At 37.9% G+C, this 144,179-nt stretch overlaps 3 protein-coding genes, 1 long non-coding RNA gene and 2 pseudogenes across 6 annotated transcripts; 5 read left to right on the forward strand and 1 right to left on the reverse strand.

Moving 5' to 3' along the window:
• The first annotated feature begins 51,860 nt into the window (after positions 1-51,860).
• LOC114279230 (uncharacterized) lies at positions 51,861-67,481 on the forward strand (annotated as a pseudogene).
• A 10,163-nt stretch (positions 67,482-77,644) lies between these two features.
• LOC145797339 (uncharacterized) lies at positions 77,645-83,155 on the forward strand. Its single transcript, XR_014338753.1, has 4 exons — positions 77,645-78,295; positions 79,357-79,396; positions 81,339-81,459; positions 82,685-83,155. It is a non-coding gene; the product is annotated as an uncharacterized LOC145797339 (long non-coding RNA).
• A 1,009-nt stretch (positions 83,156-84,164) lies between these two features.
• Positions 84,165-87,839, forward strand: LOC114275682 (plasma membrane ATPase 2-like). The gene is made up of 9 exons (XM_082885832.1): positions 84,165-84,185; positions 84,299-84,340; positions 84,460-84,604; positions 84,987-85,151; positions 85,469-85,707; positions 86,020-86,052; positions 86,207-86,287; positions 86,429-86,589; positions 87,458-87,839. The coding sequence occupies exons 1-7, from the start codon at positions 84,165-84,167 to the stop codon at positions 86,264-86,266; spliced, it is 705 nt and encodes a 234-aa protein (XP_082741958.1). The 3' UTR covers positions 86,267-86,287; positions 86,429-86,589; positions 87,458-87,839.
• Positions 87,840-94,250: 6,411 nt separating this feature from the next.
• Positions 94,251-103,792, forward strand: LOC145797340 (protein SUPPRESSOR OF PPI1 LOCUS 2, chloroplastic-like). Of its 3 annotated transcripts, XR_014338754.1 has the most exons (8): positions 94,251-94,843; positions 97,814-97,872; positions 98,068-98,466; positions 98,549-98,627; positions 98,735-98,850; positions 100,293-100,350; positions 100,799-100,870; positions 101,010-103,449. XR_014338754.1 is itself a non-coding variant. In XM_082884193.1 (7 exons), exons 3-6 carry the CDS (start codon positions 98,315-98,317, stop codon positions 100,336-100,338), a joined length of 393 nt encoding a protein of 130 aa, XP_082740319.1. In that variant the 5' UTR covers positions 94,251-94,843; positions 97,814-97,872; positions 98,068-98,314; the 3' UTR covers positions 100,339-100,350; positions 100,799-103,449. The 3 variants fall into 3 exon arrangements, 2 of the variants coding, with proteins under 2 accessions (XP_082740319.1, XP_082740320.1); XM_082884193.1 differs by having other exon boundaries at positions 100,799-103,449; XM_082884194.1 differs by lacking the exons at positions 100,799-100,870; positions 101,010-103,449 and adding an exon at positions 103,458-103,792 and having other exon boundaries at positions 94,253-94,843.
• Positions 100,539-101,309, forward strand: LOC145798318 (pentatricopeptide repeat-containing protein At4g01990, mitochondrial pseudogene; annotated as a pseudogene).
• A 2,103-nt stretch (positions 103,793-105,895) lies between the features above and the next one.
• On the reverse strand, positions 105,896-113,385 carry LOC145797342 (sucrose nonfermenting 4-like protein). Its single transcript, XM_082884195.1, has 6 exons — positions 113,193-113,385; positions 112,572-112,660; positions 107,198-108,658; positions 106,728-106,865; positions 106,314-106,455; positions 105,896-106,211 (listed from the first exon to the last, which is right to left on the reverse strand). The coding sequence occupies exons 3-6, from the start codon at positions 107,234-107,236 to the stop codon at positions 106,021-106,023; spliced, it is 510 nt and encodes a 169-aa protein (XP_082740321.1). The 5' UTR covers positions 107,237-108,658; positions 112,572-112,660; positions 113,193-113,385; the 3' UTR covers positions 105,896-106,020.
• Positions 113,386-144,179: the final 30,794 nt, after the last annotated feature.

A 144,179-nucleotide genomic window follows, 5' to 3' on the forward strand; every position in this document is an offset into this window, starting at 1 on the left:
GTGAGTCAACATCTGAATTCCTCGATAGAGATCGATCTTGTAGTATATTTGAAACCCTAGTCTGTCAATTTCATAAACGAATTTGAAGCCCCGTAATCCCCTTCGAATCAAGCCAAACCTTGAAGATTGAAGATCTATTGCGAAGACGAAGTCGAAGTTGAAATTGTGAAGCCATCAATTTAATCCTTCGGTTAAGCTGACGTTTGGTTCTGATTTGCGAACAATTGGTACAACTGTTTGATCAGCTTCTAATTTGAAGCCTTCATTTTGCGATTTGAACTCCTCCGTGATTGACCTGGAATCTTTCGAGTACAGTTGTAAGTTTCCTTTAGGACTTTTTCTAGTATAATCGTGGCACCTGGGTCTCATTCTTGAGTTTTCTTGAGTCAACTTCGATCCAAGAATCTGGGGTTTCATTCAGATTCTAAATTTCAAACCTGGGCTTCTCAATCTGGCTTCACTGTTGCTATTCAACTCACATATCCTTGGGTCTGGTATGTTTGATTCAATTACTTCTTAATTGGAACTATAACGACTCCGGTTTTGATTGTCTTTTGTGGTGTTCCGGACTCGGGTTAGTATGGCTTTGAATGGTTATTCATGTCTTGTTTCCCTTGTCTTCCCCTTATGTTGGCTATTGGGTTGTAATGGTATGTTTGGAACAGGTTGGTTGCTTGTTTTTCCAAACCTTTCTTACCCAAAATTTGGGTCTTCCGCTTGAGCGGGCTTCATGAATTTGCTTTTTTGCTCGAGTGGCCTTTCTCACGCTTGAGCGAGAATTGACAAGTTTTAGTACTTTTTGCAATCCTGTAAATACTAGGAGAATGCATTGGGTGCTCGAGCATAACTTTCCATGTTCGAGCGGACCGTGTTATATCAGTCCGTAAAGATGATATTCTAGATCACTTTTTCAGCTCTCTCTCTCTCTCTCTCTCAAACTCCCCAGAATTTCAGATCTTGACTCTCTCTCTTTAAAATACACCTTCTCTCTACTATTTCACCTAGATCCATGGAGATCTTCAGCCTAGTGTCTTTGAGAAAAAGGTAGAGCACCTTAAGAGCTTCATTTTGATCCAAGTAGAAGTGGGTTTCAACATTTTTAGAGTTTTAACCTTGCTTTGCTCGTCTTCTCTTCTTGAGGTAGGAATTTTCTATACTCTCATATGTTTTTTTTAGCTTAGTTATTTGCTATTGTATATAAATGGTGAGATTTGGTTGTGGTTTGGACAAATCTAGGATTTGGGTGTGAAATGAAAAGAGGAGTTTATGATGAATATGAGATAAATGAGTGTGGGGTTTGAATATAAAGCCATGTTGTGCCAGAATGGTCGATTTTGGTATTTGGGTTGATATTTGGAAGGAGGAGGATTTTGCCCTAATTTGATTAAATTGTTATTTTGTATAAATAATTGAGATTCACATTGAAAATGTGAAATTATAAGATTATTGATGTAGGTGGTGAAATTGGATATGTATTATCTCACACTTTTGGAACTTTTGAATAAACTCTTTATCTTGAGACTGAATATTTATTTAGAAATAACTGTATTGGGCTATCGGTGGAGGATAGTTATGATTGTTGTAGAAATTGCATGAGGATTAGGTGATTTAATACTAATCCATTGTTGGTTGTCATTGAATATGACCACGTTTTATAGACATTGTATATGTATGCTTGTTAGGAGAAGAAAGGGGATGTACTCCATATGTATGATTACATTTATAAATACATTGTCTATGTACATTTGTTGGGAGGAGAAAGCGGATGAACTCCATTGAAAATAAGTTGGCTGGAGTGTTTTGGGTGAAAGTCCCGAAACCATAAATATATATATGGGTGCCGATTCCCGCGGACGAAATATCCGTAAAATGGCAGATTGGAGAAGTTATGTGTGTTTTGTATGATTGGGAAAAACCATTGAGTTGTAGTCTCAGTTTGGTTATTGAATGATAATGGACTTAACTAATGAATAGAGAAGTATAGACGAACTAGAAATGAATTGAAAGATAATGAACTTAACTCATGAATTGAGTAGTGTAAATGGGTTGGTAATGAATTTAAGGAAAATGGATTAAGATTTGAACAACTTAGCATGATATGAATATGCAAGTTTGCGGATGTTTTAGTACCGGCATTGTTTATGCACGTGGTACTTATACCTTTGCTAAATCTCATATATTGTGTTAGATTATTTCTACTGGGCTGTGGCTCACCTTATATGGGAATACCATTTTCAAGTGCAGGTGACATGCTTCTGCCCAGGCAATAGTGTGGACGGACTTTTAGGAAGCAAGAGCTTCTTTATTGTGTTTTGTTATATGCATAGCCAAGGGCTTTATTTGTAATGAGTTGTTTTCATTTTTGTATAACCAAGCAATGACTTGGGAGGATGTAAGCCTACAGGGCACTTAACTGTATGTTAAGATTTTATAAACAAACTCTGATGAATGAAAGTATTTTATTTCTGTTATATCTTCCGCATAACAGTTGGATTTATGGTACATTTTGGGGGCGTTACAGGAACTGTAATTGAAACAATTGGCCTACTTGTTTTGGAATCATGTTTCAATTATTCATATTGTGAGTTGTAGTACATTGAGTTGGGTTGTTTTGTGAAATTTTGAAATTGGGTTGAGTACTGTGTGCATTTTTGGGTTGGTTGGACTATATTGGGTTATTGTTATGGCTAATTAGAATCGAGGTGGTAGGGGTGGTTGTTGTAGGGCTTATGTCCTAGATTTAGGTGATGATGCCAATGATAATGGGTTTCTATATCAAAGAGATGAAATGGTTGAAATGAGACGGCAAATTGTCACTTTAACCAAGACGGTGCAATGTCTCCTATATCATACCAAAGGTAGTAATGGTTCCAAGAATCATCAACTTGATGATTTCTTTGATGCTCCGCATAGGCGTAGAACACATTCACATGGGTTTGTTTCCAAATGGAATGACACCATCAAGGATTTCGAGTTTCTTGAATTTCGTGGAAGCTACAATTCGAATGTGTTCGAGGAATGGTTGAAGACAATTGAGAGTCATTTTGAGTATTATGATGTGTCGAAAGTGTTGGAAAATGGCTTTGAAAATCCTTATTTTTTGCTAACTTTGAACATTAATTAAGGTGGGACCCAAGCGTTATTTTTAACGTTTCTAATTGGGTTTATGTTTAATGTCGCGTAGTGAATAAAATCGTGTATTTGGTTGCTTAAAACCATTTCCAGATGAATGAGAATTCAACGTGCATTTTTGGGTTCGTGGAAATGTATTTAGGTGGGTTTCCTACACATTTATGAAATGTGCTTGTCCCACATTGGAAAGGCTTAAGGGTTTGAATAGGTTTATATACCTTAACTTGGGATACTTAAGATGGGCCACAAGGGATACCCAAGTTTGTGGAAGGGTCAGGTTATAGGTATAGTGGGCTAGACTCATTGGACCCAAAATAAAAACCATGCGCACGCCACCATCGCTGCCTGTCCGGCTGGGCTTGGACGTGGGTGCGTGGTGTTGAGTTGGGCTTGTTCGGCCCAATACTTATCTTTTTGGGCCAAAAACATTTGTAATTTATTTATTTATTTTTTATTTTGTTTTCAAAATTCAAAATAAATTGGTCTAGAATTTTTCTTTCAACCAAACAGATCCCTAACGGGTTCAGACCTGCCCGAACAGGTTCTAAGGGTTCAAAACAGGTTCAACTCTAATTGAATTTGTCAAAACAGATTCAAATTTGTCTGGCACCTATTCAATCTACCCGAACAGGTTTATACCTGTTCGGAACAACCACCTTTCTTCCTATATAAAAGCATACTTCCAGCAATTCATTTGATTCAATTTTTCCATCAGAATTTTGTCATTCTTCTTCTGTTCTTCCTGTGCTCTTGCATTTATTTTTGCATTTAGTTTTTAGGAAGAAAAAAAGAGAGTTACAACAGAGTTTTGGTTCTCTAGACTTGATTTTATAGTGCTATAAAATCAAGTGTTAGTCGTTGCATCTTGAGAAGTAGACGTGGGTTAAAACTCGAAGCACCGGAGTAGGGGCGAAATCTACTTTAAGGAGATTGTGTCCAATACAAGCGTTGACATTAATTTTTGTAAGCATTTAATTCGGAAAAATAATGTATATAATTATTTTTTGAATAATTTTATTTTTTGTTTATTTAATTTACACACACACACACCACACACACACACACACCACTGTGGGTATAACAATCTTAAAGTAGATTTTTTATTTTTATTTATTTTTGTGTTAGACAAACGAATATTTTATTTCGGGAAATTAAATAGTAGTCATATAATGTTTAATTTCTTAAATAGTAGTAATATACTGTTTAATGATTTCGTTGATAACATAATAGTAATATACTGTTTATCATTGGAATTTTGTTACAAAATATTATTCTATTTATTTTGTGTGTAAATTCTTTTGTATATAAATTTGTGATTGGGGTATTTTTATTTCGTCAGAATTATGACAACTGAAATTAATAGTACTGAGACTGTTATTACTCAAACCCCCATACCTGATGTGCCAGTGATGACTCCGACAGTACCGGTAAATCATGGGGAGAAGCTAGAAAAATTCAATGGAAATGATTTTAAAAGATGGCAATAAAAAATAATATTTTATCTTACGACATTGAATTTGGCTCGTTTCACTCATGAAACGGCACTGGCACTGAACGAGGGAGAAACTGACTGGCAAGTGATTGCCGCAGTCGATGCATGGAAACATGGTGATTTTCTATGTCAGGATTATATCCTCAATGGGTTAGACAATACATTGTCTAATGTATATAGTGTTAAAAGCACTGCTAAAGAACTGTGGGAATCTCTAGATCATAAGTATAAAACAGAGGACGTCGGTACAAAGAAATTTGTTGTCGACCGTTTTTTGGATTTTAAAATGATGGATTCCAAGACGGTTATTAGCCAGGTTCAAGATCTCCAATTAATTCTCCATGACATACATGTGGAAATAATGGTTCTCAGTGAATCTTTCCAAGTAGCGACAATCATTGAAAAATTGCCACCATCCTAGAAAGAATTTAAGAATTATTTGAAGCATAAGCGCAAGGAGATGAAATTGGAGGAACTGATTGTGCAACTCAAGACTAAGGAGGACAACCGTGGTTCCGACAAGAAGTTAGGAAACCATGTCATGCAGGCTAAAGTAAATGTTGTGGAACATGAACATGGGTTAAAGTTCAATAACAAGAAGCGGAAGCATGATGGCAATGGTCCCAAACAAGGATCCACTAGTAAGATCAAACGGATCAACAACGGGTTCAACAAGAGGTTCAAAGGCAAGTGTTTTGTGTGCGACAAAGATGGACATCGCGCTAAGGATTGTCACGTTCGCAAGGACGAAGGGAGTTCAAGCAAAAAGCTAGCACAAGCGAACATAGCCGAGGATTTTTATCTTTCCGATAGAGTAGCATACATCAATCTTGCTGCAGTAGTCTCTGAAGAAAATTTGGTGGGCAATCCCAAGGAGTGGTGGGTGGATACTAGAGCAACCCGCCATATCTGTGTAGATAAGAAGATGTTCATAACCTACAAAGTGGCGAAAAGTGGGGAACATCTTTTTATGAAAAACGCCTCTACATCAACTGTAGAAGGACATGGAAAGATCATGTTGAAAATGACCTCATGGAAAGAATTCACTCTTAACAATGTGCTCCATGTGCTAGAGATTTGCAATAATTTGATTTCTGGGTCATTTGTTGATCAAGAATGGGTTTAAATTAGTCATTGAATTTGATAAAGTTGTACTCTCAAAGAGTGGAATGTATGTGGGGCAAGATTACATGAGTGATGAGCTTTTTAAGCTCAATGTAATAACTATTGTACCTAGTTTGGCTTTTAATAATAAGAACACATTTTCTGTTTATATTGTTGAGTCTTATTTTTTATGGCATGGTAGATTAGGACATGTGAATTTTAATTCTTTGCGTAGACTTGTTGCTTTAGAATATTTATCAAACTTAGAATTTGATCCTAATCATAAATGTGAGATTTGTGTTGGGGAAAAACTCACTAAGGCATCATTTAATAAAGTAGAAATAAGTACTGAATCTCTAAGTTTAATTTACACAGATATCTGTGATTTAAAATTTGTTCAAACTAGAAGAGATAAGTACTTTATTACTTTTATTGATAATTGCACTCAATATTGCTATGTTTACTTATTGAGAAGTAAACATGAAGCCGTAGAAGCTTTTAAGCAATATAAACTTGAGGTTGAAAATCAACTTGGCAAAACTATTAAAATAGTGAGGTGTGACAGAGGTGGTGAGTATGATGCACCATTTGAGGAATTTTGTTCTGAACATGGTATCATTCACTAAACCATTGCACCCTTTTCTCCTCAGTCAAATGGAGTTGCTGAGAGAAAGAATCGAACTCTTAAAGAGATGATAAATGCCATGTTGATTAGTTCAAGGTTACCTCAGAACTTGTTGGGGGGGGCAATTTTGTCTGCTAACTTTATCCTTAACAGGGTACACTATAAGAAACTTAATCTAACACCTTATGAATTATGGAAAGGTCGACGACTTATGTCACGACCCGCTCCCCGTACCCAAGGGTTAAGTATCGTGATGGCCAGTAACTGAAGTTACCTCCGGCCAATTCTTGAATAAATAAATAAATGCGAGCGGAAAAATATTTAAGTAAGGGTACCAAAATAATTATTGAAAATTGTCAGAGCTAAACTATGTCTACAAAATGGTCTGTGCCTACCCCACGCGCTGGCCCTGACATGTCACCTGAAATTGGTAAACAACTATAAGCACATTGCACAGTGAGAAATATTATACTAAGAGCATCAGGGCATAAAATCAATATGGATAATTATTGGACTAAACAGAGTTTGATATTAAAATACAGAGTATATAATATAGAGATCATTCGACATATATACAGAAATCATATAATATTAAAATACAGGGTATATAATACAGAGATCATTTAACATATAATACAGAAATCATATAAACAAAATAATCATAACCACGGTACAGAACGGAACAGAACAGATGTATGGACTCAAGAGATTACTCATACGAACTCTAGAGGTGGCTCCCACCATAGTGTAGCACTTAGCCCCGTATAGCACTTTGCTCTACACCAGAAATCATAATCACGGTACAGAAACGAACAGATGTACGGACTCAAGAGGTGGCTTGTACGAACTCTAGAGGTGACTCCCATAATAGTGTAGGACTTAGCTCCGTATAGCATTTTGCTCCAAACCAAAAATCATAGTGTCAGTGGATCCATGACAGACAGAGGGTCACAAACTGACTAATCAGAGGGCCAATGGTTATTTAAGTCCCCCAAGGTATGGGACCTTCGTGGTGATACTTATAGAATAATTACTCAAAACTCATTTTAATAAACAGTTATATCCATGGGTTTTCCTTATTATATAAAATAAGGTTCATAAATTAAAAATGCTAATATAATTTTGTAATAACCCTCACCACTGCTTACCGATAAACATTGATTACCGCTAAATTGAACTGATTATGACTGAGAACTGAACTGATTATGACCGATAATTGAACTGATTAAAGTACTGAACTGACTGACTAAAAACTGGAACTGAATTGACTAAGTGTGTATGTTTGAATCGCATTTATCTGTTGATTGTTTATTTGATCTGTTCGTGTTTTATGTTTAAACTGCTAATTGAAGGCCCTATCGGCGGCCGAATCCGGAAGTGATTAATGTTTCATGATCCTCATAATTAATGTGATTTTATGGTATATTTATCTGAAAACTGATTAGGTATGATTAAATTAGATTAAAATGAGCTAATTAAAGAGTTTTGGACTTAATTACCAAACTACCCCTATTGGACCACTATCTCACACATTGGAGCCTTATACTTAATATGAACATTTGCTCAGCCATTTCTTTTGAGCACATCACCGACTAGAGAGAGGGAAATAGAGAGGGAGAGAGAGTTGAGTTGAGCTTGAGTTCATTGGTGGAATTGCTTGGTAATTGAAGTGTAGATTGCTTAATTGAGCTCCTAGTCTTGCATTGGAGACCTAAGGTAGAGTAATTACCCTCTTGTTATCTTGTTCTTGCATGTTTCAGGTCAAAATTTAGAATTGAGCCATGGATTAGTTCCAGCATGTTGTAATAGAGCATAATTCATGCATGCATGTTAGTATTGTTGAGTTGTGAGTTGATTTCATGGTAAAATGGTGCATGCATGCCCATAATTTTGTAATGGTCCATGTTTTCAACTTGTTTTTGGATCAATTGGCTCCTTAGAGCATCAAATTGGAGCTTCAAAATGATTTGAATTCATGCATGTTTGCATGTTCATATTGTTCATGAAATTGGTTTGAAATTGAGTTTGAATTAAACACCCTTGGGCTTTGATTTCTCAAATTGAGCTTTGAACCGTGTTATTCTATATGTTTACAAGTGTTTTCTGGAAATTCAGCCCAAGAGGATCGGTTTTGATGCTTTTGAACCTGGGTTTTGGCTTGGAGGTGCAATCTGGAATTCCCAGATTTTGCACTTCGGCTCGAGCGGGGGAAGTTCCGCTCGAGCGTGGAATCCGAGCATCCAGTATCTCTACACTGTTTTACAGTCCGCACGAGCGGAGGATTGGGCGCTCGAGCGGAGTCATGTGTCTCAAGCTCGAGCGGGCGTCGAGCGTCCGTCGAGCGGAGATTTTATCCATCCAGTACTTTTACAGTACGCTCGAGCGGGAAAGTTGACGCTCGAGCGTGTACCTTTGTTGCATGTCCGCTCGAGCGGGTAAACCTGCGCTTGAGCGGGAATCTGTTTTTCTGAAAATTCCGAAACTGTTTTCTGATCACATCTTTGCATCCTCATCCCATTCTAGGCATTCTTAGGCCTAGTTTAAGGCATATTGTTGAGGATATAGGTGTAGAACACACCAAGGCATTAGGGATTAAATTATGATATTTCCCAACTTTGTAGCTTAGTGTGTGTTCAACCTGTGAACTGTGTAGGGTTGGCGACTGGGGAGACATGCTCTAGCACACTGTAGCCCGAACATTGTGAGTAACAATTGTGTAAAGATATGTTCAACTGAGAATGTTGTCTGACTGTTTAACGAAACTGTTTTCTGAAGTACTTATTGTTAATTATTGAATGTATGTCTTATATTCTGAAATGTATTGTGGCATCCTTAGCAACTGTTGTATACTGTTACTGCTACTGTTACAGAGATCTCTGTCGGTTCCCTTGCGGAACCATTACTGTTTACTGACTGATGGCCATCATTACTGTTTGGTCTTTAAGACCTACTGTTTACTGCTATGCTAATGGATGTACCACATATGATTGAATAACTGTTCTGACTGAAAGACTGAAGTATTGTTTAATGAACTGTTTTCATTACTGTAAGGACATTTCATTCTTAACCTCTTTACGCATTATGTTATTCACTGGGCTTTAGCTCACTGTTTATATATATATATAGGTGCTCAGCCACCAGATCGGAGCTAGAAGCGTGGGTTAGACTCCAGTTTTGTCAAGTCAGCCTTTGTGCCTCAATGCGAGGTTCCGAGTTGCCATGCTATGGCTTTGGGGTGTTTTGTTTTTCCCCCGTCTGTCCCCACACTGTTGGACTACTGTATAGACTGTCAGCTGCTAACTGTACTGTTACCAAGGGATTAGGTCCTTGTACTGTGTAACTGTAAATTTTGTATAGACTGTACTGCTTGTATATGTGAATGCATGAAAAATCTTTTTGGCATACAGACTGTCACAGCTCAATGGACATTATTTATTTACTGTATTGGCTTCCGCCAAGCCCTGTACTCTGTTTTACTGTGTTACTGTTTTGCAGGCCTTCGGTAATCTCGGATTACTGGCCGGTTACGGTGCTAAACCCATAGGGCCGGGTTTGGGTCATGACAGAGTGGTATCAGAGCGATACTTAACCACAAGTCATGCCGCACACACGTGTCCAAATGAGCTATAGGGTGTCCTAGAAAAGTGATTAGGGCATTTCATGACCTTGAAAAGTGTGTGGTTATGTTATAACTGAATATCTGCTAATGTGTTAAACTGTGAAACAAATGATTGCCTATGTTTAAAACTGTTATAACTGCTTATAGTGAAATGGACAATGCAAATGAACCTGAATCCTCCTCTACCGAGGCAAGAATGGAAAGAATGGAAAGAATGATGGAACTGATAACTGCTAGACTTGAACAACAACAGAACCAGCAGCCCCCACCTCCTCCTCCGGTACAGCCGGAACCTAATGCGACTATGAATGATGGGGATATTATTGCTCTGACCCAGAAGTTCAGTAAAATGAAACCGCCATCCTTTCTGGGAGGCCTTGAACCGTTAAAAGCTGAAGCTTGGGTTCTGGAAACAGAAAAACTATTTGAAGTGTTTCCGTGCTCCGAAGCGAATAAAGTATTGTTAGCTACCTTCACCCTACAGGAAGAAGCTAGAAGGTGGTGGATGTTGATCCGCGATACAAATACTGTTATGACTTGGGCTCAGTTCAAGGAGTCCTTCTTTGAAAAGTACTTCCCACAGTGTGTCAGGGATAGGAAAGTGACTGAATTCGAACAACTGAGACAGGGTACGATGTCCGTTGCGGAATATGAAACAAAATTTACTGAACTTGCCAGATATGCACCACACATGGTGGACACTGACTACAAGAAGGCCAGAAAATTTGAGGGTGGCCTTAATGTTGCAATACTTGACCGAATAAATGTTTTGAAACTACCGACTTTTGTGGGTGTTCTCGACCGGGTATTGATGGCCGAGTCAAACATTGAAGCACTGAAAACTGAAACACCAACGTCGGAATGACGTAGTAAGAGGCAGGGTTTTAAATTCAAGAAAGGCAAGTACAACTCGGCCAACAAGAAACAGAATACGGGGTCGACAACTAACCCCAGTCAAGGGAGTGGGTTCATTCCACCCTGCTCTGTATGTGGCAACAAGCACAAAGGGGTTTGTCACAAAATATCCGGAGCCTGTTACAGATGTGGCAAAGTGGGCCACATGGTTAGAGACTGTCCCTCTGCTCCGCAAGTTAGTAGCAAAGCAACGCCAAGCGCAGCAGCGTCAACTGTAGCACCAAAGCCTAACCCCAAAGCTACCGGGAAAGAGCCCATGAGGCAGGGCCGAGTATTCGCCCTAGTACCGGGAGATGTGCAAAATACTGAAACCGTTGTGTCAGGTATCCTCTCTATTTGTACACAAAATGCATATGTATTGATTGATTCGGGGTCTACACATTCTTATGTATCGCATGATTTCTCACGGAAATTGAATAGACCCTTAGAACCCATGAACTATCTGCTAGCCGTATCATCACCCGTAGGAGGATCCATGACATGTGCTTATATGTACCCCTCATGTGAAATCATTGTTGGGGATATACATCTGTTTATTGATTTACTACCATTGAACATTGATCATTTTGATGTAATATTGGGGATGGATTGGTTACAAAAATATCATGCCACTATTGATTGTGTGACCAAGCAAGTTGTTTTCCACCCACCTGGTTTGCCTGAATTCGTGTTTAATGGGAGTGGAGTAGTATCTCCTCCGTATTTGATTTCGTCAGTGAAAGCTGTTAAATTACTTAGAAAGGGGTGTAAAGGATATCTGTGTTCTGTGCTGACTGTGTCTACTGATGATAGTGTTAAAACTGATGTGAATTGTATTCCTATAGTCAGGGAATTCCCAGATGTATTTCCAGATGATCTGCCAGGGAATTTGATTGACAGAGAGATTGAATTTACCGTCGATGTGATTCCGGGTACACAGCCGATTTCGAAAGCTCTTTACAGAATGGCCCCAACTGAACTGAAGGAGCTGAAAGTGCAATTGCAAGAACTGCTAGACAAGAAGTTTATTAAGCCCAGTACTTCACCATGGGGTGCACCGGTTTTGTTTGTAAAGAAGAAAGATGGCTCGCTGAGACTGTGCATTGATTACCGTGAATTGAACAAGGTAACTGTGAAAAATAAATACCCATTACCGGCATTGATGATTTATTTGATCAGTTACAGGGTGCACAAGTGTTTTCTAAGATTGATCTCAGATCGGGGTATCATCAACTGAAGGTTAAACCGGAAGACATTGATAAAACTGCTTTTAGAACGAGGTATGGGCATTATGAATTTTTAGTTATGCCTTTCGGAGTCACGAATGCACCAACTGCATTTATGGACCTTATGAACAGAATTTTTAAACCATACCTTGATGACTTCATTGTAGTATTTATTGATGACATATTGATTTACTCCAAGAGTATAGAACAACATGAACATCATCTGAGACTTACCCTACAGACCCTAAGAGAACAGAAACTGTATGGTAAACTGTCTAAATGTGAATTTTGGCTTGACCATGTTATGTTTTTGGGGCATGTTGTTAGCAAAAATGGAATTTCTGTTGATCTGCAGAAAATTGAAGCTGTAGTGAACTGGCCTAGACCAACAAACGTGACTGAAGTCCGAAGCTTTTTGGGATTGGCAGGATATTACAGAAGATTTGTCAGAGATTTCTCCAAAATTGCTTTACCATTGACTCAATTGACTCAAAAGGGGATATCATTTGACTAGACTGACCAAAGAGAATCTGTTTTCCAAGAGTTGCAAACTCGATTAGTGACTGCACCGGTTCTTACCTTACCTTCAGGTACGGATGGTTATACTGTATTTAGTGACGCTTCTTATAAGGGTTTAGGGTGTGTGTTAATGCAGAATGGGAGAGTTATTGCTTATGCTTCCCGACAGTTGAGACCGCACGAAAAGAACTACCTGACCCATGATTTGGAACTTGCTGCCGTAGTATTTGCACTGAAAATTTGGCGTCACTATCTGTACGGGGTGACATGTGAAGTATACACCGACCACAAGAGCTTAAAATATTTCTTCACGCAGAAGGAACTAAATATGAGACAGCGCAGATGACTAGAACTGATCAAAGACTACGACCTACAGATTCTGTATCATCCAGGAAAAGCCAATACTGTTGCCGATGCATTGAGCCGAAAGTCAATTGCCAACTTAGCTTGTTTGCTCACCGGACATAAAGAGCTGCTTGGTGACCTTGAAAAATTTGAAATTGAAGTTGTTTGGAGAGAACAAGGTGGAACGCTAGCCGCTATTTCTGCTCAACCAGCCTTGATGGAAGAAATTAAAGAGAAACAACAACATGATGACTTCTTGAAAAAGATCATCGAAGAAAGAGAGTCTAAGCCGAGATCGGATTTCAAATTCGAGAACAATGTACTGAAATTTCAAGAAAGACTGTGTGTACCGAATGATACTGAACTGAAAAGAAGAGTTCTGCAAGAGGGCCACAATTCAAAATTGTCTATCCACCCGGGAAATACGAAAATGTACCAAGATCTGAAACAGAATTTCTGGTGGCCGGGAATGAAGAAAGAAATTTCCGACTTTGTGTCCAAATGTCGTCATTGCCAACAAGTCAAAGCTGAACATCAACGACCTGCTGGGTTATTGCAACCCCTACCCATACCAGAGTGGAAATGGGAGCATATCACGATGGACTTTATCGTTGGGTTACCTCGCTCCAGAAAAGGTATGGATTCAATTTGGGTTATTGTTGATAGACTAACCAAATCTGCTCACTTCTTACCTGTCAAGACAATCTATAATGCGGACAAACTGGCTGTTATCTATATTGATGAAATTGTGAGACTGCATGGAGTGCTTGTGTCTATTGTTTCTGATAGGGATTCGAAGTTTACATCGAGATTTTGGCAAAGTCTACAGACTGCATTGGGTACTAAATTGAGGCTGAGTAGTGCCTATCATCCTCAGACAGATGGACAGTCGGAAAGGACCATCCAAACTCTGGAAGATTTACTGAGAATGTGTGTCCTTGATTTTCAGGGAGATTGGGAAAGTCATCTGCCATTAGTTGAATTCGCCTACAACAACAACTACCATTCGAGTATTGGTATGGCGCCTTTCGAGGCATTGTATGGCAGAAAATGTAGATCTCCGATTTGCTGGGCAGAAGTTGGAGACGGGCCTTTGCTTGGGCCCGAGATTGTTTATGAAACGACTAAGAAAGTGAAAATGATACAACAGAGAATGAAAACTGCACAGAGCCGACAGAAAAGTTATACTGATGTTAGAAGACGAGACAGAGAGTATGAAGTGGGTGATCACGTATTTGTGAAAGTGACACCGATGAAATGCCAGACTCGTTTTGGAGTCAAAGGCAAGTTAGCACCAAGATACGTCGGACCATATGAGATTATCGAGAAAATCAATCCGGTGGCGTATCAAGTTGCGCTCCCTCTTGAAATGGAGCATATGCATAACGTCTTCCACATTTCTATGTTGAGAGACTACCTCCGGGATCCTTTTCATGTAATAGAGCCTACTCGTGTAGTGCTGAGTGATGACTACACTTACGAGGAACGACCTATACAGATTGTAAACAGACGGATCAAGAAACTGAGGAACAAAGAGATTCCGCTGGTAAAAGTTGATTGGCAAAACCATGGTGATGTGTATGCCACTTGGGAAAGGGAAGATGACATGGCTAAAAGATATCCTGAATTGTTTCCACTGAACCCTGTTTTCTTCCAGAATGAAGGTAACTCGAGTTTAGAGGACTAAACTCTTTATAAGGAGGGGAGACTGTAATAACCCTCACCACTGCTTACCGATAAACATTGATTACCGTTAAATTGAATTGATTATGACTGAGAACTGAACTGATTATGACCGATAATTGAACTGATTAAAGTACTGAACTGACTGACTAAAAACTGGAACTGAAATGACTAAGTGTGTATGTTTGAATCGCATTTATCTGTTGATTGTTTATTTGATCTGTTCGTGCTTTATGTTTAAACTGCTAATTGAAGGCCCTATCGGCGGCCGAATCCAGAAGTGATTAATGTTTCATGATCCTCATAATTAATGTGATTTTATGGTATATTTATCTGAAAACTGATTAGGTATGATTAAATTAGATTAAAATGAGCTAATTAAAGAGTTTTGGACTTAATTACCAAACTACCCCTATTGGACCACTATCTCACACATTGGAGCCTTATACTTAATATGAACATTTGCTTAGCCATTTCTTTTGAGCACATCACCGACTAGAGAGAGGGAAATAGAGAGGGAGAGAGAGTTGAGTTGAGCTTGAGTTCATTGGTGGAATTGCTTGGTAATTGAAGTGTAGATTGCTTAATTGAGCTCCTAGTCTTGCATTGGAGACCTAAGGTAGAGTAATTACCCTCTTGTTATCTTGTTCTTGCATGTTTCAGGTCAAAATTTAGAATTGAGCCATGGATTAGTTCCAGCATGTTGTAATAGAGCATAATTCATGCATGCATGTTAGTATTGTTGAGTTGTGAGTTGATTTCATGGTAAAATGGTGCATGCATGTCCATAATTTTGTAATGGTCCATGTTTTCAACTTGTTTTTGGATCAATTGGCTCTTTAGAGCATCAAATTGGAGCTTCAAAATGATTTGAATTCATGCATGTTTGCATGTTCATATTGTTCATGAAATTGGTTTGAAATTGAGTTTGAATTAAACACCCTTGAGCTTTGATTTCTCAAATTGAGCTTTGAACCGTGTTATTCTATATGTTTACAAGTGTTTTATGAAAATTCAGCCCAAGAGGATCGGTTTTGATGCTTTTGAACCTGGGTTTTGGCTTGGAGGTGCAATCTGGAATTCCCAGATTTTGCACTTCCGCTCGAGCGGGGGAAGTTTCGCTCGAGCGTGGAATCCGAGCATCCAGTATCTCTGCACTGTTTTACAGTCCGCTCGAGCGGAGGATTGGGCGCTCGAGCGGAGTCATGTGTCTCAAGCTCAAGCGGGCGTCGAGCGTCCGTCGAGCGGAGATTTCATCCATCCAGTACTTTTACAGTACGCTCGAGCGGGAAAGTTGACGCTCGAGCGTATACCTTTTTTGCATGTCCGCTCGAGCGGGTAAACCTGCGCTCGAGCGGGAATCTGTTTTTCTAAAAATTCTGAAACTGTTTTCTGATCACATCTTTGCATCCTCATCTCATTCTAGGCATTCTTAGGCCTAGTTTAAGGCATATTGTTGAGGATATAGATGTAGAACACACCGAGGCATTAGGGATTAAATTATGATATTTCCCAACTTTATAGCTTAGTGTGTGTTCAACCTGTGAACTGTGTAGGGTTGGCGACTGGGGAGACACGCTCTAGCACACTGTAGCCCGAACATTGTGAGTAACAATTGTGTAAAGATATGTTCAACTGAGAATGTTGTCTGACTGTTTAACGAAACTGTTTTCTGAAGTACTTATTGTTAATTGTTGAATGTATGTCCTATATTCCGAAATGTATTGTGGCATCCTTAGCAACTGTTGTATACTGTTACTGCTACTGTTACAGAGATCTCTGTCGGTTCCCTCGCGGAACCATTACTGTTTACTGACTGATGGCCATCATTACTGTTTGGTCTTTAAGACCTACTGTTTACTGCTATGCTAATGGATGTACCACATATGACTGAATAACTGTTCTGACTGAAAGACTGAAGTATTGTTTAATGAACTGTTTTCATTACTGTAAGGACATTTCATTCTTAACCTCTTTACGCATTATGTTATTCACTGGGCTTTAGCTCACTGTTTATATATATATATGTAGGTGCTCAGCCACCAGATCGGAGCTAGGAGTGTGGGTTAGACTCCAGTTTTGTCAAGCCAGCCTTTGTGCCTCAATGCGAGGTTCCGAGTTGCCATGCTATGGCTTTGGGGTGTTTTGTTTTTCCCCCGTCTGTCCCCACACTGTTGGACTACTGTATAGACTGTCAGCTGCTAACTGTACTGTTACCAAGGGATTAGGTCCCTGTACTGTGTAACTGTAAATTTTGTATAGACTGTACTGCTTGTATATGTGAATGCATGAAAAATCTTTTTGGCATACAGACTGTCACAGCTCAATGGACATTATTTATTTACTGTATTGGCTTCCGCCAGGCCCTGTACTCTGTTTTACTGTGTTACTGTTTTGCAGGCCTTCGGTAATCTCGGATTACTGGCCGGTTACGGTGCTAAACCCATAGGGCCGGGTTTGGGTCGTGACAAATTTATAAAACATAATTTACGTAAAATAAACTATAGTAACTCAAAACATACGTAAAACATATAATGGTAACTCAAGGTATAATATAACTTACCTTAATAGTGATTCCTCACTCTTACTTTCGACTGTCAAAGACTTTCTTGATTTCCAATATTTTCTTTCCCTTTCTTAGTTTGTTTCCCTTGTTCCATTCACAGCACCTGCTCCTCCTTTTATACCAAGTTTAATGCTTGCTAAACAAGTTTTAGATGACATATGTAGCCACGCCACGGAGCCCCTCTATTTAGCTGTATCATTATGCTCTACATTTGAAGCTTATTCCCTCAAATGGATAAGTTTAATTTAGTTGCTTAATTATACTTGGGCCCAAATTTTAAACTAATTATATATATATATATATATATATATTCGATAATATATAATCCCTAATTTAATTACACTTTATCTCATATACCCATAACATTCACTTGTCACAACCCACTCTCCGTATTCAAGGGTTAAGCATCGTGATGTCTAGTAACTGAAGTTACCTGCGGCCAATTCTTGAACAAATAAATAAACGCAAGTCGAAAAAATATTTAAGTGAGGGTACCAAAATAATCATTGGAGCTTTTACTTTCATAACAAAACTCATTGACCAAAAGGCCGATATTTACATATGAAGTGCTATGTGTGTCTATTTCGCAGCCCCGCGTCTAATACTCTTCAAAAGCTATTTTTGAATTGCATTGTTCTTGAAAATTGGTAAATAGTTATAAGCACATGGCAGAGTGAGAAATATTATACTAAGAGCATAAGGGCGTAAAATTACCATGTATAATTATTGGCTAAATCAAACTTGATATTAAAATACAAAGTATATAATACAGAGATCATTTCACATATAATACAAAAATCATATAAACGAAATAATCATAACCACGGTACAAAATGGAACACAACAGATGTATGACTCAAGAGGTGGCTCGTACGAACTCTAGAGGTAGCTCCGACCATAGTGCAGCACTTAGCTCCATACAGCACTTTGCTCCACACTAGAAATCATAACCACGGTACAGAACAGAACAGATGTATGGATTCAAGAGGTGGCTCGTACGAACTCTAGAGGTGGCTCCCGTAATATGTAGCACTTAATTCCGTACAACACTTTGCTCCACACAAGAAATTAGAGTGTCAGTGGATCAATGACAAACAGAGGGTCACAAAGTGACTAATCGGAGGGTCAATGGTTATTTAAGTCCCCCAAGACATGGGATTCCCGTGGTGGTACTTATCAAAAATAATTGCTTACAAGATCATTGTCAAATACTTATTAAAATTTAAACAATATATCCATGGGTTTCATTTTAAACAAATATAATTAACAAAATAATCCACGTAATTGAAATATTAATATAATTTATAAAATATGATTGCGTAAAATAAATTATGATAACTCAAAATATATATAAAATATATTATAGTGACTCAAGATATAATATAACTCATCTTAAAATTAATACCTCACTCTTTCTTTCCACTATCAAAGACCTTATTGACTTCTAGTATTTTCTTCCCCTTTCTTTCTTTATGTTTTCCTTTCTTTCCCTTTCTTTTCCCATCCTGAGCAACTCCCCCCTCCTTTATATAGAAAGAGGACCGTGGACACCAAGCCACACGACTACCCACGTGTCTCATTCCCATTGATATGCCATTAATTCATGCTTATCTCAATTACTTACCTTTGGTCCAAATCTTAAACTAATTATATATCCCTTTTTTTTTACCGATAATATATAATCCTTAATTTAATTACACTTTATCTCATACACCTATAACATTCAATATTTTATTTTACTCTTACGGAATATTTAAGATTTTTCTTATTTATAATTAAATAATATGAATATATAATTTAAGGGACAACTTAAATTTTCGAGTTATTACAATCTTCCCTCCTTTTAAAAATTTCGTCCTCAAAATTTATCATATGTGTAAGCTATTTGCTGCGTACTCTGATAAATATATATATATATATATATCAAGAATAAATTTGATAATTAATCTGATATAAAATATTGCTAAATAATTACCTCAAAATTTTTTTACCAAAAACAACTAACTGTTTATTTGTCAAAAACTGTTTTGGACCAAAATGAGAAACAATGGGTGGCTTTAAAAACTTTTCATTGGTTTTGTTTCTGAAAATATATATATATATAAAAAAAAGAGGGTAAAGTGAGAACACAATTAAACAAGCTACCGAAAATGAAATGACAGAACATGCAAGAGTTGAAGGAATTTGAGATGAACTTCCATTGATAGGAAATAGTTTCAAACTTAGTTTTTTTTATTTATTTTTTATTTTGAAAGATTATAGATTTGAACCTACTTCTAAAAAGTCAAAATGATTTTTTTTTGTAATTTTTCTTCTTCAAATCATTCTGCATATACATGAAACATATATATAATTATATATAGAGTAACAAATAACTCATCTTAATTACCATAATTATACATACCACGATTGTTGCTACACAAATATTTAGGGATTGTTTGGGATGATCTAAATAAGTGTACTTTTTGACTTTTTATAAAATATGTGTTAGGTATGATTTGGGTTCGAAGTGATGTGATAGGAAGGTGATATGACTTAAATAAGATAATGTGACTTAAATAGGATAATGACTTTTTGACTTTTTGGGTTTTTTAGTTTATGACAAACAATACCTTAATTTAAATACAACCTGTAATCTAACTCAATATTTCCCACATCTTATTTGTGCATGTGTCGTATGCTCTAATGCTTTTATAAAAATAATTTTAAAAACCTAGGCACTGATATCACTTGTCACGACCTACTCCCCGTACCCAAGAGTTAGGCATCATGATGGCCAGTAACTGAAGTTACCTGCGGCCAATTCTTGAACAAATAAATAAACTCGAGTAGAAAAAATATTTAAGTGAGGGTACCAAAATAATCATTGGAGCTTTTACTTTCATAACAAAACTCATTGACCAAAAGGCCGATATTTGCATATGAAGTACTATGTGTGTCTATTCCACAGCCCCGCATCTATGACTCTCCAAAAGTTATTTTTAAATTGCATTGTTTCCTGAAAATTGATAAACAACTATAAGTACATGGTAGAGTGAGAAATATTATACTAAGAGCATAAGGGCGTAAAATCACCATGAATAATTATTGGCTAAATTAAGCTTGATACTGAAATACAGAGTATATAATACAGAGATCATTTGACATATAATATAGATATCATATAAACGAAATAATCATAACCACAGTACAGAACAAAACAGAATAAATGTATAACTCAAGAGGTGGCTCATACGAACTCTAGAGGTGGCTTCCACCATAGTGTAACACTTAGCTCCGTACAACACTTTGCTCCACACCATAAATCATAACCACGGTACAGAACAGAACGGATGTATGGACTCAAGAGGTGACTGGTACGAACTCTAGAGGTGGCTCCCACAATAGTGTAGCACTTAGCTCCGTATAGCACTTTGCTCCACACCAGAAATCAAAGTGTCAGTGGATCCATGACAAACAGAGGGTCACAAAGTGACTAATCAGAGGGCCAATGGTTATTTAAGTCTCCCAAGACATGAGACTCCCGTGGTGGTACTTATAAAAAATAATTACTTACAAGATCATTGTCAAATACTTATTAAAATTTAAACAACATATCAATGGGTTTCATTTTAAACAAATAGAGTTTAGAAAATAATCCACGTAATTGAAACATTAATATAATTTATAAAATATGATCGCGTAAAATAAATTATGGTAACTCAAAACATATATAAAATATATTGTGGTGACTCAAGGTATAATATAACTCACCTTAAAATTAATACCTCACTCTTTCTTTCCACTATGAAAGACTTTCTTGACTTCTAGTATTTTCTTCCCCTTTCTTTGTTTATGTTTTCCTTTCTTTCTCTTTCTTTTTCTATCCTGAGCAACTCCCCTATCCTTTATATAGAAAGAGGACCGTGGGCACCAAGCCACAAGGCTGCCCACGTGTCTCATTCCCATTGATATACCATTAATTCATGCTTATCTCAATTACTTACCTTTGGTCCAAATCTTAAACTAATTACATATCATTTTTTTTCGATAATATATAATCCTTAATTTAATTACACTTTATCTCATACAGTCATAACATTCAACATTCTATTTTATTCTTACGGAATATTTAAGATTTTTCTTATTTATAATTAAATAATACGAATATAAAATTTAAGGGACAACTTAAATTTTCGAGTTGTTACAATGTTACGACCCGCTCCCCATACCCAAGGGTTAAACATCGTGATGACCAGTAACTGAAGTTACTTCCGGCCAATTCTTAAACAAATTACTAAACGCGAACAAAAAAAAAAAAAACTTAAGTGAGGGTACCAAAATAATCATTGAAAATTGTCAAAGCTGAATTATGCCTACAAAGTGCTTTATGCCTACCCCACGTGCTGGCCCCGACATGTCACCTGAAAGTGGTAAACAATTATAAGCACATGGCAGAGTTAGAAATATTATACTAAGAGTATAAGGATATAAAATCACCATGGATAATTATTGGGCTAAACAGAGTTTTATATTAAAATACAGAGTATATAATACAGAGATCATTTGACATATATACAAAAATCATATAATATTAAAAAATAGAGTATATAATAAAGAGATCATTTGACATATAATACAGTAATCATATAAACAGAATAATCATAACCACGGTACAGAATGGAACAGAACAGATGTATAGACTCAAGAGGTGGCTCGTACGAACTCTAGAGGTGGCTTCCACCATAGTGTAGCACTTAGCTCTGCATAGCAATTTGCTCCATACCAGAAATCATAACCACGGTACAGAACAGAACAGATGTATGGACTCAAAAGGTGGCTCGTACGAATTCTAGAGGTGGCTCCCACAATAATGTAGCACTTAGCTCCGTATAGCACTTTGATCCACATTAGAAATCATAGTGTTAGTAGATCCACGACAGACAGAGGGTCACAAAGTGACTAATCAGAGGGTCAATGGTTATTTAAGTCCCCCAAGATATGGGACTTTTGTGGTGGTACTTATAGAATAATTACTCAAAACACATTTTAATAAACAGTTATATCCATAGGTTTCCCTTATTATATAAAATAAGGTTCATAAATTAAAAATGCTAATATAATTTATAAAACATAATTTACGTAAAATAAACTATGGTAACTCAAAACATATGTAAAACATATAATGGTAACTCAAGATATAATATAACTCACCTTAATAGTGATTCCTCACACTTACTTTCCACTGTCAAAGAGTTTCTTGATTTCCAATATTTTCTTTCCCTTTCGTAGTTTGTTTCCCTTGTTCCATTCACAGCAAATGTTCCTCATTTTATACTAAGTTTAATGCTTGCTCAACAAGTTTTAGGTGACACGTGTAACCATGCCACGGAGCCCCCCTATTTAGCTGCATCATTATGCTCTACATTTGAAGCTTATCCCCTCAAATGGATAAGTTTAGCTTAGTTGCTTAATTATACTTGGGCCCAAATCTTAAACTAATTATGTATATGTATATATAATTTTTTTTCCGATAATATATAATTTCTAATTTAATTACACTTTAAATATCAATATATATATATATATATAATTAGTTTAAGATTTGGGCCCAAGTATAATTAAGCAACTAAGCTAAACTTATCCATTTGAGGAGAAAGCTTCAAATGTAGAGCATCATGATGCAGCTAGATAGAGGGGCTCCGTGGCGTGGCTGCACGTGTCACCTAAAACTTGTTGAGCAAGCATTAAACTTGGTATAAAAGAAGGAACATGTGTTGTGAATGCAACAAGGAAAACAAACTAAGAAAGGGATAGAAAATATTGGAAATCAAGAAGGTCTTTGACAATAGAAAGTAAGAGTGAGGAATCACTATTAAGGTAAGGTATATCATACCTTGAGTTACCATTATATGTTTTACGTATGTTTTGAGTTACCATAGTTTATTTTACGTAAATTATGTTTTATAAATTATATTAGCATTTTTAATGTATGAACCTTATTTTATATAATAAGGAAAACTCATGGATATAACTGTTTATTAAAATGTGTTTTGAGTAATTATTCTATAAACACCACCACGAGGTCCCATACCTTGGGGGCTTAAATAGCCATTGGCCCTCTGATTAGTCACTTTGTGACCCTCTGTCTGTCATGGATCCACCGATACTATGATTTCTAGTGTGGAGCAAAGTGCTGTACAGAGCTAAGTCCTACATTATTGTGGGAGTCACCTTTAGAGTTCGTACGAGCCACCTCTTGAGTCCATACATCTGTTTTGTTCTGTACTGTAGTTATGATTTTTGGTGTGGAGCAAAGTGCTATATAGAGCTAAGTGCTACACTATGGTGGAAGTCACCTCTTGAGTCCATGCATCTGTTCTGTTCCGTTCTATACCGTGGTTATGATTATTCTGTTTATATGATTTCTGTATTATATGTCAAATGATCTCTGTATTATATACTCTATATTTTAATATTATATGATTTCTGTATATATGTCAAATGATCTCTGTATTATATACTCTGTATTTTAATATCAAACTCTGTTTAGCCCAATAATTATCCATGGTGATTTTATGCCCTTATGCTCTTAGTATAATATTTCTCATTTTGCCATGTGCTTATAGTTGTTTACCACTTTCAGGTGACATGTCAAGGCCAGCGTGTGGGGTAAGCACAAAGCACTTTGTAGACATAGTTCAACTTCGACAATTTCCAATGATTATTTTGGTACCCTCACTTAAATATTTTTTGCCGCTTGCGTTTAGTAATTTGTTTAAGAATTGGCTGGAGGTAACTTCAGTTACTAGCTATCACGATGCTTAACCCTTTGGTACGGGGGCGGGTCGTGACAACCTACCTACAATTACCTCAAAGTGTGGAGGTATTTGGCCAAGGTGGCAGTCCCTAGTTCCAAAAAGACTAAGATAAGACTAAAGACCGTTGATTGTGTGTTCATTAGTTATGCTAATAATAGTAGTGCATATAGATTTTTAGTTCATAGATCTGAAAATCTGGATATGCTTGTAAACATTATTATTGAGTCAAGAAATGCTTCATTTTTTGAACACATTTTTCCTAGTAAGGAAACTGAAGAGAAAAGTTCAAATAAAAGAACTTTTCATACTGCTATGGGTAGCAATAAAGACCACAATGATAATGAATTAGATGAACCTAGACGTAGCAAGAGGGCTAGGATCTCTAAATCATTTGGTCCAGATTTTCTGACACATCTGTTAGAAAATGAGCCTCAAAACTTCAAGGAAGCAATGTCAAGTCTTGAAGCTCCATTGTGGAGAGAGGCTGTGAATAGTGAAATTGAATCAAGACTGCAAAATCATACTTGGGAACTGGTGGATCTTCCGCTAGGGTGTAAACCTCTCGGATATAACTGGATATTCAAGAGAAAAATGACAGCAGATGGTTCAATAGATAAATACAAGGCTAGGCTTGTTGTTAAGGGATACAGGCAGAAGGAAGGCCTTGATTATTTTGACACATATTCACTAGTGACAAGAATAACATCTATTCGCATGTTGATTGCGATTGCAACTTTGTATAATATAGAAATACATCAAATGGATGTTAAAATAACTTTTTTGAATGGTGAGTTAGATGAAGAAATCTATATAGAACAACCGAAAGAGTTTCAAGTTCCTAGCCAAGAGCGGTTTGTAAACTTGTCAAATCCCTTTATGGATTAAAATAAGTCCGAAACAATGGCATGAAAAATTTGATCATGCTATGCTTTCAGATGGTTTTAAGATAAACGAATGTAACAAATGCGTCTATGTTAAAAGCACAGACAATAAATATGTCATAGTTTGTCTTTATGTGGATGACATGCTCATTATTAGAAGTAATAATGACATGATTAAATCCACAAAGAAAATGTTGAACAAAAAGTTTGACATGAAAGATCTAGGAGTAGCAGATGTAATTCTATGAATAAAAATTACTAGAACATCTGAAGGATATGCTTTATCTCAGTCTCACTATGTTGAGAAAATTCTAGAGAAATTTGGAAAGCATGACGACCGTCCTGCTAAAACACCTGTTTACATTAGTCTTCATTTGTCAAGAAATAAAGGTGCAGGCATATCACAATTACAGTACTCTCAGATAATCAGAAGCTTGATGTACTTAATGAATTGCACTAGGCCAGCTATAGCCTATATTGTAAGCAAATTGAGTAAGTACACAAGTAATCTAGGATCCGATCATTGGAAAGCGATAATTAGGGTATTCAGGTATCTAAGACATACCTAGAATTATGACCTTCATTATACCAAATATCCAGCAGTACTCGAGGGGTATAGTGATGCAAATTGGATATCAGATACTAAAGACTCAAAATCCACTAGTAGATACATCTTTACCCTAGGAAGTGCTGTAGTCTCTTGGAAATCTTCCAAGCAAACATGCATAGCTAGGTCAACAATGGAATATGAGTTTATCGCATTAGATAAAACAGGAGAAGAAACAGAATGGCTTCGTAATTTCTTAGAAAACATTCCGATGTGGCCTAAACTTGTGCTAGCTAGATGCATTCACTGTGATAGTGAAGCAGCAATAGGACGGGTACATAATCATATGTATAACTTAAGTCTCGACACATTCGTTGAAGACATAATACCGTTAGGCATTTGTTCTCACATGGAATAATTTCCATAGAATATGTAAAGTCAAAGGAAAATATTGCGGATTCATTTGACTAAAGGGCTAGCCAGAGAGCAAGTGTACTATTTATCGAGGGGATCAGATTAAAGCCTATTACTTAAAAGTCACCATAATGGCAACCCAACTTAATTGACTGGAGATCCCAAGATCTAGGTTCAAAGGGACAACCGAATTATGAATGACTTCACGTATCACTAAGGAGGTTTTCTTCTACCTATTTCTATGATAAGAGGAGTGATACCTGCAGTATTAGTAGGATAAAGCTTTGCTTTTAATGATTCTTATAGCTTGGACATTCAAGTGGGGTATAGCAGGATACTCTTAATAAGAAATCACCTATATAAGCGTGAACTGAGCTGGTTCTGTAAGAATTGAGAAGGCTAAATTCTCTAGGGCACTCATGAATTACCAGGCGTTGTTCATGGCCAAAATGAACACAACCGTAAGAACCAAACTGTGTCTGCGGATGCACTATGTATAGTCTATTGTCTTGGCTTACACAAATAGCTGAATAGTTCAAGGCATCGCGTCCACTGGTTAGCCAGTAAGTTCGATAGGCTTTCATTAGAGGAGGTTCAAAGCCAAAAGCTACCTATCTTGATGTGGTGTATCTTCTTAGTGTACTCTTTCTTTGTCTGCATCTTATTACATGTCCATTATCGTGAATTCTATTCATGTGGGGGATTGTTAAAAAATGGCTTTGAAAATCCTTACTTTTTGCTAACTTTGAGCATTAATTAAGGTGGAACCCAAGCATTATTTTTAACGTTTCTAATTGGGTTTATGTTTAATGTCGCGTAGTGAATAAAATCGTGTATTTGGTTGCTCAAAATCATTTCTAGATGAATGAGAATTCAACGCGCATTTTCAGGTTCGTGGAAATGTATTTAGCTGGGTTTCCTACACATTTGTCAAATGTGCTTGTCCCATATTGGAAAGGCTTAAGGGTTTGAATGGGTTTATATATCTTAACTTGGGATACTTAGGATGGGCCATAAGGGGTACCCAAGTTTGTGGAAGGGTGAGGTTATTGGTGTAGTGGGCTAGACATATTGGACCCAAAACAAAAACCACACGCGCGCGCCGTCGCTGCAGTCCTTCTGGTTGGTTCGGCAGGCTGGGCTGGGCTGGGCTGGGCTGGGCGCGGGCGCTAGAGCGTGGTGTTGGGTTAGGTTGGGCTTGTCCGCCCCAATACTTATCTTTTTAGGCCAAAAACATTTGTAATTTATTTTTTTATTTTTTATTTTTTTTTCAAAATTCAAAATAAATTGGTCCAGAATTTTTCTTTCATCCAAGCAGATCCTTAATGGGTTCAGACCCACCTGAACAGGTTCAAAGGGTTCAAAACAGGTTCAACTCTAACTAAATCTGTCTAAACAAATTCAAATATGTTTGGCACCTGCTCAATCTGTCTGAACAAGTTTATACCTGTTCAGAACAGCCACCTTTCTACCTATATAAAACATGCTTCCAACAAATTATTTGATTCATTTTTTCCATCAGAATTTCATCATTTTTCTTCCGTTCTTCCTGTGCTCTTGCATCTGTTTCTGCATTTATTTTTTTGGAAGAAAAAGAGAGAGTTACAACAAAGTTTTGGTTCTCCAGACTTGATTTTATAGTGCTGTAAAATCAAGTGTTAGTCGTTGCATCTGGGAAGTAGACGCCGATTAAAACTCGAAGCACCGGAGCGAAGGCGAAATCTACTTTAAGGAGATTGTGTCCAATACAAGCCTCAACATTAATTTCTGTAAGCATTTAATTCGGAAAAATAATGTATATAATTATTTTCTGAATTATTTTATTTTTTGTTTATTTAATTTATACATTAATTTACATACACACACACCACTATGGGTATAATAGAAAGCAAAGAAGGTGAAGTGGTCTCTCATAGCCTCAAAGGTTGTGCCTCCAATTGGTGAAAAGAATTACAAATTGGTAGGCAATGAAACAACTAAGAAAATATTAGAGAATGAAAGAAGAAGTTCAAGGAGCACTTCTTGCCTGCTAATCATGTACCATCTTTGTTGGTTGAGAAACAACATAAGAAGGGCATTTCAAACCGGACAACCGTCCTATGACTATGTCCAAGACGGTTGTTCAACTAGTGTTGGAGTGCAAGAGACTTTTGATGAGGGATATCATCATAAGATGCTCTTTAGTGGCAACATGGTTGAACCAAGATATGATGAGGAAAAAGCTTATATCTTTGGTGAAGAAGACATGAAGGAAAATTGTGACCAAGAACAAGATTGTGGTCAAGTTCTTTTCGTTTGTAACAAAAAAATTTTGATCTTTGATCAAGACGAGGAACCAAACCATGATCAAGATGTTGCTGTCTTTGATGACAATAGTGAGGCATTGGCTTATGCGGAAGTCGACATTTGTGAATATGAAGAAGAAGTTGATACTTGTGAATATGAAGGAGTTCCAATTTTTGAAAACTATGATGATGAATACGACTTTCTTGTAGAGCGTAAAAGTGTACATGAGGATGAAGAACATGAAAATGAAATATAACTTCCCATGAAAGAAGTGGCTTCAATCCAATCTTCTATCCCTTTTTTATATTCTATGCAAATTATAGTGGAGGGTCGTGACATTGAAGTTACATGATTGTCAAATGGATGTTGCTTTCAAGAAATGCCCTTTGTACTATCTTCAAAGCCATTTGTTCCACTTTGTGTTGGTGTAGATGAGTTTATTCTTGGGCCATGCAAGAAACGTTATTTTGATGACATCTTACTTTCAAAACGACATGCTATATGGGTGGCCTATTCACACCTCAACATGGCTTCGATTGATATGCATAAACAAGAACTTGTTTTTATGGAAGGATATTTCCTAGGGTGATTTTGAATAAGGACTTGCAACTACTTAGTCACTTCCTTTGTTGCCGGGTTTTTCTTGCACTGACGCAATTTCCTTTTATTGTAGATTAGTTTCCTTCGCGGAAGATTAGTTTCCTTTCTAGAATTTGTTTGTATTGTACTTTCTAATTTTGTGTTTCATTTTTAGTGCATTGTGTAGACGTCCCCGAACGTCTTGGGAGAAATCCCATTTTGTTCATTGGGCTTATTACAGTTCGGACTCAATGTCACGGTTCTTAATCTGATCTCGCAAAGTGCAATACGAGATTGATGAATCATCAAAGAGTCCAAATCCGACAAATCATTTTTGAAAAACTGATTTTTAGAAAGAAATGTCAAACATGGACTGCTTTGCCAGATACAGAGTCGCCACCTAAATATTTATTTTGGGGGAATTTAGAAAACCCTGACTCGTTGCCTAAGGCCACGTGTCCGTCATCACCAAAGTTGCCTCGGCTCGGGAACTTGGGTACGATTGGGGAAGGTCATGCAATGAGCACCCCCGCTTGCCCGATCAAAGATCGGCCACTACTAAACATGATATCGAGTTTTTGAAAACACATGCATTCTTATTCCTGTTTATTAGCCTAGAATTACTACGTGATGCGCACAGAAAAACAAGTATAGACTAGATCGCCTAATTTGGAACAAAGCATTGCATATCCGTTTGTTTGGAAAATGATTTGAAGTTTGCTACTTGCAACTAGGCTAAAATGCAGATTTCAATGAATTGTCCCAATTCAAGTAATCCAACCTTCACCCACAGGCATTCAGGCAGTTATATCACATAAGCAGATAGCCTCATGGCAAGCATGTTGTCATGGCAGTCACTCACACGCATGCAAGGATGCTAAAACATAAACACTTACCGAGTACTCCGAGTCAAAGAATGAAGTTAATTAGAAAACATGCATGAATCCTAACTATGCTGAGATCCCTAATGCAACACATGAAAGAATGTGACTAAGATAGGCTCGGCTATTCTAAGATGGCATATGAGATGCTACAGGTAACATGTATTTAACTTAGAATTGAAATACGATGCAGTTAGTATGATGCGCCGAGCCCGGTGCGTGCAATACAAATGAATGTTATGCGAACATGCTGTCATAAGTATGCTAATTTGAAACATGCCCTAAAACTAACCATCATAAGCTAGAAAATAAAAGGGAGAAAGACGTGGGGTTGGAAGACATGCATCACACACACGCACACTTATTACAAAGTTTTCCCTCTCGCGGAGTGTCCGGATAAATAATACAAATCAAATAATTAACTAACTAACGAGCTAACTAATTATTACACAACACTTAACTAATTAAACAAATTAATTAAGCTACTGAAAGCAGTAAAGCAGCTTCGAGAAGAGGGACGAATGCATGCATGCTCGGCTTCGCTCGGAAATCCATCGCCATGTCATGTTGCCTCTGTTTACACTGCTCTGCACCTCCAAAAACTTTAAAAGTCTCAAGGATACTTCTGAACCACCTTGGGGACATTATGAGAGTCCACCGACCAAGAGACAAGGCCATCGGCCAAGGAGAACTGGTCATTGACCATATATGAGGCTCTCGGCCAACAATTTGTAGCCGATCGGCACTTCTGATGGCCGACCGGCCATCTATTCCTGCAGAATGCTGTTTTGTTGCAGCAGAGGACAAACAGAGCATGACAATGCATTTACAAGACAATGTTTGCACAACCACCCTCCCTATCATGTTATGAACTCAAGGGAGTATGGTTCTCGACCCTCGGGCCACCCATCACGCATTTCAATGCATGATGGCCAAAGGAGCCAAGTGTGCAATTTATATCAAATGAAATGCACACAACACATAAGGGGCCCCAACCTCTATCATGGTTAATCAAGAGGCAAGGGATGTAAACATGCAAGCAAAACTAATGCAACGTGAGCATGTTAATGGCAATGCCATGCAAGGCTAATAGTAACAAGCATGCCAAATGCAATGCAACTTAAACAAGCATGCAAACATGCAAGGCATGTGACAACATTCAAGCGTGTAACAAGATGTGAGGCGAACATGTAACAACATGTTAGGCAACTTAACAAGAGGTGCATGCCAAATGCAATACCACTTAAACATGCAACAACATGTTAATAAGCCAAGTATGTAACAACATGCAAGGCAAGCATGCAACAACATGCAAACGATGGACTTAAACCAATATGGGCAGCTCTCAAATAGGCCCAAATCAATGGCCATACAAGATGAAAATGAAGCAACAACACACATGCAAACATGCACAAATGCAAGGGACCAAACCTAAGGCACAAAGTACAACTCCACCAAAGCATGGTAAGCATGAAATATGGCATACAATCACATATTTTCCAGCTCTGAAATGACATGCAAGATGGTCCCAAATCATGCAAACACCTCACACAATGCATGCTAGATGGCCCAAATACCGAAACTAGTGACGTGGATTACACTATAGGCATGCAAAGCAATACTCAAATGGCCAAACCAGCCCCAAACAGTCTCTATGAAGGCTAAAATAGTAGTAAATATGGACTAAAATGATGGCTCGTAAAACATGAAATTGAAGCTCATGCAATAGTCCAAAAATGAGGTATTCATGCATAACTCTCAAACACATTTAAAGAGTGGAAAACATGAGAATATGACATACATATAAGCGGTGAAATATGATTCACAATGATGCCAAAACATGGAAACACCTCAAAATACACATGCAATAGGCTTCAAAACTCAAAGTTAGGCAAGGGTATTGAACTACAACCATGCATAGCAAACATCATTCGACCATGAGGCCCAAAAATAGAGCTAAGGTAGTCCAAAATATGCACAAAATCAGTTTAAGGCATGGCCAAAAAGTGCTAGAATCAAAGGCCAAAATAGCATGCAATGTAAGCTAGTAAAGAGGATTTGCACTACAGGCGTGTGAGGCAATCAAGAGGCCACTAAACTAGAAAAATTCAGAGGTATGACATGCCAAATAAAGCCCAAAAGCCCACTGAAACATGGTTAATGCATGCAAGAATGAGATGCTCCTTTGATATGCTATGAAGAGGGTTATTCTACACATGCAAGATGGACATCTAATATGGCAAAAAAAGCTCTGGACAGAGCCTATGAAAGTCCTAAAACTCATCAAAAATGGCCTGAAACATGGCTTGGAAGCATGAAAATAAGGGCTCCTTTGTAAGGCCAAAAATGCTAGAAAACAAAACAAGGAGAGAGAGGGTCACCCCCTCTCTGATTTTGGCACTCAAAATAGCATGCTAGCCACTGAAAATCCACTGGATTTCAGTGGCTAAAAGGCCAAAGAAAGGCCAACACAAATGCTCTAAGGCATGTCTCAAAACAAGGTAAAATGAAGCATGCAAGGGGGTAGATGACCCCCAACAGAAAAATGATCTCAAACAAACATGTTAAGGGCCTCAAAATAAGACTTTTTTCAGTTTACACCAAAGCTCAAATATGCTTGCAAGTATAGCTAAAAGATAAAGCAAAATAAAGCCTTAAAAGGGAGAAAGTGTGTTACCCTTGTAGCACAAAAGGACCAGCAACCTCTGGACCATAAAGACAGCCTCTCAACCTCTGAAAATGGCCTCCAAGATGCTTAGAGTGATGGTGGAGGGGTTAGGTTGGGAGATGGTATGCAAAGGTGCAAGAACCATGCACTTTTTGAGCTTGGATGTAGAGATATAGAGGGAGAAGTCTTGTATGCCTTAGACAAATTTTTCTTTTCAACCTCTCTAAAGGAGAGGAAGACCCTCTCTTATAGAGGAACAAGAGGGTTCAAGCTTCTTGGAGAAGCTAAAACATAGGTTCAAGAGGTTCGAGCTTCCTCAAGAAGCTAAAGCAAAGGTTCAAGAGGTTCAAGCTTCCTCAAGAAGCTAAAACAAAGGTTCAAAAGGTTCAAGCTTCCTCAAGAAGCTAAAACATAGGTTCAAGCTTCCTCAAGAAGCTAAAACAAGGGTGCAAATCCTCCATACACGTGTATGGAGGGGGTTAATTGTGGATGCCAGCTGCACCAGCTGGCATAAAATATCTGCATAAAGCAGATGAATAGGGTTCGGCCACAAAAAAAGTCCGATCGACCAATACAAGTGCCGGCTGATCAAATATAGTGCCGACCGGCCAATACTCTTGGCCGGTGGCAATAAAAAGGAGCCGATGGCCTCATGCCAAGGCCGGTGGGTTGAGGGGATGGCAAACAAGCCACCATCTTCCCCTAGAAGCAAAAACACAAGTGTTTGGTCCATGGCCAAGCACAAAACAGATAAGTTGAGAGATCTTGAGGCAAGGCGCGTAGTCGAGACCTTCGAGGACTCAAAAAAAACACGAGCATGGATTATCATCGAGTGTTCAAATGATGACGTCCAAGTCTTGAGGTTGGTAAAAAATAGGGTGTCTACAGTTGCCCCTCTTTGACAGAACCTAAAAGTCATAACAATGGCGGGAGTGAATGTCAAAACCCAGAGACGACCCATTTTTGACAAGGCTAAAGATTTAGACAAGCATGCAAGATAGCAAGATATGTGCCCGAAGGCAGGGGCAAGATGCAAGAACACTGCACAAAGCCGAGCATAACTTATGATCATGCAAAGAAAGCTGTAACGAAGCATAACACGCAACAGTTTTAAACAAGCCCAAAACCAAACTACATTACAATGCAGAAAGGATGTAAGAGAATTATGTAATTCTCGCTACGTTTGATGCGGAGAATACAATACCGTCCGGTTCGTCTGGTCACGCCAGCCTCAAATGAACCGTACATACAATATCGTGCCTGCAAAAGAAAGAAACTTAATAGGTACAACATTGTTAGCAATATGCACAGCAATGCAAGTGAAAAGTGCATAATGACGCAAGTCGAGGGATGCATGACAATGCAACCTAAGTGTGACGCATAATAATGCGAAGGGGATGCATAACAACGCAGATAAAGTGTGCATGACAATGCAAGTGGGAGGGGAGAAACATAGGGACATATCCCAGTGTTTCGGGAAGAAGGAGAAACATAGGGACGTGTCCCGGTGTTTCGGAAAAAGAAGGAGAAACATAGGGACATGTCCCGGTGTTTCAGAAAGAAGGAGAAAAATAGGGATGTGTCCCAGTGTTTCAGAAAGAGGAAGGAGAAACAAAAGGGACGTATCCCGGTGTTTCGAAAAAAAAAAGAGAAACATAGGGACATGTCCCGATGTTTCGGAAAAGGGGAAGAAACATAGGGACGTGTCCCGGTGTTTCAGAAAGAAGGAGAAACATAGGGACGTGTCCCGGTGTTTCGGAAAAAGAAGGAGAAACATAGGGGCGTATCCCCAGTGTTTCGGAAAAAGAAGGAGAAACATAGGGACGTGTCCCGGTGTTTCGGAAAAGGGAAAGAAACATAGGGACGTATCCTGGTATTTCAGAAAAAGAAGGAGAAACATAGGGACGTATCCTGGTATTTCAGAAAAAGAAGGAGAAACATAGGGACGTGTCCCGGTTTTCGAAAAAGGGAAAGAAACATAGGGACGTGTCCCGGTGTTTCAGAAAGAAGGAGAAACATAAGGACGTGTCCCGGTGTTTGAGAAAGAAAGAGAAACATAGGGGCGTGTCCCGGTGTTTCGGAAAAAGAAGGAGAAACATAGGGACGTGTCCCAATGTTTCGGAAAAGGGGAAGAAACATAGGGATGTATCCCGGTGTTTTGGAAAAAGAGGGAGAAACATAGGGACGTATCCCGGTGTTCGAAAAAGGGGAAGAAACATAGGGACGTATCTTGGTGTTTCGAAAAAAGAAGGAGAAACATAGGGACGTATCCCGGTGTTTCAGAAAGAAGGAGAAATATAGGGATGTGTCCTGGTGTTTCAAAAAGAGGAAGGAGAAACAAAAGGGACATATCCCAGTGTTTCGGAAAAGAAGCGTGCAAAACAATGCAAGTGGAATGTGCGTGACAACGCAAGATAGATGTGCAAAACAATGCAAGTAACGGTGCATGACAATGCAGGTGGGACGGTGCATAACAATGCAAGGGAAAAGTGCATAACAATGCAAGTGAAAAGGTGCATAACAATGCAACTGAAACGTGCATAACAATGCAGGTGAAGTGTGCATAACAATGCAACTGAAAGAGTGCATAGCAATGCAGGCAGAGTGTGCATAACAATACATTTTCAGTGCAACATCAACAGCATGTTTGAAGTAAACTACTAAATAAGGAAATACACGCCTTAACGAGACCAATTCAAACGCAACCTCCGATTTACCTCTCGGAGGACTTGGCAACACGCTCAGCTCAAAAGGGTATACCCTGTTCATATTGGCGAGAAGTAACATCTGCATGTGAAACCCTCAGGTGCTGCCTGAACTGCCATTCTGACTTAAAGCAAGCTTACACTTGGGGTTGAGATACACTCATACTCCAGAGAAACGGTGAGGCCTGAGAAGGTGCACCTGGAATGCAGTCTCAAAATTCGCTGGAGTTAAAACACACTAAGATGCTCCACATTTTCCCTCTTTTCTTTTGCTTTGCAATCTGGAACCCACATAACTTCAGATAGGCCCTTGTCTTATTGTTCACACTTATCGGGGGTGGACCCTGCAGTTTTATGAAAGAACAAATACTGTTTTGCACAAATGTAGAGAATGACATAGCACTCTGAGCACAAAACAATTCATTTTTTAAATTGAAATTGAGAAAAAGGTTCACAACTGGGTATTGAGTCTACGACTGAACACAGCACACCACGACTCAACAAAGGAAAACAAAGGTAAAACAACCTAAACACATTTATTGACACGCGAAACGACTCAAAACAAGAATTGAGACAAACAAAACAGCAGACACGACACACAGACGTGTTCTAATGGCAAGAGACCTCTTAGTTCACGAGGAGCCAGTTTCTTTGGGTATTGTTTCCCACCCTTTCTCATTTGTGATTCTTACATCACTCTGGCACTCAATCTCTATTTTTCTGAAAAAGCCCTTTTCTCACTTTTTCTCTCATCGCACATCTCTCTATTCTTCAATCTCTCATTTTTCATCCCTCCCCTGGGTGGTTGATGGATGAATAGGAAGTTACGGGCTTATGCCCCTAGCATTCCGCTAGATTCTTCTTCTTCTGCTCATAACAGTGAACTTTCCCACAGAGGGGTTGCGCTACAACTGAGTGTGTAGCAAATCTGCAGCTGACATTGGTTGATGATGCTCTATTGGGGAGTTTGGACGTGATCAGATGTGTCCAAATGAGGGAGTGGAATATCTTGATCCATTCCAGTTCGTGCTTCGCACTAGCCTCGATACCTCGCTGCTTAGAGGATGTGAGAGCTTTCTGTCATTTTGCGGTTAGCTTCAGTGGTACCCTTTTCCGGCAGGTATGAGTGCCCTTCTTGGCGAGTATGTTGGCAATGGGAAAAAGACAAAAAACCTGGCTCAACTGTGCCTCTAGTTCATCATTTTGACCATTTTTTGTTTTTGACTTTCTACTAAAACAATTTTGACCAAAATGAGAGTTAGATTAACATGCTTGTTCGATTTTCTGATTTGAAATCATGCAAGTCAGGTTATGAGTACTGAAAAATTTCCTTTTTTGGGGTCCAAGAAATGGTCCAGTTTTGGAGAAATGGAGTAATTTTCGAGAAAATTAGTCAACTTCAGTAAAAATTCTCAAAAACTATTTTTGCAAACGGTCACTGCTCAACGAGCACGGAACCTACTCTCAAGATGCACAACCTCAGATCCGAAGAAGAATTGCCCCTTGTCTGAATGGCAACGGGAAGTTGCCCCTTGTTTGAATGGTACTGCAGCGTGCTGTATGGCAACGGAAAGTTGCCCCTTGTTTGAATAGCACCACAGCACACTGTAACCAGTTTTCAAGGTGACGATCACAACCAAGCTCTCGGATACAGAGAAGACAACGATGATCAGAACCATTGCATGGACACAGTCGATTTGGAAGTGTTTGTGGCTGGACTTCAAAATGAAGTTGCCTACGTATCCCAAACATGGGAATCAAGCCTTATGTAGTTCGGGGGTAAGGTACACTCGGGTATTAACCTCTCCTTTTGCGCTCTAACTTTTGCCAAGGCCACCCTTTCTGGGTTTTCAACCTTGCGAGCTTTGTTCTTCTTTTCTTTTCAATTCTTTTCATATCTTTTCTTTTTCATCTTTTTCTTTCATTTTTCTTCATTTTCTTTTTTTTTATTCTTTGCATTTTTCTCTTTTTTTTTGTTCTTTTTGTTCTTTTTCTTGCTCTAACTTTTGCCTGGGTCACCCTTCCGAGTTTTCGGCCCAGCGAGCCTCTCAAGGGTAAAAGTTTAGCTTTGTCCATGTTGAATGGTTTGAGATCTCAGAGCCATCTGAGTCCAAGAGAATGGCTGTTGTTCACTGATGATGTAGAAGTCCATCCAATGGAGGGTGAATTTGCCCCTAGTGTTGTGGATAGGAACTTGGTTGTCCTTTAGCAATACTTTCTTCTCTCCCCCTTTTAGGATTTGGTATTCTTGCCAGTCTTCCCTGGTTTGCAGAAAAGACTCATCTTTGACTCTTTAAGCGCATTCGACCTTTTTTCCCCTAGTTCAAGGGCTGCTTTTGATCTAGCTTCGCAAGTTTCCTTTAATCACCTCTGATATTCTCGCCCCTAGTTCATGGGCTGCTTCTGATCCGACCACACGGGCCTTACATTGTGGTTGACCGTTGAACATTCTGAATTAAGGTTCAAGGTTTGGAAGCAAAGGGGTTGAGTCTCGAGGCTGAGAGCGATCCTAAGCTGCACAATCTCAAGAGCGATTCCACACAGGTCTTCGCAGGACCACGCAAAATATTTTTTAAAAACTTTTAAGGAAGCGACAAATCGCTCACGTCGAAGACAGTGTAGAACCAATCTGGATCAAGTCAGGATCCTTCTTAGTACTCATATTAACAAACATGATCTCATTCATTAAGGGCATAACACGCCTTTCTTTCTCTTAGTTGATCAAATTTTTTGCAAATCCCGAGGAATTCCTTCCTCTTTGTTTTCATCACAATGTTCAAAAAGTTTTGAAAAATACAGGTCAATGTAATGATTTCAAAGCACAGAAAAGACACAATTTTTAGTCAAATACTGCCATCTCATTCAGAACTTCTGGCACAACTAGTACAAGGCAGAAGCAAACACAAGAGTGTGAAAATCACTGCTGTTCATTCAAATCTGTTGGCATTATTGGCTCCAAGGCAGAAACAGACTCAAAATAAAGTGAAAAGACAAACACAAAACAAGCAAGTGATGTCCGAGGTAACACCCCCAAAATCACCCGACCCCAACAAAACAGAACTGACTCGGTACAACAAGACAGACCCAATTGACTCAGTAAGAAAAGATTGACTCTGTACAACACAACAAGACTGACCCAATACCCAAGTCAGAAAGCAAAGTAAATAGCATTCGCAAATGCTCAAAATAGTGCGTGCCATTCCCACAGCTGGAGTGAACTGAGTGTCATCCGCAGGTGGTTCATCCCCCGATCACATGGTCATATTATCCCCCAAGAGTTTACGGATCAAGTGCCGATAGACTTTGCAGGACCCGGTGCGACGATGACCTTATTGTCAATCAAATTTTGTATCTCGTGGCGAAGACGGACACAACTGTCAGTGTCATGGCCAGTTTGTTGATGGAAAGCACAGTACTTAGCCGAGTCATGCTTTGGAGGGAGAGGATCGGGCAGAGGCCGTTGCTCTAACGATTTCAAATGTCCTTTCTTGAGTAGGACCCCAAGAGCTTTAGACAAAGGCATATAAAGTAGAGTGAAAACCCTCTTGCCTTGGGGTAGATAGTCCAAAGATCGGGGGTTTGGATTAGATGTGCCAACAAAAGGGGTGGCTGTTTTTGGAGTGATGGTGGTCATTCTAACTTCAGAAGATTTTGCAGCTGCATCACCAATGGTGGTCGCATTCGAACTGCGTGTAAACGCCCTCCTAGGCTGCTCCTTCTTCTGGTCAATAAGACCCTACTTTATAGCATCCTCAATCTGCACCCCAATCTCGTGTAGGTCCGCAAAGGTGGGAAGGGGTATGACGATCATCTTTTGCATTAGCCTGGGTTGGAGGTTGCGCACAACCATCCTTATCTGGTCTTTGTCGGAAGGCCTTGTAGTCATCATCTAGGCCTTTGCTCACCATCTCGTCACAAACTCTGAAAAACCCTCCTTTGGCTCTTGGCGGGTGACTTCAAGATCACGATTTGTGACCTCGATCTGTGTGTTGTAGGAGTATTGAGCAACGAAGGCCTCAACCATCTCTTTCCAGTTCTGTTTCGTAGAGTTCTCCAATTTTGCATACCAGATTCCGGCTATCCCAGACAAGGTTCGGCCAAATAGTGACAGCTTCTGGGCCGTGGTCAAACCCATTGGCCTCAAGACATCAGAAAACAGGTGGAGGTGCACCATTGGGTCTCTAGAGCCATCGAAATGGTTGATGTGTGGCATCTTGAACCGATCCGACAGAGATACGACCGAATCGGTGTATCCATCTTCTATGTCCGGAATGGATTTCACGCCTTGAGTCTTCTTGAACAGCTTTTCTAGCTTGCTTACTTTTAGCGCTGTGGGGTCCACCTCGAACTCAAAGGGAGAATCCGGTAGATTGGTGGGCGTGGGTGCCTTGGACAGCTGAGGTAAGATTAAGGGCGGAGCCGACCCCGTTGGGATGTCCGTATCTTCCTGGACATTTGTTGTCTCCTCAAGTATTGGGACTCTTGGTGGAGGAGGAGCTTGGTGTGAAGCGGATGCTCCGGTTTGCTGTTGTAGCCTGGCAATTAACTCTGCCTGTTGAGCCATGACCTCGGCCTGTTGTTTGGCAAATTCTGCTTGGCGAGCAGCGTCCTGCTGCATGGTCCTCATACTCTCCTGGAGTTGACGCATCATCTTTTCCATTCTAACTGAAAACTACTGATCAAACTGAACAAGTGTGTATCCCTTTTCTGAGGTGGAAACAAATATCTCAGCCCAACTACATACAAGTGAGGTGGATAATGACCACTAAACTGGGGACTGTTGAACGGATGATCTGTGTCTGATTGGCCTTTTTCTTGCCTTACTACTGGCGAAGGAAACACTGGTTGCTCTGAACTGAATCTCTAACCTGACAAAGTCTATCAGTACGAATCCAATGTACCCGGGAGATATTGGAGCCCTCTGAATCTATAGTTCCACGACTACCTTGCAAAAGAGAAAACAGACAGCATCTCAGCTTGATTTCATCAGAACAGGTAAAAACATAGCTGAACGACTGTGCTCTCTACTGAATTCTGCCCAAAACTCTGCCTGTAAACTGATACATTCGGGTAAAACTGATCCCCCAAAAATAATGATGCCCTCAGGCCTGATACCCAGACTTGCAAACTGATACATGCATTCCTTGTAGAGGCACACTCTAAAAGCACATAACAAGCAAATGAGAGCCAAAACACCCCTATGGTGAGGTAGGGTTTCCCCGTCCTATTTTGTCAGGAGCTAGGGTTTCACTACGCACACAGCGGTTTCAAACAACCTATAATCGGGTAAGCAACCTGTCCTAGTTTGGAATGGTCACTATGGTTTCCGATATGCACTAGGTCGAATGGTCAAAAAGGGTACCCCGGTAAAAATCGGTGTTTGTGTTCCCATCGTGGTAGAGCCCGTAACCGGTCAGCCTTATGGCACGCTTCTCAAAACGAGCCTCCGGCAAACCGTTCAGGAATAGGAGATGGCAAACACGGTGTCTTAGGCGCACCAATGCAAATGCAATGCAAAGAAACACATAAGTATAGTCAAAACAAGATATCATAAGTTCGAGTCAAGTTCTCTAAATCCCCAGTGGAGTCGCCAGAAACTGTAGACGTCCCCGAACGTCCCGGGAGAAATCCCGTTTTGTTCATTGGGCTTACTATAGTTCGGACTCAATGTCACGGTTCTTAATCTGATCTCACAAAGTGCAATACGAGATTGATGAATCATCAAAGAGTCCAAATCCGGCAAATCATTTTTGAAAAATTGATTTTTAGAAAGAAGTGCCAAACATAGACTGCTTTGCCAGATACAGAGTCGCCACCTAAATATTTATTTTGGGAGAATTTAGGAAACCCTGACTCGTTGCCTAAGGCCACGTGTCCGTCATCACCAAAGTTGCCTCGGCTCAGGAACTTGGGTACGATTGGAGAAGGTCATGCAATGAGCACCCCCGCTCGCCCGATCAAAGATCGGCCACTAGTAAACATGATATCGAGTTTTTGAAAACACATGCGTTCTTATTCCGGTTTATTAGCCTAGAATTACTACGTGATGCGCACAGAAAAACAAGTATAGACTAGATCGCCTAATTTGGAACAAAGCATTGCATATCCGTTTGTTTGGAAAATGATTTGAAGTTTGCTACTCGCAAGTAGGCTAAAATACAGATTTCAATGAATTGTCCCAATTCAAGTAATCCAACATTCACCCACAGGCATTCAGGCAGTTATATCACGTAAGCAGATAGCCTCATGGCAAGCATGTTGTCATGGCAGTCACTCACACGCATGCAAGGATGCTAAAGCATAAACACTTACCGAGTACTCCGAGCCAAAGAATGAAGTTAATTAGAAAACATGCATGAATCCTAACTATGCTGAGATGCCTAATGCAACACATGTAAGAATGCGACTAAGATAGGCTCGGCTATTCTAAGATGGCATATGAGATGCTACAGGTAACATGTATTCAACTTGGAATTGAAATACGATGCAGTTAGTATGATGCGCCGAGCTCGGTGCGTGCAATACAAATGAATGTTATGCGAACATGCTGTCATAAGTATGCTAATTTGAAACATGCCCTAAAACTAACCATCATAAGCTGGTAAATAAAAGGGAGAAAGACATGGGGTTGGAAGACATGCATCACACACACGCACACTTATTACAAAGTTCGCCCTCTCGCGGAGGGTCCGAATAAATAATACAAATCAAATAATTAACTAACTAACTAGCTAACTAATTATTATACAACACTTAACTAATTAAACAAATTAATTAAACTACTGAAAGCAGTAAAGCAGCCTCGAGAAGAGGGACGAATGCATGCATGCTCGGCTTCGCTCGGAAATCCATCGCCATGTCATGTTGCCTTTGTTTACACTGCTCTGCACCTCCAAAAACTTTAAAAGTCTCAAGGATACTTCTGAACCACCTTGGGGACATTATGAGAGTCCACCGACCAAGAGACAAGGCCATCGGCCAAGGAGAACTGGTCATTGAGCATATATGAGGCTCTCGGCCAACAATTTGTAGCCGATCAGCACTTCAGATGGCCGACCGGCCATCTATTCCTTCAGAATGCTGTTTTGCTGCAGCAGAGGACAAACAGAGCATGACAATGCATTTACAAGACAATGTTTGCACAACCACCCTCCCTATCATGTTATGAACTCAAGGGAGTATGGTTCTCGACCCTCGGGCCACCCATCATGCATTTCAATGCATGATGGCCAAAGGAGCCAAGTGTGCAATTTATATCAAATGAAATGCACACAAAACATAAGGGGCCCCAACCTCTATCATGGTTAATCAAGAGGCAATGGATGTAAACATGCAAGAAAAACTAATGCAACGTGAGCATGTTAATGGCAATGCCATGCAAGGCTAATAGTAACAAGCATGCCAAATGCAATGCAACCTAAACAAGCATGCAAACATGCAAGGCATGTGACAACATTCAAGCGTGTAACAATATGTGAGGCAAACATGTAACAACATGTTAGGCAACTTAACAAGAGGTGCATGCCAAATGCAATACCTCTTAAACATGCAACAACATGTTAATAAGCCAAGTATGTAACAACATGCAAGGCAAGCATGCAACAACATGCAAACGATGGACTTAAACCAATATGGGCAGCTCTCAAATAGGCCCAAATCAGTGGCCATACATGATGAAAATGAAGCAACAACACACATGCAAACATGCACAAATGCAAGGGACTAAACCTAAGGCACAAAGTACAACTCCACCAAAGCATGGTAAGCATGAAATATGGCATACAATCACATATTTTCCAGCTCTGAAATGACATGTAAGATGGTCCCGAATCATGCAAACACCTCACACAATGCATGCTAGATGGCCCAAATACCGAAACTAGTGAAGTGGATTACATTATAGGCATGCAAAGCAATATTCAAATGGCCAAACCAGCCCCAAACAGTCTCTATGCAGGCCAAAATAGTAGTAAATATGGACTAAAATGATGGCTCGTAAAATATGAAAATGAAGCTCATGCAATAGTCCAAAAATGAGGTATTCATGCATAACTCTCAAACACATTTAAAGAGTGGAAAACATGAGCATATGACATACATATAAGCTCTGAAATATGATTCACAATGATGCCAAAACATGGAAACACCTCAAAATACACATGCAATAGGCTTCAAAACTCAAAGTTAGGCAAGGGTATTGAACTACAACCATGCATAGCAAACATCATTCGACCATGAGGCCCAAAAATAGAGCTAAGGAAGTCCAAAACATGCACAAAATCAGTTTAAGGCATGGCCAAAAAGTGCTAGAATCAAAGGCCAAAATAGCATGCAATGTAAGTTAGTAAAGAGGATTTGCACTACAGGCATGTGAGGCAATCAAGAGGCCACTAAACCAGAAAAATTTAGAGGTATGACATGCCAAATAAAGCCCAAAAATCCACTGAAACATGGTTAATGCATGCAAGAATGAGATGCTCCTTTGATATGCTATGAAGAGGGTTATTCTACACATGCAAGATGGACATCTAATATGGCAAAACAAGCTCTGGATAGAGCCTATGAAAGTCCTAAAACTCATCAAAAATGGCCTGAAACATGGCTTGGAAGCATGAAAATAAGGGCTCCTTTGTAAGGCTAAAAATGCTAGAAAACAAAACAAGGAGAGAGAGGGTCACCCCTCTCTGATTTTGGCACTCAAAATAGCATGCTAGCCACTGAAAATCCACTAGATTTCAGTGGCTAAAAGGCCAAAGAAAGGCCAACACAAATGCTCTAAGGCATGGCTCAAAACAAGGTAAAATGAAGCATGCAAGGGGGTAGATGACCCCCAACAGAAACATGATCTTAAACAAACATGTTAAGGGCCTCAAAATAAGACTTTTTTTAGTTTACACCAAAGCTCAAATATGCTTGCAAGTATAGCTAAAAGATGAAGCAAAATAAAGCCTTAAAAGGGAGAAAGTGTGTTACCCTTGTAGCACAAAAGGACCAGCAACCTCTGGGCCATAAAGATAGCCTCTCAACCTCTGAAAATGGCCTCCAAGATGCTTAGAGTGATGGTGGAGGGGTTAGGTTGGGAGATGGTATGCAAAGGTATAAGAACCATGCACTTTTTGAGCTTGGATATAGAGATATAGAGGGAGAAGTCTTGTATTCCTTAGACAAATTTTTTTTTCAACCTCTCTAAAGGAGAGGAAGACCCTCTCTTATAGAGAAACAAGAGGGTTCAAGCTTCTTGGACAAGCTAAAACAAAGGTTCAAGCTTCCCTAAGAAGCTAAAGCAAAGGTTCAAGCTTCCTTAAGAAGCTAAAGCAAAGGTTCAAGAGGTTCAAGTTTCCTCAAGAAGCTAAAGCAAAGGTTCAAGAGGTTGAAGCTTCCTCAAGAAGCTAAAACAAAGGTTCAAAAGGTTCAAGCTTCCTCAAGAAGCTAAAACAAGGGTGCAAATCCTCCATACACGTGTATGGAGGGGGTTAATTATGGATGCCAGTTACACCAACTGGCATAAAATATCTGCATAAAGCAGATGAACAGGGTTCGGCCACCAAAAAAGTCCGATCGACCAATACAAGTGCCGGCCGACCAAATATAGTGCCGACCGGCCAACACTCTTGGCCGGTGGCAATAAAAAGGGGCCGATGGTCTCATGCCATGGCCGGTGGGTTGAGGGGATGGCAAACAAGCCACCCTCTTCCCCTAGAAGCAAAAACACAAGTGTTTGGTCCATAACTAAGCACAAAACAGATAAGTTGAGAGATCTTGAGGCAAGGCGCGTCGCCGAGACCTCCGAGGACTCAAAACAAACACGAGCATGGATGATCATCAAGTGTTCAAACGATGACGTCCAAGTCTTGAGGACGGTCAAAAATGGGGTGTCTACACATTGGTTATAATTTGTTTGTCTTAACTTGAGGACAAGTTCTTTTTAGTGGAAGAGTATGATGTAGGATATCATGTGCTTGGCATGTGATAGTTAGCGGTGGGAAAATGTAGCCTATATCTAGAGGAGTCATAACTACTTTGTAACCAATTTTTAGATATTGAATATTGATTGATTGAGATATTTCTCTCTCTAAATTCTCTCTCTCTCTCTCTCTCTTTCTCTAAATTCTCTCTCATTCTTGATTGGGGCTCTTCATGTCACTTAACAAAATTTAAAAAAACCAAAAAAGCAACTTTTAACCGAGTTGCCAACACAATCCTTTGTTGAAAAATCTCAAGATAATTCCATGAAGATTGAAAAACATTTTTGTTGTTGAACCTCCATATGGCATCTTTGAGTGGCCATCTAACAATTCCCAAGAATTAGAGCTTTCCAGGATAATACTAGCTGATGTTTGATTAATTGATCGAGACATAACTTATTTTTTGATTTGATTAATTGAGCAAGACATGATTTTTTTTTATTTGATTAATTGAATCAAAAATTTATTGTGTTCTTGACAATTCTCAAAATTTTTTAAATTTATTTTTACAATGGCACATATTATTGTATTCTTGTTTTGTTCCATTAATAAGTAACAACACAATAACAAACAATGATGTTGATGATAATTGTGAGTTTTGGTGGGACAGATTGGAGTTTTGGAGTGAGGAGGAAGATAAACTGAAAATAATTGAAACTTAGAGAAGAAGATAAAGAACGTTAAATATGAAGAATACGTATAAGTGGTTTGAGTGTACCATAAGAAAAAAATAATATCTTATTTTAAGGTTTAATTGGTATTTTTCTTATTAATAAATTTATATTAGAATATAATATAAATTAAAATTTCAAAATTTTTATTAAACATACTAAGCCTTCGTTTGGCATCTCAATCTTGAGCTAAAATAGTCACAAAATGACAAAATGTATTAAAAAGTCAATAAGACAAAATGTCACATCCAAACTATAATCATTTTATCTTTTCTCTCATATAAGTCAAAAAATTTATCTAAAACAAGGCTTTTTAGCCCTTGCTAAAAAAATTAAAAAGTCAAAAAATTAACCCACTTCTTAAACAAACTCTAAATAATTATTTAGTTACAAATAGAATCAACTTCAGAAACATCATGCCAAGTTGGTTCGTCCAAAAAGCACATGAGTATGCTCGAGAGACTTGTGGTGGGCTAATCCATGGACTTCCCTCAACTTTCAGTACTCCTTAATTGTGAGGGGTGGGTATGGTCCGAATTAGTTTAGTTTGAGGTAAAATTAAAACTAATCTATTATTTATGGTTCTATAAAAATTAGAATCAAATCAATTTATTTAAATTATGGCATCAATCTGAACCAAACTATTTAAATTTAAATACGGTTCGACTCGGTTTGAAATTATGATTTTGCATAATTTGTTCACAAAGAAAAATCATATAATATTTTTATGGGTTTTTTTATTGATAAATCCTATTTAGATGTGTTCTATCCTAATAAGTCCATAAAGGAAAATTATAACCTAATTAGTCCCATGTGTTTATACTTTTATTCCATAAAGTCCTTTTTTCCTGATTTATATTTTTTGTTGGACTATTATACCCTTATGTCTAAATGTTGATATATATTATATTCAAAAATAACATACATGTTTCCCTCTATTTTTGTTGTGGTAGGGTTTCGTTCTTATAGGAGAGAAGACAACGACACAAAGTTCGTGGTAGTGTTTTGTTGCAATAGGGGTTTCAGTCATGTAAGAGAGAAGATGATGATTCAGAGTTTATGCTCTGTTTTTCTTTTTTCTTTTTTTTTTCTTTTTTGCCTTATGATTTCAGTCGAAATCAAAAGAAGAGAGGAGAATTTGAATCGAAGGAACAGAGGTAATGGCTTACAAACTTGTTTAGTAGATTGATTAAAACCCACCTTCGACTGGATTGAATCAAAGGGAAAGAGGAGATGGATTTGAATCACAACTATTTTTGTATCCGGTCTATATTGTTACATACTTGTTCTGCGAAGGTGGGTTTGATTTGATTTGGATTGGTGGAATGGTAAAATTACATGGGTTGTTAATGATAGTGATATGATGAAGATGAAGATGTGGGTGATAATTTTTTGTTTTTAGAGAGATTGAGATTTTTTTTGGATTTCTAGTTCTATTCCTGCCATTATTTTTGGTTTTTTTGTCAAACTGTGTGAATGTTCACATTTCATATTGTTTGGAAGTTTAAGAAATGAGTGTTGGAATTGTGAAGAGTGAGGTCTCTGATACAGTAATGGGGCTTTCTTTGTAAAGAGATGAGGTGTGTTTGGTTTTATTTGGATTGCTGTAATGGTGGAATTGTAGAAAGTGTTGATAATAGTGATAATGATGAAGATGAAGATGAAAATTATGAATATACAGAGGAGGATGTGTGTGAACATTTTATTTTATTTTATTTTTTGTTGAGAGATTGAGATTTTTGAATTTATGATTCTGTTATTGTCATTGATTTTAATTTTTTGTTATTGAATTTCAATGCAGCAATGCTTTTTTGAGATTAATAGTGTGTCTGATATACAAATGATGTAAATGTTCATATTATTAATCAGTGTTAATATTCATTTTAATTTGAATTGAAAATTTGTTATTGTGTTGTCAATTAGTGTTAATATTATTCACAAACCAATATAATATTGAATAGTGAATATGTTTTCACTGGGTTCATTACCACTGTGACAAGGTAATATTAAGGTTCACATCAGCATTGCATCAACTTACATAACCACAAACCTCAACTTTCATTTTGAATACAAACATGATGTGAATATTCACACTAAAACATATGAATGTAAAGGTTCACATGAATTCTGGAATATAGATAACGACATTATGATTTCAACGTGTTAATTACTAACATGGAATGGTGATATTAAAGTTCACATCAAAATTGCATTGCTCACAAATTACATTAAGCCAATAATTATGTGTACACAATTGTCAAGCAGCTGACAACAATGTAAAGGTTTTGTGTGGGTGCTTTTCCAACCACACTGCCCGCTTAGTAATCAACTGGAGAGCACCAGCAGAATAGATGGCTTCAGCTAACCTGTAACAGAAAGAAAAGCCTCCGGCGGTGGCTCTTCCACCCGGGGGCACTCCGACGATCAAGTCAGTATATCTCTCAAAGATAATCAAGTGCTAAACTTATTGCTCAAAACATAAATTGCGTACCTTAGACCCACGGGGGTGCCTTTCTTTTATAGTTTACCCAATCCAAGTCCCACTAGAACCCTGACTTCTATGGACTCCAATTCAATTCTGACTTTGGACTCTTCAAGAGATAAAGATAAACTCCCTAAGAGTTTTATCCTTATCTTGGCTAAGTCTTCTCTTTACTCTAGGACTCTTGTCCCTTATCTGCTTATCTCGGATTCTGATATCTTCGGAGATCACCTCGGCCTCGCCAAAGATAACATCGGCGTAACTACCACGATAGGTGGCACCTCGGCTGACACGTCGGCGTCACCATGCCACGTGTTGATACTCAGAAAATATATCCCCACAACTGCCCCCTAGGTTCTATTACCTCGGCATTCTGAGGTGATGGAACCTATATCGATATCTCTTTCTATACATTGGCTTACAAACTCTTCAGCCGAGATCATTTATTTCAAGCCGACATGTTCTCCTCGGAGAACAAGAATTCCAGTGAACCTTTTCATATGAGTGAGCTGTCATGCATTATTTACTCAACCGTTTCTTTCACGCGTCTTTACCTTATTGGGTCATGTTTGTGACGCGCCTATAAACCACGTTTTTTCTGCGCACGCCGCCTGACGTATGCGCTACTCCAGGCGCATTGATTACCTTTTGCCGCCGTTTTTGGTTTTTGACAAAACTCTTCCTTTCTTTCTCCGTTTCTTTACTTTTGCATTCGATTTACCTGCTCTCTCTCTCTCTACACTTTCTCCCAAATCCGCCATTGCTCTAGCTTCAAGCTCTGCAACTATTCCCTTTCTTCTTTTTGGTGAAGCTTTCGCTGCCCTGTCACTTTTGCAATCATTATCCGACTTCGGCAGCCCTCACATCGGCTTCATTTTTTCTGGTAAGCAACTGTTCCTTCTTGACTGTTTCTAGAACCTCCCGTTATTACTGCTTTGCTCAAATATCTATCTTGTGAATCATTTATCTGAATGTGTTTATTCTTTGATTTGGCCCTTGCCCATATCTTGAACACACGCACCGTTGCACCACTTTACTGCATTTTTGCCACTGTTCTTGGCTCCATAGTTCTTGTTTTCTTTATGCTTTTGAGAACCCCACTTCTGTTCTTCATTCTAAAACTGCGTTCTGGTTTCTTGTTTCCTGTGTTGTTTTCCAGATCTCTGCCTTGAATTTTTGCTTTCAATCTTTGCCTTCATAGATTTAGGTTTTGGATTTGTCTATAGAACCTATCAATTCTTAGGAAAAACTGAAACAATCCTTACCAGCATATACCAAGGGTTTCGTCGAGGTCCCGATAATCCCTTAAGAGCACCTTCTTTCTGAAACCTAGCCCTTTGACTTTAGGCCGACGTTATGGATATGTGGAGACATAGGGTAGATACCCTGACCAAACTTGAGTATTTTAGGCAGGAGTTCTCCGTCCCTGCCGATGTCCACCTGAGACTGGCTGGAGATGATGACTCCATCATGCCTACCGAAAATGTCATGCCCGTCCCTATTGTAGCCTTTACTGAGTGCGGACTCCGGCTTCCACTTAACATCCTTTTTCGTGAGATTCTGCATTATTATAAGTTGAATCCTATGCAACTTGCCATAAACTCTTATCGAGTGATTTTTGGTATCATCGCCTTGGCTAGACAAGAAAACGTTAGAATCACCCTAGCCGATATTCAGTATTGTTACACCATGTGCCCCCTTAACCTAAAGGAAAAAGGCTACGTCTATTACCTCAAGCCGAGGTCCACTGAATTCAAAATCGTAGCCGACCTTCCAGACTCTAACAAGGGGGTTGGAGATGATTATGTTATCACTTCGGGAAACTGGGAGTTTGGTGCAGACGAGGACGCCCATCTCTACCCTCTTCCCCGATCAATTAAAGAGGGCAAGGGTAAGAGCCCAGTGTCAATACTCAGTTCTTTCTGTTCAAGTCTTCAATATTTTATCTGTTTCTAATGTCTGTTTCTTCTTGCAGACGTTCGCAAGCTAGCGAAAGACTTTCGCCAATCTTACGTTCTTAGCAAGGACCTGAGAAAGCTCCTGGACTTGCCTGTCCACAAAAGAAAAGCACCTCTTCTTCTAAACTTTGTTCCCACATACAAATCCACTCTGCCCGACGTCCCGAAGAAGAAAAAGAAGAGTCTTTCTCCACCTTCTGCCACAACTCTTCCCACTGTTTCCACATCACGAGCAGACCAAGGATCCACTTCTGACCCGGCTGATCTGCCATCTACTTCAGCCCCATACTTAATCCCAATACCAGAAAGAAAACGTCGGCGACGACTTGTCAAAACTGCTGAAATGGGTCGCCCGAAGCCTGTTGCTGTAGATCTCTTAGCCGACCTACCTGCCAACGTTGATGCTGTTCTGACTCAATCCATGCCCCCACCAAAGCCAAAAAGAATAAAAAAGGCTCAGCCCAAGGCCAAAGCCACTGAGGTTGAGGCTGAGGATGCTCTGCTAGGGGTGGGCAACGGTTTATCCGAACCGCTCAAACCGCCCAACCCACCCAACCCGCATATAAATGGGCAGTTTCGCAAACATAATGCGGGCGGATGCGGTTTAAAATATGACAAATTTGCGGGTTGCGGGCGGGTCGCGGGTTAAAACCGCAACCAGCAAAAACCGTCCGCACTTTAATTAGTATTATTATTATTATTTTTTATATACCAACTTTGTAACTTTAACAGGAGCACCATTATGTTCTCTATGACACTAGGATCCTTATTTTTAAGTATTTCTCAACTTTCTTAATGTCATAGAATTATCAAGTCCTAAACTTGGTTTCTTATATGATTTTCATTGATGACTCATCCACTTTTTCCTAATAAAATTTTTCTTCTGCTGATCGATGAAGCTTCTAGTTTGATTATTGATTACTGAATTGACAATTCTAATTGAGTGCAACCTTTAATACATTGATATACATTTTTTTCATGACAAAAATGCTAGTGATATTAAATTTTTATTTGTAAACTCATCAGAAAATTGTTATCAAATGATCACAAATATATAAAATGAATCTAATGCTTAAATTCGATGGGAAAAAAAAAACTTAAAAATTAATTTTTAAAGAAAAAAGTGTAAACCGCAAACCGCTCGCAACCGCCCGCACATCTACAAACCCTATCCGCACAAACCGCAAACCGCACTGCGGGCGGTTGCGGGTTGACTTTTTCCTAAACCGCATAGATGCGGGCGGGTCAAAACCGAACCGCAAACCGCATAAAACCGATCCGCGAACACCCCTATGCTCTGCCCATCTCACAATTGGCTGAGAGTAAAAAAAGTGCTTCTGCTTCTGCCAAAAGGTCTGCTGAGGCCCAACCATCAGAGTCCACCCAATCAAAGAAGCTGAGGTCATCGTCTGCGACGACCTCGGGTTCCAGAATACCAAAAGTCCCCTAGACACCAGAGACCACTCTAGAGGATAAGCCTGTCCTTGCCAGTGACAGCGCCGATGATATAAACGTCGGCGTGGCACTCAGTACTGCTCTACTCCTCCCAGGCGATCTTGAGCGGAATGCCAAGATGAGTGAGTATGAGATCTACGCCTTTATGCTGCAACGCTCTGTCCAAGTAAGTGCCTTTGTGCTGAAATTTGTTTTCTCTCTTACTTTGTAAAATCTTGTAACAATTTGTGCCTTGTGTTCTTTCAGGCCATCCAACATGCCCACTTTCTCTCCATGCAAGCTTTTGAAAATCGGCAAATATTGGCTGACATGAAGAGGGAGGTTTCTGCCCTGAAAAAGGAGAACAAAACTCTCGAATCAAAGATGAAAAAACTGGAGGACCAAGCTGAGGCCGCCACCAAAGCCCAAAGTCTAGCCGAGGAAAAAGCCGAATCTGCCGAAGCCATTAAGAAGGTTGCTGAGGCCGAGAAGAGAGAGGCCGAGGTAAAAAAGGCCCAAGCCGAAAAAAAGCTTCAGGAGGCCTTAGTTACCAAAGATTCTGAGATTAAGGAGGCTGACGAGAAGGCTTATGCTCAAGAAATGGCCGACGTCACTGAGAAGTACAAACTGCAACTTAGGCAGGCATGCAACAGGGGCTTCTCCCTTGGTTGGATGGCCCTTGCCAAAAAGCTCAACATCCCAGATGACTCGCCATTGCGCAAGGCTGATGATATCCCTCTGCCATTCCCTCTCCCTCCTCCTCCAAGTCATCCTGAAGAAGAATCCGAATCTGAGTCTGGAGATGTGGAGGGGGGTGAGGAGAAGGGTTTAATAAGAAAATCCAAGGAGGTTGTTGGGGCTAAGTCTCCTTCTCTGAATGAGTAGGTCCTGGACCTGACTCAAGATAATGATGGTGATGAAGTTATCAAGGAGGCTACCCCGAAGCAGGGTTCATCCGACATTCCTCAAATCGGCAAGAGCGTTGATGAAACCCTTGCCGAGATCGACGCTGAGATTGCTGCAGATGAGAAAGCCGAGGTATCTCTTCAGGAGACTTCTGAGGTTCAGATCCAGCCAGTTGCTGATGCTGAAAAGTTTTAACTTTCATGTCTTTTCTTTTGCACCCTTGTACTTTGTTTTGTTTTCTGGACAATGTAAGCTTCCTTTCATGGCCGATGTGCCTTTCTTTGTTACTTCGAAACAATTTACTTCTGGTAGGCCGTAGTGCCTTCTTTTGTACACAACTGCAACTGTTTTTCTATGGATGCTTTAATCTTTTAATTTCTCTTGATTTGCTTCTGCATAGTTCTATACTTAGAATATTTTGTATGCCTTTCATATTTTGCCACCTTTGTGCAATCTTCTCGGGGTTACATATCTCGGGTATAATAACTACAAGCTTTACTTCGGCAAGATACTGACCTGCAAACTTTTCATAAATTTCAACAAGTGTAAGACATATACTATTCAATGTCAACTTTGCGAACGTTTCTCAATGTTTCAATCAAGTGTTTAGACAGTGATCTTAGTCTAACCTACTTGTAAATTGCTACCAATTTCAACAAGTGTTATCATATACTGTAAACTTTTCTCAAGTTATAACAAGTGTTTAAGTAATGATCTACTTGTAAATTGCTACAAATTTCAACAAGTGTTTAAACAATATACTTAGCTTTTACCTCAACCTGCAAATTGCTGCAAATTTCAACAGATGATCACATGTCGGCTTAACATTATCTTGTAAATTGCTACAAATTTCAACAAGTGTTAAGCATCTTCTTTGGTTGGACCAACCTGTAGATTGCTATGAGTGTGCAAACTATAACCTCGGCTTCACTTCGATTTGTAAATTGCTACAAATTTCAACAAGAGAAGATAAGGGATAATCTCGGCTTAACTTCAATTTGTAAATTGCTACAAATTTCAACAAGTGAAGATAAGGAATCAGCTTAACTCCAACTTGTAAATTGCTACAAATTTCAACAAGTGAAGATAAGGAATAATCTCGGCTTAACTTCGACTTGTAAATTGCTACAAATTTCAACAAGTGAAGATAAGGAATCAGCTTAACTCCAACTTGTAAATTGCTACAAATTTCAACAAGTGAAGATAAGGAATAATCTCGGCTTAACTTCGACTTGTAAATTGCTACAAATTTTAACAAGTGAAGATAAGGAATCAGCTTAACTCCAACTTGTAAATTGCTACAAATTTCAACAAGTGAATTAAGGAATAATCTCGGCTTAACTTCGACTTGTAAATTGCTACAAATTTCAACAAGTGAAGATAAGGAATCAGCTTAACTCCAACTTGTAAATTGCTACAAATTTCAACAAGTGAATTAAGGAATAATCTCGACTTAACTTCGACTTGTAAATTACTACAAATTTCAACAAGTGAATTAAGTGTCTCTGTCTTCTCTCTGCCCCCGATGTGAACCTGAGTTCTACTTGGGTTCTCATTATTCATGTCTTCGAAAACACCAATATGTAACTTTATCAATCATATGTGTTTTAAAGAAAAGGGAAAAAATTTTATTGATGACATCGGCCAAAAATAATGCATATCTAATGATAGAAGAATTTCAAATTACAAGTGTTCCAAGGTCTTGGCAGTGCTTTGCCCTCATTATCTTTAAGCCGATAAGCTCCATTGCCTAATACCGAAGTAATTCTGTAGGGTCCTTCCCAGTTTGGGCCAAGCTTGCCCTCTCTGGGATCTTTCTTGTTGCCGACGACTTTTCTCAAGACTAGGTCACCGACTTGAAAATCTCTTGGATTGACCTTCTTGTTGTAAGCTCTAGCAAGCTGTTGCTGGTATACTGCGAGCTGAATTGCAGCTTTCTCTCTTCGTTCTTCCAAAAGATCCAGATCTCGGGCTAAGAGTATGTCATTGGTGCCATTCTCTACTCCCTGGGTTCTGATCCCTGGGATGCCGATCTCTAATGGGATGACTGCTTCTATGCCATAAGCCATGGCGAAGGGGGATTCCCCTGTTGATCTTCTCGGCGTAGTCCGATATGACCAAAGTACGTTGGGCAACTCGTCTACCCACTTTCCTTTTGCTGCCTGCAGCCTCTTCTTTATTCCATCCACAATTACTTTGTTGGATGCTTCTGCTTGCCCATTACTTTGGGGAAAACTTGGTGTTGAAAAGTAATTCTTGATCTTGAATTTCGCACAAAAGTTCTTGATCAGTTTGCTGTCAAACTGTGTTCTGTTGTCGACAACTATTGCTCTTGGAATCCCAAATCTGGTGATGATGTTTCTCCATATAAAGTTCTTGACGTCTACATCTCGGATTTTGGCAAGAGGTTCTGCCTCTATCCACTTCGTAAAGTAATCTGTTGCTACCAGCAAGTATTTTCTCTGCCCAGTTGCCTGGGGAAGTTGCCCAACAAGATCCATGCCCCATTGGGCAAACGGCCAAGGGCTGGATACTGGGTTCAGGTCAACAGCTGGCTGATGTATCAAAGGTGCAAACCTTTGGCATTGTTCACACTTCTTCACGTAGGCTTCAGCATCCTTTTGCATGTAGGGCCACCAATACCCCTGGGTAATGGCCCTGTGGGCTAATGATCTGCCCCCAGCGTGGCTTCCACAAATCCTTTCATGAATCTCGTATAGAAAATCTTCAACCTACAAAGGGTGTACGCACCTTAAAAGGGGTCCAGTGAAGGACCTTCTGCAGAGATGGCCTCTGCTGTCAGACTGAATCTGGCCGACTTCAATCTGATTTTATGTGCTTTCTTATGGTCTCCTGGCAGCTTTCCCTCTTTTAGGTATGCAACGATTGCATCCATCCAGCTTGGTCCCAAGTCCACGCACATTGCTTCTTGCTCTGTGCTCTGCGGTTCTATGCTCGGGGCCGACATATAGTCGATCATAATTGTCCTTGTTTTTCCAGTCTGTATTGAACTTGCCAGGTTAGCCAACGCGTTGGCGTGAGTGTTGTCATCTCGGCTAACTTGGAGTAGTCGACAGTTCTGAAATAGGGCTGCCAATCTAATAACCTCTTTTGCATATGCCGACATCCTTTCGTCCCTGGCTACAAATTCTCCTGTTGACCGGTTAACAATAAGCTGTGAATCACAAAAAACTATTACCTCATCTGCTTCTGCTGCTGCTGCCAGTTTTAGTCCCACAATTAATGCTTCGTATTCCGCTTCATTGTTTGAGGCCTTGAACCCCAAACGGATGGACTGTTCTATTATTTCTCCATTTGGAGATATCAGCAGTACTCCTGCTCCCGCACCTTGTCGGTTCGAACTTCCATCGACGAACAGTCTGAATGAATTGCCGACGTAAATACTGCAGGGTCTGAGTTTTTCCTTCTTTTGCTCTTTTGCCCTAGGCTGGGATTCTCCTTGCTTGCTTGGACAATGCTCATCCTGGCTCAACGGAGCCCGATGTTCGATGGTTTCAGGCGTGAATTCTGCCACGAAGTCGGCCAAAACTTGGCCCTTTATTGCTGTTCTCGGCTTGAACGCCAGGTCATACTGGCCCAGGGCTACTGTCCATCTTGCTATCCTTCCTGTTAAGTCTCCTTGTTGCAACAAGGACTTCAGTGGGTGCTCTGTTAGGACCACAATCTTGTGCGCCTGAAAGTAATGGTTCAACTTCTTTGAAGCCATTACTAAGGCTAGCATTAATTTCTCCAGTGATAGATACCTTGTTTCTGCATCGGCCAAGGTTTTACTTATATAATAAACAGCCTTTTGCTCCCCTTTTTTCCACTCGGATTAGTACTGCACTGACTGGGTGTTCTGAAACTGCCAAGTACAAAAACAGTTTTTCCCCTGGTTCTGGATTGGAAAGAACCGGGGTTGTGGTCAAGTACTTCTTCAGGTCGATCAAAGCGGCTTCGCATTCTTCTGTCCACAGGAAGTCTGTGGCTTTTTTCACCAGGTTGAAGAAGGGTCTACACTTATTTGAGCTTCTGCTGATGAATCTGTTTAGGGCTGCGGCCCTTCCAGTAAGCGTCTGAACCTGTTTTACCGACGTCGGGCTCGTCAGCTCTAGGATGGCCTTGATTTGGTCTGGGCTGGCCTCAATGCCCTTTCTTGTTACCATATACCCTAAAAACTTACCTGATCCAACTCCAAACGCGCACTTTGATGCGTTGAGTCGGAGCCGGTATGTTTTGAGTATATCAAAGACCTCTTTTAGGTCGGCAAGATGACCTTTAGATTCCTTGGTCTTCACGACCATGTCATCGATGTAGACTTCTACCATTTTGCCAATCAAGTGCTTGAACATCTTTGTTACTAACCTTTGGTAAGTTGCTCCTGCGTTTTTCAACTCAAAAGGCATTACCTTGTAACAATACAGGCCTTTAGGGGTGATGAACGCGGTCTTCTCCTCGTCTGGATGGTACATGGCAATCTGGTGGTACCCCCTATATGCATCCAGAAAACTCATCCTTTCATGCCCTGAAGTAGCATCTACTAGCTGGTCAATCTTGGGCAGAGGAAAGCTGTCTTTGGGGCAGGCTTTGTTGAGGCTGGTAAAGTCTACACAGACCCTCCATTTGCCGTTCTTCTTCTTCACCACTACTGTGTTAGACAGCCATATCGGGTAGTGAACTTCTCGGATGGCCCTAGCTTCCAGAAGTCTGTCTACTTCTTCTTCTACTGCTTCGACGTGCATCAACGTGGGTCTTCTGGCTCGTTGAATCACAGGTTTTGCCGATCTGTCGACATTCAGTCTGTGGCAAGTGACCTCGGGGTCAATGCCAGGCATTTCGTAAGGTGTCCAGGTGAACACCTCAATGTTGGTTCTTAGAAAAGTTTCCAACTCTTTCTTCTCCTCTTCGGCTAAGCCTGAACCGAGAAGAAAGAAGCGTTCTTCATCCCCATCCTGGACGAGGATTTTCTTTAGCACCTCTTCGCTCTTTTCGGCTGGTTCTTTGCCGACGTCTTCTAGGACTTCCACGTCTTCATCTTCAATTTATGCCTTCTTTGGCTCTCGTACGCAGCAGGTAGACTTCATTACTGCCATGGAGTAATTTTTTGCCTGCAGTTGATCTCCTCTGATTTCTTCAATCCCATGCTCTGTTGGGAACCGCAGTAGTTGATGCAACGTTGAGGGAACTGCCCCCGTTGCATGCAACCATGGCCTTCCCAAGATGATGTTATATAGCGAGGGTGTGTCAATCACCATAAATTTTGTTTTGATCTTCTTAGTACCAGCTTGTACTTCCACGCTTGCTACGCCCAGTGGCCACGTCGGTGTTCCATTGAAGCCGACCATCGGGTTGCTAGATTGTTCCAGGTCGTCAGGATGAAGGTCCAGCTCCTTGTAACATCTGACATACATGATATCGCAAGAGCTGCCTTGATCAATCAGGATGCGCTTCACTTGGCACTCCCCAACCTGGAGGGATACTACCAGGGCATCGTTGTGCGGATGCTGGACCATCTCTAGGTCAGCTTCAGTGAAGGCTATCATTGGTCCTCGGTACTCTTCAGGCCGAGGTCTTTTGTGTCCGACCTGGTTCACGTGTTGCAGGTGTTTTACTATTTGGGTTTCTCCCCGAATGTCGCTTTCGTTCACCTTTGAGTGGATTACATTAACCACCCGTGGTCCTCCTGCCTGTGGTTGCTGTGCTGGGGGTGGTGGTGCTGCTGGTGCTTGAGGCAATCTTGCCTGTTCTTCCCTTGTCCTGGCTTCATCGACCAGGTCCCTCAGAAGGCCTTGTCTTACCAGGTCTTCTAAGTGTGCTTTTAAGGCTCTGCAACCCTGAGTTGGGTGTCCTTCTTCATTGTGGTAAGCACAGCGCCTACCAACATTTCTTCCCATAAATTCCCCTGGTGCTCTTGCTGGTGCCCTGAAATAGGGTTGGTTTCGTATTTGATCCAGGACTTTATGTATTGGGATTCGGAACACCGTCGTCACTGCCTGTTTACCTCTCAATTCAGTTTCTTGTTTGGTCGGCCCGTTGTTACCTCGGCCTCGCTTCGGCGAGCCGTTTCCCTTCTCCTGCTTTAACTCTTTGTTTCCCGACGTATCTCCATCGGCTCTGGCGTACTTCTCGATTCTCGCCATGAGTTCTTCCATGCTTTTTGGCAATGTTTTTGCCAAAGACTTCCGTAGTGGGCAGTCATCTTTCAGGCCATTCTTGAAAGACACAACCGCCACTTCTTGGTTGCATTCGGGTATTCGATTGAACACCTCGTAGTACCTCTTCGCGTAGGCCCTAAGGCCTTCTTCCTTGGTGATTCTTAAAGCCATCAGAGCGTCGACCCTCAAGGGCTGTAGTTTGTTCATCACAAACCTGGCCACAAACATCTCGGCCAGGCTTTCCCACGTCTTTACGCTTCCCTTCGGTAGTTTATGGAACCAATCGGATGCGATCTCCCCGAAGGATGAGGGGAATACTTTGCAAAGCAACGGCTCGTTCCCACTATATAATGCTATTGAATTCAGGGATAGTCCGACATGAAAGTTGAGATCTGACTTACCATCATAAATTTAGAACCTCGGCATACTGAATCTCTTTGGCGCTTCAAATTTGTCCAGTTCCACCGAGAATGGTGTTCTCGGCTTAACTGGGGAAGTCACCTCGGCTTCAACATTCTGCTGCCTCCTTTTGAGGTAATCCCTCAAGTCTTCTTTACTCCTACCTGGAGCTCGGCTATCTCTGGACTTCAATCTTTTTGGCACACTACTTTCGGCCTCGTGGTGGACCCATTTCGATCTTTCTCCATAGGTTGTGTCAAAGCAGAGTGCTTGCCCTTGAACATGCCGATGTTCTTTGGGCCCCGGATCCTTCATGTGATGTGTCCCTCGGGACTCTTCTTGCCTCGGCTCCTCTCGTCTGACTTCCCTGGAAGGTCGGTGAGAGTGTCTTCCGCTCCTGGTGTGCTGAGGGGCTTCAGGGATTGTTTTCCTTCCTCCCTTCTAGGTATTAATTGCTGGCATCGGCGTATCTTGCAGCGGGTATCGTGGCTGCATAACATTGTTCTGCATCATGAAGTTGACGACCGACTGAAGGTCTGCCAGCTTGTTTGCCAAGTCTTTCACTTCCTCGTCCCTTCGTAGGCACCTATCCCCCCATACCTGAAGGTTATCTTCGTTATAATACTTGCTTTGGTCTGTCCTCTTCGAAGTGTCGTTCTCATGGCCGACGTCTTTCTCTCCGTGGCCCTGGCCATGAGTTTCTGTATTGTGGTTGTCTCCTTCAACGTCAAGGTTAATTGGTCTGCCACTCCCAGCAGGAGTGTCGCCCCCAATGTTTTCCCTCTGTCCGTCACTGGCCATCTATTCTTCTAAGTTCCCACAGACGACGCCAAATTGTGTGGGTGCTTTTCCGACCACACTGCCCGCTTAGTAATCAACTGGAGAGCACCGGCAGAATAGATGGCTTCAGCTAACCTGTAACAGAAAGAAAAGGCTCCGGCGGTGGCTCTTCCACCCGGGGGCACTCCGACGATCAAGTCAGTATATCTCTCAAAGATAATCAAGTGCTAAACTTATTGCTCAAAACATAAATTGCGTACCTTAGACCCACGGGGGTGCCTCTCTTTTATAGTATACCCAATCCAAGTCCCACTAGAACCCTGACTTCTATGGACTCCAATTCAATTCTGACTTTGGACTCTTCAAGAGATAAAGATAAACTCCCTAAGAGTTTTATCCTTATCTTGGCTAAGTCTTCTCTTTACTCTAGGACTCTTGTCCCTTATCCGCTTATCTCGGATCCCGATATCTTCGGAGATCACCTCGGCCTCGCCAAAGATAACATCGGCGTAACTACCACGATACGTGGCACCTCAGCTGACACGTCGGCGTCACCATGCCACGTGTTGGTACTCAGAAAATATATCCCCACAGGTTTACATTGATTTTTTAATCTGTAAAAATACGACTACATCAACATTGCATTAACCACAAGTCATCATTTTTGGTGTGTACACAAACATGAAGTATACATTATGCACAATCAGATTATTGATGTAAATGTTAATATCACAAATAAAACATCAAATGAATTAATTTAGTCACATTAAGCCAATGGTTATGTGTACATAATTAGAAAATAACATAAACCAATATGAATATTAACATTGACTTTCTAGTAGCAAATATTATGACAGCATACCATTGTATTTTATTTAGCACAATCAAATTTAACTAATTATGATTCTTTTGTCTAATGTATTCTAATATTTACAAAATCACAAAGGATATGGAATTTATATTCATATTTTTCTCGCCGATGTAAAATGTGTCTTTGGATGCCTTGTACTAGCATGCATACGATGACATCATTGAACTTCATGCATTTGTCGAGGTCAACTTTACCAATTCTCAGCACATTAAACAACTGCCAAAATGGTGTTTCCTTCAAACAATCCAGTTGAGGATCCGAGAACTTGGTGCTCATCATTAGTTTCACAAACCCAATGATGTTAGATTGGAAGTTGACTTTTTTCATGTTGACTTTTCGAGGAGGCTGGCTATTTGTTCAAATTTGTTTTTGACGTAGAACTGTTCTCTTTTTATTTTGCCATGAAATCTATGAGCAACATCTGTTTATTCAATTAGAAACAAATTTACTGTTAATGGTCACAAATGGTAAATAATAACAAGTACAAACTATATGTGCTGTGAATAGTGGAATGATGTGACCATGGTTGCATTAAGCAAAACCATGATATGAATATTCACATGAACACAGTACAACATAGGATAAAACAATAAAAGTCAAATACATGGTGTGAACATTCACATTGATCATATATCATGTCATTAGTTCATGTGTTTGAAAAATGAACAAAATTTTGGGAGTTCGAATCATTTGATCATAATCAACAACACCAACAAGGACAACAATCAAAAAATACAACTATTAAACTAACACAATGTATACATGATGTTAATGTTTACATCATTACATTATATATTTGACTGTGAATGTTCACAGTCAAATATATAATGTGAATATTCACATAGACCGTATTTCATGCCACTTTTTATTTTTTATGAAAAATAAAAGAAAAATTAGAGATTCAAATTATTTGATTACCATCAACAATCAACAACATCAATAAGACCAACATTCCCAAAAGGGGAAAAAATAACTACAATATTACGAAATAATAGCACATTACAACCAATCAACAGGAATGATGGCCACATGATGCAAATGTTCACATCAGTTCATTGCAAACAATGTAAAGGGAAAACACAACAACAATAATATCAAATGGTTGTTTTGGAATTCACATTGAACCAAAAAGAGGGGGGGAAGAATAGTGTGAATATTCACATGGACCGTATTTCATGCCACCATTAACAATCAATAACACCAACAAGGCCAACATTCACAAAAGGGGAAAAAAATAACTATAATATTACGAAATAATAGCACATTACAACCAATCAACAAGAATGATGGCCACATGATGCAAATGTTCACATCAGTTCATTACAATCAAATATAAAGGGGAAACACAATAACGATAATATCAAATAGTTGTTTTGAAATTCACATTAAACCAAAAAGAGAAGGGAAGGATAATGTGAATATTTACATTGACCATATTTCAAGCCACTATTAATAATCAATAACACCAACAGGCCAACATTCACAAAAGGGGAAAAAATAACTACAATTTTACAAAATAATATCATATTACAACTAATTAACAAGAATGATGACCACATGATGTAAATGTTCACATCAGTTCATTGTAATCAAACGTAAAAGGAGGAACATAACAACGACATTTATCAAATAGTTGTTTTGGAATTCAGATTGAACCAAAAAGAAGGGGGAATGATGGGTGCTTACATTTGTTCCTCATTTTGGTCGATTATACACATCGACCGATGTAAACTTTCATAGAGTTGTGTCTTCAAATCGTTGGCAATGAATGAACGACGGTTAGATGATGGGATGTTGGTGAGATTGAATCGATGTAAACTTCCGCAGCAGTGAATCGTCTCTTTGGCCTACGTTTCCAATCGCCGACAATGACTCGATGATAGTGGAATGACGGTAGGATAGTAAACGGCACGATGTAAAACCTAGGATCTGGAATAGGTGACTAACCCTAGGGTTTGAGAGAGATGACAATGAGTGTTTTGGGAAGGAGAGATTTTCTGTGTGAAATATGGAATGATGAAAGTGAAGTGTTTTGATGGGTTTGATTTCAGGAATGGAAATACGTATGTGAGGGCTTGGGACTATTTGGTCTTATTACATTGATTAGAACCTAATGGAATATTCAAAAACATTTTGGGTTGGATGGAATAGAACTCTTAGAAAGATGATTTACTAAAAAAGCTCCCTATTTTTATTTTAACATTAATTTATCCATGATTTTTCAAAATATAAACTTGCATACTGTTCCACAATTAATATAAACAAACACAATATCTAATACATAAACATATTGTTCAATATATAGCAAGTATAAAACTCCCATCAAACAAACATTTTATTTTTTCTTCTCTTGTTTCTGAAGAGACTTAGGACAGTTTGCAATACATTTTCTCAATGTGCTAGTTCCATTTGCACTAACCCAAGCATAAGAAGCTTTACAATGGTTACATTTAACACTTGTAGCAGTCTTACTCTTTTCTTTATATGGTTTACTTTAAATTACATACGGTCCAGATCAGTTTTAATTTAGAAATCCAATCTGGAAATAATCCGTGAAAAATGGATTCATATTTTTTCAATTCAAAATCGAATCACGGATTCAAAAAATCTATCAAAATCTATAGGATTATACTGGACCAATTCATATTGTGAATTTTTTGAATTCCTTGCACAACCCTATTAATGGTATCCCTTGGCTTCTTTTTTTTTTTTCCCCTAAGTGATCTTAGACACATTAATAAAATATATAATTTAAAATTAAATTAAAATATAATCAAAATATTACGTGCTTTTGAAAGGACAACTTTTTTGTCCAATCTAAATTATGTGAGAGAAGCATATTTTATTCTATTTTTAAATGACACACACTGTAAAATAATGTCATTTTGCTTTAACTTTAAACTGCTGTATCATTATAATAAAATCATTGTGGAGAGATCATGATAGTAGATTTTGATCTTTTTAGGAGAGTTGTTACATATGATCATAACTATTCATCGTTTTTTATACTTATAATGCTTTTTAAATAAAAAAAAAAATCTCAGAATCTCAAAAAAATTGTTCAGAATTCATCTATAAATTTTGTTGTGTGATTTAAATTTAATTATGTATAATGAAGTACACACTTGAAATAAATCTTCACTATCCAATACTCTTTTTTGGATATTTTTTAAATAAATATTCTGAAATTTTACAACTTTGTTTTAAACATGACAAGATTTACATATTTTTATTGGATACACATGAAAGATTAATTTTTGTTTTTTTTGTTTTTTATTTTTATTTTTTTGTAAAATATACCAAGTTTGATGACAAAAGTCATTTACATGAGTTTCACACTATTTATTTTACATTCGTGTTTTGTTGTATAATTTATTATTATTATTATTATTATTATTATTATTATTATTTTATTCTTACCATTATTTTTCCTAGTTTGGTTGGGGGATTTGAGGAAGGATTTGGAAAGAGAATGAAAAATGAAGATAAAATATAAATAAAATATACTTATTTTACACACCTTTTCCCTTTCATTTTTTAAAATTATTTCCGAATCTCACAATCAAATACAGCATAAATGTACACACAATTTATAAATAATTAAGAAGGTATGAAAGTAGGAGGAAGAGAGTTGACAAAATCACCAGGAATCCTATGTGCTATATTCACAAACTTTCACAAGCTTGAGGAGATCCGGCATCAATGAGTGATAGCATTTATGAGCAAGCTATATCATTCACAAAGTGTTTTCCATATCTAATATCCCCCAATACAATACCATACCTTCTTACACACTTCAACCAACCAACCAACCAAACAAACAAACATCTTGTTAGAATGTGTCCCACATCGCTTAGAGTTGCCCCATATGTGCCAGTTATAAGGCTCTAGTTTCCCTCTCCTTAATACCATACCTTCTTCGCTTTACCGACAGGCGGTAGCCTTACCTTGGCCACCTGTCGGACCTCAACCTATTCTGCTGTCATGTTTTCCTTTCAATATCGCTTCGTGGCAATCTCTTCCTCTATCCGCTGGTTTATTCCTACCCCAAATATCTCTATCATATATATATATATATATATATTTTTTTTTTACTCTTAATACAATTTTTTTTCCTCCACTCTATCTTTATCTCTGCTTCAACCTCAAATTGGTTTCTATTTTCAAACCTATTTGAGTTTGAGGGGGGTATTATACCTATATCATGGTGAATATGGTTATACACCATGCAAACCATCTAGCCGCCTCCTTGGCGCACAATCTAAGCCACACTCTCTGGTGCACAACCCAAGCCGCTCTTCTTTGGCTCACAATCCAAGCCGCTTTCTCTGGCGCACCACCAAACTCGCCTCCTGGCGCGCACCATTGCCTTCTGGCGTACTCAGTTATCTGTTGCCATTATCGTTCAACACCACGCCATAAGTTATGTGTGTGCCACGCTTGTTGGTTCAACATCCAGTCTCTACAATGGTCCGACATGACCCCGTAAACTGTCCCGACATTGATTCTGGTTAGCTCTTACAACGGTGCGGCATGACCCCATAAATTGTCCTGACATTGATTCCGGTTAGCTCCCACATTAGTCCAGTATGACCCCTTTAAACTGTCCTGGCGTTAGTTCTAGCCAATTCCTACAATGGTCTGACACGACCATAAACTGTCTCTCGGCATTAGTTCCAGCCAATTTCTATATCATTTCAACACGACCTTAAATTGTCCTGACATTAGTTTCAGCCAGTTCTTACAATGGTCCGATACGACGATAAACTGTCTCCCGACATTAGTTCCGGCCTCTGATCTATTTCAAGCACCCTTGCGCTCCCGTTCGGATTTTGCAATCTATTTGCCTTTTATTTTATTTAGTTTTATTTTATGTTTTAGTTTCTCTCTCCAAACTCAAGATGTTTATCCTCCTTGAGTTTGAGAGGGGATGTTAATGTATATATGGTATATATTCCTACATATATTAGGTATTGATTTTTTAGATATATTAGGTATTGCCATAGTTAGGTCTCTTATAGGATATTCTTTCTCATAGTTAGATTTCTAGCAGAATACTCTTTCTCAGCCTATATATACAGGCCTACTAATACATTCAATACAATACATATTTTCTTTTCTCTCTCTCTACTATTCTAACATGATGTAGGTATAATACATCTAATAAAACAACTATCTTCACACTCAAAACAAGCAAAGCAAAGGTCTTAAAACACCACACCTACCACAAGCCCTCTTCTTCTTCACCTCATTTATTCTCCACAACATGTTTAACCATCCTCACCATAACTCTCCTCACCGCTTCCATTTACTTTTTCACCCTTCTCCTCCACCACTCCCCAGACCACCTCTCTCACCTCCCCCCCTTCTCTCAAGCCCAATGTACCGACAATCTCCGAGACGCTAAATTTCTATGGAACAAGCTCTGTTTTGGTCGAGCCATTACCAAGCTCAAGCTCAAGCTCGCAGTCTTCTCCAAAACATGCCTTGTCTGCCCAAACCTTGGCGGCATGGAACGACACACTTCGACTCTCTTCAACGCTCTCACCGTTAGAGGCCACGAAATCCATGTCTTCACAGCAACATCCGATAGAAGGCCACATAATGACATTTACAAATGCAATCTTCACTTTCATTTCATAGCTTACGATCACGGGTCGGTGAATTGTTCGCTGGCATTTGATGTATTTCACACAGAGAATTTGCTTGGTGAGTTTGATTATGTGCATACCGAGAGTGTTTGGTTGCCTCATTGGAGGGCGAAAACGGTGCCGAATGTGGCTGTGACTTGCATGGGATTTGGTATGAGATTATGCACTCCATGTTGCTTCAGGAGCTGTTGTGGAACCCAAATGGGCATTTGCCGAAGCTAATGACTAAGCTTCAAGAAGCTATGCCGAGGCTTATGGAAGAGATTGGGTTCTTTATTAGCTATACCTAACACATTTGTATAAGCAACAGTGCAGGTAATGTTGGAGATGTTTCGAAATATCAGTGATATTACCAATTCAAAAATTTTACTCAGAATTTTATTTAGAAATATCAATTTATGACTTAAATCCATTTTTCAATAAGATTTCTATTAAAATGTCTTTTAAGCTCGTGAATTGGAGTCGGGACTTAGATTGGGAAATGATTTGTGTTTGTATCTCTTAAGATGACTTTTATTAATCAAAAACTATCTTGTTATTTTTATTTTTCCCAACAGCTGAGGCTCTAGTTAACATCTACCACCTTCCCCAAAGAAATGTCCATGTCATCCTCAACGATGTCTCGACGATACAAAATTTGTGCATGACCTAGAATCTGGTGCAAAATTTGCAGGTGACATTGGGTTCCAACCAATGTGACTCTCGTGATGGGGGTTGAAGGGTGGTGGATGAGGGACAAGGGCCACCCACTGCTCTACGAAGCCTTTTCGCTCATAACAAAGCGCTACCAAGGTGTATTTTTGATAGTACTAGGGTTGAAATCACCCCGGGACCCTGGGGCAGAAGGTACACTGAATTAGGCCCTAGTGTGAAGATTTTGGGCTCGTTAGAGCCTACAGAGCTTTCTGAAATCTACAACGCCCTCGGTGTGTTTGTGAATCCAATATTGAGGCCTTATGGTCTTGATTTAACATTGATTGAGCCAATGCATTGTGGGAAGCCAATTTTGGTCCCAAATTTTCCAAGCATTATGGGGACTCTAGTTTTGAATGAAGGGTTTGGGTACACATTCTCACCCAATGTGAAGTCATTTGTTGAAGCACTTGAATCGGCGATTAAAGATGGGAAAGAGGTTTTGAAGAGGAAAGGGTTGGTGTGTAAGGAACGTGCAGTTTCAATGTTCACAGCGGCTAAAATGGCTTCAGCTTATGAACAAGGATCCTCTAGAGTGATTTTTTCCTAAAGTTTCCTAGAGTGTTACATTGTGTGGTTGAGATTTACTGGCAAGTCACATCAATTTTTCTGATGTGACTTGCCAGTAAATCTCAACCACACAATATAGTACTCTAGGAAACTTTAGAGAAATTTCACTCTAGAGGATCCTTGGTGTCAGCTTATGAGAGGTTTTTTTTCTGTGTATGAAGAACTGTAGGTACTGTTAGTACCCTCGTCCCACAGACTGTTGAAAGTTAAGTTGTGTTTGAAATATTTTTTGTATTGATAATGAAAACTGGAAAGGCTACTCAATTACAGTGTTATTTCAACTAATATCTCTCAACTGGAAATAATAGACACAATGTGTGTTTTTTTCTTTTTTTTTTTCTTTTTCCCTGCTCTGTATGGAACTCTGTTTGGTTGAAGGCAACGAAGATGAACAAGTCTTTCTGACACTAAAAATTTTTGTTAATAGAAATAGTCTGCAAGTGTATAGTTTTCATCTTTCTAATTGCAATATGATCTGTTTACATTAAGAAAGCGTCGTGCTACTTAGGCCCTAGGAAGCATAGATACGGGTACGAGATACAGATACGATACGATACGGATATGGCGATACGACAAAACCTAAAAAAATAGGATAAGATACGTTTGTGAAAAATATATTTTTTAAAATTATTAATAGTAAGTTACACATAAGCTAAAGAACGTTGAGAAACCACACTATAATTTTATAATGCAAAATACTAACCTTTAAGAAATTTGTATTAATTTAAGCAAGTAGCTTTTTTACTTTTTAAATTTTTAATAAGTCTTGCAAATATTTCATTTCAATATCAAGTTTAATATATTTATATTACAATAATAGAACAATTCACAACTTGTCCCTAGACTTTTTCCTTTGACACTAGTGAAAAATATTATATTCAAGTTTACTTGCTTATTTATTTATTGATATTTAATTTTATCATTGTTATATTCCCTTGTTAATTCTTACTTTCTATGTAGTTATAGGGGACATGCATGAAATAATTAGGATACATCAATTTGATAAATTCTATTATTTAACTACTATGCTCTTCTTATCGAAGAACTTAATAAAGTATTAGAAAAATATTCTTATATTTATACTTGCAATTATATTATATTATATTACTATACAAGAAATGTTACAATTCTAATTTCATAAAACATGTAAACATGACTTGGAGTATCCAATACTCCAAAATTAATGAAAAAATAATTAAGAAGTATCTGATACTTTTAATAAGTATCTGATACGTATCCGCAAGTATCTAAGGAGTATCAATATCCAACACGGATACGATACGGATACGTCACCCTATTTGAAGTATCTGTGCTTCATAGCTTAGGCCGACCTACATTTGACTAAATTCTCCTAAATTACGTGTATTTATAATCTATACAGTAATAACTTCTCAAAACATTGGTGGAATTGTTTCATTTATGAATTGACATATTTTGAATTAGTTATGAAAAATAAATTCATTTTATTTGTGACCCCATTTGAAAACTTTCTTAGAAAGAGGCAGGGGCTCCTATATGAGTTTATATGTTGGAGAAATCCCCATCTTAGCAATGGAAGAATCACCTAAAACAGATCACTACAAGAAAGAACAGCCCCCACACCACTGGTTTTACGTAACGAGAAGCTTCCCGGTAACAAATGTGACATCTAGGGAGAGATGGTACATAAATAGGACACATACGTTGGGAGTTAGAGTTGAAAATGTCATAAATTTAGTCGACAAAAGGGGTTCGGGGGCGAAAATGGAAAACAGCCCCCGAACCACTGTTTTTACGTAATGAGAAGCTTCCCGGTGACAAATGTGACATGTAGGGACATACGGTGCATAAATAGGACACCTACGTTGGGAGTTATAGTTGAAAATGTCATAAACTTAGTCGAAAAAAGGGGTTTAGGGGGCGAAAATGGAAAACAGCCCCTGAACCACTGTTTTTACGTAACGGGAAGCTTCCCAGTGACAAATGTGACATGTAGGGACAGACGGTACGTAAATAGGACACCTATGTTGGGAGTTAGAGTTGAAAATGTTATACTAATTTAGTCGAGAAAAGGGGTTCGGTGACAACCCTCACCTCTGATTAGTACTAATCGATGATTAAGCATGATAAGTAATTGAACAGACTGAAATTCTGAACTGAATGCATGAATATGTTGCTTGATTGCATTTTCTATCTGTTTGTCATAAATTGATCTGTTCATGTTTTTAGTTTCGAATTGCGAATTGAAGGCCTTATCGGCGACCGATTCAGAAATTGTTTGGTATTTTATGCTAATTAGACTTTATGTGATTTTATGGTAGATTTAATTTGAAATTGATTTGGTATGATTAAATTAGATTAAATAAAGTTAAAATACATCAACTTGAATTAATTGCATTTTTGCCACTTAGTGGACCACTTTAGAAGCATTGTAGGAGTGTAGTTCATACCAATTGATGCATCTTTACTTCAGCCACTTCCTAGGCCAAAAATGTGAGAGAGAGCTAGAGAGTTAGGAGAAAACTTGAGTTCATCAAATTTAGCTTGGGAACTGGAAGAAATTGAAGAGAGATTGCATAATTGAGCTTCTATACCTAAAATTGAAGACCTAAGGTAGGATATTTACATTCTTGTTTATGAATTCAAGTCATTTCTTGCATGATTCATGGAGGAATAGGAGCTTGAGGTCAAGAATTAAATTAAAGTGTTGAATTGTGAGCTAATTCATGCATGCATGTTCATATTCTTGCATTTTGAGGTTGTTTTGCATGAATTTCTTCCGTGTATGTGTATATTTTGAATGTAGTCCATGAATTCACCATGTTCTTAAGCTTAATCTTGCATTTGGCCAAGTTTTAGAGCACTTAATTCATAAGAGTTCTTGCATGTTATGTTTTTACATAGTTCATGAGAGTTTCTTTGAAATTATGTTCAATTGACTTACCTTTGGGCTTGATTTTACAAAATTGATCTTCAAAACATGTTGTAGTGTGAGTTTTCAAGTGTTTTCTAGAAAATGGGGCCAAAAGGTTGAGTTTTGATGTGTTGAATGCTTGGTTTGAGCTTGGGAGGCAAATTTGGAAATCCCAGATTTTGGCTTCCACGCTCGAGCGATCGTCTTTTGTTCAGAGCTCCGCTCGAGCGAAGGAATGCTCGCTCGAGCATAGATTGCAAGCTCTCAGGTTTTTGGTGCACACAGATGCACGCTTGAGCGATGAGACCTACGCTCGAGCGAAGGATGTGTCTCACGCTCGAGCGAGCATCGAGTAGAGATTTTCAAAATCCAGCACTTTTTGCATTTTTACAGACCGCTCGAGCGAGGAAGTCCACGCTCGAGCGACCCCTCTGTTTTGGAAAGCTCGCTCGAGCGTAGAAAGCCATGCTCAAGCGAGACCCCTGTTTTTTGAAAAATTCTAAAAAGTATTTTAAAGTACATCTTTGCATCCTCATTCTATCCTAGGCATTCCTAAGCCTAGTTTAAGGCATCTTAATGAGGATATTAATATAGAACCACACCGAGTCAAGATAGGGACTAAGTTGTTGATTCCCAAGTGTGTAACTTAGTATGTGTTCGTTCTGTAACTGTGTAGGGTTGGCATCCGAGGACGCTCATTAGCTGCTTATAGCCCAGTGCTCTATGAGTAACAAGGTTGTAAAGATATGTTCAATTATGAATATTTTCTGAATGATCAACTGTTCTGCTTACTGAAACATTATTGTTTAATGAATGAATGTTTGTCCTATTTGTAAACTGTATTCGTGGCATCCATAGTAATTTACTGTTACTGTACTGTTACTGCTACTGTCACAGAGATCTCTATCGGTGGAACCACTACTGTTTACTGTTATGATGGCCATCAACTGACTGTTCGGTCTGTTAAAACCTACTGTACTGCTTGTTATTAAATGTACCACATATGACTGCTATGGTTTCTAAGCGACTGATATGACTGTTTATTTACTGAAAGGACATTCATTCTTAACCTCTTTACATAACTGTTATTCACTGGGCTTTAGCTCACTGTTTATATTTATATGTAGGTGTCCAGGCACCGGATCGGAGTTAAGAGCGTTGGGTTAACTCCCTTTTTGTCAAGCCAACCATTGTGCCTCATTTCGAGGTTCCAAGTCTGACCGAGCTAAGGTTGTTTTAGGGTATCTCAGTTTCACCCTTCCGTCTCTGTTTTGTAATACTGTTTAAGCCTTGTACTGTACTGTGCTAATTAGGGATTTGGTCCCTAACCTGAATGTTTGTACATATGGTGTATATATGTTTTGCTTATGAATGTGAATATGTTCGGAAAAGTCTTTTTACATACAGAATGTCACAGCTCATTGGATATCTTTTATTACTGTTTTGGTTTCCGCCAGCCCCTGTACTCTGCGTTACTGTCTTTACAGTTAAGCAGGCCTTCGGTAATCACGGATTACTGGCCGGTTACGGTGCTAAACCCATAGGGGCGGGTTTGGGTCATGACAATTCGGTGGGTGAAAATGCAAAACAGCCCCCGAACACTGTTTTACCGTAATGTGAAGCTTCCCAATGCCAAATGTGACATGTAGGGACAGACACATAAATGTGACACCTACGTTGGGAGTTAGAGTTTAAAATGTCATTAATTTAGTAGAGAAAAGGGGTTCGGGGGCGAAAATGCAAAACAGCCCCCGAACCATTGTTTTTATATAACGAGAAGCTTCCCACTGACAAATGTGACATATAAGGACATACGGTACGTAAATAGCACACCTACGTTGGGAGTTAGAGTTGAAAATGTCATAAATGTAGTCGAAAAAAAGGGGTTCGGGGGACGAAAGTGGAAAACAGCCCCCGCACGACAGTTTTTACATAACGGGAAGCTTCCCGGTGACAAATGTGACATCTAGGGAGAGGCGGTATGTAAATAGGACACATACGTTGGGAGTTAGAGTTGAAAATGTCATAAACTTAGTCGACAAAAGGGGTTCGGGGGGCGAAAATGGAAAACAGCCCCCGAACCACTGTTTTTACGTAACGGGAAGCTTCCCGGTGACAAATGTGACGTGTAGGGATAGACGATACGTAAATAGGACACCTACGTTGGTAGTTAGAGTTGAAAATGTCATAAATTTAGTCGAAAAAAGGGGTTTGGGGGGCGAAAAAGGAAAACAGCCTTCGAACCACTGTTTTACGTAACGAGAAGCTTCCCAGCGACAAATGTGACATGTAGGGACAGACGGTACGTAAATAGGACACCTACGTTAGGAGTTAGAGTTGAAAATGTTATACTGGTTTAGTCGAGAAAAGGGGTTCGGGAGGTGAAAATGCAAAACAGTCCCCGAACCACTGTTTTAACATAACGTGAAGCTTCCCGGTGCCAAATGTGACATGTAGGGATAGACGGTACATAAATAGGACATCTACGTTAGGAGTTAGAGTTTAAAATGTCATTAATTTAGTCGACAAAAGGGGTTCGGGGGGTGAAAATGAAAAACAGCCCCCAAACCATTATTTTAACATAACGGGAAGCTTCATGGAGGTCACAAAAGCATAAGCATAGTGAAAACACCATCTTCATGCTAACCAACACAATCTTCTTGCCTTTAAAAATTGCGTAATTGAGGTTTCTTTATTGTAGGGCCAGTATTGAATTTTATGGGTACCAGGCAAACTCTAATGATGGGTCCTCTTATATTTTTATAACAAATAATTTGTGGATTAAATGGTAAGTACACCCATAATTTCTATAATTTGGTAATACCTACACAGTTAACTTTCACATATAACTATTAAAATTTACTTAGATAGATTTAGAGATTAAAAAGCTAAAACAAGAACTCACAAGGATAAATATTTCGGAGGGCGAAAATGGGACACCTACGTTGAGAGTTAGAGTTAAAAATGTCATAAATTTAGTCAGAAAAAGGCGTTCGGGGCGCGAAAATGGAAAACAGCCCCCGAACCACTGTTTGTATGTAACGGGAAGCTTCCCGGTGACAAATGTGACATGTAGGGACAGACGGTACGTAAATAGGACACCTACGTTGGGAGTTAGAGTTGAAAATGTCATAAATTTAGTCGACAAAAGGGGTTCAGGGGGAGAAAATGGAAAACAGCCCCCGAACCACTGTTTTTACGTAACGGGAAGCTTCCCGGGTCCATATGTGACATGTAGGGATAGACGGTACGTAAATAGGACACCCATGTGGGGAGTTAGAGTTGAAAATGTCATAACAATAGTCGAAAAAAGCATTTGGGGGACGACAATGTGTTTATGTGATAGAACATGAAATGCCCATGTCGTGGGTAACTATTTTGGTAATACTATAGTTTGTTTAACTCTTTCCTTATTAGTTAAACGTGGCACAATATTTTTAGTAAATTGTTTAGTGCTTTTGTTGACTGTGGCTCTTTTAATTGCCATAAATATAACTTTTGGCATTAATTCATAGAATCGATGCTCGTCTACCAGTCCATGTTTGGGTGTCTTTCATTAATTAATAGCTATTACTCTCCTTGGCTTTTAATGTTTGAAATTAATACAGTTGCTATATGTCGTCCAGAAGTGCCTCTATAGGCACCAAACTAATGATTTTTTTTTTTGTTTGCAGATGGTTTTGGACATACAAATGTGGATATTTAATTTTTTGACAAGAACAGGAGGGCATTGTTTTTATACCTCTATCCGTATATATAGTGGTTCGTACAAATTGCTTTTTTGGTGTGGTAAATATCAGCTAATTTGGCATGGTAGAAATTAGCATAGCATGTGGTACAAAATAATTTTGGGGCAGTACAGATTAAATTTTTGTTGTGGTACATATGTTCTTTTTGTTAATTAATTTGGTTATTCCTGTATTATGTATGGAATTAAATTATTGACGTTGAATTAGACTTGGTTCGTATGAAATTTGTATTATATGTAGAATTGGATGTTCAATATTAATTTTTTGGATGCTTGGAACTGAAATGTGTGCACGTTGTTGAATGCTTGAATGGTTGATAATATATTTAACGTTGATGGATTATATTGTTTATACAAGGTACAGGTTGTACTAATAATGAATACAGGTTGTTTACAAAAAAAAATTCAAAAAAAAACAAAACAAAACAAAAAAGTATTTGGCCACCAAATATTTTAGTAGCCAAATACGTAATCAAATGTTTTTGCTACTAATAATTTAGTTGCAAAAACATAACCCAAAAGGTTTTTGCGACCAAATAATTAGTAGCTAAAAAATTTGAGAATGAGAGAAAGAAACTATTGGCCACTAAATTTTTTAGTCACGGAAAAAAAACGGTATCATTTGGCGACTAAAACGTTTAGTGGCAAAAAGTAAAGAAGTGAATCTTAAGCCGTTTTTGGCTACGAACAATTTTAGTCGGCAAAAGTCACAACGACAAAATTGCATGGTCGCTAAAAATATGTATTCTATTGGTGACCAAAATATTTAGTCTCTACTGGTTGGTCAAAATTTTACGGTAGATCTTTTAGTGACTAGCAGCTTAGTGGCTGAAATGTCACGTTTGCTGACTAAATAAGGTTTCGTAGCCAAATGTTCACTTTTGGTGCCCAATTCTTTAGTAGCCAAAAAGGAACACCTTCCCCGACCACACGAACGTTACTAGCCAAAAGTCACATTCGGCGACTAAAGGTTTTAGTGGCAAAAACATGACATTTGCCAACTAAAACAAATTTAGTAGCCAAATTTTTCACTTTCGGCGACCAAACAAAGTTTAGTCACCAATACTATCGCCGACAGTGTATAGGTGACGAACTTGGTGACAAAATATTTTAGTCGCTAAATCGTTTCAGCGATCAAAAATTAGACTTTTGGCAATCAATATTTTAGTAACCAAAAGTAACATTTCTTGTAGTGGATTCAGGGCTAGAGAATTCTTTTGTCAGCAATAGAAGAAGGCTAATGGTAACGAGTGCTCTTTTAGTATTGTCTAATATTGAAATTTATATAAAAAGTGTTTTAAACAAAAGTTTTGATATCAATGAATAATATTTTAAAATTAATAAAAAGTGTCTTTATGTTTTTTTTTTTTCCCCTGCATTTTTCTTGTGCACCAGGCACGTTTTATTCAGTTATAATAAAGCTTGCCCTCTTAAAAAAGAAGATAGTAATACAAGAAAAGGGATACACAAGTCAGTCAATTCGTATCTGATTGATACTATTGACTTGAATAAAACCATAACACAAAAGAACTCCTAAGGGAGCACCAAGCTAGGACATTGCCGGTGCTATCAAATGATGCTGAGGATCTGGTCCTCCCGGGGACACTCGTGTGGTTACATCATTGAGCTCAATGGCTCTTCTCCGATAATGCTCAAGAGTCAGCTCATCGAATCCAATTTCAGTTAAACTGAACCGAGCACTACTGTCCCTCGTCTTCATGGCAGGCGAAAGACGAGCACTAGAACTTACTACAACCATTGATACAATTATCAAGCACGGTAACAAAATCTCTAGTTTAACTGAACTAACCATGTCTAAAGGATTAACAAGACTAGTTCAGAAACTTATTTGAACTTATGAAAAAAAAAGGATTTTATGTGCTCATATATATAGTTATAGAGAGGCAAACTTATTTGAACTTATGAAAAAAAAAGGATTTTATGTGCTCATATATATAGTTATAGAGAGGCAATTAGTGGGGAAGATGAGGATCATGACATAACATTTTATTGTGTTTTTTCAAACTTGTAAGATAGTGCAATTTTAAACGCAACGTATTGGAAGATCGTATAAGCAGATAAACTCTAAGACTTGAGATATGCTTGTCCTCAGAGGCAGAACTAGGGCGGCTCCCCACACAATATTTTGTAATTTAAAATTATTGCATAATAACTTGGTCATTAATATTGTCAAGCAATTTTGACTAATTTACACACACAAAAAAAAAAAAGGATATTCAATTAAATATCATTTCTAAAATGTTAAAACAACTAACTCAAAATCAATTGGTAATAAGCGACCGAGGTCTGATATCATGTTAAAATATCTAATTTAAAATTAATTGACAACAAGTGAAGAGACCCTTACATTATATTAACCAAACTTAAGTACTTTAAATTGATAATATGAGATTATATCTAACACAAAGAATGAAATAAAGAGAATTATATCTAATTTTATAATCAATGTACCTAAAACATTTTCAAAATTTTGGCAGCGAAGGTGATACTGACCCTCCACCCCTGCTTGTCCTCACTCTCTGTGTTAATGGGATAATCTGCTTTATCGAGTCATTTCCAATACCTTAAAATTTCACGAAATCGTAGACTCGTGCACGTGATTTTGTTTTCCGTTTTGGTGAAGATATATTGGAGAACTGTAGTTGGTGGGGGTGGCTCAGCATCCTTTGAGGCAACGACTGTTCGACCAAAGCCTCCTCATCTTATCATGTTTTGTTCTTGTGATTTTTTAAAAACATGTTGGTCGACGACAGATTCATCAATCGGCACAAACCTAATCTTATCGTTTTGGCATTGAGAAATGTTAGAGATCATGAAAATTTTGTCATGAAAAGGATCATGAAAAATTTGTGACCCTTAGATTACTTTGATTACTGTGTGGTGCTTTATTGTAAGTGTAATCCAAAGGTCACAAATCTTTCATGACCATTTTCATGAAAAACTTTTCATGACACCTAGCACTGCTGTTTTGCATTTCATATCATGCTATTTGTCTTGGCTTTTTAACCCTTCAAATAACTACAATAATATATTTTTTTAAAAATAAATAACAAAATTGAACACAATCCATTTTATTCCGTCTTTTATTGAATAATATAATTGTCAAACAAGGAAAATTATTTAATACTTCCGGAACATCACGTGGTCATATTCTAAGCCAATCACTAATTACTTAGTCCCATGTTGTTCTCGATCCCCAACATAAATTGTGGGCCCTTACGCCACTCCACCAATAAAAACTTTATGGAACACCACGTGTCCATATTTCGAAAATACTGAATAATCACTCGTCAAACGATTACTAGTTGGATTTTGTCATACATAGTTTGGATATTTGTTGTCTCTTTGTTATTCAATATCCCTAATTAATCATGACTACAAATGTGATATTCTGTGAAAAATATTAACTTTAGGGTCACGTTGTAGTGTGCAACCCTTAAAAGGTTGCACACTATATGCACCTTCATTATTGACCATTAGATTACATAAGTTGATCTTGACGGTTGAATTATTTAATTTTGAAAAATTTGACACCGGAGCAACCGGTTGACAGATCTATATTCTCTTTTCTTGCATAGTATTCTCTCTACTCTCACTTTCGTCTCTCTCTGTCGCCCCCTCTCTCTCTCTCTGTGTGTTGCCCCTTCCTTCCATCTCTTCCCCTCGCTCCTCTCGCTCTCTTCTCTCTCTATTGCGCTTATTCCTCTCTCTTTCTCTGGTTCGATTGATTGCAAGCCGAAGTGGTTGTTCTGTTTAAAACCCTAATCTAACCCAGCGAGCCTCTGTTTGGTTTCTAAGAAAATAAAGAATTTTTTTTGGAAGAGCATTCAACAAGGTATGCCTCCCTCTTATTATTTCTGAAACCCTCCCTCTTCTAAAACTCTGTTCTTTTCCAATTTTTACTCTGTTTTCTCTCTCTGAATTTGTATTCCAATCTCTCCTGTTTCACACTCATTCGAAATTTGTACGAATGAGTGTCTGTGTCTGTGTAACTTGATTTTGATTTTCATTCAGTTGGTAAATAGGAGAAATTATTCAATGCTCGTGGAGCAATGGTAAATAGGCAATTCAAGTTGTTCTGAATCAAGTTCCTTCAAGTTGTTCTCAATCGACAGCCGACGATCTTCTGGAGGTGCGAATTGCAAATCTCTCTCTCTCTCTCTCTCTCATAACGAACAGAGCTTTGTTCCCAATCTCTGTTATTGTACATTTTCGATGTCATCGAAGATGCTTTCAAGATCACACTGATTATCTGTGCGTGAGATGAGTTCTCGTTGATTCATTCAAATTTGTTCGATTTTTATCATTTTAATTGCTGTTAAGAGTTTAATTTTAATTTATATTTTGGTCGATTGATGCTTATTTTATATTAATCTATAAATCTGGAGTGTTCTTGTTCTGTTTCTTTAGGTTTTGTAAGTTGATTTTGTGTGTATGTTTTTTCAAGTGTTTGGTATAGAACACAAAAGTTTCTAGGGATTTGATTTTGGTTTTTTAATTTTGTATAATTTTGAGTTTTGAAAGCTGTTAATTGATGAAGCTAGGGTTTATGAGGTTAATTTGATGAAGCTAGGATTGGGTGGATGTTAATAGGGAAGGTGCATTGATACTTACACAACTATGGCTTTAGTTTTCGAGTTTGAATAAGACTTTTTGACTGGAAAAATAAAGCCCTAAGCAAGTGCATGTGGGTTTTCACACTTTGTTGGGTTGCTTTGACTTCATCCACTAGCATTTTATAATCTCCACCTCTACTTTTATTTTTGGGAAGCCATTCCAAAATGAAAGATAAAATTGAATTCATAAATTAAACTGTATCTAGGACAACTTGATAGTTTCTAACATTGATTGTGCCCTATGATGACGTTGAGGTTGTTCACTTCGTAAGATGACACTGCCTTAATGAAATTCAATTTTTTTTTTTAATTTTTTGATAAGTACATCTATTAGGATAGATAAACAAGTGCTATAATGACTATGTTTCCTTGGTGGAGGCCCGACCTGCATGCTCTTTGCTTTCCAAACTAAACCTTGGGGAATTGAGCTGGATAGCATCCTGAGTTTAGTGTTGCATGATATACTGTCCTCTGTCTCTATTCTCTTCTTGCTTCATTTTTTTCTTTTTTCTTTTTCTTTTTTTTTTTATAAAATGTTTTGATCATATTTTCTTTTCCTTTGTCATGTTTTTGTTAGGTAAGGAAGAGAGACTCAAACTTTTAGTCTGTTTATTAAGGTAATGCAACCTGCGTAGCTACGGTATCATTTTTCACTCATTATTAGATTGTTTTTAGTGTTTTTCTTTTTTGCGTTGGCACTGGGCAACTTAGTCCAAGTGTTTGTTAACTAGATTATTATTTAACAAATCCATTCATATGTGCATGTGGTGCAATTGATGAATGTATTGTACAACCTAGATGGTGTAGGATATTTTCAATTCCCACATTAAGTATGTATGTCAACTGATGAATGTACTATAACTTTTAAGATTTTTGTTTGTTTTTTCCCTAATCAAAGATACTAGAAGTTTATTCTTCTTGTCTTTCTTCACAAGGAATTCTGATTGAAGCCTGATGGATTAGTTACATGTGGTATAATCTATTTCTAACCATTTGCAATTTATCTCTATGCCTCAGTTACATGGATGTAGTTAGTTATTTTTAACCATGTGAGGAACTATGCTTTTAATCTTTGGAAGAACAAGGGATTGAGGGAGGTACTGTCTACTACCACCAGTTTTATATTTTTCTTATTTGATTGTGTGGAAAGTAGTACTAATGTTGTTAAGGATGGACCCTGGTTTTTTGGGGGGCACTTTCTTGTACTAAAAAAGTTGCACAATATGATGAAATTATCTAAGGAGAGGCTTGATAGAATTTTGATTTGGATTAAGTTGTTTAACATTCGTTTAGAATATTGGGATGATGATGGGCTTAGTAGGATTTCTAGTGCTAGAATTTCATTTGCTAAAATATGTGTGGAAATAGGATTGGATTCTCTTCCTACTGATTTTCTAATCAAATGTGAAGATTAGAGTGTTGAGATTGGGGTTGAATACCTGTGGACTCCATCCAAGTGCTCAAAATGTAAAGTCTTTGGGCATATGGAAGATAAATACATCAAAACTCGAGTGGAGAATTTGTCCAAAGAAAGTATTTCACTGAAGGTGTAAACTTTTGGTGACTAAAAAAAGTTAGTCATTTTATGTTCAATTTTTGCCGACGGCAAAAAAAATTAGTAGCGAAATTATGCTTTTGACTACAAAAGATTAGTCATTATTAATTAATATTTGTTGACAAATAATAATTTAGTCGCTAAAGGGTGAGAAATTTTATTACCGCGTGCCCCTCTTCTCTGTTTCACACAAACACTTTCTTCTCTGTTCTCTCTTACACACATAGAACAATCACCACCAAACCTCACCTCAAGCCGCTGTGCTCGATTATCCGCTTTTACAAAGTAGGAAGTCATATAGCGCAATGTCCTCAACTTGCTATCTCAAAAACTCTTTCTTCCATGTAGCCAGAATGCCTCTTGGCAACACCACTAGTGGTCTAGCATGGGGATACTTGGCCAGAAAACTCTGCATAAAACTAATTGTCATGAAAGCTTTACCAGAGCTTGGAGCGTGGGCCATGATGTAGCCACCTGGATTCTCTGTAACCAAGTTACTCAGTAGAAAATTGAAGCCCTCAACTTGATGGGGTTTCATCTGCTTTTTGTGCCTGGGATGAGTAGCGATTTCAGTGACATCAAAATCCTGTCCACATAATTTAACCCCATCATGAAATATTTCAGTTGCTTCCTTGTCCTTATAGTCCAGCCTCCATAAAAGTATGTACATGTAGACCTTGTGCCCTAAATCAAAAAGAAAATGAAGCAAATTAGTCAAAGAAAATCCAATAGGGAGAAAATCAGTAGCTTCATACCTACAAAAAAAAAGTTACGAAGAAAATTAAGAAACTAGTAAATTAGCAACATTGTAAAGCTACTAAACATATAAAGAAAATTGGTAGCTCCATACCTACTTTACTTATTCTGTCCTATGCACTACAAGTTTCTCTTTCAGTTGTATGATTTATTTTCTTGGAGCTGTTTGCTTAATCAAGAGTTCTTGTTTGCATGGTAGGATTTACAGCTACGCTAGGGCTTATGTTGTATTTGTTGTCACTGTATAGGTCCAAACTTACTTAAAATGGGTAATAGATGGAGAGTATGATTGGCCTCCTAAATGCTGCCTATGTCATCCTGCGATTGAAGAGGGGACCAATCCTCAAACTATTTGATTTGGTTGCTTGCGTATGTGATCCTGCACATTGTTAAACCTCATGCATGCAATTTTTATCTTGAATGAGAGCTGGATGAATTATACCAAATTACTTACATTTTTTTGGGTTCATATTAGATATTATACATACAAGTTGCTTGGATTCACATATTAAGGTTTTTCCTCCACACACTACTCCAGCTGGATATACTTGTCCTGCCTGTCCCAACCCGGCATGACTTTTTATTTTTATTTTTATGGAAGCTGACCAAAGTTTTATTTATTTCCATTCATTTCTTTTGTTTTTTAATGAACTTATCATGGTTGCATTCCTTTATTACTCTCTTGTCATGTACCTTCAAACAGTTAGGTTCATTACTACTTTTTGTTGAAATTTCCTAAGACAAGTATGCATGTATCGTATTTGTGTTTTGTTTTTATTGTATCAGAAGCTTCAGATAAGAAGGGATTCATGCTAGTAGTGAACCAGTGATACTTGTTGATTTACATGTAAGAAAGTATAATCACTGTGAATCTTGAAAAATTGACAATCATATCTGAAAGTAATCACGAGGGAGTATACAATTGTAGATTAACTATGCTCCAGAATCTAAAAAGCCTTGTCTGAGGCAACCCAAGGTATCAGCCCCAAGCCTCATTTTGAGGCTGAATTTAAACCACTCACTGCAATAAATAGTAGCAGATAATCAGATCAATTGTGATGGCTCCATTGCTGTCAATTATTTTTTCATTTACTACGAAGTTTTGAGTTTTTTTGATATATATGACTCAAAATACTTCTTTTTTATGTCTATTTTTTCCCTTTTATTGCTTTAGATTCATACAATTGATGAAAATCAATTTTCATCGTAGATTTCCTTCTTAAATTTATCATATAGCTTTAATTGAGTTGTGAATATTTTTTTAAGCTTTTTACAAAATTTCAGAAAAGTAAAAGATGAGGAATGCCAATTTTCTGTTGACCAAAGTTGATCTGTTGAATAGAAGATGATGCCTTTATTTATGTTTTGGGCAAAAACTTTAAAGCCAGCTCCACCACCCCCTAGTTTTATATAACAGTCTATATTAGAGAATGTGTACAACACTCAGCAAATGGTGGTTACACTTATTTGACATATTTCACTCTGATTAATATCTCAAATATGTAGTAGATATCTGAATGAGACAGTTTTGTGTGTCTTTGATGGTTATGCCTCTTACTTAATGGCTCATATGCTTATTTCTTGAGCTCAACAGGTGCAAGAGAAGAAAGTGAAGAAAATTTCTGACATGAACATTGACCCTTTTAAGGCTGTTGGAAATGGCGGTGTTACCAGTTCAAGTGGCTCTTCTACCCCTACACCATATCTTGCAAATGGAGAAAACGCAGATAAATCTTACCATTCTTTGAGCAATGACTTCTCATTCCCACCAAGGGGCATTTCGTCGCTATATTTACCTGCGGTAGTTGTACTCATCTTTTTTTGGTTATTTTCCTGCAGTAATAATAGTTTTCAAAATAAATAACGTAGTATCAGTGTCTTAGATTATGCCGTCATTTCAATATTTTTTTTTTTGGGGTGAATAAGACATAAATAAAATTAGAAAATATACAAATTTACAAGGGGTATGCCCCAGGCCCTACCATAACTATACAAAGCCACACATCAAGGAACTACTCCTCACTTAAAGCCCTCAAAAAAAAACAAACGTGCCTACAGCCATACATAGTTCATATATATCTAAGATGTTCAACAGCAACCATATCCTAATAGAATAGGGGTCCTGTACATCTTTAGACCAAAAATGGGAAGCATCATATGGGATATAAAGAAATCGCCCCCCCTGAAAACAAGAGCTATAGTGATTAGGCATGGAGAGCTCCACAGTAGTCACCGTAGCTTCATCTAGTAAGACCAAGATGGCAGCAGTTTAACCATAATGTAAATACATTCAGCACACACAAGCTGCTAGCTAATTCCCAAAATATAATAATTCTCCTACACAACCGGTAGGAGTAGGCCACAAACCTCAAAATATGATAGTCTATACCAGTCAACAAAGGTTTATATAAAACATAATTACAACTGTAGAATAAACTAAAACTAAAAGCATGACTAGGCGCAAGCTGCTGCCACCACCAAGCTTTAGTTCCTTTGGATAGGCACAGATTGCAGCCACCTCCAATCCACCAGACCAGGACTTCAGTTATCCAAAAGGTCTCCATATAACTAGCAAAACACAGCTGCAGGATTACATGGAAGAAGTACCCATCTCCTGGATGCATATGTAATATGGAATCAATCAACATAACCTGCCAGTAATGAAGAATGAAATAAGTATTAGCAAAAATGGGGTAGTATAGATTACATAATAGCATTAGGCTACAACACACAATATATGGTCTCACAACACTCAACCCACACTTCAGAATCTCAGTACTCTCTGTGATAGCTTCCTTAACCTGCAAATAAAGATGTACTTGATAAATAGAGATTAGTGAACCACTCATATATTGGCTGACTGCACTCAATCCACAGTATATACACTCAAATCTTTGGAGATATTTCATTTTAAGTATGTTTCTTACAACACTCAACCCTCAAAATCTGCTATAGAGCTCCTCAAGCTGCTGCACAAGTTAGCAAACAATTAGAATAACACACATTTTTGCTGACCTTCACTCAACTCTCATTTAGAAAACTCACATCACTCGACAGTCTCCATAACTGATCATATGGGCTTTAAACAGTCACAGGTTGGTTCTAATGAGCAAGAAACCAGCCATCACCTGTGGATCTAGGCAGATTGTTAATAGACAAAAGTCTCCCTCTTATCATATGAATAATAGATTTAATGACCAGGTAAAAGTTTGCAGAGCGAGGGTTACGATCTCTTGCAGTAGCTTACCAGGTACTATACTATTGTCATTATTTGCTGGCCATTCTCTCTACTACTCTACTCAACACAGATGTCTTTTTGAATTAGCTATTACTCAGTAGGTAATGGGCTATTTTTAACATTTTCAACAGGAAGTTCCTGATGGATGGAAGGAGAGTTCAGGAAGTGCATGGCAATTCATAGGCCTCATGCCTCTCTTTGGCCCACCTCGACATGACAGTGCAGAGACAATTACAAGGGCTTTGAATGTGGGGGTAAATGTTAAAATGATCACTGGTGTGTATATTCTTTTTCTTTTTCATTCTTTTTGATAAATATTTCTTTCTGTTTTGCTGTTGAATACTCCCGGTCAGTGCTTTTAATCGGATCTGTTTAATCATTACAAAAAAAAAAAATTATGAGATGAAAAGATAGATATTACTCCTACCAGATATTTGTGGCTGCAGAGTTCAAGTTATTGTTAGTGTGGGCGCTTATTATTTTAGTTCATGGCATTATGCCATTAAAAAAGTCTTGTTGCATCTTTTTCTTTTTTTTTTCCAGAATTCTGTTTCTTAAAAATTTCATCTCTTTCTCACTATCTCCAATTATGGGAAATTGGCCTTTTTCATTTATTTTGTTTTTCCCCATTGGCATTGCCCTTTTCAATCTCCACTAGGTGATCAACTGGCAATAGCAAAGGAAACAGGACGGCGATTGGGAATGGGAACCAATATGTATCCTTCATCTGCCTTGTTAGGACAGCACAAGGATGAGTCAATTGCAGCTTTGCCAGTTGACGAGCTGATTGAAAAAGCTGATGGTTTTGCTGGTGTTTTCCCTGGTAATGTTTATTTAATTTTTTTTATCTTTCATTCCTCCTGTAAGTCGAAGATATTTTTTCTACTTTTTGGTTAACTATATCTAAACCTAGACCCTAGGCATAGCTTCCAAGTGAGAAAGGTTTGATACCTTAACTCCTTTAAGGAGGAAGCTAGACCACTTGGCCTAAAGACCAATCTGTTGGTAGTTTTTTTTTTTATGTAATACGTTTCAATTGTTGCATACACAACAGAATACTGAATTACCAGCACTGAATGTTCACCGAGATCTTCTTCTGTGATTCTTGTTTGATTGGCCATGTTTTATTTGTTGGTACAGAGCACAAATATGAGATTGTAAAACGTCTGCAAGCTAGAAAACATATATGCGGAATGACCGGTGATGGAGTTAATGATGCTCCTGCCCTTAAAAAGGCTGACATTGGCATAGCTGTTGCTGATGCAACTGATGCTGCTCGCAGTGCTTCTGACATAGTCCTGACTGAACCTGGACTTAGTGTTATCATCAGCGCTGTACTAACTAGTCGAGCTATCTTCCAGAGGATGAAAAATTACACGGTAAGTAGAGCTGGCTCTAGGCCTAGACAAGGAGGCAGCCATTTGAGAGTCCTGTACATTTTCAAATGGTGAAATGGTAGAGCTTTTATTATCTAGGAGATGTGTGTCTTATTTGTTAACTTTATTTTCTTTTGAAAAAAAAGGAAAAGAAGGGAAATGTTATTCCTACTCCACTTCTTTATAAACGCACTCTAAAATTTGTCTTTTAGTGTGCATTGAGCCATAGGTATCAAACATATCTTTGTTAGCCAACTGTTGCTCGGACTATTCAAGTTACTAATTTTATTTATATCTTGGGTGTTATTGGTACAGATATATGCTGTTTCTATTACAATCCGTATTGTGGTAAGTATTTTAATTTGGGATGACCATTGAAAAACCTCTTTTAAATTTTAATTTTCACTTTTAATATTATTATTATGAAGTATTTGATGGATCCTCTTGTTCATGGCTTGTAGTTTTCCTTTTACTTACTTCCCTTTTATCTCTGCTTTGACAGCTTGGTTTTATGTTACTCACCCTCATATGGAAGTTCGATTTCCCACCCTTATGGTGCTGATCATTGCCATTCTTAATGATGGTTTGTATTTTGTTACACTAAATACACATTCCCTTTTCCAGTTACCACATGCATGCATATTTCTTCTCATTTTCTTCATTATCTTGAAATACTGCTTTTGTGTGTGGTTCTCAATACTTAACTCCCTTTATGGCATGCCAGGTACCATTATGACAATATCAAAAGATAGGGTGAAACCGTCTCCTCAGCCAGACAGCTGGAAGCTGTTAGAGATTTTTGCTACTGGAATCATTCTTGGCAGTTACTTGGCCATGATGACTGTCATTTTCTTTTGGGCGGCATACGATACAGACATTTTTCCTGTAAGATAAACTTATAACTAGATTAGATATCAAATGAATTTCACATTTTTTCTTCCTTCTAATTCATAATAAGTAAGCCCATTTCTAGTTCATTTGTTTTTTGTCATCATCATACAATTGGTTTTGTGATCTGCCATTGTGGGATCATCTGCATTGGTTTGCCCTGAGGTGTTTTCTCCACAATTCACTATTAAGTTTGTTGTTTCTTTATGTTAGAAGCCCATATCATGTTTACCTAGGCAGATTATGTTGATTGATATAATCCTTTCCTGGTTGGAGAAAAATCTCCGTAGGAATTTATCTAGTTTACTTGATTTAAGGTGATTTTACCTTTTTGGTTGATTGATAAAGAAGTTGGTTGAACTCTTTAATTTGCCTATGTGGTTAGAAGGTAGTACTTGGTCTTTTGCATGCTTCTATATCCCAACTCTGGAGGTCATGTCGTTAAATTCTTCCAAACCATTATGAAGGAAATTTGTACGACAATGTTTACTGCTATCATGCTTTGCGGACTTATTAATCTGGCCTGACAAAGTTACCTTATTTTATTGAACTAATGTGATTTTTTTGGGTAGCTGTAACCCTTGGTTTTCGTCCTTCTATTCTGTCCGAGTCTCTTAATTTTTTAATTTTTTTTTGTGAATCACTGACATGTTTGATTATCTCAGTTTGTATTTTATCATGATTAGCTGACATGTTGTGTTTTGTGAGGTTTAGATACGAGAGAAGAAATTCAGCTCGGCATATATGCACTTTAAAGAGTTTTTGATTTCCTTCCTTCTGTAGATACATGCTTTGTAAGTTATAATTGTATTTTTGTCTCATATGTTCTGGCAAACTTATTGTGAGTCCTTGGGTGATACTGCAGGTATATTGAATTTTATGATGCAATGTCCATGCCAATGCCTATAGCTCTCTCTGGCCACCTACTTTTCGGACAACCTGTAATGGTTAAACCATCAGAAGCTGAAAAGAACCTTGTTCAAACTAATGCTTCTGGTGGTGGTTCAGTCGTGGGATCCTATGGTGCAGTTGATAGAAAACTGTATGTGGGAAATTTACACTTCAGCATTACAGTATTTCAGCTTAAACAGGTAATATGACTTCCACTACTGAATGTTTTCCATTTTAGCTTGTTTAAATATTACCATTGCTGTTAAAGGAGGAAGAAGGTGTAAGATTTGCTGGAAAATGCCATGTGTGGTGGATGGGAAATTAAATAAATAAACCTCAAAAATGAAAGAAAAAAATGAGCTCTTAGAAGCATCACTAATGGTGAGTGCTTATTAACAGATGATGTAAAAATATAGTAATATGCTGTATTTCCGCGGTAAAACAGAGTATCTTCAAAGACCAGGGGAATACCATCTATGTTCTCGAAGACAACAATAGTCAAGCAAGCTGCTTTATAAAGATAACACAGGTTGAGTTGTGATGGTTGTACTAGATGATGTGTGATGTCTCACAGGGAGCTGTAGATGGGTCAGTGTTCCAGACATTCTGGTGGCCTGTAATGGACAGCAGATGCATCATTTGTCGAAACCTTGTCAGTAATGTTAGGAAAATATTTGGAAGTGGCCATTTATTGAGAAAGGGAGGTAGAGTTTGCTTAAGAATCCAGAGATGTAGGTGGAGGTGGTTGGCTTGTGGTGGGGGAAATGCTCAAGGAGTTCAGTGGGGAGGTTAGAAGCTGAAGGATGGGCTGCCAAAAATCTTTTTGGGAGGGTGAAGAAAGGGCAGCAAAGGACAGAATATGAGTGAAGGTGGATGAGGGATTTTGTAGGTGTACAATGTCTTTCATATGGAATGGTCAAGTGGGTAGGTTTGGCAGAATGGGTTTGCCGTTGCTGAAGAAGGTAGAGCTTTAAAAATGGGTAAACAATGTATGGAGGGTACCATAAGGAGCTAGGGCAACGATGCTCAGTGCTGCATGCCTTTTTTTTGAGTTACCATCACTGTTAGCTAAGAAGCATGAGCATGAACATGGACATGGGCCATATTATAATATTTAATGAGTTTTTTGGTTTGGGTTGACACTGCCCCTACCAGCCCCTTTGTCGGTCCATTTCTGCCCACCACCAAGGTGAGAGGTCTTTTGTCCTCTATGATGCTTGCTTGGTACTATTTGGCCTCCAATTTCCCTAGCCATAGAAGGCAAGTTTCCATGCCTCGGTTTCATGCAGACTTGACACATAGAATGATTGAACAAAACTATTCTCGAAGGTAAATTGAGCTTGTCATGCTGAGGGTGATAGGAGTACTTGCCAAGTGCTGGTAATAAATCAATGGCGTTGGTGGCTGGGGAGAGAACTGCCATCTGTCTATGATGTGCATGAGATACTGCAGGATTGGTAGGAAACCGTTGTCGGAGTTGTAGTATGCTTGTGGGGAACTGTCTGGGTAGTATGATACCAGTATGGTACTGCCCTTATAATACATGCTCTTTGCTTGGTACTTTATAAACCCTATTTACTTGGTACTTATTCTGGATCTTATTATATACTTGTTTGGCCATGTGAGATGCGGGTTCTTGGAGGTTCATACATTTCACAAATAGCTCCTCTAGGTTTCCAGATTTCAAGAAATCCATTGGAAATTCCATCTTTGAGTTAGGTACTACACCAACAAAAATTAATGGTGTACATTATCTTTAGGTGAGTCATTCCACTGGTTGTTTATTGCCATGTAAGCCTTTTTTTTTAATTATTATTTTTATAATAATATGTCACATGAATAATATTTTAAGTGAAGAAAATATCTTAATACTACCACTACTAGAAAAAGGAGCTTTAGACACAGAATTTTTTGTGACAGTTTAAAAATCGTCGTAAAAACCAAGTATAACTTTTTGCGACACCTTGATTTTCGTCGCAAAAGCTACACATTTGAGATGGATAAAATAATTCATCGCTAATAGTATTTGTTGGGACAGAAAATGACTGTTGCTGATAAATGAGCAAAAAGGCGTTATCATTAGCAACAGAAACAAATTATCCGTCGCAAAAGGATCCATCAGTTGTAACAAATACTAAACCGTGGCCAAAATTGCCTTAAACTTAACTGAAAAATTGCATTTCGGGAGGGGAAAACTTGGTAGAAACTTTTTTGGACATGCAACATATGATTACGGCTATAATTATATAATTTTGAAAAGATAATATACATTCGAGTTTTATATAATTTTCTTTTATAATTTGAAATGATGATGTTATCCAATCAATACTAATGGTTAATTTTATTTTTACAGATGGTTTTTGGCGTGAAAAAGTGGATATTCTTTATTTTTGTACAGAGGACATTTTTTTTTTATAATCCGTTATTATGTTGTCCTTTGTTTTTTTTTTTTGGATTACTATTGTTCATACAAATAACTATTGGCATGGTACAAATTGCTTTTGGCATAGAATATATTACTTTTGGCATGGTATAGATTATCATTTGACATGGTATTGTGGATTTTTTTTTTTTTTGTGTACGGTACACATGATTTTTGTATGATCCTCTGTTTTGTATAAAATTATTATTTTAGGTTGGATTATGCTTGATTCGTATGGAATTTCTATTATATTTCGAATTTGATGCTAAAAGTTAAATTTTCTTGGATTGTTATTATTTTCTTTATATACAAGGTACAGGTTGCACAAAATAAATACAGGTTGTGGCGAAATAAATATATATGTGTGTATAAAGATAAAAATAAAAATAAAAAAAGTAAAGAAAGTTTTTGATGAATAAACGTTTAGTAGCTAAAAAGAAGTGAAGTTGGTGACTAACCAATTCGTAGCCAAAAAGAAATAAAGGCTTTTTCACGATTAAATATTTGGTAGCCAAAAGAAAGAAAATATTTTTAGTGTCTAAATAATTTGTAGTAAAAAAAAGAAAAAGACGAAAAATAAATTTCTTTTTGTGACTAAATATTTAGTAGCCCAAAAAATTTGAAGTTTTTGCCTACTAAAAATTTAGTCGTAAAAAAATTGTCGATATTTTTTACGACTAAAAATTTAGTCACCAAAAAAGTTACAATTTTGTTGCCTACACAAAAGCTTGGTTGCTAGCTAAAGGAGTCAATTAGATGTTTGGCTACAAAATTAATTTGTCGCTGATAATGGAAAAAAGAATTGGCGACTATATATTTTAATCACTAAATAAAACATAGTAGTGATAAAATTTATCTACGACTAACAATTTAGTCGATTAAAGTTCAAATTAAATTTATAAAAAAAATTATGGCGACTAAATTATTAGTCGACGAATGGTATTCTTTGGCTACTAAAATAATTTTAGTCACCAATATTTTTCCCGACAATTAGTCAATGACCAATTGGGTGATAATTTAATTGGGAATTACATTCGTCAACTAAAAATGATTTTTAACAATTAAAAAATTAATTTTCAAATGTGCAATTTCTTATAGTGTGTAACTACTTTGAAGATAATTCATAGTGTCAAGAAAATTCTAAATGATAATTTTTATATTTTTTTGCAAGTATATATTATTTAAAATTTATTATCATAAATTTGCGGTGTTGGCGTAAGAGGCGGTACCCTTTGTCCAATCCATTTGAATCCAATTATAATTGAGTTTGTAAGATAAAAGTCATTTAAATTATGACAAATTTCTCACATAAAATTACATAATTATTTAATGCTAATTGAATTTGTAAATATTTATACACAAGCATCAACGTACGTCATTATAACCTCACAATTGCTACAATCATCACTAATGTTGCTGCAACCATCATCAGCATCACTGTCACTGTTAGCACCACCACAACCACCACCACCACGATTATGAAGCCACCATTGTTATTTTTATTTATTTATGTATTTTGATTCATAAGAAAAAGAGATAACAGACAAAACAGAGAAATAGGCAAAGCTGCCTTACATAGTAGAAGGAGAAGAAGAAGCCCCAATGACGTCTGCAACAAGCAGATTTGCAATCTCAGTGGGGGGGATCATTAAGAAACACAAAAGGGACTTGGTGATTTACACCCATATTTGCCAAACCATCCGTACTCTTGATTCCCACTCTACGTATATGAGCTATTGTGCAGTTGCATCTTTGTATTAGAAACTTAGCATCTTCAAGCAGAGCCCTATACTGAAAGTGCTGAGATGGTGAATCCTTGATGAGTTTAACAACTTGTTTTGAGTCTGTCTCAATGCATGTGTCCTTCATTCCCTTCTCAAGCATTATTGTGAGGCCTCGGTAAACTGCCCAGAGCTCAGCCTCCATGCTAGTTGCTTCCTCCAATTTTCCATGATATCCATGAAGCCAAGCTCCTCTTTCATCCCTGAAAAGGCCTCCATATCCAGCTGGCCCCGGATGGCCTTTTGAACAACCGTCAACGTTGAGTTTAATTTCCCCTGCAAAAGGCAAAACCCAATTAGTTCTGTGATTTAGAGGTTGGTCTGTAAAGTGATCAGTTTGGAATGCCTCATATGTCTCTGTGGCTCGGTGTTGAATGGATCTAATAATTTCGTAGACATTTTCATCCTCTTGTCTGAAGACCACATTGTTTCTATATTTCTAGATTGCCCAAATAGTGTATAAGAACACAATGCTCCAAGGCATGTGGTAGGTCTTCCTTTCCTGATTCTTCAAATTTAGTTGTAGCCATTAAGCCACCATTGTTATTACCACTACCTTTATAATCCTTGTCATCGTTATCGTAAAACATACCATCATTTCAAGTAATGAAATTTCATTATATTTAAATAGTGAAATTTAACCTTATTATTTAGGTGAAATTATTGAAAAAGTGAAATTTCTACTAAAGAAATAAAAATTACAAAATTAAAGGTAAAGATGAACTAGTGAGTAAATGGAAAACTTATGAGTTAAAGAGAGATGTCATCAATAGATTCGTTGGAAAACAAGTGATTGTCACTATCATTTAAATTAGCTAATGATAATTTAATTTTCTTAATTAATTTGTTGTCTAATTAATCCTATAATGTGTGTAATTACCAAAATTTTACTTTAATTTGAAATTCCCTTTCAAAATTTAAGACCCTTCAAGTTTTGCCCCTAAGCCCTCCTACGTTTCTCATGTCTCTTTCTCTTCCTCTCTCACACACAACTACTTCTTCTCATTCTTCCTCCCTCACGGACGATTTTGTTGCTCCCATTCCACCGTTGTACCGCCCGAAATCCAAAGTCGACACTGCCGATTCACGAATTCAGAGTATTTTATTCTGACCAGGTAAGTTGATTTATGTTTCTTTCTTTAGATCATATTATTTGCCCATAATTTCTCACAAATCAACTCCCTCTCTTACCAATCTCTACCTCACACACCTTCATCGCCCTGTAATCACTACGGCACCATGCCACCGTTGGCACCGTCTCTCTGAATACAGCGGAACCCCCTCAATCGCCACAATCCCCACATTCGCACGACCCATCATTACCACCAGACAATCCTACCAGTAAGCCCGTTTTCCATTGCTTTTGTTGTCCCTCTTCATCCTCTCTTGCTTCCTGCCATCGTGCTCTAATATATTTCTCTCTTTCTCTTAGCCACCATATTTCGTTCTGGGCATATGTTAATTTCCAGATTTGGTAATTCGAATAGTATTTTGTGTTGGTACTTCATATTTATGTTTGTTTGATCGATTGCAAATATATGTTCGTTTATTCGCCTTGCTCACTTTCTTCCTTCATTCTTTAAGGTTTTTACCAAGCTCCCTCTGGACTTATCTATCCAATACAAGAAAATGCACTTTTAGCGACCACTTTGTCTCTCTCGCTCATCACTCTGTCTCTGTCTCTTTCTCTGTTTATCTTCTCTATCTGTCTCTCATTTATCTCTCTCTCTCACCACACATCTTGTCTACCACTTTCACCACTACTGCAAATGTCATTCCACTACCACCACTACTACCACTGTTGCCACTCCACCTCTACGACTATCATTACTACCACAATCACCACCACTCCACCGCCACTACTGCCACTACTACTACCATTACCTCTCCTCCACTATCGCTACTCCATCTCCTCTACCACTACCACAACTTCTATTTACATATCACAAATTTGTCAACGGAGGAATCTTCATCGGAGGACTAGTGATCGGAGGAACAATAATGAGGACTAGTGCTCTACTTCATATAAATCTTGCTGTATAAAGCACTATCAGGAATCTTCATATAAATCGATGATCTTCATCGGCAAAGCTTTATAAATGTTGCTTATGCGAATTCCTCCATCGTAGTCAATGCTAATGAAGCTCTGAACAATGTTGTGAACGAAGAGTAAAGAGAGAGGAGTTGTTTGGTGCAAGAAAAGATAGGAGAGGGAATGAGAGAGTGTGTTATATATATGGGTGTGAGTGAGGGACCTTAGACTACAAAAAAAAAAAAATATTGTGGACCTCTCCCATTACTAAAAGTTTGAGAGGGATGTTAGATCAAATTTTCCTATAAAAAAATCTATGAATACAAAAAATTAAAAAATAAATGTTTTCTTTTTATATTTTTATATTTGGTGTAATTTTATTTTTTTAATGAGATTTATACTTTTAAATGTATCTAAATTTTATACTTTTAAATGTATCTAGATTTATACTTTTACCCCTACTTCTACCAAATAAAAAAAATAATAAATTTTTTTAAGTAAAATAAAAATGAAACAAATAAATTTTCAACCTTAGTAACCTAAAAAAAATTAAAATAAAAATCATTAACCACAAAAATAAAATTAAATAAAATAACAAAAAAAATTTGTTTTTGTTTTCCCGCGCATGAATTCTTCCCCCCCCCCCTCTTTGTTTGTCACCATCCCAAATCCCCAATCCCTAACCTAACACTCCCTCTCACTCTCCTCTCTCTTTTATCTCTTCCGCCTCCTACGTCGTCGCCTCTGGTACCGCCACCGGCGACCACCACCGCCGCCGCCACACCTCCTCCCTCACCGCCCTCTCTCTCTTCTCCTATTCTCTTCACCGGTCGTCTACTTCGTCTTCTCCACTCTCGTCGTCGGATCCAAAACCCTAACCCTACCTTCGATCTTCTCCAATCCCTCCACAAGCCATATGTTCAAATCCAGACCCTACACTCCCCTCAACTGTCTTAGAACCTTTGTCACAAAGGACTATCGTCGGACTCGTCAGAACGGCGATCTCAAACGGGCTGATTGAGATGAGAAAGACCAGGTGGCGAGGCACATTAACGCGTCAGAAACGAAATCAGAAGATGGACAGTTCATCTTTGCCCTAAATTTTCTCTCCATTTCTGCTCAAATGTAAGTATGATATAGTCGTCCTCAATGTGGGTTTCTTGGGTTACTGGTACTAGTCTTGACTGTGCACTTTATGTGTTTGTTTAATTGACTGAATAGTGTGTTTGTTGGAATTACAAAATAAATTTGTCATGTACTGGTTTAAATGTATTATAATATATATTTAGCAAGAAATGCCTGCTTAAAATTAATTATCCAATGCATTGCATAGTCCAACACTAGTTTTTAAGGCTCTGCAAAATGTTTTGTTGATAAAATCTTTTGGCGTGTTCCATAGATTTGTGATCAAATTAGGGGAAAAAGAACATCTTTACACGTTTGTTTTGCATTTCTTAGTGGACCACCATGTGCAGCAGCATAACAATATTTCACCATAGCCGAAGATACTATAACCTCTCTATATGCAGCAGCATAATAATTTTCAGCATAGTACAATGAATTTGAAAAGCATATACTACATGCCACATTATCTGCCGACCTACCTTCATAAAAAAAACATTGTTTATTTTAATTGTTGTTAAAATTATTATAATTTTATTTGGTAAGGTGATTGTTTTGTTGGAAACAACATGCCTATGAGTTCTGCTCACATGGAACCCAACTTGCCTTTTTCTCCAGTTTTTGAGGCCTACGGGATTTCATACTAATTATGTGATACAAAGAATGCTCCAAGCTTTTGCAATATGAATACGAAAAGAAAAAAGAAAGTCCTTTGCATGGAACTTAAAAACTATAGAAAAGTAATAAATAATAATAATCATAGAAAACACAAACAGAGAAAAAAAAAACTTGGGTTTTGGTTAAAGGCAAAAGAGGCTTTTGGAACATATTATCGAATTTAACTTGAATTGAATTGGATGCACATGGCTGATATTAGATAATGATATCCTTAACATTTCCACCCCAGTAATTACAAGGCCCCCTTTTCGCTCCTCCTCTCTATTCCTTTTATAATTTTCATTATCTATATAATTTTGAGTTCAAAATGAGTTTGTTAACATCATTTGGTCGTAATCGTTCCCATCTGCTAGCCATTCAGATATTAATTTTAATTTCTTCATTCGTGTATGAACAATTTCTTCAAGTACTTGTAGTTGTGAATATGCATGACACATAAACCTCAAACAATTGAAAGTTATATGATTTACATTCACCCACAAATTCATCGTTTTCTGACTACTATTACTTTTAATAAAATTCCCCACAATTACTTCTGCATCTATGGACCATTAGTAACAACTTTTCCCATAGGACTGGGCCACATTTGTTGTGTACAAGGTTGGGAATTGGCATCCTGTTGAATTTCCCACAGGACTGGGCCACATTTGTTGTGTACAAAGATGGTAATCCTTTTCTTATGGAATAGGATAGAAAAACATTCAAGAAATTTCTATCCCAACCAGTTTTTTCTTGGTTTTTTATTTTTTATTTTTAGGGAGGGGGGGGGGAGCATGGCATGGGGTTAATTTCAAAAGTGTTGTTCTCTCTGTAACTTTGCGGGATTACCATGAAGTGATTTGTTATAGACCTATAAAGGATGATCATTTCCATATATTATTCCCTACCTTGCCGTGGTTCCATTGGTGGTAATAGTTCCACATTAGACTCTTATATTGCTGCTATTGTGAGTTGAGAAAAGTTCACATCTATGTTTGAGATTTACAGGCGTGGTGTGAGCACTTTGAGGTTGATGAATGAGTTATAGCTATAAAAGGCAAATTTATTAGTTGACTATGGCTGCATTTTTTTATTTTGTTTTTACGAACCAGTAACTAAGTTTAGTGATAACATCTTTTATGGTACGAACTAGTAACTAAGTTTTGTCATAACATCTTTTATGGTATTGATTTTTTGATTTAAAAAAAAAAAGGAGTTTGACTATAACTTTTGTTTTTTCTCTATAAAGGAGTGCCTGTGCATGACTACATTGCCGGGGCAGCCTCCTTATGGTCAGCTGGTGCCATAGCACCATTATGTATTGTGAAGAAGTCACACTAATGTGATTGTTCCAATGTTAAAAGTCTGACGTATGAATTTGAGTATTTTGTTCGGACAAAAAAAAGCAGTCTTTTGCTAAAGTCTTTGAATTTTGAATACTTTGTTTGTTTGAAAACTCTAACTACTAACGTTTATGTTGCTGAAAGAAAGGTCACAATATTAGGCCAAGTTTGAGAAGACTAAGGGCTCGTTTGGTTTGATTTTCTGAAAAAATTTTGGGAAATTTTCTCTACAAATAAGTTTTCAAAAATAATCAAACCAAACAAATTTTCCCAAAAAAATTTCTCAAAACTTGTAAACCAAACAAGTTTTCCAAACAAATCTCTCTCTCACACATATCAAATCAATCACTTTTTCCAAAACTCTATCTCAAAATAATTTTCCAAAACATCTTTTAAAAAAAACTAAACCAAACATGTTTTCGTACTTTTTATCTCTGAAACACATCTCTCAAACACAAACCAAACATACCCTAAATAAGTGTACTTTTTGTCTTTTTGGACTAAAAAATTGAGGTTGAAAATATGGATGTTTGGGTTAACTTTTTGACTTTTTATTGAAAAATGTGTAATAAAAAATTGTAAAAATTGATTTGTAGGGAAAAATTTGAATTGGGAGTTGTGCAGCCGTAATTGTTGACTTTTGGTGAATAGTGTTAACTTTTTAACTTTTTGAGTAACTTTTTGGCTTTTTGACTTTTTTGGAACATCCCAAACTTGGCCTTACTATATATGTTGGTTGGCACATGCTATTGTGTTGGTTATATGATACTTTTTGTAGTTTCTTCTTCCTTTTTATTTTTTTTCTAGCTCAATCTTTGATAATATGTAATGGGCATTCTGGTTGAGACCACACAGCCCCCCCCCTCACCACACACATACACACACACACCAAAAGAAAGATACACATTTTGTTGCCTTCTTTTCTTCTATTAGTAAACCTTGATCTAATGTGTTCTGATTTTGTTATTTGCAGATGCTGGAAGGGCTTCTTAAATTGCCAGAGAACAGGGAGTGCGCTGACTGCAAATGCAAGTATGTTATCTGGAAATTGTCAATGTTGATGACATTGATTGAAATTGTGAAAAAATAATGACATGGATAGAGTCACAGAACCAGATTCGAAAGCAATGGATCTTTGTGCATTATACCATAAAGTAGCTACATGTTATTAGTTATTAATAATTTTTATTTATTTAAGTTGCTGGTAGTGACTCATTTTTCATGCAGAGGTCCTCGATGGGCTAGTGTGAATCTGGGCATCTTTATATGCATGCAATGTTCTGGAATCCACAGAAGTCTTGGAGTGCACATATCAAAGGTGATATTTTGTTCATTGGTTATTGTAAATCAACAATAGAAATTGAAATATACATGATGTATTTATTTATTTTATAAATGTTTCAAAACATATTTAAAGTGCATAAGTTGTATTTCGAATAATGCATAACATTGATACTACGAAGAGATTCTTCGCATGGTCTGTTTACATGTTTTCAGATCCAGACCTGACTTAGAAATTGGATTAGGAGAGAAATTAATTATTGTCTTCATGCAACATGTTCGTACAATTAATGATGATGGCCGCTCTATAAGCAGAGACCTTGACGGGTTTCCAGTGACCTGCAGGTAATTGAGGCTTTTAGTGATCCTATCTTCAAATTAACTGACAAACTGATTCAAACTTCTCTGTGAATTACCTGTTGTACAGTGGCAGTTATGAGGACAATATGGTAGTACTGAAGCAGGAGTCTCAATTTGCAAAGGCAAATGATTGTAGTTTCAGTCGAGTAATATATCTTTAATTACCAAACTAAATCTAAATATTGTTATTGCCAATGTGATTCAAAAACTTAAAAGTGCTATATTTTTTACTTTGAATTTGTTTTATATGCAGTTTAGTCTGCAAATAGAACAACGAATTCCCGTTCTATCCAGGTGGCTGATCTTCAACCGATTCAAATTTACTGCATCACAGGGAGTTAAACTTGGGCCAGCATTTCTCTTGACAAGGTGAGCATAATAAGAAGAATCATGCAGGAAGTAAGGAAGCATAAAAAACACTCTTTAGAATTCTTTTGATTAAACTTTATAACCGAGGTATAGTAGCTACTAGCTACTAGCTAGGGACTTGGAAGTTAAGAAGTAAAAGAAAAGAAAGGATTATGCCATGAGAAACACAACTAAAGTGGAAGATATTGTTATTCTCAAAATAGGATTCAATATCAAACTAAACAATTTTCTTTTGCAATAGATAAATTTGCTAAAAAGAGAAAGCACAAGTTAACTGCTGGGGTATGCTTTTGAAGGGTGATTCCTGACCCTTTTTCGAACTTCACAGAGCCCGTTATGAAACATAGTGCTTTACTTGCATTTCCAATATGTTTCCTGTAATTAGTAAATGATCTGAAAAGTGTTTTTTTTTTTTGGTGCAAAATTTACATCTTTTCCTTTGACAGCTTGACAGGTGGCTTAATGATGAAGCAAACAAAATCTCCACCTTTTCCTTCTATTTACTTTATTGTTTTGGGTGATCTAAGAAGCACAAATACATCTAAAAAAGTGCTGTGCCTGTGTTGAATACATGTTGGACACGTGTCCAAACATGTTATATTATTATTATTATTTAAATTTTTTTAGATACAGATAGTTGGACACGCTTTCGACACTTGGGGAACACGCTCATCCATCACTATGAAACACCTTACAAGTTTGATGAAAGTAACTTGGGATTTAATGATAAAGAAAAACAACAGAGATTTATACATATTAATCCTTACTCCTTTAGATTTTAAGAAGTGATGTTAAATCTCTGAATGAAATATTCATATATAACATATGATAAATATATAAAACTATATATTTTTTGGGCTTGCCCGTGTCATGTCGTGTCGTGTCGTGTCGTGTGTCTATGCTTCTTAGTGGCTAATAATGAGGCTTTTCTTCACGGAACAAGGAGAAAGGACAATTTCCTGTGCAGCATCCTTGGTGGGTGCATGCTTTACTTTGTTTCTAGTTGAAATTTATGCTGAAAATCTTCTTACATGGATTAGATTTCTGACAAGAATTTTGGATGACTTCGTTTGGGCATTACTGCACCTCCTTCAGTGAGAAAGCGACATTCTTTATTTGTTAAAGTCCTCTACGAACTAAAAAAAATCAATGTTAAATAGTTTCTTGTAGAATGTATGCTAAATTTTGTTTCTTCTTGTTTGTGATGTGTAATTTTAAATTTTGAATGAGGCAAGTTGAAGTGAATGTATGTGGATGCATGTGGTTGTTATTACCAAAAATATAATTACAAAATAGTTAGGAACACTCTTATAAAATTTCACGTCACTCAACTCTTAACTTTTGTTTAATTGGTTGTTGAGTTTTTGAATATGGGTTAAATTTATCTAGCGAATATTGCTCCAATAGTGTACTAACATGCCATCTCAACTTAATGTTTCTAGGATGATTTCTTACCAAGAATGTCAACCCCTTGGAACATATATTTAAATTTCTCTTCAGGTGAGTTGTGTTCCTTTTATACGATGACTTTGAGAAGCCTTTGAATCTTTGAACCTAATCCTGACATGTGCAAGGTATATGAGTTTAATTGACAAAAATAGAATGATTGTTGCTATATGATAATTCAGCACATCAACTGGTATTTATTTTCTATATATTTTTTTGTAGCTGTTGAAGCCAGCTCATCTATGGCTATATATTGTATATTGTATAAGATTCAAAGTGTTGTGATTGCTGTCAATATGTAGTTGAAAAATAGTTTAATGTAGTTTTATTTCTGTTGGGAGCTCTTCAAATGGCTTGTGTGTGTTGCTTACCATTGTCTGATTAGTTTGTATGCTGATACATCCAATTTAGACGAGGTCCATCGAGTTTGGAACTCCCTGAAGTCGGGTTTTCCAAAGACGATTAATGTGAGTTATCATGTTATGCTTCATGCTCTTGACAGATTGAACGATATCGATGGCCCAAAGAGATGCTTTGAGGAATGGGAGTCGAGTTACTCCAGCTATGATATCAGGTTAGCAAATGTTGCTATAAGTGCTTACCTAAAAAATGACATGATCGTAGAAGCTGAATCGGTCCTTGATGAGGCCATCAAGAGATCAGAAGGACCTTTTTTTAAGGCTTGGGATATGTTCATGATGTTTTTCTTGAAGCAACATCGAGTGGATTCCGCTTTGAAGTACATGGAGGCAGCTTTGGGGCATCCAAAATCTGAAAGTGTTGATAAAGTTCTGAAGTATTTTGAGGAAGAGAAAAATGTTGATGGTGCTGAAGAGTTATGCAAGATGTTGAAGAAGGTTAATCGTCTTGATTCCAAGGCCTATGATTCTTTGCTTCGAACATATATTGCTGCTGGAAAACCAGCACCTGATATGCGGATGAGGATAAAGGCAGATGGTATTGAAGTGAACAGCGAGTTTGAGAATTTGCTTGAAACGGTTTGCCCCAAATGAGTTGGGGAGTCCTCTAGTATCCCTGACAAAGCAAACAGTTTTTAGTAGTTTCATTCAATGCGGATGCTAAAAGTTTCTGTCATGTATAACAGTTACATTGTGATACATTATTTTTTCAAAAATGCTTCGGACCCTAGAGCAGCAGCTCTAGAGCAGCACTAATGACGTGGCTCAGAGCTGGCAACCACGTTCGCTAACTCGCTTTTCTCTCTTTCTCATTCTTGATTTCAAAATTTCAAACTTATTTTCCAAATTTCTCTCTCTATATTCAAAACCTACTCTTATCTCTATCTGTATTTGCGATCTTCCCGTCTCTACTCCAACCCTCGCTGGACGATCGACTCTGTCCCTCAATCCCAAAGGCGACCGACTGCGTCTCTGTCTCCCTCGATTCTCTCGTTTCTCGCTGTCTTCGACTTCTCACTCCTCGACGGAGCGTAGTTCCACTCTAACCCCGCCAATGATCTACTCGCACAGCGAGGAGTTTCTGTCTTCTGTGGACTCTCTGTCAGTCTGTCTTCTCTCGACTCTCTGTTTGATCAGCGACTCCAATCTACAGGTATATAACTTACAAATTGGTTTAGGGTTAGGGCATGTATATATAACAGTATAACTTAGAGGTTTGATTTAGGATTTGTAATATAGAAATTAATTAGGGTTTGTATATATAACAGTATAACTTATATGTAATTTAGAAATCGATTTAGGGTTTGTGTGTATATATGACTTAGAGATTGATTTAGGGATTCTATTTAATTTTCTTTTGAAGCAAAAATAATAATAATAATAATAATAATAATAATAATATGTTGTTGTTGTTGTTGATATATATTGAAAAGGGTATGAGCATTCTGAAAACCTTCTTCTTCTTGTTGAGGTTGAGGTCCAGTCTAAGCATTATTAATAGTACAAATGAAAATCAGTTTCGGATCAAACTGTAGTTAGGTTATATAAGCTACTTCATTAAAGATGGAAACAAAATGTTACTTTTTTGAACTCCTGAGCCCACCTGATCCATAACATAGAAGTGCTGAAAAAGAAATTGTAATCCAGCTGATCCATAACATATGCCATTGCAAGAGACCGAGAAATGTTTATGGCATTTAATCTCTGCTCAGCAGTGAACCTGTACATTTCCAATTGGTTATCCTTGAATGCTTGAACTTCCCATGATTTCATATCCATATATGGAGGCAAAGCATAAGATTCCTCAGGCAAAGGGCAGTGTTTTATATCATGCTCTTCTCTTTCAAATTCCATCTTTGGAAGTTCAGCAACCAAAAAACCACCACAAATGGATGTTTCACCATAGGAAAAACCACGGCTCTGCACTCGGGAATAAATTCTGCCTACAATTCAAATCAACATCGTCCCTAAATTTAAATTAATGAAGAGTGATCAGGAACGACAAAGAATGGAGGTTCAACTTATATAGGCACAGAGTCAGAAAAATATCATGCTTGTTGATTTGAAATGGCAGCTTCTGCCACTCTTAACCCTGTTGGAACACTAAAATTACTGATTAATATCACAATATCAGTTGCATTAACTCTTTCCGTAGACAATCTTTGGCCTCCCATGAGAATTGAACTTAGTCCATTTCATATATTTCCTTCTCTTAGTATTGTTCCAATTCCAAGCTGCTAGTTCTACTAATTTATTTATTGGAGCTCAGTAATTGCTTAGATATTTGTAAAATATTTGTAAACAAAAGTCTACGTGTCTGTATGTATATTAGATACAGAAAGAACTTCACCATGGTGAAACCTTAGACAATTGAGTGTCCCTATGCTTTAGGTGCCTTTTCCTGGATTAGAGTTGTACACTGTTTTTTTTTTTTTTTTTTTGATAGAATTATATGGCCGTGCTTTTTAGACTGGGTATGCTTGTTCAAACTTCATTAGTCAGGCTGCTAGTTATCATGATGGTATAATATCAGATGTTCAATATTCTGCTATTTGAACTGAGTTATTTTGCTTTTGTTGATGTTGGTATAATATCATAAACCATTTGTTGTTCATGTTGGGATGGTATAATACCAAAGTGTAGCTCTTGTTTGCTTCCATTTAATTCATACCTTTCCTACTTTTTAAACAGTTTTGAGACTAATACACTAACTGATTGAGATTTGACTTCATATTTTTGTAGATGTCAACTTCAAATGCTAGCGGCAGTACCTCAAATCATTTGAAGAACAAAGTGTAAATGGAAAACATACCAACCGTCACCGAACAACTTCGAAGTATGGGTGAACACTTGTAATTTCAAAGCGAACAACTTCAAATTCAAAGCACGCAGATGCAAAAATTTCAGACAGACTTAAGTCGAAGTTGGTGTTGCATTTATGAGATCTTTTTCTTCCTTGTAATTATTGTTGTATTAGTTACGAATATGTAATAATTTAAATAACAGTTACAAGTTGAAATAGATGATATGTATGAAAATTTATGATATATGACAGTTATTTTGGAGGAGTATAAACATGTAATCTGTTATCTGTTTGTTTGTTTGAAGAATGTTTGAACACAGGTTGTTAAAATTATGTTTGTTTGTTTGTTTGAGGAATGCTTGAACACAGGTTGTTATATGTTTGTTTGTTTGAGGAATGCTTCAACACAGGTTGTTACATGTTTAATGAATGCTTGTTTGTTTGAAAAATATTTTGACACAGGTTGTTATGTGTGTTTGTTTGAAAAATGATTGCATAGGTTTTTTGTTTGAAGAATGATTGCACAGGTTTTCTAACACAGTTTTCTGCACAGATATTTTAAACACAGAATTTGAACACTAGTTTTTCAACACAGATTTTGAAGAGATATTTTGAACATAGCTTGTTCAAGACAGATTTTTTCACACAGGTTTTTGAAGACAGATTTTTTCACACAGGTTTTTTAGCACAGTTTTGAAGACAGATTTTTTTACACAGGTTTTTAGAGACAGATTTGAAGACTGATTTTTTTAACACAATTTTGAAGACAGATTTTTTCACACAGGTTTTTGAAGACTGATTTTTTTTCACTGGTTTTTGAGCACAGTTTTGAAGACAGATTTTATGACACAGGTTTTTGCAAACGGATTTGAAGACAGATTTTTTCAACACAGTTTTGAAGATAGATTTTTTCAGAGAGGTTTTTTAACACAGTTTTTTGCAACAGGTGTTTTGACACAGGTTTTTGAAGACTGATTTTTTTGCACAGGTTTTTGAAGACTGGTTTTTTTGCACAGGTTTTGAACACAGTTTTTATCACAGGTTTTTGCAGACAGATTTTTTCACACAGGTTTTTTAACACAATTTTCTGCAGCAGATTTTTTCACAGGTTTTTGCAGACAGATTTAAAGACAGATTTTTTGAACACAGTTTTGAGGACAGTTTTTTTAACACAGATTTTTCAACACAGCTTTTTGAAGACAGATTTTTTCACACAGATATTGAAAAAGTTTTTGGAGCACAGATTTTGTAACACATTAAATCCATTTCTGTATAGAGCAAGATAGCATATAACAACAAAACAATATCAAATTTTTATAAATTTCATAAATTATGCTCCATCAAATATAACAACAAAGCAACATTAAATTACTCCAACCACAAAATAAACTCCAACTTAAAATTACAAGTTTCCAACTAATGAAAACGAGACTCATTTCCGTCCATTTGTACATTGAAGTCAACAAAAGAAGACGGTTGCACTCCATAAATTTGATTCAAACCAATCTCCATTTCTGCTCATTCAAAAAGAAGTCACCACTATTCGAACCAATCTCCATTTCTGCTCATTCAAAAATACCATATGAAATCAATGATTTAATATATTAATAGAATAACCTGTTTCATTACAATAGAATAACCTGTTTAATAGAATAATAGAATAAAAGAATAACCTATTTCATTACCAGTTACCCTTTCAATGATGCAAGCTCTTGTATGTTTCATTACAATAGATTATTCAAAAATTAACAATAGATTATAACATATGCCATTGAAAGAAGCTTTAAACTGATAAAACCTCCTTCAAACCTTCTCTTTCAGAGTCACGTTGATGATTCCTATTGGAGATTTAGGTCGATAATGTTCATTCGTATCCACCTCTTCAATTTCCTGGTAAGCACATTGCAGGACATGCGTTCAAACATCAATAAGGAATATGATTTAATGACTTGAAAACTAAAAGCATGACATATCTTTTCCCCCATTAACTTAACATGATCCAACTGGCTTGATATAGTGCCATTTGACTATATTAACGACGAATGCAAGCATCTTCTTTTTTTTTTTTTTTTTTGGCCCAATGTAATGGGCTAAGACGATTGGGGAGCCACCACCACACCACCAAAAAAAACTTTATTAGTTTATCGAGATAACCCATCTAGATATAATGTTTGACTAATTAGCAGTCAAACTAATAGATGGTAACACCAATTCAACTGAAGAATGATGATATTGGATCATTAAATGTTTTTAAAATATGACAATGCATAAAGTAGCGGCCTAAAAGGAACATTTTGCAGAACCAGCAATTTCATGTAAAAAAAATGAATTGAGTGAAAAAATGTGTTCGTTCAATAACAGAAATCGATTATACTGCAATGTCACACTAAGAGAGAGAGAGAGAGAGAGAGAGAGCATGCAGGCACTTTTTTTATTATAGGAATTGTTCGTGTGTGGGGTGCAAGTCAGGTATACATAAAGGTAAAACTTTAGGCTGAAATATTAGAAAAGTTGATGAGCACCTTCTATCAATATATTAAGAGCATAACTAAGAGTTTCACTAGGACGTAATGCTAACAAATGACCATGTGCTTCTCCAACTTCACTTTTCCATGTACCTAAAGGGAGGCTACCGACCGGTTGTCGTAGAATAGGTAGACAACCAGGATGGTTTTTAAAGTGCCTGCATATATCTAAGTTTTACGAGAAAAAGAGAGAAGAGAAGGTAAGCTATTAACAACATACACAATATTACTAGAGAATGGATCTTTAAATAACTTGACAAAGCCACCCACATTTTAGTATTCCACCGAGGCATGCTATGTGTAACAACAGTGGGCAAGATTCCTCTATTGTTGAGTATATAATGGGAACAGTTGATATCTTATTTTGCAAAATCATCAGAGCCATATCTTTTAGAGACTCATCGGGACCAGCCTGTGGGTTACAGTAAAAGGGCAAAGAACTACAATATTAAAATCTATGAAACGCTACCATATGAGAATATAACCATATATCTCATCAATTGAAAAAATGAAAAATTGAAACATTTATTAAGAAATCTACCACCAAGAAATTCAAGTTTCCTTTACGAAGTTTCATGTGTGTGTTTTGCAAAAAGATGGGGGAGGGGGGATTAGATGATGGGAACATGAATAAAAGCAAAAAGGCCCAAATCCCCTGAATATTCTGTGGGCAAGAGCACTCACCCATATTAAAGGCCTACCAAACATCAGCTGTGCAGCCCTAAACGCTTCTCCATATTGTTGGGATTTCCCTTCTTTGCAGGCAGATATTGTATGCACTTCCAGTTGTTCATCAGTCAGTGTTGCACGATTTCTATGAAGCTGCAGAAATTAACAAGCAAACATAAATTGATTATCCAAAAAACAAATATCTCAAGAAGAGAGCATGACATACATTGAATTACAAGGGATGCAAACAACAACATAATAATGAAGTCATATCTCCAAAAGATAAGCAATGAGTTGCTAGTAACTGATTGTAGAAGTCAAATTGTCAAAATTGAACTATTGACCAGCTAACCAAATGCATGCACCATCAAGAAAGATGGGAGCCCACAGAAAGAATGTGCAGTGTAAAAGCTGTCTGCAACTTACAGGTTTATGCTAGAATAAGCACCTAATTCTGGCTAGCAGATAAGAACATGCATTAATACCTCCATCAATATCAAAATGAAATCAGAAGCAGTCAGCATCCCCGAAATTTGTCTACGACTGCTATCCTAGATTGGCACAACAGCAAGTCCCTGGGAAAAAAAGAAAAAAAAAAAAAGAAAGAAGAAATAATCAACATGGTTAACATAAAAGAAAAATGAAAGCATTGATGCAAACAAGTTGAATTCCTTGAGGGAGAAGAAAAAAGAAAAGGAAAGAGAGCATATATATAACCTTATATACCCTATAGTTGGGTCAAATATTGTTGGGTCAAATATTGTACTAAATTCAGTAACTGCCAAACATATTTCAAATCGAGGATAATGAGCATTCTGACACCTCCGGGTGGATTTGCTTGCCAGTGGCCATCCATCGATTACTAGAACATAGATAATTATAGACACGTTGCATGTACAATATCTCATTAGCTGTTTGGTGACTCCTCTTGTATTAAATGCCTCTATTCTTGGATTAAGTTGGGTGTTGCAGAGATCAGCAGATAATTTCGAAAGGATAGTAGTTGAAGGTCTGTAATCGTCCCTTTTCACAAGCTTCAGAAGCAATACTTTTTTTCTTTTCTAATGTACCTGAGGAGAAGAATCTAAAAACTTTGAAGACAACAAGATCTGTACAGTCTTAAAATTGCATTTTCCAGATATCGTCTCTCTTAGATCTAAGTCAAAGCAGAACAAGATAATTTGTCTGTGATTTTGAATCAATTTGGTAATGGTATGGGTGGAACCATGAAGCGAGAGGCATGCCTAGCTTGATCTCTAGCCAATCCAGTGTTGTTTCTTTCTAATCAATACATTTTCCACCATAAATTATCAAATGATCAAGTTCTCTACATTTTGGACAACACAAACTTCATCTAAATAACAATGGTCTCCTGCTTAGATTCTTAAAGTAGCTAATTTTGATCCCTTCCTTTGTGGTTGGTGTGAAGACTAAATAAAAGGTATGCCGAAGAGAAAAACCATTTTCCACTGCACAGATCTAACATACAGGGGCATGCTGGGTACAGAGTGTCAGGACCTTCAAGTCGTATGTATTCAAGATATACAAAATTCAAAAGCAACAGACTTCTAGGACAAAGTAGGCATGCTCAAAGAAGATCAACAAGCTTCCACATAATATGGCCCCCAAAATGATATCTTAGAATCTACTAAATGGGATTGGGAAAAAAATAATGATTCATATTGGTAGCAAAAGAAATATGTAACCATATTATAGAGTAACTAGCAATAACTATTTTAAATACCCACCTAAGAAGGAGCGGATAACAAGACAGCTTCCAATGAGGCATTTCCCTTCTTTACACTGCTCAAATCATGCATAAAACCCCTAGCGATGCCTATGCAAATTCTGATATTTGAGAATGAATCCTCGGGTATTCTGAAAGAGATGTAATCAACAAGCCTTTGTTCACGTGTTTTATAAGTTGTGACAGCCTCAGAAGCTTCCTATAGAGGAAAAGAAAACTGTTAAGAGTAATTTACTTGTAGGGGCTAAACATAAATTACTAGGCAGGCATCACCAAGGCACAATTATGATAAAATCTAATCTCGTACCATATCGCAAATTGAACATATGGACATGCCTCTGTCATTCGAAAACTATTCATCATCACACAAAAAAAGGGTATTGGACCAAAAGTTTCTTCTCAGATAGCATAAACAGGCAGTAACACAATTTCAATGAATTTGCACTCTTATTAGTTATTAGTGTTTGTACAGAGAACATATGAAAGACTCATAAAACATATCGAGAAACCATCATAAAAAATGAACCAGAGATGTAAATTAGCAACCAATCCAAATATGGTTCCCCTTTCTCCAAGTTAATATCCTGTCCTTCAGAGAAAATGTTCCAGTTATGAGATTCTCCTGTATTAAGTGGTGGTCAACTAAAATGTGCTTGAAGCTGCTACAATTGCGATAATAAAGAAGCCGGATCATCACGCTCTATATTAATGATTTAAATTTACTAATCGTCATGCCAATCAACATCTCATAAACATAAATGGCAAAATGGGTGGATTGGGGCCCACACCAATTGAGGATGTGAGCCCCACTCCCATTGTTATGCATTAATCTCTACATTAATGTGACCAGGCCAGGAGTTCTCCAATGGACTTAACTCCATATTTGCTAAAAAAGACCAGTGCCTTTTAGTTGTCAATAGCCAGTACTACCTATGAAGAAGGGTTCGACCAACTAACCTCTTCTAAACAACAAGAAGTCGACCAATTATTCCTACTGCTTAGCCATTTTTTTGAAGATCTTGCCCTCACCAGGGTTGAAGAACTTTCTGGCAGCTTTCAAAGTTTTCTACCACTAGCAGCAAGAATTTTAGATCTTGACCAGCTTCAAATCCTCCAAGACTTCATGGGTCAACTTCTCCAATACCTTTCTTTCATGACATAATTTAAAGTTCAGATTGAGGTTGCTAATGCACAAATGGCCTTTGTAAGGCAAGTTTCTCACACATTGGCCAGTGCTGCTGCTTTGCAAAGAAAGTGCCTTCATCAATGAGAAGAAGGCTTCCAATATTGCACAAATACAACAGTTGCAAGCAGAACTTACTGTAGCTGATACCTAGCAAACTCTCTTAATGAAGGAGCAGAGTAATATTAATCAACAAATGGACCAATTGTTGGCAAAAGATGGCCCCACTGCCCTTAGAGATGTCCAAGTGAAGGCCAAAAGAAGGGCAATCCTCTCAGCTTGGGCTAGCTTTGTAATTGTTCTTCAAAGGGACTGAGATTTTTGTATTTATTTTTTCTCTTTTTTAGAATAGACATTAGAACTTTTTTTGTGTTTAAATTTTATAACGAAAAGAAAAAATTTTTATGCATGTCTTCTTACTTTATGCTTGTCTAACATTTTCCTACATGGTTGGTTAATATTTATTTAAATATTTACTATTTATAACTTTCCTATGTGGGACCCCTTCCAAGGATGCAAGGTGATAGGCTCCTCCTCTAAGGACCTTAAACACTTTAAATGGTCTTTCCCAATTTGGGGACCACTTTCCAAATTTTGGATCCTTACTGCCTATAGGTAAGATAGTCTTCCACACCAAATCCCCCTCTGAAAGTATCTTAACTTTTATCCTCATATTGTAGACTCTCTCCACTCTTCTTTTTTGGGCAACAAGATAGTTATAAGCCATAACTCTTTTTCCTCTAAATCTTGTAACTCAACCATAGTATATTCATCAATTGGAATATCATAGTGTAAGGCCACTCAACTAGATTGGACAATCACCTCTCAAGGCAACATTGCATCATGGCCATATACCAATTCATAAGGTGTAGTACCAGTACTGTTTCTCTTGGAATTTCAATAGGCCCACAATACATTAGACAATAAATTGTGCCAATATCTAGGGTTCTCCTCAATCACCCTTTCCAAATTATTCTTTATTATTCTATTACTCAGCTTGCCCATTAGGCTGAGCATAATAAGGTGATGAATTGAGGATTGAAATGTTATATTCCTTGGCAGATTCACTAATCTCTTCCCCATTAAACATAGTTTCCTGATCAACAGTAATCGATTGGAGTAGACCAAATGTATGGATTATATGCTTTTTCACCAAGTCAATTACATGCCCTTGGGTTGCTACCATCAACGGCACTGCTTCCACCTACTTGGTGAAGTAATTAGCTACCACCAAAAGGTAAGAACGCTGTTTTGAAGAAGGAGAAAAAATTTGCCCAATCAAGTCCATTGCCCATCCTTTGAAAGGCTATGGCTTTATCACTGAATGCAAACCAATTGCAAGGACTCTTTGAAGGCTATCATGCTTTTGGCATGCCTGACATCTCTTAGCATAGGCCATACAACCCTTCCTTACTGTAGGCCAAAATAAACCGTACCTGTTGATCATTCACCTCATTTTTTCTCTAGCTTGATAGGCACCACATATGCTTTCATACACTTCATCCATTACTTTCATCTGTTCATTTTGGCTAATGTATAATAAGGTCATACCATCATGGGCTCTATTGAATAAGTCATATCCCATGATGACATAATTCAAGGTTTGATACTTAATCTGTCTACTAACCTTCTCATTGGCATTTATAAAATATTTGATCAAAGGATGTCTCCAATCCTCTTTTGCCACTTCCAAATTCATTACTGTCACGAAATTTCTCTTTTGGATCCTAATTATTCTTTATTGGAATCCTTTAGGAATCTTTAAACAAGAAGCCACTTGAGCCATTTCATTAGCCTCATTATTCTCCAATCGAAACATGTGCTAAAATGTCACATGGCTGAAGAAACTCACCAACCATTTAACCTCAACTAAATACTCTTCTAAGGCCTTGTTAGTGCACTTGTATTCACCTTTAACTTGCTTGATAACCAAATGTGAATCACCAAAAACTTGCAAACTAGTGATTATGAATTCTATAGCCAATTCTAAACCTATAATCAAGGCCTCATACCTAGCTTGATTATTTGATAAGACATGTCGTTCATCTAACTAGTAAGAAAATTGATGTACTTGCTCATTAGGGTCAACAAACACAACACCAGCTCCAACCCCTTCCTTAGTTCTAGAGTCATCAAACATTAGTCTACAAGGGGTGTTTTCTATACAATTAATTTCAAATAAGTCCTCATTAATAGATGAACAAGGGTGTTTAGCTAAGAAATCAACCAAAGTTTGGCCTTTTACGACTTTTTGAGGGACATACTTGAAACAATACTCTATTAGAGCCAACAACCATTTGTCTTGTCTTCCCCTCATTATGGGTTTAGACAACATGTACTTGATCACATTAGTTTGTGCCACCACAAATACTTCTAAGGGGAACATGTAATGCCTTAACTTAATGGCAGCAAAGTATAATGGCAAGCATAATTTCTCCATTGACTTGCTAATTCAAATGATAGAGCAAGCAACAACGAGGTGGAAAAAAGGCATGTTTCCAATCATATGCAAAGAAAAATACTGCAAATGGCTACCAGTTATGCTCTTGTCTCTTAGAAACATCAACAAATTATAGAGAAGGAAACAAGGAAAGTAAAAAAGAAAAAATGTTAGTGGTAAATTGTACTTACAATTTTTTTTTTTTTTCTTTTCAAACTTGTTCCAGTTTTTCTTTTTAAATTTTTAGGATGTAGACCTAGAAAGCAAACTATTTTTACTCAAAATTGGAAAAAAATTAAAATAAAATAACGTATTCAGGGTTGGTTTGAGTAAAGTGTAGAAAATTCATATTTGAGAAAACAAAAAGAGAACAAGAGCATAGCTGCGAAGCAAAGAACAAGAGAGAAGGGCATTGAAATTGATTTCTGTCCGACTGTCTCTGTATCAATAGAATTTGGGTAAAGTAGATAGAGAGATAGAGAGAGATACCCAGCGAGAACATCGAAGTTGTTAGCAACGACCTTGAGGAAGCTTCCAGCTCCAGATCCCATCTCCACCACTCCACGATCTCACTCTTTCTGAATCAGAAGAAGACGATAGAAACTGTTAAGAGTGAGTGAGGGTTTCGATCGTCGGTTTGTGAAAGTGGTTCTTTTCTGATTAATTATGAGAAAAGAAAATGATCTTCCAGGAATTTTAGCATTTGGATTGGCGAAATGTTAGTGGTAAATTGCTATAAGATTTTAGGGGTTTGTAATGGCAGTAAGACAGCCTTGGATTAACCAATCCAAGTCCAAATCCAACCAGGTATCTCAAGGTAAAAGAGGACCTGTTTTTAATATAGAGGAAGGGAGAGAGAGAGACCGAGATCGACAGAGACAGAGAGACCGAGATAGACGGATCGACAGAGAGATCGGCAGAGAGAGAGAGACCGAAATCGACGGAGATCGACAGAGAGAGACCGAGGTCGACGGAGATCGACAGAGAGACACCGAGATCGACAGAGAAGAGACAGATCGACAGAGATAGACCGAGATCGACGGAGATCGACAGAGAAGTGACACAGATCGACAGAGAGAGACCAAGATCGAGAGAGAGAGAAAAAAAAACCTGCAACAGCGGCAGTGGTGATTTGCGGCGGTGGCGTGCGACGGTGGCCAGCGATGGTTGGGTGGTGAGCGGGAGTGAGGTTTGGTGGTAACTGTTCTGTGTGTGTGGGTGAGAGACGGAACAGAGAAACCGTTGGTGGTAACGGTTAAGTGGTTGTCCCAAAATGTTTACTCCTTCTGTGTTTATGAACCTTGAAATGAAGGCTTACTCCTTTTTATGGTTACGTTGTTCAGTGGTTATTTCAAAATATTTACTCCTTTTGTGTTTATGAACCTTAAAATGAAGACTTACTTTTTTATGGTTATGTTGGTGGTAACTGTTCAGTAGTTGTCCCAAAATATTTACTCCTTTTGTGTTTATGAACAAGTGGTTGTCCCAAAATGTTTACTCCTTTTGTGTTTATGAACCTTGAAATGAAGACTTACTCCTTTTATGGTTATGTTGGTGGTAACTGTTCAGTGGTTGTCCCAAAATGTTTACTCCTTTTGTGTTTATGAATCTTGAAATGAAGACTTACTCCTTTTATGGTTAGTGAAACTTATACGTTTTGTAAAAATAAAACTTACACATTTTGTGAAGTTATTTACATCTTTTTTTGAAATAACTTACATTATTTTTGAAAAGTTATTCATTTTGTGTAAGAATTTTTGACATAACATTTATACTTTTTCTTCGAACTTACACCTTTTATGGAAGCCCAACTTAAAACTTTTTCGGAAGTCACTTATACCTTTTGTGAAAAAATAAATTCATCAAATTTATACATTTTGCTTAAGCTTATACATTTTCGTGGAAGTGCTTATATTTTTTTTGAAAAGTTACTCCTTTTGTGTAAGAATTTTTGGCATAACATTTATACTTTTTCTTCGAACTTACACCTTTTGTGGAAGCCCAACTTAAAACTTTTTTAGAAGTCACTTATACCTTTTGTGAAAAAATAAATTCATCAAATTATACATTTTTCTTAAGCTTATACATTTTCGTGGAAGTGCTTATATTTTTTTTGAAAAGTTACTCCTTTTGTGTAAGAATTTTTGGCATAACATTTATACTTTTTCTTTGAACTTACACCTTTTGTGGAAGCCCAACTTAAAACTTTTTCGGAAGTCACTTATACCTTTTGTGAAAAAATAAATTTATCAAATTTACACATTTTGCTTAAGCTTATACCTTTTCGTGAAAGTACTTATATTTTTTTTGAAAAGTTACTCCTTTTGTGTAAGAATTTTTGGCATAACATTTATACTTTTTCTTCGAACTTACACCTTTTGTGGAAGCCCAACTTAAAGTTTTTTCGGAAGTCACTTATACCTTTTGTGAAAAAATAAATTCATCAAATTTACACCTTTTGCTTAAGCTTATACCTTTTCGTGGAAGTGCTTATATTTTTTTTGAAAAGTTACTCCTTTTGTGTAAGAATTTTTGGCATAACATTTATACTTTTTCTTCGAACTTACACCTTTTGTGGAAGCCCAACTTAAAACTTTTTCGGAAGTCACTTATACCTTTTGTGAAAAAATAAATTCATCAAATTTATATCTTTTGCTTAAGCTTATACCTTTTTGTGGAAGTGCTTATATTTTTTTTGAAAAGTTACTCCTTTTGTGTAAGAATTTTTGGCATAACATTTATACTTTTTCTTCGAACTTACACCTTTTGTGGAAGCCTAACTTCCGAAAAAACTTTAAGTTGAGCTTCCACAAAAGGTGTAAGTTCGAAGAAAAAGTATAAATGTTATGCCAAAAATTCTTACACAAAAGGAGTAATTTTTCAAAAAAAATATAAGCACTTCCACGAAAAGGTATAAGCTTAAGCAAAAGGTGTAAATTTGATGAATTTATTTTTTCACAAAAGGTATAAGTGACTTCCGAAAAAACTTTAAGTTGGGCTTCCACAAAAGGTGTAAGTTCGAAGAAAAAGTATAAATGTTATGCCAAAAATTCTTACACAAAAGGAGTAACTTTTCAAAAAAAATATAAGTACTTTCACGAAAAGGTATAAGCTTAAGCAAAAGGTGTAAATTTGATAAATTTATTTTTTCACAAAAGGTATAAGTGACTTCCGAAAAAGTTTTAAGTTGGGCTTCCACAAAAGGTGTAAGTTCAAAGAAAAAGTATAAATGTTATGCCAAAAATTCTTACACAAAAGGAGTAACTTTTCAAAAAAAATATAAGCACTTCCACGAAAATGTATAAGCTTAAGAAAAATGTGTAAGTTTTCGTTTGTTTACACATTTGGTAAGTCAACTCACAAAAGGAGTAAGTGTTCATAAAAGGTGTAAATAATTTCACAGAAGGCGTAAGTTTTCAGAAAAAGGTGTAAGTTTTCAGAAAAAGTATAAGTTTTTACAAAAGGCGTAAGTTTTCACAAAAAATGTAAGTTTTCAGAAATCAGTTACGCCTTTTTCTGAAATTACTTATGCCTTTCGTGAAAATATATGCATTTTGTGAAAATTTATACATTTTTTGTGACCATCTACATCTTTAGTTATATAATATATTATTTTATTAATTTACCTGGAAAGTGACCTGCTTAGCAGGTCACCAATGTGTAAATTTTCAAATATTTTGATATAACCCAATACATATAAATGTGTAAATATAAAATAAAAGAGTGTAAGTGCCTTGCATACCATATGCAAGGCACACATGAGAAAAGTCCTTAACTTTATTAATGGCCTGGTATATACTAAACTAATGTCAATGGGTGAAGAGTTTATTCTAGTGTTTTCTTTTTTTTTTTCTAAATAATTTTTGTAATTTTTTACAGCCTTGATTTACCCTCTACACTCTAATTTTTTTTTATTTTTTATTTTTTTTATAACATACCTTGACTAATTTTGGAAATGCAAATCACTCTCTCCGTGTGAATCTGACAAATTTTTGGCATGTCTCAAATCCCAAACTGCAACCACTAATTCAATTTTTGTAGTTCCTTCCACACTTTATTTTCTAAGTAAAATTATGGTTTTTTTTTTTTTTAAAGTAAGTAGAATTATGCTCCATCACTTAGCCTCCGTTTGGTTGTATTTTGTAAATGTGATTTGAGAGTATGAGTTATATTTTGAGTTTGTGTGTTGTAGAATTATAATTTGAGTGTAGAAAATTTGTTTGGTAAAGAATTTTGAAAATAGTTTTGGAAAAGAGGTTTGATTTGAGTGGGGAATTGTTGATGTGACATTTGATATGTGATACAAAAATTTACAACTCATAACTAAACATACAACTCAAAATTATTTTAAAGCATATAAAAAATTCAAAAAATTTCAGAAAATATTTTTCCCGATTATATAAATCAATTGCAAAAAAAAAAAAAATTCACTGTTTCGGACAGCCGGCCGGACGTCCTGTTCCCTCAAACGCCCCCTCTGCAACAAACAGAATGTTTTGACATATAGACAGAGCTTCCAGCAGAGTTTTGGAAAATTAATTCCAAAACTCTTACCAAACATCATGCTCAAACTCAAGTGTTGAAAACTATTTTCAGAGCACAAACAAACATCATACTCAAACTCAAGTGTTGAAAACTATTTTAAACTTTCTCGGCAAAAGCTTAAACTTTTGTGATTCCTTCTACCCTGTAGAATTATGCTCCGTTATTTTTTTTAACTGTATTTAAAAAAAAAATTAATTTATTTGACATATCAATTTTTCATCAAAAAATTCACTTTAACTATTCTAAAAAATTATTAGAAAAAATGTAAGAAATTGCCAAATAAACTGAGTTTTCTTTGTAGGTTAGATTTTAACTAATAAACAAGTTAACTAACTCCCAGGAAAAAAAAAAATTAGTTAATTATTTATTTTTTATTTGGATTAAATTTATGTCATTCGTCTTATCCAACCATCTTTTGTCTGTTTCGTACTTTTTTTAGAGGGAACCCTTTTCAAGCTTATGCTATAAGTAGAAATACGCATAGATTTGGATAAAATCTTTCTAGGGTCAAGATATCATTGATTCATTTTTTTAATTTTTTAATATTTAGAGTAGAAATAGTCAAATTTTACTCCATTATATTGTTAGCATATTGGATTGGCCACTAACGATTTAATTCATGTGATCATTTCTTATGATTCTTATCCATAAGAACTACAAAAGATAAGCAACAAAACTTCAATTATACTTAATAATTAAATTCATTTATAGCAATATGTATTCTTGCGCTGTTTGGATTAAAGATTTGAGAGTAGATTTGTATCGATTAGGGCAAAGAAAAGAGAAGAAAAAAAGTAGGATTTTTTTAATATTATTTCATTGACCATTTCCTTTTGTTTTCTTTTCACAATATTTCCTCAAACTTTGATTCAAATACAACTTACATATTTAGAAAAATTATTCTGAAAAAAAAATTTGTGCAAAATAGATTTATTTTAGGTGTCACCAATAACACACCTAGACTAAATTTACCCTATATACTTTATTTTCAAAGTATATATATTAAAAAAAATTATATTTATTTGAGATGAGTTTTGTGGTGTGTATTCAAACCATTGATAAAATTCATACCGTTGACAAGGAAGTTATTGGGTGCTTTTAGAGTACGGTCACATGGTGCTTTTAGAGTACGGTCACATGGTGCTTTAAGGGTGTTGAGATTGGTAGAGAATGTGAAGTCTATAATTTTGTATTGAGTGACTAAGAAATAAAAGGAGACGACGTGTATGATGATTAGGGTTTAGGATCTAGGGGTGTTGAGATTGGTGGAAACGGTGGAGCCCATGATTTTGTATTGGATGATTAAAAAATAAAAAAAGACATGATATATGATAATTAATAGATAAATATGAACACGACTTAGTAATTTTCACACTTGACGTATCATTTTTCACGTTTTTTGGGCTATGTTGTTAAGAAGGTAAGATTTGATACAAAGTTGGCCGACGATGTTTTGAAGCCCAACTGCTGGGTAGTTCTATAGAAGTTTAATTTTATACAATAACATCATACTTTTCACAAACGAAAAAATGTAGTTACATATAGTTATATTTGGAAATATAAATAAAATATAATTACATTTGAGAGGGAGATTTTGTGAGCCAGAGCCAAACTGGGTCCAGGAATAGTGATGGGCCGAGCAAGGTCCAAGTATAAAAATTAGTCGGGCTGTGGGCCGATGTGATTGGGTTCTGTGACTTGGACCCCACTTCTGTTATCCTGGTCAGAGGCAGTTGCAGATTAGCTCGGTCTCGGTGGTAACCGACCGAGATATAGGTGGATGGAGACCGAGCTAAGCGTTGCACATAGAAGCGCCGAGCTATGTATGTCGAAGTTCATGGGTTAGCTTGGTCGTACTGAGGTTTTACCGTGGTATAACCATCTCCCTTGAGTAAGCAGTGGGGAGGGTGTAGAAAGATGAGCATTACCTTTCTAATTCCTATGAGTACTCTGCTAAGGAAAGTAGAGTCCCAGTAGGATTATGCAAACCATCTCACTTGGTTAGTAGTAAGTAGGGTAAGTGATTCCTAGGAGGGTTCTTATGAGGAAGAGTTGGAATCCTACTAGGAGTGTGTCAAGCTGAATCTATAAAAACTCATAGCAGGACCCCTGTACAGGTATCACAACTTTGATTCTCGAATACACAGAGCTTTTGTCTATTTGTCTATTTTTCTGACTTAGGCATCGGAGAGGCATCCGGTACACACTCGCTGGCAAGCTCACGTTTGTGTTTTCAGGGAGTAAAGCAACGACGTTTGGAGGAGCGCAGACTTGATCAGCAGGATTATATGAGAACATTATTTCGTTCTCGTACAATTGGCGCCGTCTATGGGAAGTCCACAAAGAACAAAATCTCTTGATCAAACTTTCCTCTCTAGTTGAAAGCAATGGCGCACAATGAAGACTTGCCGCAATCGGCTATTGATGGGAAAACCCCGAAGGGAGATGGGAGGCGCGAAGGTTTGCCTTCTATCCCTCCTATGGAGGATTTAGAACACCAGCGACGGAACTCCCGGAGAGACGCAAGGGAGAGATGGGGCACTAGCCCCCGTCGCTTTCAAAGTCCTGATAGACAGAGGCGGAGGCTGGCTCCTCAAGTTTTGGAGGATCGCGTGAAGGGGCAGGACAAGTTAATTAGGAAGATGGCGGCAGACATGAAGACAATGAAGCGCCAGATAAAAGGAAAATGGGTGGCGACAGGAGAGGGGCGCAAAGGCAACACACCCCCTCATTACTCGAAGGATTGTGATAGGCATACCACACCATCACAAGCACAAAGCAGGAGCCTTAGAACAGGCGACACTCAATCAAGGACTTCTAGGACTCGTCACTCCAGGTCTGAGAGAACGAGGACTGAAAGGTCTTATACAGAGGGAAGCAACTATTACCCCTCGCACACGCACCAGACGACATCCAAGCACACGGAGTTGCCTAGGTCAGTGGACTTACGGTCGGTACTCGAGGAGAGGGCCCGACAGAATGAGGACTCCAGGGACCGCGACCCCCGTAGGATTTCAGCTCTACAACGATTGGCCCCTAGGACACATGGAAGTGTCGAAGTAGGGATGTCAATGCCACGCCTTGCTTACGAACCAGCGGATAAGGTATTAGCAAGGTTGTAGAGCTCACCGTTCGTTCCGACAATAGAGAACGCACCACTACCTTCGGGCTTCCACCAGCCCAAATTCACCACTTATGAGGGGAAGACAGACCCTTACATGCACTTTCGCCACTTTCGCCAAGTTATGACAGTGTACCGACGGAATGAGGCCCTGATGTGTATCCTGTTCCCATCTAGCCTTGGCGACCTAGGTCTAATCTGGTCTGAAAGGCTACCAGAAGGCAGCATCGCCTCCTGGGCACAATTGGCAGAGGCGTTCGTGACTAGGTTCAGAACGAACACCAAGACACCAGTGGAGATCGATCAGCTACTCTCCATTGACATGGGCGACAATGAGACGTTGAGATCCTACAACGGTCGATATTGGGAGACTTTCAACCATATAGGAGATTGCCCCACAAATCTCGTCATCGTGCAATACAAAAGGGGTCTACCAGTCAGAAACAAGTTGAGGGACTCAATTATTATGATGGCACCCCTCACGATGGAGGCCCTAATGGAGAGGGTGCACCAACATACTCGCATAGAGGAAGATAGCGCCCGGGCTAAAGCAAAATCTGGCTCAACAGTAATGCCAGACAAAAAGACTGCAGCAAAAGTCAACACGGTAAAATAACCAAACAGGAATTGGCGAGGCAGGCGAGCCAACAAGGAGGACCCAGAAAAAAAAAAGGTTAAGAGTTCGCACTACTATCATCACCGTGTTCAATAAACCCATCTACCGAATTCTCAGCGAGATAAAGAATGAACCCTTCGTTCGGCGACCAGCCAAGTTGGGAGTAGCACAAAGGGGCTACGACGAGAGGTCTCATTGTACCTTCCATGATGAGAAGGGGCACCTAACTGAAAATTACACACCCCTGAGGCAACATCTAGAAGAATTTGTAGCTGCCGGTCACCTAGACCAGTATATTGAATGGGGAACACAGCCAGCCCTCCAGGACCTCAACGGGCCAAACAGGATACCGGTGGAGAGACCACCCCAAGGCGTAATCAATGTTATTCATGGGATCATTGAACCTGAGCGGGTATGTGAACTCAGGGGGATGATAAAGAAAGCAGAGCACCTAAAAAAGGTACTATGTGCACAACCCGCCATCGAAAAGGGCAAAACAGAGGCTACGAACGTCATATCCTTCTCAGATAAGGACCTAGCAAGGCTACATTGCCCGCACAATGACGCACTAGTGGTAACTTTGCGCGTCAAGAACTTCAACATCAAGCGAATCCTGATTGACCAAGGAAGTTTATACGAGATAATGTATTATGAAACCTTCAAACAACTAAAACTAGAGGACAAAGACTCGGCCCCTGCAACATCCCCTCTAGTTGCCTTTAACCCAATGCCAGAATGGCCAGTAGACAAGATAATCCTCCCAGTCAAAGCTGGGGCCATGACTAAACAAGTGGAATTCTGGGCATTGAAGGTCCCTTCTACTTACAACATAATCCTGAGAAGAACATGGTTGCACGCCATACGATCGGTAGCGTCAACCGACCATCAAGCACTGCGGTTCCCCAACGAAGTCGGAGTAATTGAGGAGGTCTTGGGAGACCAAATCATGTCAAAACAGTGCTTTGTCACAGTAAATGGCAGTCAGGCTGTAAAAGGATATATACAGATGGTAGAAGAGCCAAAAAGCAATGAACTATTTACGGATGTTGGCAAGGCAGCAGAACAGAAGGCAGTGGAAGACTTGGTAGAGGTAAGGATAGATGAAAAGAACCCAGAAAAGTTCTTTTTGCTCGGCTCGTCTTTGTCAAACACTGAGAGAATAGAGATCATAGAATTCTTAGCCTCTAACATCGAAGTGTTTGCATAGACACCATACGACATGCTTGGCATTGACCCAAACTTCATCTGTCACCAACTGAATGTCCACCAAATTGCTAGACCAATTATACAGTGTACTCGCAGATCAGCACTCCACCACGTGGAGATAGTGGCGGAGGAAGTGGGAAACTTGCTGGAGGCAGGAGCCATAAGAGAAGTACACTATCCTAGGTGGATATCCAATGCTGTAGTAGTACTAAAGAATAATGGAAAATGGCGTGTTTGCGTGGACTACAAAACAGTCAACAAGGCATGCCCAAAGGATAGCCTTCCCTTACCCAGGACAGACCAACTAGTAGACTTGACGGCAGGGCACAATCGACTTAGTTTTCTTGATGTGTATAGAGGTTACCATCAGATCGCTATGTATGAGCCAGACTAGGAGGTCACATCTTTTACAACGCCTAGAGGATTATATTGTTACAAGGTCATGCCCTTTGGCCTAAAAAATGCAGGGGCCACATTCCAACGGTTGGTCACCAAAATGTTTGAACCATTGTTAGGCAAAACAATGGAGGCTTACGTAGATGACATGGTGGTCAAAAGCAAGGATGAGGAAGACCATCTTAGGGACCTAGACGAAATGTTCCATATCCTAAAGAAGAACAAGTTGCGTCTAAATGCATCTAAGTGTGCGTTCGGCGTAAGATCAGGCAATTCCTAGGCTTCCTGGTGACCAACCGAGGTATAGAAGCAGACCCCTCTCAGATCAATGCAATCTAGGATCTAGAGAGGCCCAGCACAGTAAAAGAGGTGCAACATCTCACTAGCCTAGCTGCCGCACTCAATTGGTTTATAAGTCGGTCATCAGACAGATGTCGACCGTTCTTCCAAGCGTTGAAGGCCAAATTTGAGTGTGATGAAGAATGCGATCGTGCCCTAGAGAGCCTGAAAGACTACATGACTTCTCCTCCATTGCTAGTAACCCCAGTACCTAGAGAAGAACTCTTTTTGTACTTAGCAGTTTCACAGCATGCAGTCAACGCAGTGTTGGTCAAAGCGGAAGGAATCCAACACCTGTCTATCTTTTATGTTAGCAAGACCTTGCTGGGGGTAGAAACTAGGTACCTACCATTGGAAAAGTTGGCCTTAGCTTTGATGATGGCCTCAAGGAAGTTATCACATTACTTCCACGCCCACACCATAATCGTCCTAACAGCTTTTCCCTTAAAAGCTTTGTTTTAGAGGGCAGACTTTTCTGGACGAACCTTGAAATGGGTGGTGGAATTGGGACAGTTCGACATCAAATTTCAACCCAGAACCGCAATAAAAGCCAAAGCTCTGGCAGACTTTGTGGCTGAGTTCACACCAAGAAGCTGTCACATCTGCCCAGTTGACTTAACTGATACAACTGAAAAGGGGATGAAAAGTGCCGCAGGAATTGCGCAACCCCTAAAACAAGATGCCCAGCCACATCCAAAGCATGCCAAATTGAAGAAAGGGAGGAAGAGGCAAACCGTGCTATACTCGGCAAAGACTCATCAACAAGTAAAAACTTGGTATAGTCAGATGATGAAGAGTGAACCCCAACAGTAGGTATGGACTTTGAAGAAAACATCAGCAACACTCATAACCCCAAGACATCATCCGACCCCTCCACATACTGGAAGCTATTCGTTGGAGAGATGCGGAAGCTCTTCGTAGATGGAGCATCCAATAGGCACGGTACAGGACTTGGCATAGTCCTCATCTCACCAGATGGCCTGATAGTGGAACAAGCAGTCAACCTTGGCTTCCTAGCATCAAACAATGAAGCAGAGTACGAAGCACTTCTAGCAGGCCTAAAATCAGCACTTTTCATGAAGGCCACCGAGCTAATGGTTTACAGTAACTCCCAACTGGTAGTAAACCAGATTTCAGGCGACTACGAGGTAAAGATGAGAGGATGGCTAAGTACCAAGAGTTAGTCAGAAAGGAGATCATGATGTTCAAAGTAATGCAAATAGAGCAGATCGGCCGAGACGAAAACAACAGAGCAGACGAACTGGTAGGTTTTGCCTCCATGGAAGGCACATCTATCCCACATCCATTACTAATTGACTTCTTGCCCAAACCAAGTATTGAAGAACCCGAAGTAACAGAGGTATGTTGTGCTGAACTAGGCCCTTTATGGATGGATCTCATTATTGTTTTCTTAAAAGACGGTATCTTACCTGAAGAGAAGAAAGGGGTCAACAAGATTAGAGCAAAGTCGCAGCGATTTTGGCCCTCTCCATCATTAGCGTTATACAAAAAATCCTTCACGGGACCTTACTTGAAATGTGTCCATCCTAGCAAGGTCGAGGCATTCTTGTTCGAGATACACGAAGGCGTATGTGGAAGCCACCAAGGGGGAAGATCATTAGCCTACAGAGCAATTTCACAAGGATATTGGTAGCCTTACATGCAAGCAGATTCAGAGAAGTATGTCAAGAAGTGCGAGAAATGTCAGAAGTTCGCACACCAAATACATCAACCAGCCAGAGAGCTTCTACTATTAACTAGCCTATGGCCCTTTGCGGTGTGGGGCTTGAACATAGTTAGGACCACTTCTAACAGCACCCGACAACAGAAAATTCTTTCTCATAGCAACGGATTACTTCACAAAGTGGATAGAGGCTGAAGCACTCGCATCAATAAATGAGAAAGATGTTAAGAAATTCATCTGGCAGAATATTATAACCCGATTCGACATACCAAAGGCTCTAATATCCGATAATGGCACTCAGTTCAACGGGAAGATCTTCAGGGGCTTCTGCGAGGAATACAAGATAGAATTCTACAACTCTACACCAGCATACCCTCAAGTGAATGGCCAGGCAGAAGCATCAAACAAAGTTGTCTTGGATGGCTTGAAGAAACGGTTTGAAAGAGCAAAAGGCAAGTGCTTCTTCATGTTCTATGGGCTTACCGCACCATACCTCGGCGGTCAACTGGTGAAATGCCTTTTTCTTTGGCCTATGGCATGGAGGCAGTAATCCCACTGGAAGTAGGCCTCCTCACCATTAGAAGTGAAATTTTGACCCAAACTTGAATGGAGAAGCCATAACCTTGGAACTTGACCTAGCAGAAGAGAGAAAAAAAAGAGCACTGGTTCACATTATCTCATACCAGCAAGAGTTATCCAGAAAATATAACAAGATGGTACATCCAAGGCAATTCAAGATTAGAGATTGGGTGCTGCGCAAAGTAATGAGAAACACTCTGGTACCCGGAGATGGCAAGTTAGGGCCTAATTGGGAAGGACCATACAAAGTGGTTGGTTTAGCAGGAAAATGAGCATATCACTTGGAAGATGAAGACAACAAGGCTGTACCCAGGCCATGGAACACTGACAATCTCAAACTATTTTATTTTTAGCTTTCCTTTAAATACTTGTAATTTCTCTTTCTCTAATAAAACCAGTAGTTTCTCTTTCAGCATAAATCTTCCCACTGTAAAACAAGCAGTTTCCCTTTCCATTATAAAGTTGTTCTTAGACAGTACTAGCTAGGGGCAACAGAAGAAGGTTAGCAAGAATAACCAACTTTGAGTACTCTTCAGCCAGGATAAGGATCTAGGCTGAAGAGAGGTTGACAAAAATAACCAACTTTGAGTACTCTTCAGCCAGGATAAGGATCTAGGCTGAAGAGAGGTTGGCCGGAATAACCAACTTTGAGTATTCTTCAGCCGAGATAAAGATCTAGGCTGAAGAGAGGTTGGCAGGAATAACCAACTTTGAGTACTCTTCAGCAGAGATAAGGATCTAGGTTGAAGAGATGTTGGCAGGAATAACCAACTTTAAGTACTCTTCAGCCGAGATAAGGATCTAGGCTAAAGAGAGGTTGGCCGAAATAACCAACATTGAGTACTCTTCAGCCGAGATTAGGATCTAGGCTAAAGAGTGGTTGACAAGAATAACCAACTTTGACTACTCTTTAACAGAGATAAGGATCTAGGCTGAAGAGAGGTTGGCTGGAAAAACCAACTTTAAGTTCTCCTCAGCCGAGATAAGGATTTAGGCTGAAGAGACTTGGCAGGTGACCAAACAGATTACAAGGCTCCAAGACTGAGATAAGTATCTCGGCCAAAAAATGTTAAAAAATTCATACAAATCAGAGTTGAAAAATAAATACAGGTATGAAATAAACCGAGCAAAAAGTCGAAGGCAAATCAAGATTAGAAAATAGCATACTTTCATTCCATATGAAAAAATGTGCACTACATAAGGGGGGGCCTTAGCCTGGCTACAAATCTTACAAGAGGAACAAAAGAAAAAAAACGATCAAACAAAGAGGTCATCCAAATCTGCATCCAGAACAACCCGAGTCTTGCCACTCTGTAGCCCGATTTCAACAGGTATGTCGGTCAGAGGCGCGTCGTCAACCATGCTTAGTACCAGTGGCTCCACTTGGGATGTCTGTCCGATTTGACCGCGATCTTTGTTGACAGACGAAGCATTGTCTGGCTCAGGCGATCCTTCTTCCTCCTCGCTCTCTTGGAGAAACTTTTGTTGGATGGCGTTGGCATAGGCCTCCATATAAGCCGGGATAAAGTGAGGAGGAGGGTTTTGAAAGACCTCGGTTTCTGGACCCAGGCCGAGCTGCGCAATAGCGGCCTTCTAGCTGCATTTGAAGAAGATGTCTTTTGCAGCCTCGCACTGCTTGACATATGTGGCTTCGCCTTTTTTATAACTGCGGTCCTCAGCATCATCCGCGCTCATTTTCAGCTCGGCAATTTCGACGTCTTTCTTTTTCTCGAGCTTGACCAGCTCGCGCAAATATTTGTCTTTCCGTTCGGCCAAAGCCTTCTGCTTATCTGCTTCATCTGAGTTGACCAGCTCGGTGAGTCGGGCTATTTCAGATTGCAGCTCGGTCATCTTTTGCTTGGCCTCGTTTAGCTCGGTCGTTTTGGTATTGGCATCTGCAACAGCCAGTCGTGTTGTCTTACGCAGCTCTAGCACGCGCTTATGAGCAACGTGATTCTTTTGAATGGCCTGAAAAAAGAGAGGTAGCAATTGTGATTAAAACTGTGTAAACAGATGTATGAATTGGAAAGACAAGCAAAGGGAGAACTTACCAGCACCATCGATTTTGTTGCCGAGCGGATGGCCTTCAGCTCGGTCAGATAGTCATGATGCTCCATGTCGGCTGGCAGGCACACACTTTTGGTAAGGTTAAAAGCCAGCAATGGTCTTTCTCTGCAACCACTAAGTCAGTGTTTGTTATAGCTCGGTCCTTGAAACTCATTCTTGGTGTCCATTCTGAAGGGTTAGCCCGGTCAGAATGCACGAGTTCTGGGCTCAGTTGTGCAGATTGAGGGAGCACGGTGTCATCCCCATCCACAAGTTGTGGCTCAGTCGTAGAAGTGCGAGCACGCTTCCTAGATCGGGATGACAAAGCTCGGGCTGATGGAAGGGCCACCACAGCTTCACGTGTTTGATCGGCTTGAGATGTCTCGATTGTATCACCTCTGGCTGGACTAGTTGTTTCGATGATCAAGGCTCGGACAGCTCGGCGTTCTGCCATTTCTTGCTCTTTGGTTAAGGGAACAAGATTGATTTGGGGAAGAGTTGGATCTGGTTTTGGTGAAGGTTCCAAAAGGAAATTTGTCACCCTGATCTTCCTCCTACTGTTGTATCTGTATGTCGATTCAAAATTGAGTAGCTCGGCCCAACCTCGATCGTGGTACCAAAGCGCGGCGCGGAGTGCGTCTAGATTTGGGTATTGGTACTGCGACTTTAGTTGGTTTAAGTCTGCATAAAGAAAAAAAGAAACGGTTAGCACGGTGCAAAACTTATAAACAGTAAGAGTAAAGAACACACAAGCTAAGCCGAGGTATTCATACCGGCTACTCCTTTATTCCAGTTAATTTCGTATCCCGGTATTAAGGCTTCCTGGTCTTCAAAATTACCAGAAACCCAAAAAAAGTCGTCGTCATTCACGTCTTTGCCTGGTGTGTTTTTAATTATTTTCTCTCGGCGTCTTCTTATGCTTAAATAATATACCCAGCCGTCTTCATTTTGTCCTAGCAAGTATTGATGAAATAGCTCAGCTAAATCGAGGTTGAGGCCAAGCCGGCGGTTTAGCTCAGCGATGCCATTTATTATTTTATATGAGTTTGTGGAGAGCTGAGTAGGGTAGAATTTTTTTTGCCTAAGGAATTCACAAATGAGTGGTTAGACTGGGAATCGGACACCGGCTTCAACAATGGATAGTACGGTAAATGGAATGAAACCTTGTTTTCCCCAGGGCGTGGTATCTAATTCGGCTAGGGAAAGATGGACGTCGTCTGGAATTTGGTAATCCTTTCGGAACTCGGCTATGGGCCCTGGAGAGTTTACTAAAAATCGATACTTGCCCATGTGGACTTAAATTATGTATAAATTAGCTCAGAGTACTAGCTCGGTGTTGAGATAACGTTGAGTATCTCGGTTGAGCGTGCAAAGGTGTGCTTGGCCAACCTGGCCAGAGTCTGCAAAGTGGAGATGAAAAGTGTTAAGCCCAGATCATTGGACCGTGCTAAGAATAAAGGCAAAATAAATGTAACCCAAGTTCGGCTACGTGGGATGCGACCCGTTCTTAGTCTGGTTAAAGCAAAAGTTTTTAGCTCGGCTAAATATGAAAGAAGGTTCTTAGACCGGTTGTAACATAAGACGATGCATGAAAATTTTAGTTCGGTTATTGGGTGGAGTTCCCTAGTTCGGTTGTGTTTAAGCCTAGAGTTGCCTAAACAGGTTTTTAGCTCGGTTACAGCACGATTCTAGATTCAAATTCATGTTTTCTAAATCCAAACGGTGTGTTCTTGAGCACGAGCCTATGGTTTGGGGTTTATAGCATTTGCTCAGTACTATGGTGAATATCTAGCGTATATAAACACATGTATGTGGGGATTGAATATCAAAAATGAAGAAATAGTTGAAAAAGAACAGCATAAAGAAGTGTTAGCAAACTTACAAGTGTGAAGTCGCAAAGGAACAGTAGCCAATGAAGATGAAGGCGTAAGTATGGAGCTTCGAATGCACGAGTTCTCAGAGGGCAAAGGAAAGAAGATGAACAGTGTTTTTCAAAAATGAGGGTTCTTTTGTATAAAGCATATGAAATGGGCGGGACTGTTCAAATTTTCAGAGTACGAGGGCGGCGGCGACAGTTGTACTTGACCAGTGGGAGCCAGCCACGTGTCCACACGAATAGGAAACGATTCAGATGTACAGAGTGAAAGAACGTTTATGAACCGGACTAATCAATCGCTCGGTAGGGGGTGACCTCGGTTGGCTTGTGAGTCGGAGCCAAACTGGGTCCAGGAATAGTGATGGACCGAGCTATGGGCCGAGCAAGGTCCAAGTATAAAAATTAGTCGGGCTGTGGGCCGATGTGATTGGGTTCTGTGACTTGGACCCCACCTCTGTTATCCCGGTCAGAGGCAGTTGCAGATTTGCTCGGTCTCGGTGGTAACCGACCAAGGTATAGGTGAATGGAGACCAAGCTAAGCGTTGCACATAGAAGCGCTGAGCTATGTATGTCGAAGTTCATGGGTTAGCTCGGTCGTACTGAGGTTTTACCGCGGTATAACCATCTCCCTTGAGTAAGCAGTGGGGAAGGTGTAGAAAGATGAGCATTACCTTTCTAATTCCTAGGAGGACTTCGCTAAGGAGAGTAGAGTCCCAGTAGGATTGTGCAAACTATCTCACTTGGTTAGTAGTAAGTAAGGTGAGTGATTCCTAGGAGGATTCTTATAAGGAAGAGTTGGAATCCTACTAAGAGTGTGTTAAGCGGAATCTATAAAAACTCATAGCAGGACCTCTGTACAGGTATCACAATTTTGATTCTCGAATACGCAAAGTTTTTGTCTATTTGTCTATTTTTCTGACTTAGGCATTGAAGAGGTATCCGGCACACACTCGTCGACTAGCTCACGTTTGTGTTTTCAAGAAGTAAAGCTACGATGTTTGAAGGAGCGCAGACTTGATCAACAGGATTATACGAGAACATTATTTCGTCCTTGAACAACATTTAACACATTTTTTACATATTTTTTTTCAAAATTTCTTTTCAAGTATCTATTTAAATCTATAATTCAAACACAACATTCATTTATCTGCAAAAATACAAATGCTCTTAATCTTATTATGAAATATGTTGCAAAATATTTGGAGTAACTTATTAACAAATCTGTTAAAAACTTACAGTGGAATTGGTTAATGTGCCACGTATATTAATTGTATTTGACTAGGTTATCCACAAAATCACTCAGCTTTTTATCTCTTTTTCCTATCAGCAATGATTTAGATCACTAAAAAATACATTATTAATAGCACTAATGTATTAAGAATGATAAAAAAAAAAAAAAAAAAAGGCATAGAAAGTGGACGGATAGAAAGTAGACGGGACCCACTGCCACATCATTAGTGCTCCTTCTAGTGCTCCCTTTTTAGTCCTCCTAACATTTTTCTTTTCCTACTGACAGCCACTTTTTTCTAGAATTTGTTTATTTTAAATTTTTTTATTTGCTTATTTTTGTTTTTAACAAAAAAAAAATTAAAATTTAAAAATTTTACTCAATGAGGCAAATCAAGAAACTAAAATTTAAACAAAAAAATCAGAAAAGATTAAAAAAAACAAAAAAAATTATAATTTTTTTTTGACTTTTTAGATTTCAAACCGGTAAAATAAATTTTTTTTAACATAATTTAAAAAAACAGTCATTAAATAAACACAAAAAAAAAATCTAAAAAAAGATATGACTTATTTCTAAGATACCAAAATCACCATCTTGTCTTCGCTTTCCACCTCCTATGCCTAAATACAGTGAACAAAGAAAAATCACTATAAACTATGCTTATATTTCAGTGGCCTAAACCCCATATCAAGGTTAAAATCAACCATCAAGGAGAGAGAGAGAGAGAGAGATAAGGATAATGGGCCGGGCCAAGTTGGGCTTATAAAATGGGCCAACAGGTAGCCTCTCACAAAAGCTTACTTGTGGGCTGAGCCCAACACACTAAAGTTAGACATTTTTGGGGAGGAATTTTTATTTTTTTTCTCTTCATTTTTTCCCTACTTTTCCATATTTTCTCTACTATGGCTCAAATTTTTGTAATTAATTTCTCTACTTTCCATTGATTTTCACCTTTTTGTTTATATTTTTTTTTAATATTTATATTTACAAAAAATATAAACAAAAAACTTGTTTAATGTCTGTTTTTATTTTCTAAAAATTTAAAGAAATTACTAAGTTCTTGAAAAAAAATTCACTTTGTTTTGAAAAGAACTTTTTATTCTTTGCTCCTCTCACCACATCCAGCTACACCCATCTCTCATAATCACCACTTGTAATTGTTGCCAGTGACTTTCGATCAACGCACAATTAGTGGTAACATTTTTCACCTCTCATGATCGACAACCATTTTTTACTGTCAACAATCATCTTTGGTCACTACTTTAGGTGAGCAATCAACTCTTCTTATTTGTTTTTAAAATAAGATTTTTAAATATACATACATAAACTCATCTTTGTCAAACGTAAACATATTTATGTTTAATATTTTTGTAAATAATAAATTATAAATATTACTAATTCATATTTAGAGATAAAAGATGACCCACTTTATATGAATTGCAATTTATTATTTACTGGAAATACTATGTAAATAACGCTATATAATATTTCGGAGTTATCTAATCATTTTTCCATTTGTGATATGGGCAATGTGGCCATTGTTACTTGAAGCATTTACCTAAAATTTGAGTCCACTAAAGAATCTCTTCACAATCTCAAAATGGTTTTGTAGAAGCTATATCTTATTCTCCATGGAGCATATAAGGAGGGAAAAACAAACAAGAAACTATATCTTATTCTCCACGGAGCAACACTGAATGGGAATTGCCAAAAGAAGTGCTAGGATTAACTATATATATATACATAAATATTAGTATATCCTATCTTGTGTCCTCCACATACTTTTCTATAAGAAGAAACAAAAAAAAAATATATATATATATATATATGTTCTCATGGAACAATAATGAATGGGTTTACTAAAAGAAGTGTTAGGATTACCTATTTATATGTATATATGAATATTATATAGTATTGGCTTTGTTTAGAAAGTTGATTATTAATTTTAATTGATTATTTGATTTTTTAATTATTATTTTAACCTAGCTAAAATGGTCGTGATTAGGAAGTTGGTTGGTTTTTTTTTTTTTTTTTAATTGATTTGATGATTGTGATAGAAAAAGTAAAATGATTATAAATTAGATGTGATATTTTGTCTTATTAAATCTATTTTTTTGTGGATTATTTTAATTCAATCATCTTCCCAAACACCCTCACTAATTTGTGTTCTCCCCCACTAACTTGTGTTCTCCACATTACTAAATTTCTATTATCACTCCATGAACAAATAACAAAGAGAAGTTCTTTATCAATTTTATTTTTCACCTATGACGATAATTAAGGTCTCGTTTAGGAATATATTATTTTAGTAATTTTTATAAAAAAAATATACAAAAAAATTAAAAAAAATAATATGACAATTTTTAATAAATTTTTAACTAAAATATATAATCCTAAATGAAGCTTAAGTCACATATCTCTCCCTCGCTAGCCAACCCACCATCAACAATTTTGTTACATGCATTCATTCATAAAAATGTCCCATCTCGCTACAACAACCCACCACTAACAATTTTGTTACATGCATTCATTCATAAAAATGTCCCATCTCGCTACAATAAAGATTGAGAGAGGCAGTAAAAATACAGTCTTCAAATGGCTTAACTACATCCATACATGAAAAACAAACACGATAGCTCCTAACAATTTTTTTTATCTCGCGTAACAACAAAGTATAAGTTTGAGAGAGGTAGTAGTAATGCAGTCTTAAAATTGCTTAAACTACATGCATACGTGAAAAAAAAAACAAAAAAATGACAGCACCTTCCAGCAATTCTTTTTGAATTTTCTTTTCTTCTTTTGCTCTCAGAATGATCATCTTCCTAATCGCTACAACTAGTGATGTTTAGGGTCAGGACCTCCAGGGCTAAGTCGGTTGAACTCATAGTAACTTTCCATGAGATCTTGTGATCTTCTTCTTGCCTCGAACATTTCTTGGGCACTTTCAATCAATGTATGTTTCGTCATCTTTCTTGAAGAAGACGAGACAGATCCTCCATGCTTCGTGAGTTGGTTGAGCTCTACATCTTGTCGTTGCGTATGTGCCTTAAATGTTTGATGGGCAGTTTCAATCAAAGATTGTTTAGACATCTCTTTTCTTGAAAATTGATGAGTTTCGGAGCCTGAAAATGAAAGCAAGATCAGGACAAGGCAGAACCAAGAACTCAAGCTAGCCATTTTCTTATGGAGTTTCTAAAACCGTGCATGTAATTTGAGTTGGTCAGCTTATAAGGGCGGTTGTTGCATTTATATAGACTTTGAAATGTCAAAATGGTCAGTATTATTTAATTCAAGAGGGGTCAAATGGCACTAGTTTGCTACATGTGTAAAATAAAATTTGAATTTAAAAAAAATTGGGACAATTTTCTCTAGAGAAGCGGATCGTGACTCATTGTCATTCTTAATTTTTTTCGAATGTATGCCCCCTGTACGGGAAGCAAATATCCTTCGTTGTCCGTACTCCTTGTATCCAAGCTGCGCTTCACTCCGATCGACCTGAGAATACAATGACAGTGAGCTACCCGGCGGTACACTGCTGGAAAACCCTCCGACGATTAAGTTAGCACCCTTTTAGAGAGAGAAGAGGAATGTAGAGAGAGAGAGAGAGAGAGAGAGAGAGAGAGAGTTGGTAGAATTTGCTTCCCCTTTGAGTATAAGGTCGCGTGCCTTGTCTAAGCTGCTGCCACGCCTCCCAAGGTTTTGAGCGCACTACTTCTGTCGTCCTCATCTGGACGAGCGGCAATACTGCCCTCTCTATTCCTTACACGTGTACGCGTCAATACCGCCAAACAACAATGGCCAAACTGCTAAACGGTATTGACGCACACCATTGGCGGGTTTCTCCTCACGCACTCCAATTGGACCTGGCAATTTCCACCGAGCTAGGCATAGCTCGGTCAGTTCTAGCCTCAATTCCGGCCGACCATCAGGGTTAAGCTCAAAAACTAGCTCGGTTCGCCCAACTCCATTCGTTCCTACTGACCTTGCTCAGCCTTGGACCATGGCTTCACCTAGCTCGACTTAGCCCGGTCCAACTTTTGGACCTTGGGTTAACTCAACCGCATGATCTAGAACCTTGGCCAAACTGCCCTCGGCTATGCCAACTCGGTCACGTAATCCAACGGCAAAGCCCAAGTCACAATTACCTCGGCCCGTTTGCTCGGCGCAAACTCCCCTCTCACCCCCAAACCAATTTTAATCATTTCCAAACAAGCCCTAAAATTGTGCATATTCAATTGGCAAAGGTAGATATCACAGAGATTTTTATCTTTTCTTGATGTGTCATGCGGAATTGTTTTTTTGTTATCAAAAACAAAATAAATAAAAGCTTCCAATGCAATTCAAGGTATGTGTTAGCATAATCACATTTAACATAATAATCCAAAAGAAAGCAAGGCTTGTCAACTCAAGTTTAAGAATGCCTCATCAAGCCTTCAAAAAGCAAAGAGCTAAAAAGCACTATACAGTAATGACAAAAACATTATTAGGACATTGCATTAATCTATTTCCACTCTTCTCATTTTCATAATAATTGGATTGTGGAATTATATAGCAGTTGATGCTATGAAACTCTGATATTGGGTGGAGCTTTCTCTCTCTCAACTTTTTCTACAATGCAATGAAGGGTCAGATTGCAGATCTCTCTCTATTTGTCACTGACTTGTCAACTATCATGTTCAATTTTTCAATAAGTCACTCACAAAACATAATTAGAAAATTATTCCGAATTTATAATTAAAGATGAAGATTCATTCATGATATGAGTCCACAATAAATCCTTCAACTATATACTTCAATCTAACATTGTCGGCAATCTTCTAGTATATTTTCTAGGTTCACACTTTTCTTAGTTTTTCCATCTTTGTGAGGTTAAACACATCTGAACCTTTTCCCTTCTTATTCTAGTGTTCTTGTGGGAAATGGGAATCCACTATTGTAACCTTTGTAATTGGTTAAGCCAGCTCACGTTATCGGGTCAAACCTAGCAACAAATTCTTTTCTAAGATGTCAAAAAAAATTTAAAAAATAAAAATAAACTCGCACGACAATCTGATAATTAAGAAGATCAATTTTGGAGTGAGCGTTTTGAGTTTAATTCTTGCTAGTGTTTTTTGACTTAATTTATATTTATGATTTAAAAGTGATTGTAGGTATCTAAAATTTACTTAAAAATTAAAAATTGAAAATTATAAAAAAAAAATTTATTTTTATAGTTGAAAAATGAATTATTAGTTGAAAAGCTTTATTAGTATTGGATGCCAACTAATGAGCTTCCATATCATACTTGATCACATCATAATTGTGAACTAATGCAAAAGATCATATTGCGTTCTTTGAGTGTATTCCAAAAACAAAAGACTATAGTTTGGTAATATAATTTGTTTGCATTCTAAAAAGAAAGATTACTTTGGTAGTAGGTTTGTTTAATGTTTGCCGGTGCTGAAAAGTTAAAGAGTAGGCGATTAGTTTAAGGATATGGAAATAATTATAAAATTAATTAGATAAAATAATTTTAATCATATATTTAGAGGGTTTAGAGTGGTTGCTGTGTAAGGGGCACAACCACGAATGACAACAGGCCGGGGCGGAGCCGGCGATTACACTTCATGTCCCCGATCTCCGAAGATATAAAATTTCCCGTCCTCGCCCCCGATCCCTAGCGGGGAATCCATTGCCCCCCGCTCCAGCCACTTAACAGGGATCAGGTTACCCCGACCCCGAAAAATCCCCAACAACAGATAAAAAAAAACGAAACAACATAAGATCATTATCTACAATATAGATCATTAACATAGATTATCATCAACAACAAGTAAAAAAAAAACAACAAATCATCATCATCATAGATCTCACAGATCTACGTTGAAATAGTATATATATATATATATATGTATATAACACATAGAGAAAGAGAGGAGAATAGAGAGAGATGGAAAGAGTCAGGAAAGAGTCGGTAGAGAAGCGGAGGAGGGCGGCGGGTGAGATTGAAGAAGGAGCCAGTAGAGAAGCGGCGCTGTGAAGAGGACGAGGGCCGTGAGGTCCATGGTGGCTCTCTTCTCTCTCTTTCTCTCTCTCTCACTCCTAATTTTTCTCACGCTAATTTTTCTCAGAACACTGTGAGAGACTGAAATCGATGAGATATTAAAGAGAGAGTAGAGAGAGAGTAGAGAGAAGAGCGACAACAGTGGTGAGGGAGGAGACACTGGTGAGAGAAGAACGATAGCAATGGTAAGGGAAGAGCGAGTGAGCGAGCGGCGATGAGAGAGTAGCAGAGAGAAAGGCGATGTGTTTTGTATGTGTGAACCTATAACCCTAAAATGAGTCCAACAAATTGAGACACACACATATATAAAGAGAGGGTTATAAAAGTAATTTTACTTCGGAGAGAAACGAGGTCGTGGCTGTGAAAGCTATCCTTGTCCCCGGTCCAAAACTAATTGGGGATTTAATTTCGAATACCATCCCTGGCCCGTTGAGGGTATTTTTTAGGGAAAACCTGCTTTTATCGAGGACGAGAGGCGGGTCCCTATCGGGTCAAGTTCAAATTGTCATCCCTAGGCACAGTAGCCATTGTTGTGCAATCAAATGGGCTCATTTCAGGGCCCATTTTGATAATCCAAATCATTCATATTTTAAAATATATCGAGTAGAACATACCTGTAAAAAATTAAATTAATCGAATATCGTTAACCTTTTCATCCATTCATATTTGTATATACAAAAATAAATGACAATTGTGATTTAAAGTATTAAAATGAATACAAATGTGATGGGATAAAGGGGTTAACGATAATCGATTAATTTGATTTTTTGTAGGTATATTCTACTTGATGTACTCTAAAATATGAACGGTTCGGATTATCAAAATGGACCCAAAACCGAGCCCATTTGGTTATACAGCAGTGGCTTCTGTGTATGGGGCACAACAACCACCCCAAGTCCATATCTATATGGTGAATCTATTATAGCTTTGTTTGGAATGTGGATCGGCTTTTTAGCTTTTTGATTTTTTGGTTATTTTAGGCTTTGTTTGTCAATTATACATTTTAGTCAAAAAGTCACTATAGGTTGTCACATCACTCTTTTTACTTTTCTGTACGTTTTTTCATAAAAAGCTAAAAAGTTACTAAAATAGCATGTTCCCAAACGAGACCATAGCCTGGAGCTAAAAAGCCTCCTTTGGGATAGGCTTTTTGATTTTTTCAACTTTTGTGAGAGAAAAAAATGAAATGATTATGATTTGGATGTGATATTTTGTCATATTAGACTAAAAAATCTAATTTATCTTTTCATGACTATTATAACCCCAACCCATCCCAATCCAACTTTCCAAACGAATACTATAAAAAAAATAGTTTCACTCAAATTGTACTACCTATATTTTATATGACTGATTCTATGTCAAATTCTTTTTTAATTTTTATTTATTTTTATAGTGTACTCTGTTATTCAAGTTGTGTAATTAACCAAGATAAATAGATTCATGATTTATTAAATTAAATAATAGAACATCAAATAAATCCATATTTGATAAATTACATTTTAGAACATGAAACATGATTAACATAAATACATATTTAATCAAAATATTAAAACACGGAATCAATCCAAATTCTGTGTGATATCACAGTGTCCTTAAAACAGATTAGCCGCCTCACCGTGAGTGTTGGAGGAACGTCGACTTCTGTCTCCCAAGATAAGATGGCTTGGACTAGCTAACGCAGAAGCACCTTCTGTTAGCTTTGGCGAACCAACAATGGCAGCACTTTCTTAACACAGAAAGAAAATTATATGAGGAATCAAACTGACTGTATATCTGGAAGGCAAAAATTATGTCCCAAAACTAAGGGAGATGGGTCTGCTTTAATACACCATGGGGGAGAGAGGAGAAGCCTCCAACCATGAAGGCTAGCAACTAATGCCCATAAAGGCAGGCAACTAATGGCCATTACTCCTGCAAAACTGTTAGAGTAATGAACCAAAACTGATGGGAGAAAATATCTGAGATATATTTTCTGTATACACAAGTGTGTATATCTGCAGCAGACTTGGCCCAAAAAGATTAGGTTGGTGGACCACCAATCTGGCCCAGCCCAAACCTAACCCATTCCAGCAAGCCTCAAGTCCAAGCCCAAGCCCAAGCCTACGTCTCAAGATCCACAATCCACGAACCTCAGACCCAGACCCGACCCGGTCCTGGTCCCCGCGGGCGGGCTGCGTGTGTCATGTGGCAATTTTGTCACAACTAACTTGGACCATAGTTTTGGCCCAAGCCCATCCTTGAAGCATCCATAACTCCATTCCTTCGGAAAATTTGGATGTCCCAAATGGCTCATGCCCTTCTCATAATCTTGAGGTTTAAATACCCATCAAATTTTTCCTCTACAACCAATGTGAGATTGGTAGCTATACACAATTCTCAATACCTCATTTATGAGGCCAACTCTATAAAACAATTTCTCATTCAATTCTTAATGATTTTTGGTTATTCTTTTTGTGGTTTGAAGACCTTGTTACAAAGAAACTAAATCCATTTAATCTCACTTTAACCAATGGTTGGGACCTACTTTAATTTCACATTAAAGTCATAAAAAAATTATTTTTTTCAACAATCACCCACATGAATAAAAATTGACCGAATAAAGAAAATGGACAACGTTTACAACAAAGACTCGGAGAGAGAGAGAGCACACAGACTAACCCTGCATCAAAAAAGCTAGCTATTAGCCTTGAACCTTTTGTAGTTAAAGCATATCGGATTTACTAGCTGACTAGTGAACGTGATATCTTAAACTGTTCTGCCATTTTTGTAAACTAAGGCAATAGACCTCACACAGGAATTAGTCTATCCACTATTCTTGTTCTCACTTGTGTGTTTGGTATGACCTTAGAACACTAACATGGTTTAATGAGTGGCTTTAAAGAATTCGGCCTTACCAATTCTTAAAGAAGCGGCCCCACTTCGCACTCACATAGGTGACCTATATAAAGTATATCATTATACCACGATTGATTATTCAAATCACTTAGGTCATTGAAAGTATTAACTTAACCTTCCAACCCCATAGGGTATCACTGTACAAAGGAATGGGCAAGAGGATTTACATCTTCAGTGATTCACCCATTACTCAAAATTAGGTTGTCTCTTTAAACCTAGATCTTGGGATCTCCAATCAACTAGGTTGGGTTTTCCGTTCCAGTAACATTACTAAAGGCTAGGGCTATTCATACAAACCGCGTGCCCGATGGAACCGACTGGTTTGACTCGGCCCGTATCACCACGGAAGGTTTTGAAATGCTTCTAGGTCGGTAGCAATTCTAATTTAGAAAAATTATTGAGTGCACGGTCGACAGTAGATTTAATGTATTATTATCTGTTGGAACCGACCTGACTGATAATGGCTTACATAATAGCTTGCTTGAGCCATCCACCTGTCAACTATGTATTTAATTTCAAACATTTGAGATTGCAATCTTTGAATGATAACTCTGCCTATATCACGTGATGATATGACTTCTCAAAGTACACACACACACACACACTCTCTCTCTCTCTCTCTCTTTCTCTCTTTCTCTTTTTTTTGTATTTCTAAATAGTTGGTACTCATAATACTTTAAAAAAAAACGGTGGTACTATATGCACCAATTGGTATATTAATTATTGTATCAACATATGTTATGATATTATTACTGACCTCATTCATTATACAAATTACAAATATCCAAAATCTCTACAATTATACCACATCATCTATTAGTACACTAATTGATATATAAATTAATACATAGAGCATTATTAAAAAATTTTAAAAAAAAAATCTACTCTCTCATATTTTCAAAGACTTGGTCTTGGTACTTACAATACTTACACACTCTTTTATATTTTCGAAAAACCAAACAGTAAAGCAGTATACAAGACTATTTGCCTGCCTCTCTTTACTCTATCTCTCTCTCGCTCTCTCCCTCCTCAATCATCTCTCTATTGCCATCTCGTTAGTTCTCACTTGATTTTTTTCTTCAATCTGCTAGCTAGTTTGAAGCATAAATGCGACAAGGTTGATCTTCAATCCTAGAAGAGGGTTTTAATCTTCCAGATATTTGAGGTATCTTTCTTAGAATTTTTACTTTTGATCCTGATTTTTTTACCTTTTTGTTTGTTAATAGTTTCATATTTTGATTCATTGGTTTAAAATGTTTTGAATTGATGATGCGTGATTTAGGATTTGTACTTATTTCATGTTTTCATATTTTATTTAGGATTTTAAATTTTTTTATTTTATTTGTTTATGTTTTGATATAGGGTTTTCAACTTTTTTTAACAGTTGATTTATATTAAAAAAGGCCCAACATTCTATCTGTCAAACCCGCTTTACCCGACCGCAATCGATCCAACAGACTAAATAGATGCTCAGTCGATTTCAAAAGTCATATAGTTCAAAAACAGTTTCACTAATTGCAAATCCGACCATGTTCGGTCAATTGACGGATTGGGACTAAACCCGACCCGAACCGACCCGTGAACACCGCTACTAAAGGTTTCAACCTCATTCCTCTTGATGACGTTTCTACTAACTCTTGAGTTAACCCTTTGGTTAGCGGATCCGTAATGTTGTCCTTAGACTTTACAAAGTCTAAAGAGACAACTCCATTAAAGAGTAATTGTTGTATGGAATTATGTCTACGACTGATAGGTCTAGACTTTCTATTATACATATGACTCAGTGCCCGTCCAATCACCGATTGGCTATCACAATGAATACAGATAGCTGGCACAGGTTTCGGCCAATGTGGAATATCTTTAATAAACTGGCAAAGCCATTTAGCTTTTTCAGTTGCTTTATCCAAAGCAATAAACTCATATTCCATTGTTAATCTCGATATATACGTTTGCTTGGAAGACTTCTAAGGCACTGTTGTCCCTCCGAGGGTAAATACATAACCGCTAGTGGGTTTGGAGTCCTTTATATCAGATATCCAATTAGCGTCACTATACCCCTCTAGTACCGCTGGGTATCTGGTATAATGCAGCCCATAAACCCGGGTGTAGCGTAGATAACCTAATACTCACATAATGTCTCTCTAATGAGTGGCATTCGGATTACTCGTGTATCTACTAAGCCTGCTAACAGAGTAGGCTATATCCAGCCTTGTACAACTCTTCAGATACATCAAACTTCCAATGACCCGAGAATATTCTAGTTGAGAGACACTCTCACTATTATTCTTGATCAAATGTAGACTCGCGTCTACCGGTGTTGTAGACACACTTGTATCTGATTTACCATATTTCTCAAGTATTTTCTCAACATAGTGAGACTGAAAAAGTACGATATCACTAGATGTTCTGGCAATCTTAATACCTAGAATGACATTTGCAAGGCACATATCTTTCATGTCAAACTTAGAGTTTAACAGTTAGGTCCCTATGTTGTCAAATCCGGAGACAAAACATTGTGTTGATTCAAATGTAATTTTTTGTGTTTTTGTTCTGTCCGCTCGAGCGGAGCCTTGTGAGCTCGAGCGTATATTAGCAGGTCTCAGTAGTTTGTCAGGGCAAGCAAAAAATACTGGTGGGTGTGATTTTATGCTCGAGCGGATTCTCCTACGCTCGAGCGCATCTCAGTTTGTTCGCACACAGTTTTTGGTCAGTCCGCTCGAGCGGGCTGTGTTGAGCTCGAGCGGAGATCGCGGATTCAGATTCCTATTTAAAGCTGCTAAGGATGTTTTTTTGAAGTAGTTTTCCTAGATCTGATCTACAAGCACTAGGGTTGTGTTTAAAGTTTTCTTTGGAGGTTTTTCATAGTTTTCCTTGATGTTCTTGAGAGAGTTCTGAACTTATGCATTGAGATTCATACATCAAGGAGGTTGCTTCTTAAGTTTCAAGTAAGTTCTCTTCGGTGGATTCCGAAGATTAAAACGTAGAATCCAAAAGGCGTTTGATTCTACTCAGTCGTTAATTCGACAAGTGAAGTTGTGGTGTGGAATCAACTTCAGGATCAATTCCGTGACGAAGGCGTGGTGAAAGAGTTACAGAAGATTCAGAGACAAATTGACTGGATTGGGTAATTTGTATGGTATCTTTATAATCTTTTCGTTCTTCAGTAGTGGATTGATAGTGGCGGTTCGCCCGTGATTTTTGATTACAATTGAAGGCTCTTCAATTGTGGTTTTTTCCACGTAAAAAATCGTTTGTGTCGATTTATTGTTTATTCTCAAAAACAAACAAACTAAAATCACTCTCGTAAGTGTTTGATGATTTTAGGTTGAGTGTTTTGAATTAATTGGGATTTGGAATAAGTTAATCTTGATCTAATCACAAATCACGTAGGATTTTCATCTTGGTAGTTTGAATCATTTCATGATTACTTCCAACAATGAGTATGCCATCTACGTATAGACACAAAATGACATAACCTCTATCAGTGTCTTTAACATATACGCACTTGTCACACTCATTGATTCTAAACCCATTTGATAACATAGCGTTGTCAAACTTCTCATGCCATTGCTTAGGCGCTTGTTTCAAACCATATAATGACTTGACAAGTATAAAAACTTTTTTATTTTTCCCTGGAGTTGAAACCCCCTCGGGTTGTTCCATGTAGATTTTTTCCCTAGAACCGAGTTGATAGGGTCTTGTCGCCAGTCTTTGACCCTCGTAGTAGGAACAAGCTTAACGGCCCTCTTGCAACACTCTTGAATGGTGAGAGTGACGGGGCCCATGTTGAATTACCAAGGGTAGTTTGTGAATACTCGGAGGTCTTTCCCGAGGATCTTACTAGTTTGCCACCCCACCGGGAGATAGAGTTCTCCATTGACTTAGTGTCTGGCATGACATCATTTTCTATGGCACCATATAGATTTGCACCAGCCGAATTGCATGAGTTGAAGATTCAACTCCAAGAAATTTTAGACAAGGGCTTCATTCGCCGTAGTACATCACCTTGAGGAGCACTAGCTCTCTTGGCGAAGAAGAAGGATGGATCGTTGCGATTGTGTATTGATTACCGCAAGTTGAATCGAGTTACCATTAAGAACAAGTATCCTCTACCTAGAATAAATGATTTGTTTGACCAACTTAGAGGGTCTCGTTACTTCTCAAAGATAGCTTTGAGGTCGAGGTATCATCATTGAGAGTTCGGGAGGAGGACATCCAGAAAATGGCCTTTCGTATGCGTTATGACCACTATGAATTCCTTGTAATGCCTTTTAGGTTGACTAATGCACTGGCTTCCTTTATGGATTTGATGAACCGAATCTTCTGAGAATACTTAGACCTTTTTGTGGTTGTCTTTGTGGATGACATCTTAATTTATTCAACCTCTGAAGAGGAACATGAGGCTCACTTACAGGTAGTGCTTGAATTGCTTATGGAACACAGTTTGTATGCCAAATTTGATAAGTGCGAGTTTTAGCTCACCGAGGTAAAATTTTTGGGGCACGCAGTGTCAAGTGAAGGAGTGACTGTAGATCTCTTAAAGATAGACACGGTGCAGGATTGGGAACAACCCAAGAATGTTTTTGAGATCCGAAGTTTCATAGGGTTAGTAGGGTACTATTGACGCTTTGTAAGAGACTGCTCTAGAGTAGCTGTACGTTTGACTAAGTTGACTAGGAAGGGTGTCAAGTTTGTGTGGAATGAGGCTTGTCAAAAGTCTTTCCAAGAACTTAAGACTAGATTGACTACAGCACCGGTCTTGATAATTCTAAAAAGGGATTTAGATTACATTGCCTATTGTGATGCATTCGGGGATGGACTTAGTTGTGTCTTGATGCAAGAGGGAAAAGTTGTGGCCTATGGATCACGACAATTGAAAACTCACGAGAAGAATTACCCCACCCATGATTTAGAATTAGCGGCGATAATTTTTGCCTTAAAAATTTGTAGGCATTACTTGTATGGTGAGAAGTTTGAGGTTTTCTCCGATCATAAGAGTCTAAAATATTTATTTTCTCAAAAAGACTTGAATTTACGTCAACGAAAGTGGATGGAATTTATGGAGGATTATGACTTTGAGTTACACTATCATCCGGGGAAGGCCAATGTAGTGGTCGATGCTTTGAGTCAGAAATCTATGAGTAGTTTGGCAAGTATGATCATTCAAGAATGGTATATGCTAGATGTTATTGGCAAGTTTGATTTGCACTTGGGAGAGTCCAGTGAGAGTGCTACCTTGTTTACTCTGAATGCTCAACGTACCTTGGTTAGTAAGGTCATAGAGGCACAACGAGGAGACCGTGATGTGGAATCAATCCAGGCTAAGATTTCCAATGGGAAGGAAGAGAAAGGTTTGAACGTTCACTCAGATCTGAGTCTACGTTACCTAGACCATTTGTTTGTACCAGAATCTTGTAGAGAAGAAGTATTTCTGGAGTTCCATCACTCACGCCTTGTGGTACACCCAGAAGGCACTAAAATGTATCATGATCTTAGTCGGCAATTTTGGTAGAGGGGTATGAA

This window comes from Camellia sinensis, chromosome 8 (assembly GCF_055761805.1).
Source record: "Camellia sinensis isolate YWXY chromosome 8, ASM5576180v1, whole genome shotgun sequence".
In the NCBI taxonomy this organism is placed as follows: Eukaryota; Viridiplantae; Streptophyta; class Magnoliopsida; order Ericales; family Theaceae; genus Camellia; species Camellia sinensis.

Bases quoted from the DNA above. Each gene is read 5' to 3' on its own strand.
- LOC145797342 (XM_082884195.1), bottom strand. From the start codon at position 107,236: ATGCTGACTGCTTCTGATTTCATTTTGATATTGATGGAG. The intron at 106,866-107,197 runs GTATTAATGCAT...TAATTTCTGCAG, and splicing joins TCATTTTGATATTGATGGAG to CTTCATAGAAATCGTGCAAC. The intron at 106,212-106,313 runs GTGGGTGGCTTT...CGTAAAACTTAG, and splicing joins CCTCGGTGGAATACTAAAAT to ATATATGCAGGCACTTTAAA.
- LOC145797340 (XM_082884193.1), top strand. From the start codon at position 98,315: ATGGTCTGTTTACATGTTTTCAGATCCAGACCTGACTTAGAAATTGGA. The intron at 98,467-98,548 runs GTAATTGAGGCT...CCTGTTGTACAG, and splicing joins GGGTTTCCAGTGACCTGCAG to TGGCAGTTATGAGGACAATA. The intron at 98,628-98,734 runs GTAATATATCTT...TTTTATATGCAG, and splicing joins ATGATTGTAGTTTCAGTCGA to TTTAGTCTGCAAATAGAACA.
- LOC114275682 (XM_082885832.1), top strand. From the start codon at position 84,165: ATGGGCTTTAAACAGTCACAG. The intron at 84,186-84,298 runs GTTGGTTCTAAT...ACCAGGTAAAAG, and splicing joins TGGGCTTTAAACAGTCACAG to TTTGCAGAGCGAGGGTTACG. The intron at 85,708-86,019 runs GTAAGTAGAGCT...TTATTGGTACAG, and splicing joins AGAGGATGAAAAATTACACG to ATATATGCTGTTTCTATTAC.